The sequence below is a fragment of the Chlorocebus sabaeus genome, chromosome 15, assembly GCF_047675955.1.
Source record: "Chlorocebus sabaeus isolate Y175 chromosome 15, mChlSab1.0.hap1, whole genome shotgun sequence".
Lineage (NCBI taxonomy): Eukaryota > Metazoa > Chordata > Mammalia > Primates > Cercopithecidae > Chlorocebus > Chlorocebus sabaeus.
The window spans coordinates 57,238,295-57,382,473 of record NC_132918.1 but is presented as its reverse complement, the minus strand read 5'-3'; the positions used below and the strand labels follow the sequence as shown (position 1 = coordinate 57,382,473).

The window sequence follows — 144,179 nt, the reverse complement described above, 5'->3', positions numbered from 1 at the left end:
AGTTAATCCCAACCCTCACTCCTGGTTTTAGGTTACCGCCAATGTGCTGCCTCACTATAGATTAGATTTGCCTTTTCTAGAACATTATGTAAATGAAATCATATAGTATATACCCTTTTGTGGTTGGTTTCTTTTGTTCAACATGATGATTTTGAGATTTATTCAAGTTGTTTTGTGTATCAAAATCTCATTCTTGGCCAGATGCAGTGGCTCAAGCCTGTAATCCCAGCACTTTGGGAGACTGAGGCAGGTGGGTCACTTGAGGTCAGGAGTTCAAGACCAGCCTGGCCAACATGGTGAAACCCTGTCTCTACTAAAAATACAAAACTTAGCTGGGCATGGTGGTGCATGCCTGTAATCCCAGCTACTCGGGAGGCTAAGACATGAGAATCACTTGAACCCAGGGGGCAGAGGCTGCAGTGAGCTGAGATGGTGCCACTGTACTCCAGCCTGGGTATTCTGTCTCAAAAAAAAAAAAAATTCCTTTTTATTGCTTAATAGTATTCCATTGTATGAATATACCACAAATCTCTCTATTCACCTTTTGGTAGACATTTGGGTGGTTTCTAGTTTTTGGCTATCATAGAGCTTTTTTTTTTGAGTTTCGACTGTACTTATGCAGGCCTCAACAGCTGTTATGGGGCTCACTTACTACTGAATGAATAATTTTTCCTGAAGTTTCTTTTTGCACTAAGCAAAAAAAAAGCTCTATGTTTAAACAAATTGATTATTCATTCATTCAACCAATCAGTCATTCAGTTAGCCATTTATCAATTAAATATTTGCCTATCATCTGCTATTAATACCAGTAATAATTCAGTAATATTATTTATGGAATGCTTAATAAACGATGCCAGGCATGGTGGCTCACATCTATGGCCCCTGCTGCATGGGAGGCTGAAGTGGGAGAATTGCTTGAGCCCAGGAGTTCAAGTTTAACCTGGGCAACACAGCAAGACCCATTTCAAATAAATAAATAAATGTTAAAGTCACCACGCTTAGACTATTACTGGTAATCGTATTCATTTCTCACAAGAGTCCCATAAGGTAACTATTAACTGGTCCCTGTTTTAGGTGCTTCTTAAACCATAAAGGGCTATGCAAGTAAGACTATATTTTTATCAAACAAAGATTTTTCTATACAACTCAAGTTTTTCATTTATTTATTGGCCTTCCCTCTCCCCTCTCACTCACTCCAGTTGCTGTGAATTGATGAGGTTTTATTGCATCTCTTCTCTATTGAGGACCAAATGGTCTATGACTTTGCTCAAGCTTTTGTGTTTATTGGGGTTGAAGTGGTGCCTGGCTGGCACGGGGAGGAAGATATTACACTCCCAACATCCCTGGTGTCACAGCAAGATTGGTATTCACTCCAGGTGCACACTGAACATTTCATCTTCCAGATGCCCAATTGAGCCAAGGTGCTATATAAGTCAAATAAATAAGTAAAACGCTGGAAAGCCAAGGGCAATTCTGTCCTTATTTGGCAGATGGAAATGTAGTTAACTTTTTCTGCGTTCCTATTGAATGCTAACACTCCCTAAGAACTTTGGAAAAGACAGGAAACAGAGGATTAGCCAGAGAAGGAAAGAGAGAGACAGACTGTTTTGATTCTTGAAAAGTGTAATTAGTTTAAGAGTCAAAACGAGCTGGAAGAATAGATGCCAAAATATATATATAAATACCTGCCTGGGCGCAGTGGCTCACGCCTGTAATCCCAGATCCCAGCACTTTGGAAGGATGAGGTGGGTGGATCACTTGAGGTCAGGAGTTTGAGACCAGCCTGGCCAACATGGTGAAACCCCATCTCTACTAGAAATACAAAAATTAGCTGGGCATGGTGGCACACACCTGTAATTCCAGCTACTCAGGAGGCTGAGGCACGAAAATTGCTTGAACCAGGGAGACGGAGGTTGCAGTGAGCCAAGATCATGTCACTGCACTCCAGCCTTGGCGACACAGCAAGACTCCCTCTCAAAAACAAAAAACAAACATATTAACCCACTGGTTCTCAAACTTAACCAACCATCAGAATCACCTAGCAGCCTTGTTAAAACATAGATTGTTGGCCTGGTGCAGTGGCTGTAATCTCAGCACTCTGTGAGGCCGAGGTGAGAAGATTGCTTGAGCCCAGGAGTTTAAGACCAGCCCGGGCAACACAGTGAGACCTCATCTGAAATTTAAAAAATTTTTTAAATTAGCCAGGCATGGTGGTGCGCACCTGTGGTTCCAGCTACTGTGAAGGCTGAGGTGGAAGGATCACTCGAACCCAGGAGTTTGAGGTTGCAGTGAGCTATGATTGTGCCACTGCACTCCAGCCTGAGCAACAAAGTAAAACTCTGTCCCCCAAAAATAAAATAACAAAAACAAAATAAACAAAACATAGATTGTTAGCCTCTTACCCTCACCATTTATGATTCAGTAGGTCTAGAGCAGACCTTAAGAATTTGCATTTTAACTAGGTGTGGTGGCTCACACCTGTAATCCCAGCACTTTGGGAGGCCAAAGCAGGATGATTGCTTGAGACCAGGAGTTTAAGACCAGCCTGGGCAATGTAATGAGACTTCATCTCTACAAAAAATAAATAAATAAATAAGCTGGGTATGGTGGTATGCATACGTAGTCCCAGCTACTTAAGAGGCTGAAGTGGAAGGATTGTTTGAACCTAGGAAGTCCAGGTTGCAGTAAGTCGTGATCTCATTACACTCTAGCCCTGGCAACAGAACGAGAACCTATCTCAAAAAAAAGAATTTGCATTTCTAATAAGTTTCCAGCTGATGGTAACACTGCTGGTCCAAGGATCACACTTTGAGATCCACTCAAATTTGACATGTGTTATTATCTCATTTAAACACCTCAAGAGCACTGTGAAGTAGTCTCATTCTCCTTATTTTTTGCATGAGGAAAGTAGAGTTCACAGAATTTTCGGAACTTGCCCTAGCTTCACAGCTAGTGAATGGCAAAATTAAACTCTCAATTTAAGTCTGTCTCACTCCAAAAGCTATGGATTTCCCACTATTTCAAACTGCCCCCAGATACTTCCTGGAAAAGCGGACCTAGAATATGATCTGAGCTGGTCAATGTTGTCAGAATCTCTAGAGTTTGGGAGTAAACAGGCCTGGTGACATTACTTAGGGCCACATGCTACTAAAATAATAGGATGGTTAACAGAATGATTTGGAAAGGACCCAGAATGTAGGTGTCAATGACCCTGATCAAAACTCCCTGATCCTCTGAAGCTAACTAGAATGCAAAAAATCCCAATGCAACCAAGCACCTCTACTTCCTCCTTTAATAATGACAGAGACCGTTCAAATCAGATTCTTGCTTGACTTTCCCCCTTCACCTTTCCATGAACCTTCTGCCCCATTAATTCAATACAAGAAACAATTTTATGACAATGTATAAAAGCAAAGACTTCAAACTCAAGTCGATGGTCTCATGTGAGCAAAGGAGTACTATTTTTCTGTTGAATTTTTATCATCTAAAAGACTTCAATTCAGACATAAATTACCAATTTAAGAAATGAGAGAGGACTGGGCATGGTGGCTTATGTCTGTAATCCCAACACTTTGGGAGGCTTAGGCGGGCAGATCACCTGAAGTCAGGAGTTCAAGACCAGCCTGGCCAACATGGAGAAACCTCGTCTCTACTAAAAATACAAAATTTAGCCAAGCATAGTGGTGCATGCCTGTAATCCCAGCTACTCGGGAGGCTGAGACAGGAGAATTGCTTGAACCCAGGAGGCGGAGGTTGCAGTGAGCCGAGATCATGCCACTGCACTCCAGCCTGTGCAACAGAGTAATAGTTTGTCTCAAGAAAGAAAGAAAGAAAGAAAGAAAGAAAGAAAGAAAGAAAGAAAGAAAGAAAGAAAGAAAGAAAGAAAGAAAGAAAGGAAGAAGGAAGGAAGGAAGGAAGGAAGGAAGGAAGGAAGGAAGGAAGGAAGGAAGGAAGGAAGGAAGGAGAAAGGAGGCTGGGCACAGTGGTTCACTCCTGTAATCCCAGCACCTTGGGAGGCCAAGGCAGTGGATTACTTGAAGTCAGGGGTTCAAGACCAGCCTGGCCAAGATGGTGAAACCTTATCTCTACAAAAATCCAAAACTTAGCTGGGCATGGTGGTGCACACCCATAATCCCAGCTACTTGGGAGACTGAGGCAGGAGAATCGCTTGAACCCAGGAGGCAGAGGCTGCAGTGAGCCTATATCGCACCACCGCACTCCAGCCTGGGCAACAGAGCAACATTCCATTTCACACACACACACAAAAAAAATGGAAATGAGAGAGGAGATATCACAAAGATTAAAACGATGGTAAGGAAAAGTCATGAACAACTTTATGCCAATACATTTGACAACTTAAATGAAAGGGACAAATTCCTTGAAAGACAAAAACTACCAAAGATACTCGAGAAGAAACAAACAACCTGAATAGACCTATATCTGTTAATAAACTGAATGTATAGTTTAAAACCTTTCCACAAATAAAAATCCAGATCCAGATGGTTTCACATATGAATTCTACCAAACATGTAAGGAAGAAATTATACCAATTATATACAAATTCTTCTGGAAAATATAGGTGGGGGGATTACTTTCCAACTAATGCTATAGACTAAAATTATACTGAAATTTAAAAACTTTAGCTCAAGGCTGGGCAGGGTGGCTCATACCTGTAATTCCAGCACTTTGGGAGGCCGAGGTGGGTGGATTGCTTGGGCTCCGGAGTTTGAGACCATCCCGGGCAACACGTGAAACCTCATCTCTATAAAAAAATACAAAAAATTAACTGCGCGTGATGGCACATCCCTGTAGTCCCAGCTACTCGGGAGGCTGAGGTGCGAAGATCACCTAAACCTAGTTGTTGAGGCTGCAGCATGTCATGATCGTGCCACTGTACTCCAGCCTGGGTGACAGAGTGGTATGCTGTTTAAAAAAAAAAAAAAAAAAAAGACTTTAGTTCAAGTTGAGACCAAAGAATGTGCTATTATGGGGTGCAGAAAAATATCACAATTTTGGTAATACTACACAAGATGTAACCTCAAGTCTCCGGGCAGCCCATGAGGTAAGCAAGTTTCCTTTGTGCCCCTGTTTTGCCGATGAGGAAGTAGGAAGAGTAAATAGACTAGGGAACCTCAGCCTGATCACCTGTCTCTTCTGGTGGTCGGGAAGAAAGAGATAGGTGGACACCCAAAATAAACTTTGCCTACTTCACAGCTTCCCTGTGAATGAGAACAGAAAAAGTTCAGAAGCCACCAGATGATGTTAAGGGGGCTTCTTAGAGAAGACATGGCAATGCCCCTCCTGGAGACGTTTAATTTCTTCGTTACAAGGAATTTCAAACTTATCTAAAAGGAAATAGAATACAACAAAGCTCCCTTACCCAGTACCAATAAATAACCATCAATGTCCTATTCATTCATACCTCCATCTACTTCCTCTGTCACATATGATTTTGAAGCAAATCTTACCCATTGTATCATTTTACCCATAAATGTTTCATTCTGTATCTCTAAAACATTGTCTCTAGACCTCAGCACTATTGATGTGTGGGCTAAATAATTCTTTGTTGTGGAGGACAGTCCTGTGTGTTGTAGGACGTTCAGTAATATTCCTGGTCTCTACCCACCAGATGCCAGTAACACCCCTCCCTGGTAGTTTCGACAAACAAAAATGATTCCAGAAATCTCCCCTGGGGGGGGTGGGGGTAAAATGTCAAAACTGAAAACTACTGCTCTAATAGATGAGGACTCTTTCTTAAAAAACATACACATGATACTATTATCACACCTAAAAATACATAATTTTTTTTTTTTTAAAACAGAATCTAACTTTGTCACCCAGGCTGGAGTGCAATGGTGTGGTCTCAGCTCACTGCAGCCTCCACCTCCCGGGTTCAAGTGATTCTTCTCCCTTAGTCTCCTGAGTAGCTGGGATTACAGGCACGCATCACCATGTCCGGCTAATTTTTGTATTTTTAGTAGAGAGGGGGTTTCACCATGTTGACCAGGCTGGTCTCGAACTCCTGACCTCAGGTGATCTGCCCACCTTGGCCTCTCAAAGTGCTGGAATTACAGGAGTGAGCCACCATGCCCGGACTAAATTCTTGTATTAAATTTCCTCTAATAAGCAATTTCTTTAGTAATGGCTGCCTGCAAGGTTGGGATGAACAAGATTCTGAAGTTTTGTCCAAGTCCAGTAGAAAGAGTGCCAAGACTGATTTTTTTTTTTTAAGATAGCGGGGGGGTCTCACTATGTTGGCTAGGTTGGTTTTGAACTCCTGACCTCAAGCAATCCTTTTGAAAAGGCCTCTTAAAGTGGTAGGATTACAGGTGTGAGCCACCACGCCTAGCCAAGACTGATTATTGATGCCTGGCATAGGCATGTGATGGGACACTGCTAGTAATTTCTGTCCCTAATCTAGTCCATTTCCCTCTTTTCGAATAGAAGACTCAGTAGAAAGAAATGAGATCACTAAGCATAGCTTACAGGGTATTGAGTACGGTTATGGAATCAGGGCAGCTTCAAAATCAAAGTGGGATTTTTCTCTTTTTTGTTTTTAATAACTCCAAGTGTTGACAGTGTGCAAGGGAATAAGCATGTTCAGATATCATTTGTGAGAATATAATTTGGCACAACTTTTCCAGAGAACAATTTGACAACGTATAACAAAATCCTTAAAAGTTTGCTTACCCTTTAACCTAGAAATTCTACTGCCAGAAATTTATTCCAGGGATGTGCAGAGAGACCTAGTGAAGATTGTTTATTGCAAAGTCTGTAATAATAAGCCATTGGAAACAATCTAAGGGTTTGACAATAGGGGATTAGTTAAACACAGTATGCTCTCCAACTGATGACCCTGCAGTCACTTGAATATTACAAAAACACATGAGGACATGGAAAGATGTTTGTGACATATAGGGAAGTGAAAAAAAGCAAGTCTGTATATTCAGTAAGTCTCAATTACTGAATATATTTCAGTATATCACTATAAATATTTGCTTAATATCAAGCAACTATATTCAGTAAATCTCACTTTCTATTTTTAAAAAATGTTTACACAAAAATATATGCATGAGAAAAAAGGTCATAGTAAATATTCAAAATATTAACAGAAGTTATTGCCAGCTAGTTAAATTAAGAGTAATTTTTATCTTCTTTTTGTTTATCTGGCTTTTCATAATTTTTTTTTTTTTTTTTTTTTTTTTTTTTTTTTTTTTGAGACAGAGTCTCGCTCTGTTGCCCAGGCTGGAGTGCAATTGTGCGATCTCAGCTCACCGCAAGCTCCACCTCCCAGGTTCAAACAATTCTCCTGCCTCAGCCTCCTGAGTAGCTAGGATTACAGGCATGCACCACCACGCCCATCTAATTGTGTATTTTTAGTAGAGACAGGTTTTCTCCATGTTGGGCAGGCTGGTCTTGAACTCCCAACCTCAGTGATCCGCCCACCTCGGCCTCCCAAAGTGCTGAGATTATAGGCGTGAGCCACCATGCCCAGGCAACAATGCTTTTAACTGGTTTGCCAGATAAAATGCACCATGGGACACACTTACACTAAAATATTATTTATTATTTATATAAAATTTAAATTTAACTGAGTACCCTGAATTTTTCTTTACTAAATCTGGCAAGCCCACTTTTAATGTGAAGTAATAAAAGAGAGATCTGGGTGCTGGAACCCAATGGGCTGGCCTCTGTGAAGATAGGGGAGGAATTATTATTCCAAGTCTTTTAAACAAAAACATCAGGGTTTTGGTGAAATAAGAAGGGAAAAACAATTTGAGAGTCACACAGTCCTTGTCTCAAATCTGGAATCTACTACCACTGTCACCACCACCACCATCATCCCACCTCACTCCCCTTTCTGTGTCCTGATCTGGATGTCCTGGAGCAAGTTACTTGTTTCCCCCCATTCTCAGTAAGAATGTGTATCTTCCAAGGATTAAATGAGAACATGTGTGTAAAGGCACCTTGTAAATTTCAAACTGCCAAACAGCATGTTATTATCATGTTAGTGAATTACACACACAAGGACACGTCAAACAGGAACAAAACATCTGCCGCAGACAACCACAGAATTGTTCTTTGCAGCACATTTTTGATGGCTCTCTGAGGTCAAAACAACTCAAGGTTTAGTCACTCCAGGGCTGAACCCATATATTAACATCTATCCAAATTGTTCTATGATCCTATTTACAGCTGCACTGATCATTAAATGTTGTTGGAGCATTTTGCCTCAAGTCAGTTGTTAAATTGCTTGGCGAGTAGTGTGCAACGCGTGGCTCAGGGGAAGCCTGTGTGGTTTACGAGTTTGGCAGCTCATAACTCCAGGGCCTCACCTTATCCTCACACACTAGTCCCGGTCACCTTGGAAACTGCCCTATTCTAGATGCAGAGCACAGGACGCCCTGGCTGACATGGAATTAATCAGCAGCCGCCTTCTCGACTGTTCTCTGTTACTGGAAAAACATCAGTGCCTCTCAAGCCACTTTAAGGAGGATCCATGGCAGAGTTTTAAGGATCTTCCAGGGGAAATTGATATAAGAGTCTGGGGTTTATGAGAAAATGGAAAAATAAAGCAAACGAGAAAGAAATTAAGAAACAGGAAAAGACAGAAATAAGAAGAAAAAAATCAGATTATTATCCCATTTTACAGATGAGGAAACTGAAACCCCGATGCCCAAGGTTACACAACAAGTAAGTATCAGAGCTGTGTTTCAAATCCAAGATAAACAAAATTCCTTCAGGGGAAAAAACTCCCCCCAAGAAGAATGAATTTTACAGATGTCCAAAGATATAAAGATAATAACCTGTGTTTATGTCCTTCAGCTAGAGAGTAAATTCCAAAATTCCATGAAAATATATGAGGATATCCCATTGGATGGACATTTTTTAAAGTGAAAAAGCTCAAAGCCAGCAAATGTGTTATTAAAACTCGTGCATGCAGACATGGTTGGTGACAACCAAAAGCAATTTGTAAAATTTAACAGGAGTCATAAAAATGTTACTAGTTTGTTCCAGTTACTGTGGCTTATAACAAATTACCCTAAAATTTAGCAGCTTAAAATAACCATTTAATGATATTCATGGATTCTGTGTCAAGAATCTACACAAGGCACAGTGAGGTGGCTTATCTCTGCTCCTCAATGAGTAGGGTTTCAACTGGGAAGACTCTATGGCTGGGACGACTTAGTGGCTGGGGTTGGAATCATCCAAAGGCTCGACTGGGCTGAAAAATCCAAGATGGCTGCCAATTGGTGCTAGCTGTTGGCCAGGAACTCAACTGAGCTATTCTGGAAAGCATCTATCTGTGGCCTCTCTAGCATGGTGGTCTCAGGGTAGTTCGACTTGATGGCTGACTCTCCCAGAAGAAAGAATCAGGCAGCAGCTCCATGGCCTTTTCTGACCAGTCACACAGTATCACTTTCACAGCATTCCCTCAATTGAATCAGTCACAGCTGGACACAGTGGCTTCGGCCTGTAATCCCAGCACTTTGGGAGGCCAGGGTGGGAGGATCACTTGAGCCAAGAAGTTTGAGACCTGCCTGAGCAACACAGGGAGAACCTGTCTCTACAAAAAAATTTAAAAAATTAAAATTAGCCAGGCATGGTGGTGTCCACCTGTAATCCCAGCTACTCAGGAGGCTGAAGAAGCTGAGGAGGTCGAGGCTGCAGTGGGCCATGATGGTGCTGTTGCACTCCAGCCTGGGTGACAGAGTGACACCTGTTTCAAAATCAAAATAAAAATTGTTTTAAAAAGTGTTGAATATTGGCCAGGCATAGTGTCTCACACCTGTAATCCCAGCACTTTGGGAGGCCAGGGCAAGCTGATCACTTGAGGTCAGGAATTCGAGACTAGCCTGGCCAACATGGCGAAACCCCGTCTCCACTAAAAATACAAAAATTAGCCAGGTATAGTGGTGCACACCTATAATCCCAGCTACTTGAAAGGCTAAGGCAGGGGAATCACTTGAACCCGAGAAGTGGAGGTTGCAGTGAGCCAAGATCATACCACTGCACTCCAGCCTGGGTGACAGAGTAAGACTCTGTCTCAAAAAAAAAAAAAAAAAAAAAAAAAAAGGCTGGGCACTGTGGCTCATGCCGGTAATCCCAGCACTTTGGGAGGCCGAGCTGGGCAGATTACCTGAGGTTGGAAGTTCAAGACCAGCCTGGCCAACAAGGTAAAACCCTGTCTCTACTAAAAATACAAAAATTTAGCTAGGTGAGGTGGCACATGCCTGTAATCCCAGCTACTCAGGAGGCTGAGGCAGGAGAATCACTTGAATCCAGGAGGCAGAGGTTGTGGTGAGCCAAGATCGTGCCACTGCACTCCAGCCTGGGTGACAGAGCAAGACTCCATCTCAAAAAAAAAAAAAAGTATTGAATATCTTATGTAATTTATTGACTACGTACTGAATGTGTATTGCTTTTACACCATAGTAAAGTTGAAAAATTGTAAGCCAAGCCATTGTAAATCAGAGTCCATCTATATATATATAGAGTCAAGGACTGAGAGGAAACACAAAAATGAAGAGTTGCTGTTTACAGGACTGGAATTATAGGTGATTTTTTCTCCCTTCTTTGTTTCAGAATTACTGTTGTTTATCTTCTTTATAATAATTTCTGAAATTGTCAATATCTAGGATAAAAAACAGGCACAGAAAAGGAGAGCAACAGGGAAAGAGAAGAGGATGTGTGGGGAGTGTATCAGTCAGCTATTGCTACATAACAAACCACCCCAAAACTCTGTATCTTAAACAGTTATTACTGATTGTTAAGCTCACTGAGTTAGCTGAGGTGTGGCCAATCTATGCTGAGCTTACTCATGCATCTATGAGTTGGTTGGAAGATCTTCGCTAGGCTGGGTTTGTCTGGGGAAGCTCTGTTCCCCATGTTTCCTAGTGGGCTATGGGGAGCCATATTCTTCTCATGGTGATGGCAGAAACACATGAGGTCTCTTGAGACCTAAGTACAGAACTCAACTGTGTTCACTTCCGCATTATTGACATAACCAAATCCAAAGTTTAGAGCCAGGTGGAATTTACAGAGAGAAGACACTGCTAAATTACATTGCAAAAGATGTGGATACAGGGAGGGATGATAAATAGGGACCAATAACATCATCTAACTACAGGAAAGTAAAGGAAAATGAGAGACTGGACAGGATGAGAAACAGTTCAAGGGAGGAGGTTCAAGGACACAGTGGATATTCTCTCATACCCCCCAAACTGGACCACAACACACACACACACACACGCACACGCACACACACACACACACACACGAAGCCTCTAGTCGTCTACCTAATACCCATTGCTTTTCTCCTTTACAAGAAGAAATCTGACCCGCCTCCAGCCAGAGGTGATAGTTCCTACCTGGTCCAAGCTAATCTTTGTAGTCCATTTGCCTGGTCAGTGATTGGTTTAGGATTGGTCACATGATACAATTCAGGCCAATAAGAAGTGAGAGAAACATCTGCTAGCCAATAGAAGGGTTTCTCTGAAATGTTTCCTGACTGAACACAAAACAAAAACAAGCAAAAAGCAACAGCCCCCCTCTTCTAAACTTTGTGAGATCTGGACCTGCCACCACTATCCTGCATGGCAGAGTGGACAGAAGGAAAGAACGTTAGACTTGCTGATACTGATAACAGCTGAATTCGCTGCCAGAGCTGCCCTCCCTCTGGGTGACCTGACATCTGAGATGAATTTTATTTTCTCCAGTCTTGTCCTCTCCCCTAGACTCCAAATGCTTTCAGTTGCCTGTGGTGGCCTCTACATTCGAATGTCTCACTTAAGTCCAAAGAAATTCTTCATAGGATTTGCTGGGATTCCCCAAGAGCAGAACAGAAATCGGGCACTCTGAAAACCGCGCCATGAAAATGCAATTTGTTAGTGAGGCGGCAAGACAAAGAGGAGAGAATACCAGTGTGGAGCCCCCACAGTCCTCAGCCTGAATCCTCTGGCAGCCACATATTTATGAAGTCCTCATATCACCTCTCTGGGTCTCAATTTCCTCATCTGTAAAATGACGATAATAGAGTCCAGGGGAGGATTACAGAGATAACATACGAAAAGCTCCTAGTGCACAATGCTCAGTAAATGTCAGTGGTTCCCTTTGTTGGAGTGGAGAACAATAATAAAATCTCGGCCGGGCGTGATGGCTCACACCTGTAATCCCAGCACCTTGGGAGGCCGAGGCAGGTGAGTCATCTGAGGTCAGGAGTTCAACACCAGCCTGGCCAACAGGATGAAACCTTGTCTCTACTAAAAATACAAAAAATTAGCCGGGCATGGTGCTGGGCACCTGTAATCCCAGCTACTCGGGAGACTGAGGCAGGAGAATTGTTTGAACCTGGGAGGCGGAGGTTGCAGTGAGCTGTGATTATGCCATTGCACTCCAGCCTGGGCAACAGAGCGAGACTCTGCCTCAAATAATAATAACAAAATCTCAGTTTGGAAACGAGCCTGACAAGTACAATAAATGATTGTATTTCCTGGATGATCATAGCAGGATCATTGCATGTCCTGCCCAAATAACCATCACTGCATACTGCAAGGCCTACAGGGCCAGAACCAACTGCACTGGGCATTAGGGCAGCATTTCCTAAGTGTATTCTTAGAAACTTAGCTCTCACGTAGTATGAAAGTTATGAAGGAGCAAAAGAAATGTTGGGATCAAATAACTTTGGGAAACATTGCATTAAATAACACCAAAACAGGTTTATTTAATGCAGGACCTCTCAGAGCATTGAACATAGTCATACACTTTGAAACATCCCATGAAGGATGGAATCTGCAGAGTTTCCTAAACTTCTTGCTCCTGGGAGACCATCCAGCTGGGAAAGGCTGCATCAGGAAATGAGGCATCTGTCCACATAGTGGCGAAACCACAGACAACCATCAAGGTCAGCCTCAACTTTGCATTCACCCCGCCATTCACTGCATTGTAGAAATTCTCTCCTTTCCTACTTTAGTCTAAATAGTAACTTAAGAAACTCCAGTCACTGCTGCTCTGCAGCCTTCTACAGTGTCCGCATTCACCCCCTGAGTGAAGCAAACCTCCAAGTTCATGGTTTTAGGTAGTCTCTGAGGCTAAGAGAAGAGGGTCATCTTGTCAGGACGGAAAGAATTCTCCCTTCCCGTTCCCGTCCTGAAGCAGACCCTGAACACAGGTGGGCAGAGCTGGCTTTCCCATCTCAGCCAGGTCTCTCAGCTGCTGAGTTCAGTAAATTTCAAGATAGCTGGCTTTCTTGGGTCCTGCTATTGCCCTCTTGCATGTTAATGAACTTCCTTTAAAAACCCATCATATGTTTTGAGACTATAACTAAGAGATTTAAGGAAAGGTCAGCATCGGGGCAGACCAAACAGCCTCAGCAAAACCTTAAGACTCTGGGAAAGGGACCGTGCATAGTTCCAGACGACCTGGGCTCCAAAGTTCACCTGTAATACACATGTGAATGAGCTATTCCTTTCTGTTGTCACCTCCCAGAAAGGTCAATAATTCTATCTCAGAAATTGACCAGATAAAATGACCCTCAGTTCTCATATAGGCTTATCCTGAGTCTTTTCATCTCAGGAGCACTGAGAAAGCAGGCCTTTTCCTGAACTCTTTTAACTAGAATGAAGATGACATTCCCAGGATGACTCTAAGACAGAAACCACAGGCACTGATGAATCTTTATTAAGCATCTACTATGTGACAGATGTATATGGTCCTAGTGAGAGAAAAGCCAACTGCCCACAACTGTGTATGGCAAGGATTAATCCTAGCCATTCCTGGGACCATCGCCAGCTCCTCTGGGCTATCTGCTCAGTTGCAGTTTGGGAAACTGAGCAATGTCTGCAATGTAAAGAATCCGATCCACCCAACCCTTATCAACCCACTCAGACAGCTGCAGTTGTGGGTGAGGCCCTTGGGAAGATTTACTTAAATAGGAAGCTAGACATGGGTTTGTCTTTCATTCAACATACTTGCAGGGAAGAGGCATTGGAGACAGCAGAAGCAAGGCTGGCCAACTGCTTTGTGGGTGGGCAAGGTGGACCTTTGCCTGGGAGGGAGGGGGCCTTTACAGAAACTATGGAGGGGAATGCAGCTCAGGCCTTTGCATGCCCCTGAAACTTAGTTTTTTTGGTAGGGGGTTCTGGCGAGGAGGTGGTTGAGGAAGGGAGGCAGACTGCTGTAGTGGGCTAGGGGGTCAGCAGTCCTAGCCTCACCTCTAACAGGTGGTTGTCTGTGGTTTCACCACTACGTGGACAGGTGCCTCTAAATGATCTCGCCAGGTCATTTTCTTTCTTTTCTATTCTTTCTTTCTGTTTTTTTGTTTTTGTTTGTTTGTTTGTTTGTTTGTTTTTGTTGTTGTTGTTCTTGTTGTTCTTGTTGGTATAAACAGGGTTTCACCATGTTGTCTTGGCTGCTCTCAAACTCCTGGACTCAAGCAATCCATCCAACTAGGCCTCTTAAAGTGTTGAGATTACAGGCATGAGCCACCACAGACAGCCATCATTTCCCCTCTCTGACTTCAGTTTCCTTGTCAGTAAAAAATGAGATGGTTGTTCTAGATCTGTCTATTAGGATTTTTTTTTTATTGTGGTAAAATACAATTAAAATTTACTGTTACCGACATTAAGTACATTCACAATGTTGTATGACTATTATCACTACTTAGTTCCAGAACATTTAATCATCCCAAAAAGATACCCTATATCCATTAAGCAGTCACTCCCCATCGCCCCCTCCCCCTGATCCTGGCAACCACTGGTTGACTTTTTGTCTCTGTGGATTTGCCTATTCTGGATGTTTTGTATAAATGGCATCATACAATATGTGGCCCATTGTGTCTGACTCCTCTCGCTAATACACTGTTTTTGAAGGTCGTCCATACTGTAGCATGCATCAGTACTTCATTCCTTTTTAATGGCTGAATAATTATTTGTGGTAGGGATAGATACATTTTGCTCATCCATTTATCAGTTGATGAACATTTGGGTTGTTTCCATCTTTTGGCTATTGTGAATAGTGCTATTATGAACATTACAACTTTTCAACTGAATATCTGTTTTCAATTCTTTTGAATATAAACCCAGGAGTAGAATTGCTGGGTCATAAGGTATTTCTATGTTTAACTTATGAGAACTGCCCAACTGTTTGCCATAATGTCTGCATCATTTTACACCCCCACCAGCAAGGTAAGGGGGTTCCAATTTCCCCACATCATTGCCAAAAGGAGAAATTTTTTTTTTTTTTTTTTTTTTTTTGAGACAGATTTTCTCTCTCGTTGCCTAGGCTAGAGTTCAATGGTGCGATCTCAGCTCATGGCAACCTCCGCCTCCCAGATTCAAATAGTTCTCCTGCCTCAGTCTCCCAAGTAACTAGTATTACAGGCATGCACCACCACACTCGGCTAATTTTGTATTTTTGGTAGAGATGGGATTTCTCCATGTTGGTCAGGCTGCTCTCAAACTCCCAACCTCAGGTGATCCGCCCACCTCAGCCTCCCAAAGTGTTGGGATTACAGGCGTGAGCCACCACGCCTAGCCAAAAGAATTTTTTAAAGCAGTGAGGTCACTTAGTAATCAAACCTTTTCTTCTAATGAAATATTTCTTGGAAACCCACTAAAATAAAACAGATTAAAAGAAACTTCTGGGGTAAAAGTGACAGCACTTCTGAGGACTCTTCTAGGCTTCCAAAAGCACAATTTTAAAACCACTTGCTCCAGATGCGTTTGTTAGATTCTTCCCTGCATGGAATCTGAAGACCCTGTTTTCTCCCTTTCCTTCTCCAAGGTCCATCCATCTGGTCCCTGGAAGTAAGAATAGCTTGAAGAAGGTTCTTCCCATCTCTATTCCACGCTTTTGGGGACAGTCTGAGGTCACAGTGCTCCTCAAACTGGCATGGGGCCTACTTTCAGAAGAAATCAGCTGGTCATTGTTAAAATGAAAATTCTGGGCTGGGTGTGGTGGCTTATGCCTGTAATCCTAACATTTTGGAAAGCCAGGGCTGCTGGATCACTTGAGTCCAGGAGTTCAAGACCAGACTGGGCAATAGGACAACACCCTATCTCTACAAAATTTTTTTTTAAATTAGCCAGGCTTGGCGGCACAGACTTGTGGTCCCAGCTACTCAGGAGGCTGAGGTGGGAGGACCACTTGAGCCTGGGAGGTTGAAGCTGCAGTGAGCCGTGATCGCACCATCACACACTCCAGCCTGGCCAACAGTGAGACCATGTCTCAAATAAATAAATAAATAAATAAATAAAACAAATATATAAAATTTAAAAAAAAAACTGGGACCCCACTCCAGACTTATAGAATGGGAATCTTCTTAGGGAGAACCTGAGATTTGCATTTTTTACATACTTTCCAAATGATTTTGATGCCCTAAAATCTGAGCACCACTAGCTGGAAAGGACTGAGAGGTGAGAGGTGGGAGAGTAAATGAGGGAGGCTGTCGAAGATCAAAAAGCCACCACCTTCCTGTGCCTTTGTGAATACCCTTCTCTGCTCTCCGAATGGGAGGGAGAAGCTGGATTTACTTTGGGATCCAGGTGCCAACTGGGACTACTTCAAGGTTATCTGGGCACCACTCCCTGTGCACAGGACTGTAAAGACTGGTCCTGAAGGACAAGGACCCTTTTATGCCCCTCAGGAGCTGTGTACAGTGTTTAGCATTTCTAAGTGCTGTTATTTTTCTCTAATAATGCTTATTATGGCTCCTTTTTTAAAATTGGAAAATTTCAAAAATAGCAAATCAGCCATGAAGCAATGACTGTTTATGTGAGTTTAAGCAGCATTAGGCAACACTTCCTTTGTGCTGAGAATCAACATTATTTACTTTGGGAATCTTGCCCAGATTTCTATTAACTCATTCACGTACAGTTTATCCTCCCAAGCCTTGTGACTCAATGTAGTTGTTCCCAGCTGAGGCAGGGAACAAGAAAAAGCATCAGACACAGACCCAGCTTTGTGCACTGAACTCATCAAGGCCATTGAAGGTCCCCTACTCCAGCCACTCCCCCAGGGAAGGAATGTCCTCTTCAGACTCTGCTGGGACTCATTCAAGAATGAGTAGCTTCCCCATTTTGGTCATCCGTTGCTGTGTAACAAATCTTGCCAAAACATAGTAACTTAAAACAACCACTATCATATTCACTCTCATCACTCTTTTGATTGGCCGAGTTGACTGAGCAGTTCTGCTCCCTGTGATGTCAGCTGGGGCTGCAGCCACTGGGGAGCTGAACTGGGCTGAGAAGTCCTACATGACTTGTTCAGACAGTTGGCTGTTCACTGAGAGCTCAACTAGGGCTGTTGACTGAAATGTCTCCACCTGGTTTCTTTGTGTGGCTTGAGCTTCCCACAATATAGCAATATAGCAACTGGGCTTTCAGCAGGAGTATCCTAAGAGCAAGTGTTCTAAGAGGGAGGAAGTGGTTCAAAGCATGGATTTGGAATTCAGTTCCAGCTCTAGGGTCTTGAACCAGTTACTTAATCTCTTGTAACCTCAGCTTCTCCATCCACTGGATGAAAATAGTACCTTCCTCATCAGATTTGTGTAAAGATTAGAGATAGCATATGTAAAGCCCTTCTCACAGCGCTTCATAAACAGGAGTGGGTTATGATCATGGACATTCCAACACCTAAGCCTGGGATCACCCTTGAAAGTACATGCTGGCTGGGCACAGTGGCTCATGCCAGTAATCCCAGCACTTTGGGAGGCTGAGGTGGGCGGATCACTCGAGGTCAGGAGTTTGAGACCAGCTTGGCCAACATCGTGAAACCCTGTCTCTATTAAAAATATACAAAAATTAGCTGGGAATGGTGGCCAGCGTCTGCAATCCCAGCTAGTCAGGAGGCTGATGCAGGAGAATCGCTTGAACCCGGGAAGCGGAGGTTTCAGTGAGCTGACATCGCGCCACTGCACTCCAGCCTGGTCAACAGAGAGAGACTGTCTCAAAACGACGACAACAAAAAAGAAAGAGCATGCTGGATCTCTCCACTGTCTCTCTGAGGCTCATACAAATTACTGAGTTGCCATCCTGACTTGAAAAAAAGTGTGTGCGTGTGTGTGTGATGTCTTTAATGGGATCCTGCAGGACTAGATGCAGAATTCAGAAACTATGACCTGACTCCTCAGAATTTGTCTTAAAGGAAAAAAACCTTGTAAGTGTTCAAAGATATTTATAGAGAATGTTCCTTGCAACAGTACAAATATCATGTTATCAATAGCACGTTACAACCTAAGTATGTAACAATAGGGGATGCAATGTTGGGACATTATACATCCATATTCTGCTGGATATTAGCTGCTTATTAAGATATCAAGTATCTGAGCATCATTCCTCTTAGGGGGAAATTCTAAGGTGGGGAAGCTCTCCTGCTTTTCACTACAGAATCAGGAAGAAAGCAGATACACTCACTCCCTGCTCCCTGGCAGGCAAGGTACAGGCATGTGAGCTGAGTGTGGTTTAGTGAGACGCTCCTGCCTAAGACTTTGCCCACAAAGACAGAGGGACCATGAGTGACTTTCAAGATTGCCATGTTGGTAGTAGAGCCTAGCTTCCAAGGGCATAGATGTCTTGTGGTGCAGAATCCCCTTACCAAGCTAGACTATGAGAACTGTGATGTGTGAGAGACACACATTGGAACTATGATCTGTGAGAGAAAGAAACTGTATTCATGAAACCACTCGAGGTTGGGGTCTCTTTGTTACAGCAGCTAACCTTACCCTAACTGTGGTGGTTTTAGAGCATGGCCACAAATTATTTGGCACTCCTCCCATTGAGAAGTAGAGTATGTCCCCTCCCTTCATATCTGAGCAGACTTATGACCACTTGGATGAATGGAATATGGTGAAAGTGACACTATTGACTTCCAAGTCTAAGTCATAAAAGGTCACATATCTTCCTTTCTGTTTGCTGAAATGTTAGCCTCTAGAACACCAAGCAGCCTTTTGGAAGAAGTTAGACAACCCAGGCGAGGTGTGGTAGCTCACGCCTATAATCCCAGCACTTTGGGAGGCCTAGGAGGGCAGATCACCTGAGGTCAGGAGTTCGAGACCAGCCTGGCCAACATGGTGAAACCCTGTCTCTACTAAAAAATACAAAAATTAGCCAGACATGGTGGTGAGCACCTGTAGTCCCAGCTACCAGGGAGGCTGAGGCAGGAGAATCACTTGAACCTGGGAGGCGGAGGTTGCACTGAGCTGAGATTCCACCACTGCGCTCCAGCCTGGGCAATGAGAGCAAAACTCCGTCTCAAAAAAAAAAAAAAAAAAAGGAAGTTAGACAACCCAGAGGCTGCCACACCATGAGGAAGCCCAAGCTGCATGCAGAAGCCACATGTAGGTACATTGGTCAAGAGTCCCAGCTCAGCTCAGGGTTCAGGTTATCCCAGCCCAGGGCCCTAAACATATGGATGAAGTTCCCAGATGATTCCACTCCCCCTCCCCACACCCCAGCCTTTCATGTCATTCCAAGTTTGAGTTTTTCCAGCTAAGGTCCCAGACATTGTGGCATCATCCCTGCTATGCCCTGTCAGAATTTCTCACACACAGCATTTATGAGCATAATGAAATGCTGGTTGTTTTACTCCACCTAAGGTTGGTGAATTATTATACTACAATAGGTAATGGAACACTTAACTAACATATGATAGATTCTGTGGGCTATCCAAAACACTTCCAAAAAATTTCTTTTGGCTGACTGACTTAACCAGTATTGGCTTCCCTTGCCAAAATCAAGAATCCTGGTTGGTATAGGCCAGGCATGGTGGCTCATGCTGTAATCCCAGCACTTTGGGAGGCCAAGGTGGGCGGATCACCTGAGGTCAGGAGATCAAGAGCAGCCTGGCCAACATAGTGAAACCCCATCTCTACTAAAATACAAAAATTGGCCAGTCGTGGCAGGCACCTGTAATCCCAGCTACTTGGGAGGCTGAGGCAGGAGAATCGCCTGAACCTAGGAGGTGGAGGCTGCAGTGAGCCAAGATTGTGCCACTGCACTCCAGCCTGGGTGACAGAGTGAGACTCTGTCTTTAAAAAAAAAAAAAATCTTGGTTGGTATATATACAATAAAGCACTATGCAACCTTTAAACTAATGATGTAGTTCTATATGAATTGTCATGAAAAAATGTTCCAACTGTAATTTTAAGTGAAAACAGCAGGTTCCAAAACAGTATGTATAGTTTTATCTTTTATAAATAAAAGTATTACTTTTGCATAGAATAAATTCCAGGGTGATCTCTATCAAAAATACACAGTGATTATCTCAGGATATTGGCATAATAGCTTCTTTCTTGTGCTTAACAGTGTTTTCTAATTTTTCTATAGTGAACATCAGTTTCTTTTTTTTTTTTTTTTTTTTTTTTTGAGACGGAGTCTCGCTCTGTCACCCAGGCTGGAGTGCAGCGGCCGGATCTCAGCTCACTGTAAGCTCCTCCTCCCGGGTTTACACCATTCTCCTGCCTCAGCCTCCCAAGTAGCTGGGACTACAGGCGCCCGCCACCGCGCCCGGCTAGTTTTTTGTATTTTTTAGTAGAGACGGGGTTTCACCGTGTTAGCCAGGATGGTCTCGATCTCCTGACCTCATGATCCACCCATCTCGGCCTCCCAAAGTGCTGGGATTACAGGCTTGAGCCACTGCGCCCAGCCGTGAACATCAGTTTCTTATGTAATTTTTATCTTACATAATTTTTTTGTTTTGTTTGAGACGGAGTCTCGCTCTGTCCCTCAGGCTGGAATGCAGTGGCGCCATCTTGGCTCATTGCAACCTTCGCTCCCGGGTTCACGCTGTTCTCCTGCCTCAGCCTCCCGAGTAGCTGGGACTACAGGCACCCGCAACCACGCCGGGCTAATATTTTTTGTATTTTTAGTAGAGACGGGGTTTCACCATGTTAGCCAGGATGATCTCGATCTCCTGACCTCGTGATCTGCCCGCCTTGGTCTCCCAAAGTGTTGGGATTACAGGTGTGAGCCACCGCGCCTGGCCATCTTACATAATATTTAATTTAAAAATATTTTTAAAAAAAACAAAGCAAGGGTTACAGATCCAGGAATTTGAGTGCCTGAACTACCCCTCTGCCTCTGGAGATTTTGTAAATTTCCCAATGAGAGACCCCAAAGTGCAATCTCTAAAGCATATGGTAGCCCTGAGTAATTCCCTCCCTCCACATATATATATGTCTGTATGTATGTAATGTATATGTACATGTATATATATAAAATACATGTAACTGTAATGTGTATATATATGCATGTACACACACAAATATATACATGTATATATATGCATGTACACACACAAATATATACATGTATGTATACACATATATACATACACACATATATATGCTGCTCTTCACTTTAAGAAGTGTTTATTTCCCCTCTCCTTATATCTGGACTGGCCTGTGACTGCACTGCCATAGAATGCATCATAAGATGTTCAAGGACATCTGAATCTCAGGCCTCAGGAAGACTGGTAGCTTCTGTTTCCTTCCTCTTACAGTGCCTGTCCTTGGGTGTTCTTTTTTTTCTTTCTCCCCTTCAACTTTTTTTTTTTTTTTTGAGACGGAATCTTGCTCTGTCGCCCAGGCTGGAGTGCAATGGCATGATCTTGGCTCACTGCAACCTCCGCCTCCTGGGTTCAAGGGATTCTCCTGCCCCAGCCTCCGAAGTAGCTGGGACTACAGGCAAGCGCCACCACGCTCAGCTAATTTTTGTATTTTTAGTAGAAACAGAGTTTCACCATATTGGCCAGGCTGGTCTCGAACCCCTGACCTCAAGTGATCTGCCCACCTCAGCCTCCCAAAGTACTGAGATTACAGGCATGAGCCACTGCGCCCGACCTTCCTTCAACTTTTATTTTAAGTTCAGAGGTACATGGGATGTTCTCTCTCATTACCAGCCTATTCCATGTGGAAAGATCACATGGAGGAGAACCAAGACTCTCTTGCTGACAGCCTCAGCTGAGCTCCAGGCTAATAGCCAGCACCAACTGCCAGCCTGGCGAGTGAGTCATTTTGAATTCCAGCCATGTTGAACCCCAGATGACTACAGCTTCAACCAACATCATGGGGAGCAGAAGAACTGCCAGGCTGAGTCCTGTTAACCCACAGATATGAGGGCTACTAAAATGGTTGTTGTTTTAAGCCTAGGTTTTGGGGTAACGTCGTAGCCAGCCTCCAAGAGGGCCCCAGTGGTCCCCACCTCCTGGTATTCACACCACTTTATAAGCCCTTTGCTCTTTGTACCAGAGCTGGTTTGTGTGACTAATAGAATACAGCATGGTGTGTTACTTCCTGGATTAGGCTATAAAAGATCTTCTGGCTTCTGTCTTGGTCACTCTTTCAGATCCCTCTTCCTGTTGGAAACAGCACCATGGAGAGGCCCACACAGCATGACCAACTCCTCCCAGGACTTCCCAGGACTTTCCTGGTTTCAGCACTGAAAGTCTCACATCCTGACAACTCCCTCAATCCTGGACAAACCAGGATGGTTGGTCACCATATGCCCATATGGTAAGGAAATGAGACATTTGGACAACAGCAAACAAGAAACTGAGGCCTCCTATACACAGTCATGTGAGGACGCCATCTTGGAAGCAAACCCTCCAGCCCCAGCCAAGCCCTGAGCTGCCTGCAGTCCCAGCTGAAGCTCGACTGCAACCTTAGGAGAGCTTCTGAGCTAGAACCATTTGCCTAAGCTGATTATGGAATCCTGTCGTTGTGATGTATTATTTTAAGCTGCTAAATTTGGGATAATTTGTTAAACAACAACAATAGATATATTTCTAAATTATTTTTCTCAAGACGGGGTCCTGCTCTCTCGCCCACGCTGGAGTGCAGCGGCACAATCTCAGCTCACTGCAACTTCCGCCTCCCAGGTTCAAGCAATTCTCCCGCCTCAGTCTCCTGAGTAGCTGGGATACAGGTACATGCCACCACAGCTAATTTTGTGCGTGCGTGTGTGTGTGTGTATGTTTAGTAGAGATAGGGTTTCACCATGTTGGCCAGGCTGATCTTGAACTCCTGATCTCAGGTGATCCACCCGCCTCTGCCTCCCAAAGTGCTGGGATTACAGGCATGAGCCACCACGCCTGGCCAACAAGAGATATCTTATACAGGTTGTTTGTTACACCCCAACAGAAGCAGGGGACATTAGTGGATCATGCTCCCCACCCTGTAGTGTGTATGGGGTATACAATATATAATATTGTATGGGGTAAACAATAATTAAAATTTTAAAAATGAAAAAAAAATTTTATGGGGTACAAATGTAATTTTATCACATGGATACATCATGTAGTGGATCTACCATTTTTTATATGTATGACAAGGTCTCACTCTGTCATCCAAACTGGAGTACAGTGGTGTGATCATAGCTCACTGAAGCCTCGAGCTCCTGTGTTCAAGCGATCCTCTCACCTCAGCCTTCCAAGCAGCTGAGACTACAGGCGTGCACCACCATGCCCAGCTAATTTTTTTATTTTTTCAGAGACGGGGGTCTCCCTATGTTCCTCAAGCTGGTCTCAAACTCCTGGACTCAAGCAATCCTGCAGCCTCAGCCTCCCAAAGTACTGGGATTACAGCTGGGAGCCACCACGCCCAGTCTACCCTGTTTTAAACAGCTGTGATTATCTTTCTGTTTGGGGATTTATTTTCCTTTCCTGAAAATCAATCTGAGGGAATTTTGCTCCTAGAGTTTCTGGAGCAGTGCTGGGTAGGTCCCCTGGCTGCTGCTGGGGACTCTAATTGTTTTCCAAGCTTTAACCATAAGTCCCTTGGACTCTCTTGGGTCCTCTAACCTTTCTATTTCCAAATGCTCTCTGAGGTGGCCCTTACTTCCCTGAAGCTCTGAGGTGTTTACCTGGGCTGCTTACATAGCCTTCCCTGCTAGAAAAGAGCCCATATGGTAAGGAAATGAGACATTTGGACAACAGCAAGCAAGAAACTGAGGCCTCCTATACACAGTCATGTGAGGACGCCATCTTGGAAGCAAACCCTCCAGATGTGTGGCAGCATGAGATCTGTGCAGAGAACAGTACACAGGGTGCATGGCCTACAGGGCACGCAGGTGTGGGAGTCTGAGTGGACCCCTCCTTGACCTCAAAATCTTTTCCAACCAGGCACCAAGGAATCAGATTTCAGCATTTTGGTGTGATTCATTCACTCGGGAGGGACAATTTCTTCACCGGTACCTCCTTTTGAGAGAGTTTATTGAAGACATTATTTTCTGCTGGGGTAGCATGAGATGAGTTTGAACATAATCCAAGGCCAGCCCAGAAGGCAGGTGGGGCCCAAAGCTGACCCTGGCTCCACTTCATAATGTCATATTAGAACGATCCTGATCTGTCTACAGAGAGTCAGGCTGCAGGGCTACACCCACGCTGAGCACCCCAGCATGCTCAAGGGCAGGCCCTGGTGTACACCAGAGACCCAGAGTTACGTTGCAAGTACAAAGTAGGTAAGATACAATTAACATGTACTAAGTGCATTTGTTTCCCAAGGCTGCCATAAACAAAGTCCATAAACTGGGTGGCTTAAAATAACAGAAATGTATATTCTCACAGCTCTGGAGAGTAGAAGTCCAAAAATAAGGTATCACGGGCTTGGATCCTTCCTAGGGCTGTGAGGGAGAATCTGTTCCCGGCCTCCCTCCTCGCCTCTGGTGTTTCGGTGGCAATCTTTGTTGTTCCTTGGCTTGTTGGTGCATCACTCCAGTCTCTTCATCGTCACATGGCCTTTTCCTTGTGTGCATATCTGTCTCTGTGTCCAAACTTTCCATCCTAATGTCTTCATCTTCACTTAATCATCTGCAAGGACCCCATTTCCAAATAAGGTCACATTCACAGGCACTAGGGGTTAGAACTTCAACATCTTTTGAGGGAATGCAATTCAATCCGTAACACTGAGTAGTTAGTAGAAATAGTTCATATCTTTGAAATATCAGGAACTGCCATGACAGTCATTTAATATACATTATTCTTAAATTTTATTTTCCTTTTTTTTTTGTTTTGTTTTGTTTTTTGAGATGGAGTCTCACTCTGTCGCCCAGGCTGGAGTACAATGCCACGATCTCGACTCACTGCAACCTCCGCGTCCCAGATTCAAGCAATTCTCCTGCCTCAGCCTCCCAAGTAGCTGGGATCACAGGCATGCACCACTAGGCCTGGCTAATTTTTGTATTTTTAGTAGAGACAGGGTTTCACCATGTTGGCCAGGCTGATTTCAAACCCCTGACCTCAAGTGATTCGCCCGCTTCAGCCTCACAGAGTGCTAGGATTACAGGCGTGAGCCACCGCGCCCGGCCTACATCCATTATTGTTAATCCTTACAAAGATGTCCTCATTTTATAGCTATAGAAACTGAGGATAAGAAAACTTACGGGGCTTATACTAAATTACACACCTTGAAAGTACAAGTTCTGGAATCAGATAGCCTGGCTTCACCACTTACCTGTGTGAAGCCTTGGGCAAGTTATTTTAACCTCTCTGTGCCTCAGTTTCCTCATTTGTAAAATGAGGATAATCATGATACCTTCATTCATGCTGAGTTGTTGCAAGGATTTTAAAGATAATGCACAAAAGGCCAGGTGCAGTGGCTCACGCCTGTAATCCCAACACTTTAGGAGGCCAACACGGGCAGATCACGAGGTCAGGAGTTCAAGACCAGCCTAGCCAACATGGTGAAACCCCGTCTCTACTAAAAGTACAAAAATTAGCTGGGTGTGGTGGCGGGTGCCTATAGTCCCAGCTACTTGGTAGGCTGAGGTGGAAGAATTGATTGAAACAAGAAGGCGGAGGTTGCAGTGAGCCGAGACCATGCCACTGCACTCCAGCCTGGGCGCAAGAGCAAAACTCCGTCTCAAAATAATAATGATAACGCACAGAGCCTGGTACATAGAAATTACTGAATTCATGGTAGTTGTCGTTATAAGTCGTGGAGTCAAGATATAAATCCACATCCCCTTAGCTCCAATGTCTTCATTCTCTTCTCTCTGATCCAGCATAACCAGGTGTCGGGCATTTCTGGGCCCATGATCTGATGGAATCTTCATAATACCTGTGTGAGGTGAATATTTCGGGCTAGCTTTTATGCTTGTAGGAAATAAGGCACAGAGAGGTGAGGTGACTTTACCAGGGTAATCCAGGAAATAAAGCATTCTATTCTAGCTCCACAGATTCTAATATTTCTTCCCCTGTGTTACCTCTCATCCCAGTGCATGGAGGTTCACAGGCATAATGTAAAGGAACATTTTCCTCTACAATGGTTTGCTAATAGCCTCTAAATCTAAGGTAGTCAGTCAAGATTATGAGCTAAGTCAGTGGTTCAGCCTGAGACTATGACAGGCAAAGAGTTCTGTTTCCTTAAGAGTCAGCTCCTGCCAGGTTCAGAAAGCTCAGGCCACATAATCTGCTGTTAATCTTGAGAAAGTCCTCCAGGAGAAGGAAGCTGTCTCTCCCTCTTTTTCTCCCTCTTTCTCCCCTGCTCCTACACCACACACACACACACACACACACACACACACACACACACACAGCTTATAAGAGTCTTCACCCTTGGGACAAGCAACTAACCATTGAAAAGAGATGGGTTATATAAGACTTTCCCATTCGGAAGCCTGTAAAGTGAGAACCAGCTGTGATATGGTTTGGATCTGTGTACCTGCCAAATCTTATGTTGAAACGTAATCCCCAGTGTTGGAGGAGGGGTCTGGTGGGAGGTGTTGGGTCATAGGGGCAGATCCCTCAGGGATTGGTGCTGTCCTTTCGCAGTGGGTAGTGAGTGAATTCTCTGGAGTTCTGGTTGTTTAAAGTGCATGGCACCTCCCCTACTCTCTCTTGCTCCTGCGTTTGCTGTGTGATGTGCAAGCTCCCGGCTTTGCCTTCTGCTGGGAGTAAAATCTCCCTGAGGCCTCCCCAGAAGCTGAGTCCTGATGCCAGCTCCATGCTTCCTGTACAGGCTGCAGAAATGTGAGCCAGTTAAACTTCTTTTACTATAAATCACCCAGTTTCAAGTATTTCTTTATAGCAATGCAAGAACAGCCTAACACAAGCTGTGAGGCCCAGTTCAAAGTTCCCTGGCAAATCAGTGCTAGGGAGGATTCCAAAAGACAAAAATAGAAAGAAACTCCAAAAATGCAAACACTTCAGAGAGGAATGCTTTTGGGTTTCTTTGTCAGGACAGAAAGAAAGTTGGAGCAGTAGAGGCATTTTGCTGGAGATTTCTCTGATCCTCCCTTCACCACCTCTGCCCAGCGGCCCTCCACACCACAGCTTAGTCCTGCAGACACCTGGGGAGTGTCTACCCTGTAGCTACCCAGGGACCTCATCTGGCCCTTAGACAAGTTTTGTTTAACCTGCACACATTTTTAAGTAGTTGTTAAATTTTTAAATTATGAGATTTTAAGTAAGCATCTGGATTTTTGTTGTTCTGCTTCTTTTGAAAAATCAAAGGTTCTGGCCAGGTGACTGTATTCTTGAGTGGTGTGAGCTGGATTTGGGTCATGGCTGCCTCCTGATTATTTTTATGCTCGGACCACTAATCTTGCCTGGTCCCTGCAAGAATTTGGGTTTTTCACTTCAGGCCAATTGTGACCTCACCTCTGCCTGTCAAATAAAATAGATGTGGTTTCCCCTTAGCATTCAAAATTCTTTCTAAGCATGGCTTACTCAGACTTACCACTCATGACTACACTTCATTCAAAATTTCTCTACTCCTTCATCTTCTCACAGATCTCTTATTTTCCCACATTAATGGCGTTTCTAGCGATTTTTATTTCCTCTAACACGTCTTCTTTCCGAACTTAGCCTTGGAACTCTTCCACATTCTTTAAAATTCATATGAAGGCCTTGCAGAATCTCCCAAATAAAGTTTTACAAACTTTCTTTCGATGTTCCAAAGCGACTTTTCTTTTTTTTTCCCCCTCACTCAGGCTGGTCTTGAACTCCTGGCCTCAAGTGATCCTCCCACCTTGGCCTCCCAAGGTGCTGGGATTACAGGTATAAGCCACCCCATTCCCAGCCCAACTTGTTATTCTTTGAAGTACTCTCTCTAGATTTTCATAACTTCACGTATTTGCACATTATGTTCTTTCTTCCTGGAATTTACTTCCCTCTTTCTCTGCCTGTTGAAGTCCTAATTCTCTTATACTTAATCATAAGCCACTCCCTCTGGGCTTCCTTCCCCATTTACCTGAGCAGAATGGATTGATTTTTCTTCCGTCAGATGCATTTGTAGAAACATATTTAGTATGTAAATATATATACCATCTATTTGCATTACACACACACACCATAGTAACATATATAGCTTTTGGAGACAGAAAGCCCTGGATTCAATCCCAGCTCCACCATTTGCAAGCTGCTTGATTTCAAGCAAATTAATTATCTAAATCTCATCTGCTTCATCTATAAAAAAAAAAAGCAGTGATAATAAAACCTACACCAAAGAGTCACAGTGAATATCAGTTGCAACACATAACCTCTCAATGAAGTTTCACTAGTGTTTTTATCCCTGTATTAGCACTAGTTTCTCTGTATAATTATTCAGGGGAATGTGTCTTCCCTATCAGCCTGTGGGCTTCAGAGTGGAGTGTGTGTCTTATTCATCTTTCTAGCACTTAATAAATATGTATTGAATGAACCAATTCACCATTATGTGTTCATTGGTTTCATGACCGATTAGCTCCTTGAGGTTGTCAACTTGGCCTTTCTTTTTATGATGTAAGCTCCATGTTCCTCCAGGGCTTACCACAGTGACCTTAGTAGGTCCTTAACGTGTAAATATTTAACAAACGATTGAATGGACTTCCCAGAGCCCAGCTTTCAAAGACCATTGATGAACAAGAATCTGTGTTAGCAACTGCTATGTGCCAGGAACTATACACATATTGTGTCCGCAATTGGTGGGTTCTTGGTTTCTGGTCTTGCTGACTTCAAGAATGAAGCCGTGGCCCGTCACGCTGAGTGTTACGGCTCTTAAACGCCGCCCGTCTAGAGTTGTTCATTTCTCTTTGTGGTTTGGTGGTCTTGCTGGCTTCAAGAATGAAGCTGCAGACCTTCACCGTGAATGTTACAGCTCATGAAGCCGGCCTGGACCTAAACAGTGAGCAGCAATAAGATTTATCCTAAACAGCAAAACAACTAACATTGCATGGAAAGGAATCCCACGGTGTTGTCGGCACATGCACTGGCAGCCTGCTTTTATACCCTTATCTGACCCCACCCACATCCTGCTGATTGGTCCATTTTACAGAGAGCTGATTGGTTTGTTGTACAGAGAGCTGATTGGTCCATTTTGAGAGAGTGCTGATTGGTGCATTTACCATCCCTGAGCTAGACACAGAGTGCTGATTGGTGCATTTACAATCCTCTAGCTAGACAGAAAAGTTCTCCAAGTCCCCACCAGATTAGCTACAGAGCGCTGATTGGTGCATCCACGAACCCCAAGCTAGACACAGAGTGCTGATTGGTGCATTTACAATCCTCCAGCTAGACACAAATGTTATCCAAGTCCCCATCAGATTAGCTAGATACAGAGTGCTGATTGGTGCATCCACAAACCCTGAGCTAGACACACTGCTCATTGGTGCATTTACAATCCTCCAACTAGACATAAAAGTTCTCCAAATTCCCACCGGATTCAGGAGCCCAGCTGGCTTCACCTAGTGGATGCGGTATAGGGGCCACCGGCAGAGCTGCCCTACAGTTCCGCGTCAGGTGCCTGCACTTTTCAGCCCTTGAGTGGTCAATGGGACCGGTCGCTGCGGAGCAGGGGGCGGCGCCCGTCTGGGAGGCTTCCGCTGTGCAGGAGCCCACCGGTGTGGGGGCTTGGCCATGGCGGGCTGCAGGTCCCGAGCCCTGCCCCACTGGGAAGCCGCTGAGGCATGGCGAGGACGGGCCGAGGACGGGCCGGCAGTTCTAGGGGACCCGGCATACCCTCCGCAGCTGCTGGCCCAGGTGCTAAGCCCCTCATTGCCTGGGGCCAGCGGCCAGCCCGCAGCTCAGAGCCCGGGGCCCGCCAAGCCGGCGCTGGCCCTGGTTCCCACCCGCCCAGGTTCCAGCCCGTCCTTCTCCCTCCACACATCCGCACAAGCAGAGGGAGCCGGCTCTGGCCTCCGCCAGCCTAGGTAGGGGCTCCCACAGTGCAGCCGCGGGCTGAAGGGCTCCTCAAGTCCTGCCAGAGTGGGTGCTGAGGCACCAAGAGGGAGGGCAGCTAGCACGTTGTCACCTCTCAATATCATTTCCTTTAAAGAAGACATAGCATTTCCTTTAAAGAAGACATATTTCCTTTAAAGTCAGACCAGGAGCAGTGGTTCATGCCTGTAATCCCAGCACTTTGGGAGGCCAAGGTGGGAGGATTGCTTGAGTCCTAGAGGTCAAGGATGCAGTGAGCTGTGATTGTGCCACTGCACTCCAGCATGGGTGACAAAACAAGATCCTGTCTCAAAAAAAAAAAAAAAAATAGATTTCTGTATTAATCCTTACCAATACTTAATCCTCACCAACATGCTGTAGGGTTATTATACTGTTTTAGAGGAGGAAACAGAGACTTAGAAAGGCTAAGTAAACTTGTAAGACTTCAGAATTCCATTTCAGTAACACCACTCTTCTTAGCCAGAAGTTTTTTGTCAATATCCAGTAAATAGAACAAAATTTCTCAGCTGCCTGTGTTCTAACCTGGAGCAATGGTTGCTAAAAATAGGGGCCTCCCCTCACTCCCAGCCCACCGCTCTTCTGTTAAGGACTTTTAAATACTTTCTTTATCTGCTTGTCTTTCCTTTCCTCCACTTTTCTAAAGGAATGGAAAAATCTTCCTTGTGAAGAGACTTGGAAGAAGAGAGCTATGATCACGTTCTCAGGGCCCAGTGCAAAACGTAAGTGCAGGGCCCCTTGTTCAAAAACATTTTTTGTGTGTTTTTTTGGAATGGAGTCTCACTCTGTTGCCCAGGCTGGAGTGCAGTGGCGCGATATGGGCCCACTGCAAGCTCCGCCTCCCGGGTTCACGCTATTCTGCTTCAGCCATCCAAACAGTTGGGACTATAGACGCCCACCACCATGCCCGGCTATTTTTTTTCCTTTTTTTTTTTGTATTTTTAGTAGACACGGGGTTTCACCGTGTGTTAGCCAGGATCTCCCGATCTCGTGATCCGCCTGCTGTCGGCCTCCCAAAGTGCTGGGATGACAGGCTTGAGCCACCGCACCTGGCCCCGTTGTTCAAAAATTATCAAGAATTTAAAGATGGCTGACAACAGAGCATTTAATTGAGTGTCCAAGAGCAATCCTGCCGTATCTGAGAGCAGGGTCCTCGGCAACTGCACAAGGCTGCAGGCCTCTAGAGGCATGCCATGCCCCTAGGCCTCAACCGTTTTTCCCATCAAACATCAGTATCACCAGCTTTTGTGCTGCCCAACTTTCCAAACTTGGCTGCCATTAACTTCTCACCTCCCTGCATGCACTAGCCACTCCCCTTAAGTAGAGGTGAAGAAAATTCCCCTTCTTCTTCTCCCATAACATGTTTTAAATTTTTTAAAAAGAAATTTAACCAGGAGTAGTGGCTCACACCTATAATCCCAGCATTTTAGGAGGCTTAGGCCAGAGGATCACTTGAGCCTACGAGTCCAAGACCAGCCTGGGCAACATAGCAAGACCTCATCTCTATAAACACTAAAATTAGTAGGGCATGGTGGCACACACCTGTAATCCCAGCTACTCAGGAGACTGAGGCGGGAATATCACTTGAGCCCAGGAGTTCGAGGCTGCAATGAACTGTGATCCCACCACTGCACTCCAGCCTGGCTGACTCTAGAGTGAGACCCTGTCTTAAAAAAAAAAAAAAAAATTTAAGCCAGTGATAGTAAAGCCATGTTATGAACTTTAAGGACATTGAAGTCATTAAGATTCCCGGAAATAGCTACAACAAATTTTTTTAAAAAACAAAAAACTAGACATGAAGTTTATTTTATTTCTCTTCTCTTTGAACATTATATGGCAGACACACCTGACACCAATAACTTAACTCAAGCATACGCTGAGAATGACCCTATGGTCTAAGAAGAATGTGCATTCAGCGTTCCGAGCTAAGGAATTCAGGAGTGGCCAACCCAGAGACTCACTCATTATCAATGAAGGACATTTCAATCCTTGGCCCATTTGTTGGAACGTGAGCTGTACAGGGAATGAAGCCCTTTGTTCTGGGTTAAAGGAAGGTTGCTAGGTGGAGGCTGCTAAATAAAAATGCTATGTGTAGGCTGGGTGCCGTGGCTCATGCCTGTAATCCCAGAATTTTGGGAGGCCGAGACGGGCAGATCACCTGAGATCAGGAGTTTGTGACCAGCCTGGCCAACATGGTGAAATGTTGTCTCTACTAAAAATACAAAAATAGCTGAGCGTGGTGGCACACACCTGTAATGCCATCTACTTGAGAGGCTGAGGCAGGAGAATCACTTGAACCTGGGAGGCAGAGGTTGCAGTGAGCCAAGATCAGGTCACTGCACTCCAGTCTGGGCAACAGAGTGAGACTCCATCTCAAAAAAAAAAAAAAAGCTATGTGTGTGTGTATATACATTTTTTTTTTAATTAAAAAAATAGAGCAAGCGATCTACCTGCCTTGGCCTCTAAAGGTTCTGGGATTACAGCCACCATGCCCAGCCACAAATGCTATATAAACTGCATGCTTTTTACAAACGGTAGTTGTTTTCCTATCCAGTCTGCCACCATTGGACCATCCCTGTATATAAGTTCCCCCAGTAAATCCTGTGTCTTGTTTGCTTTCTTTCAGCCTCTTGGACATGATGCCATCCCTATTGGAGTTAATATGGGTCTGGCAAGACAAACTGGGGCTGGTCTCATGGCATGTTATGCCAATGGAATGCAGTCTGAGTAACACTGTGCCAGTTCCAGGCCTGGGCCATAAGAGGTCTCATAGCTTTCACTCTTGCCCTCTTGGGATTCAGTTGTCTTGTAAGAAAGCTCAAGTCTGACTACTAAATGATGAGAGACCACATAGAGAAGAAGGGAACTAGCCATCCCTCAGCTGTTTCAGACACTCCAGTTAAGTTACTCACTAGACAAGTTAGGAAACCTGTCTTGGCCATTCTCACTCTAGACAGGCTCCCACTTGAATGTGATCACAGAAATGACCCCAGACAACACCATAGGGAGTGGAAGAACCACCCAGTTGAGTCTTATACCATCTCTGCCTCCCATGAAACACTTGGCATGTGACTGGGCAAACTCAACTCATCCTTCAGGATCTGACTGCAGTATGCCTGCTGTGCCAGACCCCACGAACTGAGCAGGCCCAACAGTGCACCTCAACCTTGACCACGTGTTAGAATCACCAGAGGAGCTTCCCAAAACACCCATGGTGGTCCAACCCCCAGAGATTTAGCTTCCTTGTCTGAGACAAGGCAGGGATACTGAGACGAGTGAAGGGTGGTAGGGTTGGGCAATAGCACATGATGAAAAGAAGAAACTGACTCTGCAGTCATAGCAGGCCTAGGTTCAAATCTTGACCCTTCCTCTATCTAGATGTACGTCCTCTCTGGTCCTCAGTTTTCTCATCTGTGAAAAGGGTAACTATCATCTCCCTTTCCAGCGAGCTTAGAGGAGTCAGCTGCCATAGAACAAAGTGATTAAAAGTAAAGACCTTGGAGGCAGAGAGAATGGGGTCAAAATCAAGGCTTAAGTACTACCAAACTATGAGACATAAGGGTATGCTATGAACAACTGTAACCCAAAAATTTGGCAGCTTAAATGAAATGGATCAATTATTTGAAAGACACAAACTACCAAAACTCACTCAAGAAGAAATAGATAACCTGAATAGTCCTATAAAATTCCAGGCCCTGGTGGTGTCTCTAATGAATTCAACCCAAACTGTGGGAGACTCTAAACTACTTATTTATTTAAAATCTCAAAAGATGGAGATAATAAAACTTATCCCTGGCTGGGTGTGGTGGCTCACGCCTGTAATCCCAGCACTTTGGGAGGTCGAGGTGGGCAGATCACCTGAGGTTAGGAGTTTGAGATCAACCTGGCCAACATAGTGAAATCCCGACTCTTCTGAAAATACAAAAATCAGCTGGGAATGGTGGTGCATGCCTGTAATCCCAGCTACTCGGGAGGCAGAGGCAAGAGAATCACTAGAACCCGGGAGGCAAAGTTGGCAGTCAGCCGAGAGCGCCATTGCACTCCAGCCTGGGCAACAAGAGTGAAACTCTGTCTCAATAAATAAATAAATAAATAAATAAATAAATAAATAAATAAATAAAAATAAAACTTATCCCTGCATGAGCCAGGCACAGGGCTGGACTTTTGTCCTACTCTGCCTCTAACTGGTGAGCAACTGTGGGTAAATCCCTTCACTTCTCAGTGCTGCAAGATTTTTAGCAGGAAAACGTTAAGATTCTAAAAATGCTCTGCTGTACATCATTCACTGAGGAAGAAATGTGTCTGCTTGATGCTTGAAGGGGAAGTGGGCTGACAGCTGGACAGCAGGCTTCTGCCTGGGGCCACAGCCAATCACTAGGTGCCCTTCCACCAGAGGACACCAGCACAGCGGTCCCATCTAGGCAAGAGAAAGACTCGACCAATGGTTTGCCCCTATAGTCAATGATAATTTTTCAGAAAGGGAAGACATGCTTTTAAAAACACTTTACAAGGCCGGATGCGGTGACTCATGCCTGTAATCCCAGCACTTTGGGAGGCCGAGGCGGGCAGATCACTTGAGCTCAGGAGTTTGAGACCATCCTGGCCAACATGGTGAAACCCCGTCTCTACTAAAAATACAAAAATTAGCTGGGTGTGGTGGTGGGTGCCTGTAGTCCCAGCTACTTGAGAGGGTGAGGTGGGGAGAATCGCTTGAACCAGGAGGCAGAGGTTGCAGTGAGCCGAGATTGCGTCACTGCACTCCAGCCTGGGTGACAGAGCGAGACTCTGTCTTGGAAAAAAAAAAAAGATAATATATGTAAAGTGTTTTTCTTTTATTTTTGAGATGGAGTCTTGCTCTGTCACCCAAGCTGGAGTGCAGTGGTGTGATCTAGGCTCACTGCAACCTTCACCCGCTGGGATTGTATAATAGGTATGAGCCACCACACCCGGCTGTATTATCTTTTCATTTTGTTTTATTTTATTTTTTTGAGAAGGAGTCTCACTCTGTTGCCTAGGCTGGAGTGCAGTGACACAATCTCGGCTCACTGCAACCTCTGCCTCTCAGGTTCAAGTGATTCCTGCCTCAGCCTCCCAAGTAACTGGGATTACAGGTGCACGCCACCACACCTGGCTAATTTTGTATTTTTAGTAGAGGTGGGGTTTCACCATGTTGGCCAGGCTGGTCTCGAACCCCGGACCTCAAGTGAACCACCCATCTTGGCCTCCCAAAGTGCTAGGATTACAAGCATGTGCCACTGCGCTCGGTCTATGATCTTTTAAATGATCAAACCAATCATGAAATGCAGGCAAAATTATTATCCCCATTTTAGAGATAAGGAAATTGCAGCTCAGAAAATTTCAGTGCCTGCCTGGCATAACAGCACCAGCTCTGTCTGACTGCAAGAAACTGCCACACCCCATAAGTCAATGACCAGGTATCTTCCCAGAGAAACACTGATATTTAACTTTAAAACAAATATTAATATTATATCTTTCAGACAGTTGCTGAGGTAGGTTAAAAATGGTTCTGAATTGTGCAACGTTCCTCCCATGGAGATGTGGGGTCTCTGTACACTTTCCTTGAATCTGGGCAGGCTCTGTAACTACTTGAACAATAGAACACAGTAGAAGTGAGCCCAGCTGCAGTGGCTCATGCTTGTAATCCTAGCACTTTGGGAGGCTGTGGTGGGTGGATAACTTGAGGTTAGGGGTTCAAGACCAGCCTGGCCAACATAGTGAAACCACGTCTCTACTAAAAATATAAAAATTATTCGAGTGTGGTGGTGCACACCTGCAGTCCCAGCTTCTCGGGAGGCTGAGGCAGGAGAATCCCTTGAACCCATGAGACAGAGGTTGCAGTGAGCCAAGATCGCAGGGCTGCACTCCACACTCTAGCCTGGGCAACAGAGGGAGACTGTCAAAAAAAAAAGAGAGAACACAGCAGAAGTGATTCTGTGTCAGTCTCCAGGCCCAGGTCTTAAGAGTCTGGCAGCTTCCTCTTCCTGTCCTTCAGCCACTCACTCTAGAAGTCCTGAGCCACCATGTAAAAATGCATTTATACTGAGACCTCCATACTGCAGAGGCCACAGGTAGGACTGAAGAGCAAAAAATAAAAATACAAAATAAAAGAGTTTCAAATGAGCCCAGTACCAGCCCTATGAATAAGGAAGGCATCTTGACCCTCCACATCAGTCCAGTCATCAGATAGACTATTGAGTGGCTTTAGCAAATGCCACAAGAAGCAGAAGAATTCCATGGCTGAGACTTGCCCAAATTCCTGACTTTCAAACTGAAATATAATGAAGTAGTTGTTTGAAGCCACTAACTTACAGGCCAGTTTGTTACATAGCAATAGATAACTGAAACAGCTGGGAAAATAAGAGAGACCTGCCTGCCTCCATCTCCCAAAGTGCTGGGATTACAGGCGTGAGCTACTGTGCCCAGCCTCATGAATTACCTTATCCAATACTGAAAACAATCAAGCTTGTATTTTACCCACATTTTACTTTTTCTTCTCTCTTTTTTCAGAGGCAGGTCTTACTCTGTGACCCAGGCTGGAGTGCAGTGTCACAATCTTAGCTCACTGCAACCTCGTACTTCGGGGCTCAAGTGACCCTCCCACTCCAACCCGCTGCCTCAGCCTCCAGAGGAGCTGGGATTACAGGCATGAGCCACCGTGCCTGGCTAATTCCTGGCCTCAAGCGATCCTTCTTCCTTGGCTGCCCAAAGCCTTGGTATTACAGCAATGTGCCACCACTCCTGGCCCACATTTTAAAAGCGAAGATTCAGTGATGATAGTAGTAAGGAGCTTAAAACAAAAGGGAAAACAAAAATAAAAAAGAAGAAAACTAAGGCCCAGAGAAGTTAATGAGCTTGAAGATGATCACACAGCTTGTAAATGGGGGAAATGGAAACTGAACCCCCAGTCCGGTCTATCCAGCTAGAAAATTCATGTTCTTGTCACCATCTCACATAGCTGCACCACCTCTCTGGGTTCTGATGGTGTTCTACATTCCCCTTAGTATGACATCATGTGTGGTTTTTCATGTTTCTACAAAGCCTCCAAAACTCTTCTTTTATTTATTTATTTATTTATTTATTTATTTTTTGGAGACGGAGTCTCGCTCTGTCGCCCAGGCTGGAGTGCAGTGGTGTGATCTCGGCTCACTGCAAGCTCCGCTTCCCGGGTTCACGCCGTTCTCCTGCCTCAGCCTCCCAAGTAGCTGGGACTACAGACGCCTGCCACCTCACCCAGCTAATTTTTTGTATATTTAGTAGAGACGGGGTTTCACCGTGTTAGCCAGGATGGTCTTGATCTCCTGACCTCGTGATCCTCCCGCCTTGGCCTCCCAAAGTGCTGGGATTACAGGCGTGAGCCACGTCACCTGGCTATTTATTTATTTTTTTAATTTAATTTAATTTTTTTTTTTTGAGATAGAGTCTCATTCTGTGGCCCAGGCTGGAGTGCAGTGGTGCAATCTCAGCTCACTGCAACCTCCACCTCCTGGACAACCCTCCTTTTAAATGGCCACATATTATTCCAACTATAATTTACATGCCATACCCTTTTTGAGTATTTACATTCCTTCCAAATGTCTTTGTCATTAAAAGGAATTCAGAAATGAACAAGCTGCATCATGTGGACATAAAGCAGAAATTCAAGAGGGAGGAATATATTATGTATTGAACCTGCTTCCAAATGTAACTCAATGAAGAATAACTCAATTAGTAAGTTCTCAGTAAAATGACAAAGTCAGTTAAAGATGCTCAGCGATGGTGAGCCTCTCCCTGCCCTTTAACCCCACTTCCATGGCAAAGCAGCCCAGATCCTAACCTACCCCTGTCCCACCCTGCCATGTTGCAGCAAAGCTGCAATTGTTGGGAGACTGAGCCTCTCTTGGGGTTCTTTTGGTATTATCGGCAATTTCATTTACATAACTCCTCCCCATTTTCTGCTGCTTCTCTGCGCTGACTGCCTTAGTGAACCTGGTTACCCAATCACCTAAGAAGGGTGTCCTGGCCTTGCTGTTTCCCACTATGCAGCAGGGAAGGTAGAGAAAAATGATCCCCTTGGAATTCACATGCCATTCAGGCCAGATAAATTAATCACCATTTAACAACTTAGTGCAGACCTCATCAATCTTAAATAGCTTGGACAGCTGCAAAAATTAAGATTGTCTCAGGATGCTTGTTGGCTTTGAAAAGATTATAAATCCTCTTATCTCAAAAGGGCCAGGTGAAGAATTTGTAAATCCTGTTAAGAATTTTAGTCTTTATCCTGAGGGCAGAGGGTAGCCGTTGAATGGTTTTAAACAGAGGAGTGATGACCTGATCAGATTTTTTGATCTAGAAAGACTACCTTGGTTGGAAGGCAGTTGTAGGATTCGGTGATCAAAGGGATGGAGAGTAGAGAAAAGGGAGGATTCCATCATGCCCCCAGGATCCTGCCCAGAACAGCTGGGTGGGTAGGATGAGGAGCAGAAGGGGAGGGAATGACAGGAGAGTGGTTCCCTCTTGGACCAGGTGAGTAGGACACCTGAGGGTAGAGCCCGGGGCTGTGATTAGGGCAGACAAGCAGGCTGACTTCCAGATGTTCATCCCCCAAGGCTCTCTCGCTGGCTGGCCACTTGGTCACATGGACCCAGGCCCAGGAGGGAGGGTCCCATAGGCCAGCCTAGCCCAGGGAACTGAGCATTCTCAGAGGCCACAGCTGGCCCAGCAGGAGGACTAGGGACATTGGGAAAGATCCTGAGGCTACGAAGGCTGCTAAATCCTTGAGACTGTGAACCTCTTCCTTCCTATATAGGGAGCAGTGGACTGCCCCATCTTTAGGGGCTGGTGGAAGCTATCACATCACTGCAGCTTTTCAATTCAAGGATTCTTGCTAATTTTATACTTAGGGGTAAGCATCATCCCATAGCCCCAGGATGAAAATTCCCCAGTTCCTCCCCTCCCAAAGATCTACAGCCAGTAGGAGACAGCTGCCAAGGTGACACACAATGGCATGGGCTGGGACCAGTGCTTTAAGAGAGGGAAAAGACCAGGGCAAACCTGGAGCAGGTAGAGTTTAACCCAAATGGTGGGCATCTGGGAAGGTGTCGAAGGTGATAGGTTTTCCTCTGGGCCCTAAAGAAACTTGACTTCCACAGATGGATAGAACGGGGCAGGACATTCTCACAAAAGATAATAGCTTGTGCAAACATCCAAAGTTGAAAAAATACAGGATGTGCTGGAGCAGAGGGAGCTTTGCAGAGGCATGATACTTTCTAGATGCAAGGACACACAATTGTTCATACTGCCCAGATTCCCCAGAATGTGAGAATCTAGGGCAATGACCTAGCTTTGGCCCTGAATTCAACATTATCATCAGTGGCTGGGATAGAAATTTAGAAATTTCCTGGTGATGTCACCTGGGGAAATGCTAGGAAGCTCAGTCCCTGACTTGCCCTGTCCCCAACCCCAAAACACAACTTCCCAGATGTACATGTTTCATACCAGCTTCATATCTCCATACATCTTGCTTTCCTAAATATATGTTTCTGTTTGTTTGTGATGGAGTCTTGCTCTGTTGCCCAGGCTGGAGTGCAACCATGATGATCTCGGCTCGCTGCAACTTCTGTCTCCTAGGTTCAAGCAATTCTTCTGCCTCAGCCTTCTGAGTAGCTGGGATTACAGGCGCCTGCCGCCACGCCCGGCTAATTTTTTTTGTATTTTTAGTAGAGACAGAGTTTTGGCCATATTGGCCAGGCTGGTCTCGAACTCCCGACCTTGCGATCCACCGCCCCCCCCAACCCACCCCCCGGCCTCGGCCTCCCAAAGTCCTGGGATTACAGGCGTGAGCCACCGCATCCGCATCCGGCCCTAAATATATGTTTCTATTACTTAAGCCTTTAGAGGAGGTGGTAAGGTATGTAAAAATAACCCCACAAAATACAAAATGTATCATATTATCTTTCTTTTTTTTTTGAGACAGTCTCACTCTGTTGCCCAGGCTGAAGTGCAGTGACACGATCTCAGCTCACTGCAACCTCCGTCTCCCAGATTCAAGTGATTCTCCTGCCTCTGCCTCCCCAGTAGCTGAGATTACAGGCATGTGCTAGCACACCTGGCTAATTTTGTATTTTTAGTAAAGTTAGGGTTTCACCCTGTTGGCCAGGCTGGTCTCAAACTCCTGACCTCAGGTGATCTACCCACCTCGGCCTCCCAAAGTGCTGGCATTACAGGTGTAAGCCACCATGTCCAGCACTGAATTATCTTTCAAAAGAAATCCAGGCCGGACGAGGTGGCTCACGCCTGTAATTCCAGCATTTTGGGCTGGAATGTAGTGGCTATTCACAGATGTGATCGTAGTGTATTACAGTCTCGAACTCTTGGCCTCAGCAATCCTCCCTCCTCAGACTCCCAAGTAGCTGGGACTACAGGCTCAAGCCTCCTCACCAGGCCAAAATTCACAATTGTTTACAAATACATGACATGCACTTTGTTCCTCCAGGGCCTCTTGGCCCATAGATGCCCATGAGGACAAGATTTGCCAGCAACAAGGGAAAAAGCCCCAGAGAGCTTCACAAAAATTTTCAATTTCTATCCTCCGGCCGTCCTCAGGTTGGGCTTCCCATTGCATGGAGAGGCCTGCCTAAGGCCAGGAAGGGGTTGGGGGAGCAGATCCCAGAATCACATGGTCTAGGATTAAATCCATGAAGTGGGTTGGGTCACAATCATCAAATTATTCCATAGGAGAATAATCGGTGATTGCCTGAGGCTACCTTTGCCCCTGCCCTCAGTCCAGTTCTATTTGGTCTGAGAGGGAGAGTGACTCCTCAGCTCCCGAAAAGACTGAGTGAGAAAGCAGGTAGCAGTAATGTACTCAGGAATGAGCCAGTATCACCAGGCAGACAGAGCACTCAGGAGTGGTCATTTTGCTTCAGTCATTTTTTTTTTGAGACGGAGTCTCGCTCTGTCGCACAGGCTGGAGTGCAATGGCATCATCTTGGCTTACTGCAACCTTCACCTCCAGGGTTCAAGCGATTCTTCTGCCTCAGCCTCCAGAGTAGCTAGGATTACAGGTGCCCGCCACCAGGCCTGGCCAAATTTTTTTTTTTTTTTTTGGTATTTTTAGTAGAGACGGGGTTTCAACATGTTGGTCAGGCTGGTCTCGAACTCCTGACCTCATGATCCTCCTGCCTTGACCTCCCAAAGGGCTGGGATTACAGGCGTGAGCCACCACACCCAGCCTGCTTCAGTCATTTTGAGGTCACGGATGGTTTAGCATGAGGAACAGAAACTATATATAATCAAATATTTGAGAGAAAAGCCCCAAATACCAAGCTATTTCATATCTAGAAGCTGCAAATGTGTGGCGGGGCGCGGTGGCTCATGCCTGCAATCCCAGGGCTTTGGGAAGCTGAGACGGGTGTATCACTTAAGGCCAGGAGTTCAAAACCTGGCCAACATGGTGAAACCCCATCTCTACCAAAAATAAAAAAATTAGTCGGGCGTGGTGGTGCGAGCCTGTAATCCCAGCTACTCAGAAGGCTGAGGCAGAAGGATCACTTGAACCTGGGAGGCGAAGATTGTAGTGAGCCAAGATTGCACCAGTGCACTCCAGCCTGGGTGACAAAGTGAGACACTGTCTCAAACAAACAAACAAACAAACAAACAAAGAATGCATTGAGGATCCGGTAATGAATGAGTGGCAGAGTTAGGAAGGACAGATAATAATCCAGCCAGGTGAGGTGGCTCACGCCTGTAATCCCAGCACTTTGGGGAGGCTGAGGTGGGTAGATCACAAGGTCAGGAGATCGAGACCGGCCTGACAAACATGGTGAAATCCTGTTTCTACTAAAAATACAAAAAATTAGCTGGGCGTGGTGGTGTGCACCTGTAGTCCCAGCTACTTGGGAGGCTGAGGCAGGAGGATCGCTCAAACCCAGGAAGTGGAGGTTGCAGTGAGCCAAGATTGCATCACTGCACTGCAGCCTGGTGATAGAGTAAGACTCCGTAAAAAAGAAAAAAGAAAAAAAATTCACCACAGACCCCCACCGTGTAATTATAAATCAAGATACATGCCATCATCATCGTCACCATCATCATCCCTCACATTAATTGTAACATTAATTGGGTTGCCTATTTGCCAAGCACTAGAGCTGAGTGGTCTTAAATTCACGTCCACATTTCATCCTCACAACTCCAGGAGGCAGTTGTGTTTATCATCCATACTTTACAGGTGAAAAAACCAGTGATGTAGAGAAGTTAAGTGACTTGCTAGGAGGAGGCAGAGCTGGTTCTCGAACCTAGGTTTGACTCCAGAAAGCATGCACTTGACTACAGAGTAAAAAGCAGGGTCCCCGAGAGAAAGTATAGGATTTGCCTTCCACCCAGCATGCGGAAGGTTTCCCCGCACTCCCTGCACTCTGACCCTCTCTCTGCTTTTGGCAGCCTAAGGAGGATGACAATACCATTGACCTAGTGACCTAGTAACCAGGAATATGGAGACTCTGAGTCAGAAGCAGAAAATGCCAGACAATCTCACATGTAGTTGTTGGATCATGAAGTAAGATCAGGAATGGAGCTGGGGTCAGGAACAGGATAATCGTGCCTTGCCAACATAATTATATCCCTTGCACTGTGTGATCAAAACGATTGAGTCAGAATGTCTTGCTTTGTGCCAGAGTCATTTGACTGGCTCCCGAAGCGGCCACCCAGGGTAGCTTTTCCTTGGCGTATTTGCCACAGAGCTGAACCTGGTTCATAGCCATATCAGTGTCCTGTCAGGGTTCATCTGCCTGAAAAGGCCTGACTCCCAGCAATCCAACTCATAAGAGGTCAAACTATATAACCACATACATACCAATGTATTCATTAATAGTGTTAGTCTTTCAGTAACTGGAATGTTCTCCCAACTAATGCACCCTTTTCCCAATATCAGCAGTCTCAGAGAGTCAAGTTAGTCAGCAGCAGGCTGGTTGGTGAGTGTATCCCAAGAGTTAAGGCAAGCTGATCTTTTGAGGGCTATTTCAGTCAAATCAGGGTACGGTCTACTGAATCATCTCCACCTTACAGCAGGGCATGTCTATGTGAACACAAATTTCACACTGCTCTTTCCTGGACAGTGGTGGGTAATAAGTGCCAACTTCTGGCCTCATGGCTTTATCCTACTTCTTTTTCCTTCCTCTTTCTATTCTCCAGCCTCTTCCCTGATCCTTCAGTTCACACATTCTCCACACAATAAAGTCGATTCGGTTGCTGATCATTCCATTGTCATCACATTGCAGCCCTTCCCTCACTGAGATGCTCAAGGAGGTCACCTTGATGGATAGGTTCGTTGTTCCCAAGCTCTTCATTCATTTACAGAACTTTTTGGTTTATTTTCTAATATGTTAGGTTTTAACCTTTTGAAATGATTGTTTTTGGCAGGTCAAAAACAGTCAAATAGCAGCAATTTTACGTGGTTCAACAGTCAGCAAACCAGACCCATTGGGGGTGGGGTTAATGAGTCTGACTGCCTTCTCAAGCCATTGTGGTGGGTGTATGTGTGTGTGTGTGTGTGTGTGTGTGTCTGTGTCTAGGAGAGGGGGGTATATGGCAGCCCTTTCGTCTTTCTGGAAATAAGCTCTCCTGGATAGTCACTGGTGTCTGGGGCCTCCTCTTGCTGTCCATGTATCCTCCAACTAGGGCCCTAATGTCAAAAATGAGCTAAGGAGGAACTTGAGGTTGAGGGAGAAGGTTGAATTATTTGTTATATGTGGCAGAGTTAGCCTATGCTCATAAGCCAACAAGGAAACACTTTTAGAGTCCATGGTTTGTGCAGTCCTCTGTTAATGTGGAAAACTGGAGATTAATGGAGACATTTTTCATTTTACAAACATCAGTTAAATGCTTGGGGGATATAGGCTATATGCTCAATGCCATTCCTACCTTCAAGAGTTTTCAATGTGCTATTGTAGGTGTACCTGTGTATCTCCTTCTAGTTACCAGCTTGGCGTACAATAAGCTTTGTGAAGGTAGGGCTTATCTCTCATTTAACTCCTAACATAGGGCCTGGCATACAGTAGATGCTCATTAAATATATGTTTTATATAAGTAAGTGAATGAGAGTGGTTAAATAAAAAACCAATCATGCAAATACCAGGAAGGCATCAACTATCATACCAAATGAAGACCCTGGGCCTCTAAAGTTTAGGAAATCAAGCTGCCTGTAGAGAATAAGAAGAGAGTCCCAGAAGAGATGACTTGTAAGTAGTTGCTCCCCAGTTGAAGAGGAACAGTTCAGGCAGTGACATAGTTAGCCTTACAGATGTTAGAGAGGAAGCCAGGAATGAAAAGAAGAATTCTAGCCACCCATTTCCTGGTGAGCACTTTGGCCAGCATGAGCTGCATTCCTTTGAGCTGAGCATGAGTGGAATTTCCAGCCTAGGTAGCAGAATGGAACTTGGAACAAATAGCTCAGCAGAAAAGAACCCAGAAACAATGGGGCTGGGCTCAACTGCCCTTTGCCAGCTCTTGAGCTCATGGAATATTGGAGCTCAGCGGTCCTTGTTGAGGGAGATACATGATGTCCTTCAGATTGTACCGCTTCAGAGGACCCAGAGGGAAACTGCCATGTTCAGACAGCATTAGGAATCTTGGAAGATGTGCAGAAATACCTGGGAATAGTCCACATTACTATTCAACTTTTCCATCTGGCAAGTATAAGTGAAGGTCTGTTTGCTTTAAGGATGCAGACGGTCCAAACACAATGGACGGCAGACGGGAAGCCACCTCTGTCAAGAGAGAACTGGAGGAACCGGGCACGGTGGCTCCTGCTTGTGATCCCAGCTACTCAGGAGGCCAAGGAAGCAGGATCAATTGAGCCCAGGAGTTCCAGACCAGCCTGGGCAACATAGCAAGATCCCTTTCTCTAAAAATATTTTAAAAAAAAAAAAAATTAGCTGTGCATGATGGCGCCTGCCTGTAGTCCCAGCTACTCTGGAGAGGCTGAAGCCAGATGATTGCTTGAGCCTCGCCTCTTAAAAAGAAAGAAAAAGAGAGAGAAAGAGGGAGGGCAGAAGGATGTTTCAAAGATGAGGGGGTGCCTGGTGATGATGATAATGATAGCAGGATTCAGGGCACTGGGCAACCAATCTGGAGGAGGCTGGCAGGGGAGATTTAAAAGGAGCAACTGGTGGGAACAGATGCTGTCAATTTTAGGGCAGGTGATTCAAAGAGTAAGGGACTAGCTTCACAGAGGAGAGAATTACTACAAACAATGACACAACCACAAAGACGCTGTTCTCTCTACTGGCCTGACCTGAATTTCTTACACATGATCAAGTTCTGGGAGCATGCCATCAATCACACTGAAAAATGTAGTGGGAAATTCTGCAGTGTCAGCCCTCAACGACTGTTCCTTCTGTGTATTTTCTCAAGTCATTAATTCTTTCAAGACGATGAATTGATAAGGACTTAAGAAATATATAAATAACTGAAACTCATTTATATCTAGATCTTCTCTTCTAGATTATAAGGGAATTGAAGGCAGGAATCACAAATTACTCACTTTCGAATAAAGCTCTTTGCCCTAAATATAGCTAAATAAGTGCTTCATAGAAGAGGAAAGAAAGAGAGGGAGGGGGCTGGGTGTGGTGACTCACGCCTGTAATCCCAACACTTTGGGAGGCCGAGGCAGGTGGATCACGAGGGTCAGGAGTTTGAGACCAGCCTGGCCAACGTGGTGAAACCCCGTCTGTACTAAAAATACAAAAATTAGCTGGGTGTGGTGGTGGGCACCTGTAATCCCAGCTACTTGGGAGGCTAAGGCAGGAGAATCGCTTGATCCTGGGAGGCAGAGGTTGCAGTGAGCCGAGATCGTGCCATTGCACTCCAGCCTGGTGACAAGAGCAAGATTTTGTCTCAAAAAATAAGTAAACAAACAAATAAATAAATAAATGAAAGAGAGGGAGGGAGGAAGGAGGAAAGAGGGGGAAGGAAGAAAATAGGAAGGGAGAAAGAAAGAAGGAAAGAAAAAAAAAAGGAAATGAATTTGATTAGCCATGGTAAGGGAGGGTAATGGTGATGGGCAGTACTAAACCTGGCCTGCATCACAGGAAGATACATGTTGTCATAGAAGGAAGTCACCTTGGCAGCTGTTTATGTTTGGGGAATAGTATATGTGTAAGCTCAAGCTACTTGCTGGCCAAGGCTAGGTCCTTGATTAATTTGACATTCAGAAGTTAGATTATTTTTCTTTTTTTTTTTTTTGTTTAGACGGAGTCTCGCTGTTGTTGCCCAGGCTGGAGTGCAATGGCGCGATCTCGGCTCACTGCAACTTCCGTGCCCCCCAGGTTCAAGCAATTCTCCTGCCTCAGCCTCCCGAGTAGCTGGGATTATAGGCGTTAGCCACCACACCCAGCTAATTTTTGTATTTTTAGTAGAGATAGGGTTTTATTATTTTGGTCAGGTTGGTCTCGAACTCCTGACCTCAGGTAATCCGCCTGCCTCGGCCTCCCAAAGTGCTGGGATTAGAGGTGTGAGCCACCGCGCTCAGCCATTAGTTAGTTCTTTAATAGCAGTGTAAGCAGGGGGTAGGAAAAGAGAAACTTTAATGGGGTAACTGTAAAGGAAAAGGTGAAGAAGTCACTCCATTTACTGGCTGAGTTCTATCTACCCCATAGGGCTACCAACATTTGTCTGAGTCATTTCCTCAGTGGTTGTGACAGCTCCCTCTCCTGCTTTTAGAAAGAGGAAGTAGAAAGTTTAAGAGCTTACTTTAGACCACCTTTTGCATATAGAATTCATTTCATTTTCAAGGCCCCAAGGGTATTTAAATGGGCTTTAAACCCATTTAAACCGGGCTTTCGCCTGGGCATTTTGGTCTCCACCCCTATGATAAGACAGTCTCCTCCTTTTATCAGGGATAGAAGCTAAGGATAAACTGCATCATCATCTAGACTCAAGTCAGGACATTAAGCAATGTGGTGGGGAGCTAATGCTGATTCTCTTCCCTTCCTCCCCCGTATCTTGTAAGAGCTAGTATACCCACTTTACAGATTAGGGACTTGAAGATGGAATTTATTGAACTTGAGCTTGGTAAACATAATCCAGAGGGTAGAGTTCAGACAAAATCCCTACCTACCAACCGGCCTATGAAAGATCTTTTAATAAACGGGACCTAAACTTCAGGATCACTGCTCCTCTCACTTTCACAATCAACCTGTAAAGAAAAAAAGTAATGGTTGCCACACCAGAGAGGGTGGAAGTACAGAAACGATCAGAGGAGAGGAACAATCTTTAACACAGTTGGCTTAACGCAGTGCCTCTCCGTTTCGCGAAAGTTCAAACGACTACTATGGGGCCACGGTTTGTTCCGGGCCAGGAAACACACGTGCATCCTGCGCATGCGCCCAAAAGGAACGCACTGCCCCTCCTGCTGGACCTCTTTAGCCAAGTCATCAACCAGCCCTCAAAATGCCCGCCCTCAAGACTAAACCCTCCGCCAATCGGAAAACCGGAATCGTCATGTACGTCACTTATTTTGCATATGCCCTCCTCTCCCCGCCCCCATTCCTGGACTCCGCCCCGTCTGGGTCACGGATTGTCACCTAAGCGCTTCGTCCTGGCACCTGATTGGCTCTCTTTCCAGCTCCGCCTCCATCTCCACCCACCGCCCGCGCCTTGGCGATCCCACAGCAGGAGGCAGAGCAAAGTACGCAGGCGCAGGCGCTACCTCTCTCTTCTAGCGGCCCGCCCTCCCTCCTCCCCCTCCCTCCCCTCCCCACCCCCTTCCCCTCCTCTCCGCGTCTGCGCCCGCGCGTCTTCCTCCGGCACGCGCCGCCGCTAGCCGAGCACTCTCGCCGAACCCTTTGGCTCGCGCGTGCCTTTTCCGCTCAGGTTGTGGGGAGAGCGGGATCCTGCTCCGCCGCCGCAGGAGCAGCGGCAGCCCCGGCAGCCTTGGGCGACAGCGGCGGAGCGCGAGCCCCCAGGCGGACCGTACCACCGCTCGCCAGCACGCAGGGGGAGCCGCCCGCCTCCCCGCGCACGCCTCGGCGACCCCGCGGGGCTGAGGCGTCGCCGCGCCCGGCAGCGTGAGCGCAGAGCCGGCCCGGACCCAGAGCTCGGAGCCCCGCGGGCCGCGCCCTCCGCCGGCCCCACCCATCCGGGTTGAGGAGGCCGAGGCCATGGCCGAGACGGAGGAGCGGAGCCTGGACAACTTCTTTGCCAAGAGGGACAAGAAGAAGAAGAAGGAGCGGAGCAACCGGGCGGCGAGTGCTGCGGGTGCAGCGGGCAGCGCCGGCGGAAGCAGTGGAGCCGCGGGTGCGGCTGGCGGTGGGGCGGGCACGGGGACCCGGCCGGGCGACGGCGGGACCGCCAGCGCGGGGACTGCGGGCCCAGGGGCCGCCACCAAGGCTGTGACGAAGGTGAGGGGCCGGGAGGCCGGCACTCGGGGCCCGGGCCGCGCGCCGGCGCCCCATGTGCCCGCCCCCGCCTGCCGGGGAAGCGTCCGGGAGGGGCCGCGGGGGCCGGGCGGACAGGCGAGGGCCGCCACGTGACGCAGGCTCCCCACTTCGGGCAGGGCTCGCCTGGGCCGGGACCCCTTCCGATACCCGCCCTGGAGCCGCCCTTCTCACCCCGCGTCGCTCGGCGTTAGCCAGGGCCCGGGCGGCGCCACCCTCCAGGGGCACTAGGTCTGGGGCCGCAGCGCCCAGCACAGAGCAGCGTTTATTGGGTGACGTCTAGGCTGAGTAATTCCGTGTGCTGACCTCAGCCCAGTAGTTTGAGCTGAATTTTCGCTTTCAGCAGCTGCATTTGTAGCAGCTCTTTTGTGATGGCTTAGTCTCTAAGCCCGTGAAAGAAAAAGAAAAGTCTCGGTGGCAAGGTTGGGGTAGAAATGTAGTTGTGAAATTCCTACTGACTTCTTCCTTCGACTTTTCTTAGTTGCTTAAAGTAACAGCTCTCGTGCAGGAACCCAGCGGAAGTACAGTGTTAGCCTATGAGCATGTTTGTCCTCCATGTAGCCTAGTTTGCCCCAGAACGAAGCAAGGGCTTTGACCGGTATATAAGTGCATACTCAGTTTAGGTTCCAGCCACTTGATCCACTTTTCGTAGTGTGTTATTTGCTTAGTTATATGTCTACAAATAGCTTTAATTGATCAAATGGCGTTTGTTTTACAGGACGAAGATGAGTGGAAAGAATTGGAGCAAAAAGAGGTTGATTACAGCGGCCTCAGGGTTCAGGCAATGCAAATAAGGTATGGTCTGGTTACAAATGTGTTTAGATAACTTTTAGGACAGATACTGGATACAAGTTAGGTTTTCCTTTGGCCCCAAAGCAGCATCATAGTAGCCTTGTGCTCTGGATACGCTTATTAGGACTCAAATGGGTTCTGTCTACTTCTCACTCCGTGAAGGCAGCCCTTCCGTGTGCTCATCAAATTAGCTACTGACTCTAAAATCCTGTGAGAGCTTGCCTACTTCCAGTTCTGTTGAGGCCTTTTCATTTGACACAGCTAAAATGGATTTTGTCACTTCAGAATTTTCACTGTTAACATCGGTGATTGTACTTAGTTTTGGTTTCAAAAATAAGGTGGATTTTTTCACATCCTCTCCAATAAGCAAGTGAATGTATTTTTGTAATTGAAATATATCATACTTAACGAGAGAGAGAGAGGTTTCATGTGTTCACATAGTGCAACCAACCTGTGCAATAAGCACGCAGGTCAAGAAACTTGAGTATTACTAATACAGAACAAGGTTCGCCTCCTAACACCTAGTCACTGCATTCACCTTCAACACAACCACTATCCATAATTTTTTCTAAAACTTAATAGGAATGGAATTATATGTGTAAACATATTATTTTTTAAAGTTCAAGAAAACAGTAATTTTTAAAAATTGGGTAGTTTAGAAGATTTGAAATTAACATTTTGTTAAGTCCAGTCTATGGCAGTCAACTTTGATGCTAAGTGCCATTATTTTGGAGGGTTCATAAAGTAGGAAAAAAACAAGTGAAGATATGGATCTGCTTTAAGATTAAGAAATCCTTTGCTCCCAGTTTAAAGAAAAAAGGATTTTGATAAACTGTCTCCAGTTTGAAGCTTGCATTTTATAGGCAATGCCAGGGAGTGCGAGGCACAGTGGAGGAAATACTTTCCTTAACTGAAAACTGTCTTTTGACCTCTCTGGATGTTAGTATCTATAGCTTTAGATAACTTTTTCAAAAAGCAGTGTTAATAATTTGTTGAATACTACCACAGCTAGGCATTAATGTCCTGTGAAAACATCGTTTTGTGATCTTAGCCAAAGTGAAACCCCCGACTGATAATGGGAAGCTTTCAGGAACGGTAGCTTCTCCACTCTTGAGATTTCTTTGTAGTGGTGTTGAGTAGAAGTGATTAGACTTAAGTTTGATTCCCAACCACTTGTTGGCTTCCTTCATGTATCTTCATCTTTTCTGCCTCCTGGGGCTTGACCTGTAAAGAATGGGGGAAGAGGGGATGTGAGGTTCTTACCATTTGGGGTTGTGGAACCGCCTGTGTGTGTGGCTCCTGTTCTGTTGTAAAATTTGGCTCTTCTTAAATCTTTTCTTTCCTAAGTGACTGCAGGTTCTTGAAAACGTGAGTGACTGTAAGAATAGTGTTTGGCCATGTCGAACTTGGCAAAAGTAGCACTTTACTGAAGATAAAATTTTGGTTTCAAGTTCACTGACGATTAGAAATTGATTTTATTAAACTATGGATATTATTTAAACAGAACCTGTGTTTTTTCTGTTATTGACTATAAGTTACATGTTCATCTTCAGGGTTATTTTGGTCTTGATCTATTTTGGTTACTCTTGAGATCGTGAAAAGTGTCTTAAATAACTTACATACTTCACCCTTGCCAGGGATATAAGTAAGCATCAGCTAGTACAAGCATTTAAGTTCTGCTCAACCTAAAGTAGAGTAGCTTTTATATTGTCTTTTGTTTTCTTAACATCTAGTTATTGGCCTGAAGTGGCCATCCTAGTAGAGGTATTCCACTAACCTGCAACACTGAGAAACTCTCCTTCCCATATGCTCATCCACCAATCTCTGCTACATGTGCTTTATCTTATTCTCTTTCTCAATATACTGAGAGTTAGCTGCAGATGTCACCGTCAGTCTTTTTTTTTTTTTTTTTTTTTTTTTTTGAAACAGAGTTTCGCTCTTGTTGCCCAGGCTGGAGTACAGTGGCATGATCTAAGCTCACCACAACCTCCAACCCCTGGGTTCAAGCGATTCTAATGCCTCAGCCTCCCGAGTAGCTGGAATTACAGGCATTTGTCACCGCACCCGGCTAATTTTGTATTTTTAGTAGAGACGGAGTTTCTTCCTGTTGGTCAGGCTGGTCTCGAACTCCTGACCTCAGGTGATCCGCCTGCCTCGGCCTTCCAAAGTGCTGGGATCACAGGCGTGAGCCTCTGAGCCCAGCCGGATGTCACATACAATCTTAAAGTTCTTGACGCTGGTCCTTATAGTAGTTAGCATGTTAGGCCTTTACCTGTACTGAAAGGGGAAAGTTTTCATTAGCAGCAAACATACTATATATTAAGATCCTATTTCACATTTACCAACCAGCTCAAGACTTAATACCAGGGTACTTAAATTAATTTTGTGTCTAAGTTAATCTTATTCAAGATCATGCCGTTATAGACAAATTCTTGAGCAGGAAGTCATTGAGGTGGTTATAAAGGAACCTGTCACTTGAGTTAGATTCTTGGTTGTTTGTAGGCCCTCTAGGCCTCTTTCATCTCTTATTTTTTTATATTTTTGAGACAGTCTCACTTTGTCACCCCGGTTGGAATGCAGTGGCATGATCATAGCTCACTGTAGTCTTGAACTCCTGGGCTCAAGTGATCCTCCCACCTCAGCCTCCCAAGTAGCTGGGGCTACCGGTGTGAGTTGCCACCCCTGACTAATCTTACTTTTTTTCTGTAGATGGGGACTGTGTTCCTGGGCTGATCTCAAAACTCCTGGCCTCAAGTGATCTTCTCAAAGTACAGGAATCACAGGCATGAGCTGCTGGGCCCAGCTACTTCCATCTTTAAAATGGATTTTTTGGAGAGTGTTAGAAAGATTTAGTTCTTGAAGGCATACAGTGTTGAGTGTTTGTCATGTTTCAGTAAATAATTGAGTTCTTGGAGCCCAGTGGTTTTCTAGAAACTTTGGTGAGAAATCTAGACTTAAACCTGTTAGGTAGAGCTGGTTATGTTATCCAAGGTGGATTATTCTAGCAAATACGTGACTACTTTGCTAGACATTGTGAGGTTTTCTGGTTGTAGAAATAAGTCATGCTCTAATAGACGACAGTAGATAATTTCAAAGAGATGTGCAAGGTGCTCTGGGGCAGAGGAGAGACATTTCATCATCCATGAATGGGTCAGGAAAGATTTCTTTGGATGAGGTGCAGTGACATTTTAAGCCTGCAGGCCAGGCATAGCTGATCAGGCCATGTTTATCTCGCCAGTTTACTGTTGCAGCAGTGGTATGTATAATAGGGACAAACCTGTGAGATACCCGGTATTCCAGCAGCTCAGTCCAGTCTGATTCTTGTTTTAGCTGCTTCCCCCTAGTGTTGGGGAAGGGGAGTTAGGATGTATAAATTCCCAAGTCTCGAGGTAGAGAGAGAAGGCTGTTCTATTCTTTATAAATATACTGCTGCAGGATGTGTGATCCTATCAGCCTTACTAAAGAAAATGCATTTCTCAAATCTCAAAGTAGAGAATATTTCTGCGTCATGCCTTAGAGCTATAAAGAGGATAAAATAAATGTAAAAGGTAATGTGAAATAATATAGCCTCTGGAATCCCACACTATTTTGCCCCTGCTACTCTGTAGGCCTGGGGAAGGTACTTAAGTTTCCTCATACATACATACAGTGGGTCTCTTGCCTGCCTTAGTGTTACTGTGAGGTTTAACTTTGTACAGTGGGGTGGAATGCTGGCTGCCGCAGTAGATATTCAGTAAATCTTCCTTTTGTATCGTCATTACTCTCCTCACCCTACCAGTAGTGCCTTACAGGCTTACATGTATTTAAGACTGTGTATGTGGAATTGTGATGAATTTACAGCAGTATCGTAGTGTTTATTTATAACATTTAGCTAATGAGAAGCTATATATTAGGATCAAACACTGAATTTCAGCCTGTCTCCTGTGGAAATAACCATTTGGAACTTGTTTCTTGTTCTGCTGTGACATTTGGAGAGTTGATGCTTTCTGAAATATGTAAATATGAAAAAGCAATAAAATATATAAATCATTTCTACCCTGCTAACTGGCATTTAGGCAAGCCCTCTAAGCTTCTCTGGGCTTCAGTTCCTCATTGTTGGATGAAGAGTTTTTTTGGCTTGGTCATTCTTTTTTTTTTTTTTTTGATAGAGTTTTTGCTTTTGTTACCCAGGCTGGGGTGCAGTGGCATGATCTCTGCTCACTGCAACCTCCGCCTCCCAAGTTCAAGCGATTTTCCTGCCTCAGCCTCCCAAATAGCTGGGATTACAGGCATATGCCACCACGCCTAGCTAATTTTTGTATTTTTAGTAGAAACAGGGTTTCACCATGTTAGTTAGGCTGGTCTTGAACTCCTGACCTCCGGTGATCTGCCCGCCTCTGCCTCCCAAAGTGCTGGGATTACAGGCGTGAGCCACCGTTCCCGGTTGATGAAGGGTCTTGACTAAACAATGTCCACATGCTTAGTTTAGTATTTCAGAATCTTAACGCAAAATACTTATTTATTTTTATTATTATTACACTTTAAGTTCTAGGGTACATGTGCACAACGTACAGGTTTGTTACACAGGTATACCTGTGCCATGGTGGTTTGCTGCACCCATCAACTCGTCATTTACATTAGGTATTTCTCCTAACTATCCCTCCCCCAGCTCCCTACCCCCCAGCAGACCCTGGTGTGTGATATTCCCCTCCTTGTGTCTGTGTGTCCTCATTGTTCAACTCCCACTTAGGATGAGAACATGCAGTGTTTGGTTTTCTGTCTTTGTGATAGTTTGCTGAGAACGATGGTTTCCAGCTTCATCCATGTCCCTGCGAAGGACATTAGCTCATCCCTTTTTATGGCTGCATAGTATTCCATGGTGTATATGTGCTACATTTTCTTTATCCAGTCTATTATTGATGGACATTTGGAAAAACCCAAAATATTTATTAAAAAAAATTTTTTTTGGCCAGGCACAGTGGCTTACGCCTGTAGTCCCAGCACTCTGGGAGGCTGAGGCAGATGAATTACGTGAGGTCAGGAGTTTGAGACCAGTCTGGCCAACATGGTGAAACCCTGTCTCTACTAAATACACAAAATTTTGCTGGGCATGATGGCGCAAGCAGCTACTTGGCAGGCTGAGATAGGGGAATCGCTTGAACCCAGGAGGTGGAGGTTGCAATGAGCCAAGATCACGCCATTGCTCTTCAGTCTGGGCAACAGGAGTGAAACTCCATCTCAAAAAAAAAAATAGAGACAGGGTCTCACCAGGTTGCTCAGGCTGGTTTTGAACTCCTGGCCTCAAATGATCCTCCCACCTCGGCCTTCCAAAGTGCTGGGATTATGGGCATGAGCCACCGCACCTGGCCAAGAGTCCAAAATACTAAGTTGTTCTCCTTGTGCCTTTTATTATTGATGTACAGTCCCTCTAATTAAACAGATTATGCTTATTTTTTGGTAATAGTTTGTAACGTGCGTATATTTTAAATTTGTGGTTTTTAAATTTTTTAATTTTTTCCCTAAGGGCAAGGAGATGTTAGACACTAGACAGTAAAAAAGAAAACTTCAAGTTGAGATACTGTCACTATTCCGTCAGACCAAATAGGAGTTTTTATTTAAAAGCTTTCTGTGAGGCTGAGCGTGGTGGCTCACTCCTGTAATCCCAACACTTTGGGAGGCAGAGTTAGGAGGATCACTTGAGGCCAGGAGTACACGACCAGCCTGGGCAAGACCCTGCCTCTACAAAAAATGTAAAAAAGTAAAATTAGCCAGTCATGGTGGTCTGCACCTGTAGTTCTACCTTACTTGGGAGGCTGAGGTGGGAGTATCTCTTGAGCCCACAGTGAGCTAAGATTGGGCCTCTGTACTCCAGCCTAGGTAACAGAGCAAGACCCTGTCTCTAAAAAAATTTTAAAAATAAAAAACGATTTTTTGTGTGTAGGTTATAAAAGTAATATGTTTGTTTTTAGAAATTTTTTGAAAAAATTTAGCAGCATAAAATGTAAGAATTATCTGTAGTCTCTTCTGCTTAGGAATAATCAGTGAATAGTGCTGATTATTAAGGGCTTGTCAGCTCCATTTTACATAAGAGGAAATTGAGGAATAAAGAAATTAGTGCCATATTCAAAGTTTCCTGGCTGGTAAGTGGCAGAGCCTGGATTTGAACCAGGAAGCCTGACTTTAGAATCTGCTCCTAATTGCTTGCTGCATGAAGAAGATAAAGTCATACATTCTCGCACCCAGAGCTACTCTATAATATAAACTTTTTAAAAATTGTTGTAGATATTTTTGTATTTATTAGGTATGTAGCTGTTGTTTTAGTGAATTTTTGGTTTATATGACATGAATACTACCTCCAAGTCAGCATAGGCTTTACATTTTAAATGGCTGTATAGAATTCTCTTACATGTTAATGAAAAGGAAAACTGAGGGATGGCTTGGCTGTATTTTTTCTTTCTTTTAAATTGCTTTTTTTTTCTTAGATCTCTTAGGGATGAATTGACATATTCTCTATCCTTTTTCCTCTCAGATAAAGTTGTAAGTAAAATCTTGCTGTAAATGTAGATGAGATAGATCTGTTCTTCTTTTCCCTCTCTTCCTTATTGCCACTCCAGCCTCTAAATTCTGCAGTTACCTCTGATTAGTAGGTAATTCATACAATGCTGCCATTATTTTTTATTTTTTATTTTTGACACGGGGTCTCACTCTGTCACCCAGGCTGGAGTGCAGTGGTGCAATCTCGGCCCACTACAGCCTCTGCCTCCTGGGTTCAACCAATTCTCCTGCCTCAGCCTCCCAAGTAGCTGAGATTACAGGCATGTGCCACCACACCCAGCTAATTTTTGTGTTTTTAGTAGAGACAGGGTTTTGCCATATTGGCCAGGCTGGTCTCGAACTCCTGACCTCAGGTGATCCGCCTACCTCGGCCTCCCAAAGTGCTGGGATTACAGGTGTGAACCATCGTGCCCAGCCAGTGCCATTATGTTTGAATGGCATTTTGCCACTTTTTTTTTTTTTTTGAGTTGGAGTCTCGCTCTGTCACCCAGGCGGGAGTGCAGTGGTGCGATCTCAGCTTACTGCAAGCTCCGCCTCCCGGGTTCACGCTATTCTGCCTCAGCCTCCCAAGTAGCTGGGACTACAGGCGTCTGCCACCACGCCCGGCTAATACATATATATATGTGTGTGTGTGTGTGTGTGTGTGTGTGTGTATATATATATATATTTTTTTTTTTTTGGTAGAGACAGAGTTTCACCATGGTCTTGATCTCCTGACCTCATGGTCCGCCTGCCTCAGCCTCCCAAAGTGCCACTTTATTTTTTTCTAAGTATCTTTAAAGGAGACTGTCAAGCTGGTCGTATAGCCAGCTCGCGTCTTGTTTTAATAGAAATGGAAGGAAAGCATCCTTAGATATCCTTTTGCAGAAGCCAGGAGAGGCTGTGATGTTCCCAAGGTTAAACAGTTAAGAGAGGCAGGGTGGTAAGTGAAAGGCCAGGGACAGAGTTTTGGGAACCACCCTTTTTTTTATAGGAAGGTGGGGAAAACGTAAAATGGTGAAGGAGTTGAGAAGCTTGAAGACCTAGGAAAAGCCACCATTGTCATGAAAAATAATTTTATGAAAAGGTTGGTAGTTGAGTATCTTCTGCCAGGTGTGTCTTCAAGGTGAAGAGCTGCAGAAAGGACGTTTGATTTAGCCATTATTATGCTTTAATATCCCTGTGGTCAGTATCCCGTTTGTCAAGAGACAAAAATATATACACTTGGCAATTTAGGACATGTAAAGTTACATAAAATAATAAAAAGTAATCCAACAAAAAGAGAAATAATCAAAGATGCCTAGGAGAAATAGATTATGACTCAAGTCAATTCAAGAATAAATTAATTAGCATTGAGAAAATACTGCAAGCAGTCTTAAGATGGTATGTTACCACTGAGGGTATCTTTTCCATTTATAACATCTGGAAAGCCGAAGACTGAGCTCTTATATATTTTTTTAAACAGGTGATAAATACATGTCTGATGTTAGGGGCTAGTTCTATCCTTTGTAAACATGGCACATACTTGTTTTCATCTGCTGGAATGTGAATTCTGATTCTGAGAGCATTTTACATGTGCTAAAGGATTGGCAAATAAAATTATACAACTTTCAAAACCCTTCATTTGTCACTAAAAATATGCTTACCATAAATGCCTGTTTGTACACTTTGGTGCAAGGAAAATTTTGTAATCGTGCTCTTAATCCTTCAGCTCACTCTCTTTGCATTTCAGGTTGTATCATCCTCTCTTCCCTCCCTTAGTCACTTGAGGCGGTAACTGGGGTCCTGCTCTTACGTGGGGTCCTGTAAACCATCAGGCATATTGTCACAGAGGCACATCAGTATTTTTTTTTTTTTTTTTTTTTTTTCCTTCAGACAGAGTCATGCTCTGTCACCAGGAGGGAGTGCAGTGGCACAATTTCAGCTCACTGCAGCCTCCGCCTTCTGGGTTCAAGGGATTCTCCTGCCTCAGCTTCCCCTGTAGCTGGGATTACAGGGGTGTGCCCCCATGCCTGGCTAATTTTTGTATTTTTAGTACAGATGGGTTTCGCCATGTTGCCCAGCCTGGTCTTGAACTCCTGACCTCAGGTGATCCATCCACCTTGGCCTCCCAAAGTCCTGGGATTACAGGTGTGAGCCACTGTACCCGGTCTCACTTTTTAAATAAGTAAGACGTTCAGTCTCAAAAGAGATTAAGTGACTTCTTCAGGGTTGTACCGATAATCACGGATAAAACTAAGGATTTGGACTGAAAATTTTCTTGGTGGTTCCTTAATGAATTTACATGTTTGCTTTTCCAACAGTGAAAAGGAAGAAGATGATAATGAAAAGAAACAAGATCCAGGTGATAACTGGGAAGAAGGTGGAGGTGGTGGTGGAGGTATGGAAAAATCTTCAGGTCCCTGGAATAAAACAGCTCTGGTCCAAGCACCTCCTGCTCCAGTAATCGGTAATTTTACTATTTCAGTTTCAGAAAGATATCTAATTTATATATGATTTTATATGTGGTCCACTTTCAACTCGGTGCATGATTATGGTGGGGTGAGAAGGAGGGGCTCCTTTCCATTCCTGGTTGAGTGGGATGTGTGTGTATCTTGTTAAAGACTTCAAAATCCTAAAGAAAAGGAATCTGGAAGTTAAAAGACATACTTTTGTCCTATATGTTGCTGTAAAATTTGTATGTAGATAGTCTAGTCGATTCCAGTTTCGTTTATTTAAATTGAGCATTCTAATATTCTCTTTAAATATTAACTACTTGCTAGTGGAGGAAAAGGTAAGGAAAAGACTTCAATTTACTAGAATCCAAGGTAAGCTTCATTTGGGGTTTTTAGTAGTAATTACCTAGGGTTGGGTAGAACTCCAAAAGTTTTCATGAGAGAGAAAATTCTTAAAGCTTTTATCATTTAAAATATTTTTGACAGCTGAGTAAGGACAAAGACAAGGAGCCCTTGTCTTCACTTGTGCTTTGTCTTTTTCATTCCCTTTAACTTTACTGTTTTTTGAAGCATGAATTCTCAACAGGACTGATGTTATCATTCTCAAGGGGGTAAAAGTTGCTTCTTACAGAGTGAAGGAATCTTATACCTTATCAGTCATTTGTGGCCTGCGAAAAGGCTAGAGTGCATAAACAGATGTATAGTTTATCTGCAGTATTAAAATTTTATGGAGTGGGGGGCAGTTGGGAAACAGATATCTGAAAGGTCTCCTTAGGGCGATAATGAAAGTTTAAGAGCACTACTTTAAAGAAATGTATACTCATTGTTTTATTTAGAATGGCATAAAGAATAACTTATCACTCCAAATCTTGCTATGCTGAAATCACACAGATAACTACTGTATTTTTTAGAGACGGTTTCACTCTGGCCCAGGCTTCAGTGCAGTGGTGCAAAGTGGCTCATTGCAGCCCCTCAACTGCTTGGACTCAAGTGATTCTCCCACCCCAGCCTTCCAAGTAGACTACCAGGGCATGCCACCTGTTTATTTTATTGTGGAGATGAGATCTCACTATGTTGCCCAGGCTAGTCTCCAACTCCTGGGTTCAAGCAATCCTGCCACCATAGCTTCCCAAAGTGCTGGGATTACAGATGTGAGCCACCACACCCGGTCTTATGTTTTTAAATCTTTAGAATCTTTTTGTTTTGTTTGAGACAGAGTCTGGCTCCTGACTTCAAGTGATCTGCCTGCCTCGACATCCAAAAGTGCTGGGATTACAGGCGTGAGCCATCATGCCTGGTTAGAATTTTTTTTTCTTTCTTTCTTTCTTTTTTTTTTTTTTTTTTCCAATAGACAAAGTCTCATTCTCTTGCCCAGGCTGGAGTGCAGTGGCACAGTCTTGGGTCACTGCAGCCCCCACCTCCCAGGTTCAAGCTAGTCTCCTGCCTCAGCCTCTCGAGTAGCTGGGATTATAGGCATGCACCATCATGCCCTGCTAATTCTTTGTATTTTTAGTAGAGATTGGGTTTCACCATGTTGGCCAGGCTAGTTTCGAACTTCTGACCTCAGGTGATCTGCCTGTCTCGGGCTCCCAAAGTGCTAGGATTACAGACTTGAGCCACCACGCCCCAGCCCCAGCTAGAATCTTAAAAAATAACCACACTGGCATTTCATTCAATAAATTCTTTACATATGGCATCTTAATCAGTCCCCCCCCAATCAGGTAAAGAAGTAATTCATATTTATTGGTAGGGAAACTGAGGACTATTTAAGTCCTATTCTGAAAGGCAGTCCCTGATGAGACCAGTCATCCAGTCCCAGCAGATTCCTTTTCTACTTCCAGTAATTTGGCTTGTGGAACTCACCATTTACGTGGATTACTAAAGTTGTACATGGAGGAGGAGTTAGAATACTACCCTAGAAAAATAGAATGTTTTCACTTTTCTTTTTTCTGTTTTGAGAGACAGAGTCTTGTTCTGTTGCCCACGCTGGAGTGCAGTGGCTCAATATCGGCTCACTGCAACCTCTGCCTCCCAGGTTCAGGCCATTCTCCTGCCTCAGCCCCCTGAGTAGCTGGGATTACAGGCGTCTGCCATCACGCCCGGCTAAGTTTTGTATTTTTTGTAGAGACAGTGTTTCACCATGTTGGCCCAACTGGTCTTGAACTCCTGACCCCAGGTGATCCACTCACCTCAGCCTCCCAGAGTGCTGGGATTACAGGTGTGAACCACCACACCTGGCCTGTTTTCACTTTAGACATTTTCTGAAATAACTTTCCTTCTGTTGTCTGACCCAGAGACCCTGGTATTGTTTTTTCTGTAATTGTTAAATGATTGGGAATGCAAGAATAGCTTATTAAAATGCTGAACATTTGAATAGTTTATCTAAAAATTGTTTTAAAATATTAGTTACAGAAACCCCAGAACCGGCAATGACTAGTGGTGTGTATAGGCCTCCTGGGGCCAGGTTAACCACAACAAGGAAAACACCACAAGGACCACCAGAAATCTACAGCGATACACAGTTCCCATCCCTGCAGTCAACTGCCAAGCACGTAGAAAGCCGGAAGTAAGTACTATAAGTAATTGCATTTTGTTTAGGACTTCTGTTCCTCGGCCAGGGAGTGGGATATAGGGCATACCCACCCAAGGGAGACTATTCCTTAACTAATGAAGCCTGAGCTTCAGCTGACAGGCAGCTAAGAGTCAGGATGGAACTTTATATACCTAGAAGGGAGGAAAGGGGGAGGGCAAAGAGCATTGGAGACTGACTTTGTCTTCTGTCTGCAAAAGTTTCTCTTAGCCCTGGTTTATGTTGTTTTATAGCAATGACAAGTTTTAATGTAGTTAAAATTCTTTTATAATTGAGTGGCTTTTGCTCCTTATAATATGGAAACTAGAAATATAAAAACGCTGTGTAATTATATTCCCAGTTAATGTGACTATAGACAGAAGATGTTGGCATTTATAAATCTAATATTAAAATAATCTTATTTCAGCAGGTACTTAAAATGAATGCTACCTGGAATTAAATGACTACATATGGCACAACTACATCTTACTTAGGGACATGAATTTTTTAAAATAAAATGGGAAGAAATGTAAATGACATCAGATGGAAATGTTTTTTGGGGTGGCTTTTAGAATAAATCCCAGCCTTTTTGCCACTTTGAGAGCACAGCTGGCTTGAATTTAAACCTCCACGTGGACTTGCTCCTCTGCTCTGTCTTAAAAAATGTATAAGGGACCTTTGGAAGGGCAGTGATTCACCACACTCAAGTTTCTTTACCTGATCTAATCAGATCCACTCCCACAAAATTGATGTGAGGAGGAATCATTGACTAATGAGTAGAATTTACTTGAATGAGAAAAATTGTTACCCTTGTGCATAAAGAGAGAGATGTATTATCTATTACTTGCTAAAAGTGAAAGTCTTAGGAGGAATGTCATCACACAGCTTTTAACAGTTTTCTTCAAGTTTGTCCTGAAATAGGGTCACGTTTAATACTATTCAGTAGAAGATAGGACCCTAGAGCTTCAGTACAGCGTTCTGTGTTTTCTGTTCGAATTGAAGCCTTAAAATGGTTTGATAAGGATTTTATATACGCCCACTCCTACCCCTCCCCAGGATTCTTCTAAGGGGTGGCTTTTTTTTTTAAATTCAAGGACAAGTATTTTCAAAAACCCTAGTGAAGAAAAAATATTTACTGATTACATTTCTTTTCCCTTAGGGATAAAGAAATGGAGAAGAGCTTTGAAGTAGTAAGACACAAAAATAGAGGTAGGGATGAGGTTTCAAAAAACCAGGCCCTTAAACTTCAGCTAGACAACCAGTATGCTGTGCTTGAAAATCAGAAAAGCAGCCACTCACAATACAATTAAGGAATGGGCTTTGCTAACCCTTCTGAGGTAACTAGACTGCAACTAACCACCACCAACAGTCAGTCATCATCTGATCTCTGCTGGACCTACAGACACCGATGCAGACCACTCAATTTCCTGACCGGCCCTATTGCACTATGGAAGTTAAAGTGTCGCGACTGCTCTATACATATTGGATTTAGGGGAATTTTCATTGTTATATAAATGTGTGAACTAGTTTCAACAGTGTTCTTTCATATTTACTCTGCAAATACAAAAAACCAAAACCTGCAGCCAGTGGTCATTTCAAAATCTTTTTATGTTCAGATACTGAGCCTTCATAAGGGTTGACTACCTCAGATTTGCTGCACTCATTGTGGACTTCATGTGGATCACAACTTCTGGATAAGAAGATTACAACTATTAAGTGTTGATGTGAACCTTGCAACCAGCTCTACTGGATTCTTACCAGAAATCCTGCATAAAAAGTCAGCCATCTGGGTTCTGATCTGCTGTAAAAGATGAAGATTTAAGTGACCTTAATTAACCTGTCCTGTGCCCTACCCTTAAGGAATACTCTATGTAATAGGCTGTGGCTATATTATACTTCCTGGAACACGCCGCTGAAAAGAACTGATGTGTTCAGATCATCTGTGTAGGGCTGTGATTTGTAATTTAAACTTTAATTGTATTCTGAGGTAACCACAAAATAAATTCAACCAAACTGGGGTCCACCAAGTAGGGGAAGGGGTAAGGGAGAGAATAATCTTTTTTTTTTTTTTTTGGTAATTTTTTTTTATTCGGATAGTGCTTTTTTGTTTTGTTTTTCTGCATTAAGGCCTTTTTTGCTTTGACTTGAAATAAGTTCTTTGACAGAGCATATTGCTTCGTTAAGTAAGTAACCTAAAGTATGCATTAGGATTGTGAAATGTCTTCGTGAGTATGCCAATCCTGAGGGTGGAACCAAATAGCCTTTGATGTAAAGGGCAGTGGATTCTGGAGGCTCTACTTCAGGTGCTGCTAATGCCTCTTCTAATCAGGTCTAAATTGTGTAGTAAACTGCAGTGGGAAGAAAATGCTTTCTGCTCAGGCTAAGGGGTTCACTGATCTGTCCTTACAAATTCAGAGCAACATGAGCAAAACCTCAGCTAAAATCCATTTAAGCGTCATGGATTGTGCATGATCTTTGATAAGAATTCCTCATGTACTTGTGCCCAGTTTTTCAAGGTATTGGCTGTTCTATCGATGCAGTGATTGTCCCAGCTAGCTCTGTTTTCAACCTTTTGGTGTGTCTTTATGTTCATTTGGAGAGTCAGGGCGAAAGACAGGTGATGTAGCACTTCTGTTTTTAATAATTACAGCTTCAAATACCTATTAATAGTTGGGGTCCTTTAGAGGGACTTGAGGAAGCCACCCAGGATTGCAGAAGAGTGTCCACCTAACAAGATGGTCTGGCAGTTTCCTAGTTTTGTATCTTTGGTTCAATAGAAATATCTGAAAGTGGTAATGTGACCACTTGATGCAGAGTCCGGGTTTCTCTATAATAAATCCCTTTGCCAAATGCATGAGTTGCAGACTTGCTATTGGCAAGAGTGAAGCAAGTGGGTGAGTAAAACTATTTTGATGTGGGAGCATTTTCAGATAGGAGTTTAGTCTTGATGAAAGTGTCCGTGCAGGAATTGGACTCCAGGGAGGGTTACAGTATCTCCTGACGGGACCTGCCACTCACATCTGGGCAATAATGTTGACATTTGAGGTGGCAGGCAAGATGCCTGCCTTCTAATCTATTTGGGTGAGTAGTTGAGCCAGCCAAGGGGAGGTTGAATGATTAAATCAGAAATGGGATTCTTGGTAAACTGAAGACTATTTGGGAACGAAAAACCTTAAAAAATAGGCTCTTCATCGTTGAACTGTGTATTTTCCCTGCATTTTTTTCCCCACAAAATTTTGTTGGGGGTTGTGTTACTGAAGAATGAACAGAGATGAGTAAGTGGAGGTGTTATGTAAAGGCATACTGTACTCGAAATCTGAAGACCTGCAGCAGATTTAAATTACAACTCTTGTTATAACTTTTTAAAAGATTGTGAAAATATCAAAATGTACATGAATCAAGTTTTAATATACTGTGTGATGGGTGGATGAGGCTGTCCGTTGTACCATTTGTTTGAATTCTCAGGCATGGTTTGGCAGTGCAAGAACTCTGTAACATTAACAAATTCAATAAAAAGTAAATATATGGATTTTGGACTGTAATGGTTATTTTAAAGCCTTATTTTGTCTTTGAAAATGGTGAGTTGAGGTCATACCTCGCTGTGGGAAGGTGAAGATGCTCTAAACTCAGGAGTGTACTTTTTTTCCTTTTTTTTTTTTTTTTGTTTGAGACAGTCTCACTCTGTCACCCAGGCTGGAGTGCAGTGGTGTGATCTCAGCTCACTTCATCCTCCGCCTCCCCAGTTCAAGTGATTCTGCCTCAGCCTCCTGAGTAGCTGGGATTACAGGCACGTACCACCACACCAGCTAATTTTTGTATTTTTAGTAGAGATGGAGTTTCACCATGTTGGCCAGGCTGGTCTTGAACTCCTGACTTCGTGTCCACCTGCCTCGGCCTCCCAAAGTGCTGGGATTACAGGTGTGAGCCACCAGGCCTGGCCGGTAGTGTACTTTGCATTTCAGAAGTGTTTACGGAGTGCTCAAGCATAAAAAAGACCGATGACGATTTAGGCAAACCAAAGACAGTAAAAAAAGAAATACAAAATTTTAAAAATACAAAACATGAGGCATGAAAGTGGCTACAAAGCTATGACAAATATTTTTGGAAAACTTGAAATACACATTTGTCCTTGTTGCTGTATTAAATTTTGTTACCTTTATGGCAGAGCAATCTAAAATCTTTATATAGACTAGGGATTTGAGACTTTGTTCCTTGAGAATCTTAAAATTCTCAAAAAGAGCAGTAATTTTAAATTTCAGGATTTAGTTTGGATTATAGTCCCTAGATTTCTAAATTAGCAAAAGTATATTTGTCATTTTGGTAATGGAGTTTAAATATGTAGTGTTAACAATTTGTTGTTTGATTATTTGTGCTTGATTGAGATTTTTTTCTTTTGACAGCCCTATTTAAGGTAGAACAGGCACAAAAACTCAGTCTTCCCTGCTTTAGTTTCCTCTATAGTTTTAACTTTTTAGATAAAAGTCACGCTTTTCCGAAAACAAGAGACAGGGTCTTGTGCTGGAGTACAGTGTCACAATGATGGTCCCCTGCAGCCTTCAACTCCTGGCATCAAGGAATCCTCCCTCTTCAGCCTGCTGAGTAGCTGGGATTACTGTGTGCGCCACCAAACACTATTTTGTTTTTTAAGAGATGGGGTCTTACTATGTTGCCCAGGCTGGTCTCAAGCAATCCTCCTCAGCCTCCCAAAGTGCTGGAATGTTTTACAGCCACTTTGGGAGCCACCACACCTGGCCAAAAGTCACCTTTTGAAGTATACAATTTAAGACTTTCTTATATTCTCAAAGTTATGCATCCATCACCACTCTTAAAATTCTTGAACATTTTCATCACCCCAAAAAGAAATTCTATTGTTATTAGTCATTTTCTTCCTTTCTCTCAAATTCCTTAGTCCTAGGCAGCCACTATTGTATTGTCTCTAGTTTCTTTTTTCTGGATTTTTTTTTTTTTTTTTTTTTTTTTTTTTTTTGAGACAGAGTCTTGCTGTGTCACCCAGGCTGGAGTGCAGTGGCGCAATCTTGGCTCGATGCAACCTCCGCCTCCCAGGTTCCAGTGATGCTCCTGCCTCAGCCTCCGTGAGTAGCTGGGATTACAGGCGCCCACCACCACGCCTGGCTAATCTTTGTATTTTTAGTAGAGATGGGGTTTCACCATGTTGGCCAGGCTGGTCTCAAACTCCTGACCTCAGGTGATCCACCTGCTTTGGCCTCCCAAAGTGCTGGGATTACAGCTGCGTGAGCCACCGTGCCTGGCCCAGACTTTCTCATTCTGGTCATTTCATATAAACAGGGTTATACAATTTGTTTTTCAGCAACTGGCTTCTACAACTTGTTTTTGAGCATGTTTTTGAGGCTTAGCATGTATCAGTGCTTCATTTTTATTGCTAAACAGCCTAGGTAATTGTATGGATATACCATGTTTAGATTGTATGTTCATCTGTTGGACATTTGGGTTGTTTCATTATTATGAATGATGTTGCTATGAACTTTCATGTACAAGTTTTTGTATCAACATTTCCAGTTCTCTTGGGTATATACTTAGGGATGAAACGCTGGGTCATATATCACTGAGGAACTGCCAAACTCTTCTAAAGTAGCCTTACCATATTATATATTATTTTTCCCACCAGCAGTGTCAGAGGATTCCAATTTCTCCAATATCCTTGTGATCACTTGTTTCAGATTGGTTCTAACCTTCCAAGTGGCTGTGAAGTATCTCATTATTGGTTTATTTTGCATTCCTGTAATGACTAGTGGTGTTGAGCATCTTTAAATGTGCTTATTGGTCATCTGCATGTCTTTGGAAAAATGTGTATTCAAATCCTCTGCCAATTTCTAAATTGGTTTACTTAAAACTTTATTATTGAATTGCAAGTGTTTTAAATTTCAGGTACTACTACTTTGTCAGATACATGAATTGTAAATGTTTTCTCCTACCATTTTTCCCTTTCTTCAAAGTGTCTTTCGGAGCACAAAATTTTCAATTTTGATTAAGTTCACCGTACCTATTCTTTAGTTGCTTGTGCTTTGGGTGTTATATCTAAGAAAACATTGCCTAACCCAAGTCATAAAGATTTATGCCTATTTTCTTCTAAGAGTTTTATGTTTTTAGCTCTTTCATTTAGGTCTTTGGTCTATTTTAATTTTTTTTATTGTGACTTAGAGTTCCAGCTCCATTCTTCTGCATTTGAATATCCAGTTGTTCAGCACCATTTGTTTAGACTCTTATAGTTTTGGGGGGATTTTGTGTTGTTGTTTTTGAGACAGCATCACCCAGGCTGGAGTGCAGTAGCGTGATCGTAGTTCACCGCAGCCTTGGTCTGGGCTCAAAGGATCCTCCCCTCTGAGGCTGGGGAGGTCCCCTCTCAAGTAGCTTGGACTAAAGTGCATGCCACCACACCCAGCTAACTTTTTTTTATTTTTAGTAGAGATGAGGTCTTGCTATGTTGCCCAAGCTAATCTTGAACTCCTGAACTCAGGTGATCCTCCTACCTCAGCCTTGCAAAGTGCTGGGATTACAGGTATGAACCACCATGCCTGGCCTGTAGTTCTTACTCTTTATTTAGCACACTACACATTTTGGTTGTTTATCTCTCTCTGTTATAATGTGAAATTGTTTGGGGGTAGGTACACATAGGTGGAGATGTCAGGAGGTTGAGAGTGTGGGGTAGGAATTTAGGACAGGTCATGCTATGGGTGTATAGACTGACAAAGGAACAAATTAGGTCACGATCTCAAGTTAGGGAGTGGAAACAAATTAATGGAGGTAGTCAGATTGGAAGGAGAGCCAAGAAGTTAGAAAATCATATGGACAGTTGTTCTAATAACTAGCATCCTGAAACTGCAGGTTTGTAATAGTTTTAATCCACCAGTTACTACAACTAGGTACTAATGGGGCCTGCAGAATGCAGGCAAGTTATGAATTGCTTCTCTTGGGCTTCAAACAAAGATAATGAATATTATGAATGATATATTGAGTAAGAAATAATTGCTTATTTTATCTTTTTGACACAGTTTCACTCTTTCGCCCAGGCTGGAGTGCAGTGGTGCGATCCCAGCTCACCACAACCTGTGTCTCCCAGGTTCAAGGAATTCTCATGCCTTAGCCTCCCCTGTAGCTGGGATTACAGGCATAGGCCACCACGCCCAGCTATTTTATGTATGTATGTGGATGTACGTATGTATTAGTGGAGACAGGGTTTCCCCATGTTGTCCAGGCTGGTCTTGAACTCCTAACCTCAAGTAATCTGCCTGCCTTGGCCTCTCAAAGTGCTGGGATTACAGGCATGAGCCATCACGCCTGGGCTTAGAAATAATTGCTTTAAATAATCATATTTATATTATCTAAAATAGGAATTATGTTCACATCAGGAATTTAGGATATATGTAAAAGTAATCATTAAAGCAGTTCAATCCTTTTGAATTTGCAGCCCAAGTGGGAACTGGAATTCTAAATAATTGGATATAGTAATACAGATGGTGGGTAGGATTTAAGTCATTGACTTTAAAAGCCTTTTTAATCCCTCAACCAAACCATTCAGGGATCCAGTCAAAGCATGCAAGAAACTTCTGTAAAATGGTTCATCTCCAAATATGGTGGAGAGTAGCACCCAGCTTTCGCAATTTTCATCATAAGAAGTGGGGCAACTCTATAAGATTATGTCCATGGTTCTCAAACTGCTGCATTTTGGAATAACCTGGGAATCCTTAAAAAAAAACAAAAAAAAAATCCCACCAGGCATGGTGGCTCATGCCTGTACTCCCAGCACTTTGGGAGGCCGAGGTGGGCGAATCACCTGAGGTCAGGAGTTCAAAACCAGCCTAGCCAACATGGTGAAACCCCATCTCTACTAAAAATACAAAAATTAGGCCAGGCGTGATGGCTCAAGCCTTTAATCCCAGCACTTTGGGAGGCCAAGGTGGGCAGATCACCTGAGGTCAGGGGTTCGAGACCATCCTAACCAACATGGAGAAACCCCATCTCTACTAAAAATACAAAAACTTAGCCAGATGTGATGATACATGACTGTAATCCCAGCTACTCAGGAGGCTGAGGCAGGAGAGCTGGTTGAACCTGGGAGGTGGAGGTTGTGGTAAGCTGAGATGATGCCATTGCACTCCAGCCTGGGCAACAAGAGCAAAACTCTGCCTCAAAAAAAAAAAAAAAAAAACAAAAATTAGCTGGGCGTGGTGGTGGGCACCTGTAGTCCCAGCTACTCGTGAGGCTGAGGCAGGATAATCACTTGAACCTGGGAGGTGGAGCTTGCAGTGAGCCGAGATGGTGCCATTGCACTCCAGCCTGGGCTACAGATCAAGACTCCATCTCAAAAAAAAAAAAAAAAAAAAAAAACTGATGCCCAACTCCTACATCCAGACATTCTGAATTAATTGGTATGGAGTGTGACCTGAGCAGAGCAATGTTTTTCAAGTCCCACAGTTCTAATGTGCAGCAAAATCTGGGAACCACTGGGTTATGTCAAAAAATGATAAATCATTTCCCTAATAGGCAGTTGGAAGACAACCATAGGGCTAGCTCAAGTAGGAAATCCCATTCTTAGACCAGAAAGGATTATCATATTCCTAAATGCATTTTTGGATACTGTTAAATGAGGGAAAGTGGATACTGAAGTTGGAGGGAAAGACTTGTCAACTGAAATACTAAATGTTTTGATTTTTTACAAAACTACACATTTTTGTAGTTCAGTCGTTAATACATAAAGACCATTTTTAATATGTGTCATTTCTTAGATAACTGCCTCATCATCTATAACTTCTGTAGCTACTCGTTATCCTTCTCCAACAGTACTTCCATGCTGTTTGACTTGTCTCTTGACAGCAGATCTGACCACTCCTGAGTTTACTCACTGCAAATGTTAATCTGCCTTACACTACCCCAGCCACTTTAAATTTGCCCTTTCATTATGTTGCTCAGTTATAGCACCTCTGAGTTTTAAGAGTTTCTTTAGAATTCTGCTATTCTCCCTGGTGACTATGAATTCAACCATCATTAATTAACCTTACCAGAGATAAGCTTTTTCAGCCGCGGAATCTTATAGCTCATCTATTTAGGAATCAGAACCTTGGGCCAAGTGTAGCTTGTGCCATCTACACACTCTGGGTCTGTGGCTCACCTTACCAGTTCCTGCGTTTTAAAGGTCATATGGGTTACACTTAAGCATCTTTTCATAATGAGGTGTGGGCACAGATTCGAATCTCTTAGGTTTGTCTTTGGTTTTATTATAACTTGTTGGGACTACTATGGCTTCCTTTCTGGAGTTCTCTGATTTTACAGTTCAAATGTATGTCTTTAATTAGAACCTGAATTAAACAAGGAAGTCAGGGACTCCCAACCTCAGTGGCACCATGGTGATGGGGGTGAAGAGGAGGTTGCAAGCTCCCATTATATTCTTTTGTTCTGCCCTGACATCCTCTTCTTTTTTTATTTTTATTTTTTTTTATTTTTATTTATTTATTTATTTATTTTTTGAGATGGAGTCTCGCTCTGTCGCCCAGGCTGGAGTGCAGTGGCCGGATCTCAGCTCACTGCAAGCTCCGCCTCCCGGGTTTACGCCATTCTCCTGCCTCAGCCTCCCGAGTAGCTGGGACTACAGGCGCCCGCCACCTCGCCCGGCTAGTTTTTTGTATTTTTTAGTAGAGACGGGGTTTCACCGGGTTAGCCAGGGTGGTCTCGATCTCCTGACCTCGTGATCCGCCCGTCTCGGCCTCCCAAAGTGCTGGGATTACAGGCTTGAGCCACCGTGCCCGGCCCCTCTTCTTTTTTTAAAACCTTAGCTCCAGCTGGCAAGAGTGTTAAATCACTTACTGGAATTTTTAAAAATTGTATAGTTTTTAACCTTGAGCCAGGCAGTGTTCTAAACAGGTAACAAATGTTGACTCGTTTAACCCTGAAAGCCCCTTAAATAGGGGAAAATAGGTTCTGAAAGGTTAAATAGCTTGCCTGGAGTCACAGCTAGTAATGAAGGAGCCAGGACTCCAACCCAGGTGTTTCGGCTCCAGCATGTTTTTAACCATGAGGCTTTGCTTCCACTCTTCTCCTTTTTAAGTAAGGGTAGAGAAGGAACACGGGAACCAAATGCTCCTTCAAAATGACTTGAAAACGCTCTTTGCCCTGTTCCCATCCCAAGGTCAGCAGGGATGCATCAGAGCCTGACTTCTTCAGTCTCCCCTCAAAGCAGCAGAAAGTTCTTTTTTTTTTTTTTTTTCCCTCTCCCTGAGACGGAGTCTCCCTCTGTTGCCCAGGCTGGAGTGCAGTGGCAAAATCTCGGCTCACTGCAACCTCCACCTCCCGGGTTCAAGCACTTCTCCTGTCTCAGCCTCCCGAGTAGCTGGGGCTACAGGCGCCTGCCACCACTCCCAGCTAATTTTTGTATTTTTAGTAGAGACGGGGTTTCACCATGTTGGCCAGGCTGGTCTTGAACTCCTGACCTCAGGTGATCCGCCTGCCTCGGCCTCCTGAAGTGCTGGGATTACAGGCGTGAGCCACCATGCCTGGCCAAGAAAGTTCTTCATGTTGAGGTGAGTCATACTATCTTTTTTTTCAGTTGCTGAGGTTGGAATTTTATTTTATTTTATTTTGATTTTTTAAGAATGTTTTACAAGGAGAATTTTCATTTACAATAAAAAATAGTACAGTAAATGTCCGTCAACCCCTGGCCCAGCTTCAACAATTATCGCTTTGTGGTCTCTTACCTGTGAATATGCTCTACATTTTCTGGGTTATTTTAAATCTAATCTGAGACCTACTCCTTCCATAAACATGTCACCAACAGAGGAAGGCTCTTTACCAACCAAAATACCATTATCACACCCAAAAAGCATTTCTATAATACCAGATACCCTGTGTGCTAAAACTTCTGATTTCGCATGGCCACTTTACAGTTGATTTATTTAAAAAAAAAAAAAATCTGAGGCCAGGCGTGGTGGCTCATGCCTGTAATCCCAGCACGTTAAGAGGCCGAGGCGGGCAGATCGCCTGAGGCTGGGAGTTCAAGACCAGCCGGACCCACATGGAGAAACCCCGTCTCTACTAAAAATACAAAAAAATTAGCCGGGTGTGATGGCACATGCCTGTAATCCCAGCTATTTGGGAGGCTGAGGCAGGAGAATCTCTTGAACCTGGGAGACGGAGGTTGCAGTGAGCTGAGATTGCGCCATTGCACTCCAGCCTGGGCAACAAGAGTGAAACTCCATCTCAAAAAAAAAAAAAAAAAAAAAGTCTGGACAAGGCTGCCCCATTGCATTTAGTTTTCTAAGCCTTAATTTCTTCACCTTATTTTTAATTTTTTGCCAATTATTGGTGAAGCCTGGTCACTTGGCTTGTTTTCCATTCTGTATTTAACTGATTGCTTTTCTATGTTTCCTATAAACAGGTAGTATCCCAGCTATAATGCTAGATTGAGCTGAATTCATTGACAGGGATGCACGTTAAAGATTCTGGATTTAAATATTAGCCCATTAAGGCTCTAAGGGCTTACTTGCTTGGTTGACTGAAACGTGGACTTGGAGGTGGCCTCTGTTTAATGAACTGGGGGTGCCGGAGCTTCCACAGCATGATATGGAGGAAGGATTCGGCATAGGGAGATAGGAATGCTGGGGTGCACTCTCCCAAACCACCTTGAGATGGTCCAGAAGACACTCTCTTAATTAAGACATTGAGAAATACGTTAGTGAAGGGAGCACCTGCCTCCTTGAAATCTCTGTGGTTGCTCTCCTTTGTAGGCCATGCACAACTGTGCCGTTGAAATGGGCACCCTGACTTCAGTGAGGGTGGTGGGATCGCAGAGTAGCAGAGGTCTAGGGCAGCATTAACTGGCTCCATTATCGACAGACTATGTTGTCAATAGAGGGCACTGTGGAGACACCGGAAGGCTAGGGCAGGAAGAAGGGACTCTCCTTCCTGGTGTGCTGTTTTCCAGTGGCCAGTGGATGAGCATGTGGTAGAGGCTGTCTCAGGAGAGGGTGGGGTCCTCTTCTAAGTGTCCGAGTTCCTTCCCCTTCACTCTGTTAGGGTAGTAGTTGCTTTCTGCACTTGCTACTTTTGTATTTTAGAAAAATCCTGTTTAGTAGTTATCTTCTACTCATTAACAATTCTTTAACGTTTCCCTTTTCAAGTGTGGTTTTTACTCAGTGTTCCCTGACTCTAGGTAATAAGATCTAGAGGCTTAATCAAATTTGAGTCTAATTAGCAGTAGGGACAAGAATACTTCACAGATTGAGTTCTGTGCTTCTAGTGCATCACGTGAGAGCCACATATCCGGTTGTCTTTTTTAAAAGTTTGTATTCATTTTTTTGTAGAGATGGGGTATCTCTGTTGCCCAGGTTGGTCTCAAACTACCGGGCTTAAGCAATCCACCTGCCTCAGCCTCCCAAGTGCTGGGATTACAGGCGTGAACCACTGCACCCGGCCCAGTTGTCTTCTTTTTGTTAAGATGGAGTCTCACTCTGTCGCCCAGGCTGGAGTGCAGTGGCACAATCTTGGCTCACTGCAAACTCGGCCTCTCGGGTTCAAGCAATTCTGCCCAGTCTCCTGAGTAGCTAGGATTACAGGCCCCCGCCACCAGTCAGCTAATTTTCTTGTATTATTAGTAGAAACAGGGTTTCACCATGTTGGCCAGGCTGGTCTCGAACTGCTGATCTCAAGTTGTCTGCCCGCCTCGGCCTCCCAAAGTGCTAGGATTACAGGTGTGAGCCACCGCACCCAGCCAAAACTTGATAATTTTCATTGCAGATTTCCAAATGTTAAACAAGCATGAGATGGCTCTGCTTAATAATGGCTACTACTTGTCATGCCAGACTGTTGACTCCAGTGGGGATGGTGCCATGTGAGGGAGGCTGAAGAAGAGATGTGGAGACAGTGAATGAGACATAGGGTTTATTGTGGACTTACATTACACAGCAGTCCAGGAGCAGTGGGCTGGACAGGAAAATTGGTACTGTTTTTTGTTTTTGTTTTTCTTTTGAGACGGAATCTTGCTCTGTCACCCAGGCTGGAGTGCAGTGGTGCAATCTCGGCTCAGTGCAAGCTCTGCCTCCTGGGTACATGCCATTCTCCTGCCTCAGCCTCCCTGGCAGCTGGGACTACAGGTGCACACTGCCACGCCTGGCTAATTTTTTTTTTTTTTTTTTTTTTTTTGTATCTTTAGTAGAGAGGGGGTTTCACCGTGTTAGCCAGGATGATCTCGATCTCCTGACCTCGTGATGCACCCACATTGGCCTCCCAAAGTGCTGGGATTACAGGCGTGAGCCACCGTGCCCATCCATAAATTGCTACTGTTTTTAAAAAGCATGCAGTTTAACATATTTTCACTTAGCAACCTCTACGTAGCAACTTCCACTTAACCCAGTACAAAGGGCCACCATTCCCTATACAGCCTGCATTCCAAGGAATGGGGCAGGGGTATGGACGTCCTTCACTGATAAGGAGAGCCTCTGGATTGGCCACTCCTGGATTCCTTAACTTGGAACTCCAAAAATACATTCTTCTTAGATCACAGGGTCACTTCCCAGGGTATGCCTGAGTTATTGTTGTCAAGTATGTCTGCCATAGACTGCTACTCAGGATGGTAGAAAAGGAGCTGTGGTGGCTCACACCTGTAATCCCAGCACTTTGAGAGGCTGAGGCGGGCAGATCACTTGAGGTCAGAAGTTTGAGACCAGCCTGGCCAACATGGTGAAACCCCATCTCTACAAAAATAGAAAAATTAGCTGGGGGTGGTGGCATGTGTCTGTAGTCCCAGCTACTCAGCAGGCTGAGGCAGGAGAATGGCTTGGACCCAGGAGGCAGAGGTTGCAGTGAGCCGATATCATGCCACTGTACTCCAGCCTGGGCAACAGAGCAAGACTCCGTCTCAAAAACAAAAAAGAGCTGGGTGCTTGTTGACAGATCTAGATTTTAAAATCTTTTTAGGGATAGAGAATAAGGATCAGTCAACGATGGCCCACTGCTTATTTTTGTATGGCTTCAAGCTAATAATGATTTTTATGTCTCCAAGGGTCAGAAGGAAACCAAGCCCTGATACGAAGCAGCCTGTATGAAAGCACTTCTAGGTGAGAGGTGTAACTGTGAAATAATAGGTTTGCATTACAGCAGTGGTTTGTGACCTTTGGGTGGAAAGTCACAGATCCAAACTCTAGAATGATGAACTCTACCCTAAAAATGCTCATACACAAAACAGCCTGTTCCACTCCCAGGCATCCAAGGCCCCAAAGGAAGAACTGTTTATCACTGTTACTATTGTTACTGGTCTGCTCAGGCTGCCACAAAACACCACAGGCTGAGTGGCTTAAACAGAAATTTATTTTCTCACAGTTCTGGAGGCTGGAAATCCAAAATCAAGGAGACGGCCAGCGTGGCTATCTGGTGAGACCTTTCTTCCTGGTGTGTAGACAGATAGCCACCCTCCCCATGTCCTCACAGGGCTTTTCCTCTGTGCAGGCAAACTCCTGATGTACCTCCCTCTTCTTACCAGGACACTAGTCCTGTTAGGTTAGGGACTCATTCTTGTGACCTCATTTAACCCCCTTATAAACGCTCTGTCTACAATCACATAGTGGGTTAGGCTTTAACCTGTGAATTTTAGGGGGACGCAGCTCAGTCCATAACACTGTATATACTACATCTGAGTATAATTGAGTACTGTATTTACAGTAAGGATTCCTATCTAAGTTCTAAGAGACCATGCATTCCAGGTGGTTTGTTGCTGAATCCTAGGCACACGTTGAGGATTCCTACTGGCTGAATTAACGAATGTTAGTGAGATCAGACTAACACACATGAAAATTCGTGAAGGGATATAAGGTGATAAATATCACAGATTAAAATACTGTAGCAATCCAGAAAAGAAACTCAGAATAATCTAATGAAGACAAGTTCTGCCCCCTCCCCTTTTTAAACAAGAAGACTACCTATGCTTGGTATTATTTGCATATAAGAGGATATTGTTGCTGGCATTAGGTATTATTTGCATAGAAGAGGATATTGTTGCTGGCATTAGGACATTTACAGATTAAGAGCCAAACCCAGAGTTCAAGTGGCTTATACAGGGTATAGGCAGATGCTGGAAAGTCAGGAGGAGAAACTGAGACCTGGAGCCTTAAATGGTAAACTGTGTGTCTAAGTTTGAACTGGAAAACCATAATTTTGGCAGAAAAGAAAGTGGTAGATTAGGTAACTTAAAAACTATTTCAAAGAATTTATTTTATTTATTTTTTTGAGATGGAGTCTCTCACTCTGTCACCCAGGCTAGAGTGCAGTGGTGCGATCTCAGCTCACTGCAACCTCCACCTCCTGGTTCAAGTGATTCTCCTGCCTCCGCCTCCCGCATAGCTGGGATTACAGGCATGTGCTAGCACACCTGGCTAATTTTTGTATTTTTAGTAGAGATGGGGTTTCGCCATGTTGGCCAGGCTGGTCTCAGACTCCTGACCTCAAGTGATCTGTCCAACTTGGTCTCCCAAAGTACTGGGATTACAAGCGTGAGCCATTGTGCCTGGCCTATTTCAAAGAATTCTGAGTAATAAAATTCAGGGAAACATACTATATATCCACAAAATGATTCAACTAAAATAAAATAGTTCTGATAAAGACGCCCGTGTGGTTTTGTTTGGTGGGAGACAGTTTACACCATAATGCTACCTATTTCTCTGTGCAGAATTTGTATTGTCCTAAGCTGTGAACTAGCTCAAAGCTGAAAACTCTGAAGGACCAATCCTCTAGCAACAGGGATACCCTCTACTCCATTTTGAAGAAAATCTGATGAAAATTTAAGGGATTTTGTGTCCAAGTTGAGCGCTCTCTCCTTCACTATTTGAATCTGCCTTTCAAAAAGTCATTTGGAATTGAACAGTTTACATCAAAATTACATTCCTAACGGATTCTAGTTTGTCCTTCAAATGAAATTAGGTGTATTTATAGAGAATTCTGTTAACGCATATAGTATTAGGTGTTTAGGTTTAGCATAATAAAGGCTAATGCAATACAGAGTTCCAATAACATTATGTTTTAATCTAATGGGGCAATATTCTAAATAACAAACATCAGAAATGTTAACAAGCAATTCATTTATTTTTTTGAGACAGGTCTCATTCTGTCGCCCAGGCTGGAGTTGCAGTGGCATGATTTTGGCTCACTGCAACCTCTGCCTCCTGAATTCAAGTAATTCTCATGCCCCAAGTAGCTGGGACTACAGGCATCAGACACCATGCCCGACTGATTTTTTGCTATTTTTTGTACAGATGAGGTTTCGCCATGTTGTCCAGGCTGGTCTTAAACTCCCGGGTTCAAGCGATCCACCCACCTTGGCCTCCCAAAGTGGTGGGATTACAGGCATGAGCCACCGTACCTGGCCTGCAATTTTTTTTTTTTTTTTTTTTTTCTTTGAGACGGAGTTTCATTCTTGTTGCCTAGGCTGGAGTGCAATGGATCTCAGCTCACCGCAACCTCCACCTCCCAGGTTCAAGCGATTCTCCTGCCGCAGCCTCCCAAGTAGCTGGGATTACAGGCATGTGCCACCACACCCGGCTAATTTTTTGTATTTTTAGTAGAGACAGGGTTTCTCCATGTTGGTCAGGCTGGTTTCAAACTCCTGACTTCAGGTGATCCGCCTGCCTCAGCCTTCCAAAGTGCTGGGATCACAGGCGTGAGCCACCGCACCCAGCCCCCAGCCCCCAGCCCCCTGCAATTCATTTTTTAAGTTAAGTTACATAAATGTTTTGTTGCTTCAACAGAAGAATAGATGCCAGGGTGCTCTTTTTAAAAATTCACCTATGTAAACACATCTTAATACTAATTTGAGTCACTACTTTTATTCTTTATTATCACATTTTCCAAGTTTTGGCACCCAAACTTGGCAAACATCATGGAGATTTATACAAACATACATATACATATATACACACACATTTATAGCCCCAGCTTCTTCATTAAACCTTGTGCTCAGGCTCCTGTTAAAAGAGGTAAAATGGTGAGAAGATAAAAATCAGGGAAAACATGAATAAATGCTGATTGACAAATCTTGTTATGAATTTGTAAGGCAGACTTTCTAAAGCAAAATCCATCACCTTGCTAAAATTTCCACTAAGCTATAGCTTCAGATATTTACAAGAAAAATAAATATTTTCTAACATACTTCAATGTGGTTTAACAGCAAGCCAGCTGAGGAGCTGTACTTTGTTGTTATTTCAGGTAACTTTTTATTAAGAAACAGTTAATATTTCAGTGATTAAAATTTCAGGTGTTCAAAACTCAAGAAGTTTTGAACATATAATGATGAGTTCAAAACTCATCATTACACTCTGAAGCAGAAGTCTTCAGGTACTCATCTTTAAACTACGACCCAAATCCATCACAGTCACATTCAGGCTTTCAATTTTTAAAAACATTTAATGTTTGGTAACTAAAGAGTAGATGCGATTAGTGTACTCTAGGTCGTTTCATTTTATTTTTTTCTGTAGGAGCTTTCCTCTTTTGTGATAATCCAGTCCCAAGTTCCTTATTATTCTGAAGAAATGAAATAGCTTCTGGTAGACAGTAATTTTCTACATGAGGAGGTGATTCCTATAAAAGGAAAAATAAATGATTTTTAAAAATGATTTCAAACATTTGCATGATCCAGTAATAGATTTTTTTCTTTAAATCTCCGATCTCTCAGGGATGAATCTGACAAACGTAAAGGAAAATGCATATTCATTCCTAGGTTCCAGTAAATTAAACAAAATGGACCCCGTGGGACAAAGCCTCACCTGTTGTCAGAAAATACGTGTATCGCTCAGGTAGAGTGAGGCTAGCTCAGATCTTACAAACATTCCATATTGATGTTTTTAATCCCCATTTTAGAGATAAAATAAAAAAGGTTAAATAAAACAACCAGTGTCACATAACTAGCAGGTAGTAAAGCCAAAATTCATAACGATCTGACTCCAAAACCCTTGCATTTTTCAACCACAACCATTTCCCAATATAGAAGAAATGGATCTTTTCCCCCTTATTGTAAGTGTAATAAAACTTAATTTTCTAGCAATATGGCAGACTGGGCAACCTGAAAATGAATCACCACAAAATACTAAGTAAGTGCCTTTTGATTCAATTATTCCATGGATAATAACTACAAACACTGACCAAAATATACTAAAAGCAACCACAGACCCTGGAGAATAAACAAACCTAGCAAATGTGGGGCTGGGGACGCAAACACAGTGTATGAAGTAAACTCCCTGTTAAACAACACAGTACTCTTTGGAGGAGCAGAAGAACAGAATCTAGAGTTTCTTTTTTGCGGGGAGATAGGGGTCTTGCTGTGTTGCACAGGCTGGTCTCAAACTCCTGAGCTGAAGCAATCCTCCTGTCTCAGCCTCCCAAGTAGCTAGGACTACAGGCGTACCACCATGCCGGACTTGAATCTAAAGTTTCTACAACTTATTCATGACGTCCAGAATATATCCAAAATTAAGCAATTGCTTTGTAAAGAAGCAAAACATGACCCATTCTTAAGAAAACATGAATCATTCAAATAAACAGAAATACTTAGGCATAAGCTTAAAAAACCATATATAGGATCTATATACTGAAAATTACAAAATGTTTATGAAAAATTAAAGACCATCTAAATTAATAGAAAGAAATGTCATGTTCATGGAAGACTCAATGTGGTAAAGATGCTGATTCAAAATGATCTGTAAGTTTAATGAAATTCCTATCAAAATCGCAACAACGTTTTTATAGACATACATAAGCTTATTTTAAAATTTACATAAAAAGATACAGGCAAAAAAAAGCTGCTACAATAGCTAAAACAATCTTGAAAGAGGAATAAAGTGGAAGGAATCACCAGCTGATACTGGAGTTTATGTAGTTATCAAGACAGGGCAGTATTAGAGAGGGACAGACAGACACATGGATCAATGGAATTGAAAAGAGAACCCAGAAACAGACTCACATAAATATGACCAAATGAATTTTTTTTTTTTTTGAGATGGAGTCTCGCTCTTGTTGCCCAGGCTAGAATGCAATGGTGCGATCTTAGCTCACTGCAACCTCAGCCTCCTGGGTTCAAGCGATTCTCCTGCCTCAACCTCCTGAGTAGCTGGGCCTACAGGCATGCGCCACCATGCCTGGATAATTTTTGTCTTTTTAGTAGAGATGGGGTTTTGCCCTGTTGGCCAGGCTGGTCTGGAACTCCTGACCTCAAGTTATCCACTGAACTGCACCGAGCCAAATCAACTGAATTTTGACAAAGGTGCAAAAGCAACTCAGTGAAGAAAAGACAGTTTTCTGAACAAATGCTGCTGGACATTCTAAGGAGGAAACAATCCCAAGAGACAACAAGAAAATTAGCCAGGTGTAGTAGGTATCACTATACCTACTGAAAAGGCAAAAATAAAAAGCACTGATATCGCTAAATGCTCATGAGGACACAGAAACTCGATCACTCATACACTGCTCGGTGGGAGGAACGCTTGAGCCCAGAAGTTTGAGACCAGCCGGGGCAACATGATGGGAACCCATCTCTATTAAAAAAAAAAAAAAAAAATCAAAAGTCTCACTAGATGGGCTTCAGAGCAGGATGATGATAACAGGAACAAAATCAGTGAAGTTGGAGGCAGATAAATAGGAATCAGCAATCAAAAGAACACAAAAAAAGATTGCAAAAAAGTGAACATGGCCTTAGGAACACATGGGACAAATAAAAAGTTCTAACATAAGTAACTGAATTTGCAGACAGTGAGGAAAGAATGGAGCAGAAAAAAATATTTGAAGAAACAATGGCCAAAATTTCCCAAACCTGGTGAAAGGTGTTAAGTTTGCAGATTCAAGAAGCTCTGCAGACACCAGGCAGGATTAATACAAAGAAAACCACACCTGGATATATCAAATGGTTGAAAACCAAAGACGAAGAAACTATTGAGCAGCCAGGAAAAAATGACACATTGAATACAAGGGAACAATTCAAATGACCATCACTGATTTCTCAACAGAAACAATGGAGGCCAGCAGACAGTGAAGTCCTTAATAGAAGAGAAAAACCCGTCAATCTAAAATTCTGTATCCTGCAAAAATGTCCTTCAAGAATAAAGGTAGAACAGACATTGAATATAACAGAAAGCTAGAATTGATCCCCAATCGACCTGCACTCCAAACTAAAGTTAGTTCTTCAGGCTGAAGGAAAATGTTATCAGATGGAAACGCGGATCTTCAGGAAAAAATGACTCTCAAACTGGCATACATGACAGTAATTATAAAATACTATTTTTTATTTTAGTTTCCTCAAAATGCACAGAAGTGTTAAAAGCAAAACCTATTTGAAGTAAAATCTTATTTGGGGCTATAAGATGTAGATGTAAAAACTATGACAACTACTGCATAAAGCAGAGGTCAGCATACCTTCTGTAAAAACTCAGAAATATTTTAGATTTTGTGGGATAGATGATTTGTGCTGAAACTACTTAACTCTGCCATTATAGTGCAAAAGCAGCCACAGATAATACATAAATGAGTAAGTATGGCTGTATTCCAACAAACCTTTATTTATAAAATAGGCAGTGGGCCAGATATGGCCACGGGGCTACAGTTTACTGACCCCTGGTATAAAGGACAGGGGAAGCAAATGAACCAACTTGGATGCAAGAGATCTTTTTTTTTTTTTTTTTTTTGAAGCAGAGTTTCACTCTTGTCACCTAGGCTGGAGTGCAGAGGTGCAATCTTGGCTCACTGCAGCCTCCGCCTCCCACGTTCAAGTGATTCTCCTGCCTTAGTCTCCCAAACAGCTGGGATTACAGGTGTGCACCACCACGCCCAACTAATTTTTGTATTTTTAGTAGAGACAGGGTTTCACCATATTGGCCAGGCTGGTCTCGAACTCCTGACCTCAGGTGATCTGCCCACCTCGGCCTCACAAAATGCTGGGATTACAGTGTGAGCCACCGTGCCCGGCCTCAGTAAGTAATGTATAATCTACATATAAATACTCCTCCCTCTAAAAGGTCAATATATTTTTGCTTTAGAAGGCCAATGGATAAAATACAATTCTAAAAATATTAAACTAATACAAAAAAAGCCAAGAAAGAAAAAGAAGAACAAGGACAAAGAACAAATAGAAAACAAACAGCAAAAAACCCCATCCCTAAATCCAATCATATCAATAATTACATGATGGACTGAACACTCCAAAGAATAAAAAAGCAAGGCCCAACTATATCCTGTCTACAAGAAAGCCATTTTAAATAATAAGACACAGACAAGTTTAAAATTAAAAACCATGAAAAGAGATATCATGACACAGACTAAATAGGAAAAGGCTATATTAACCACCACTTCTATTCAGCAGCATACTGAGGTCCTAGCCATGTAAGACAACAAGAAATAAGAGGCATAAGGAAGGGACAATCCACAAATCTCTTTGTAGATAAAATGACTGCTTATGTAGGAAAGCCTAAGGTACTAATTGTATTAAGTAAATTTTATTAAGATCATAGGTTATAAAAGACTGACAGGCCAGGCACGGTGGCTCACACCTGTAATTCCAGCACTTTGGGAGGCCGAGGCAGGTGGATTGCTTGAGACCAGCCTGGTCAACCTGGCAAAACCCTGTCTCTACCCCTTCCCCCTGCCAAAAAAAAAATTAAGTGGGCATGGTGGCACATGCCTGTAGTCCTAGTTACTTTGGAGGCTGAGGTGGGAGGATCTCTTGGGCCTGGGAGGCAGAGGTTGCAGTGAGCCCAGATCACGCCAATGCACTCCAGCCTGGACAACAGAGTAAGACCCTGCCTCAAAATAAATAAATAATAATATACAAAATTTATACTCTTATGGATTGGCAGCAAATGGTAGAAAAAAATCAATGTAAATCTAAAAATTTTCATTTACAATAGCATCACAAAATAGGAATACGTTTAACAAAAGATACGCAAGTTCCCTTACTGAAAAACCAAATGTTGCTGAAAGAAATTAAAGAAGACCTAACTAGAGACATTCTAGGTTTATGGAATAGAATGCTCAATACTGTAAAGATGTTAACTGTCCCCAAGTTGGTCTATAGAGTCAGTGCAATCCTAATCTTAACCACTCTAGGCCTTTTTTTTTTTTTTTTTTGGTAGAAACTAACAAGCTGATTCTAAAGTCCATATGGAAACGCAAAGGACATGGAATACCGAAATAACCTTGAAAAAGACAACTGAAATTGTAGTCTTAATACTAGCTTCAAAAGTTGCTGTACAGCTACAGTAATCAAGACACAGTAGGAAAGGTATCAACAAGTAGATAATGAAACAGAACAAAAATACGATCATTTGATTTTTTATCAAGATGCCAAAGCTTTTGTGGGAAAGGAAAATCTGTTCAACAAATGGTGCTGGAACACCTAGATATCTATATGGGAAAAAACCAACCCTGGTCCATACCTCACAGCATAAAGAAAAATTAATTTGTAATAGGTCATAGAGATAAACATAAAAGCTAAAACAATAACTTTTTAGAAAACATATTAGAGAATACACACACACACCAAAAAACAAACAAACACACAAACCATGAAAGAAAAAGCGCTCGATGTCCTTAGTCATCAGGGAGATACAATGTGCTCCCACTGTAAACCTACCATATGGCTAAAAATCAAATGATTGTCAACACTAAACGTTGGCAAAAATATAGAATAACTGGAAGGCTTACACAGATTGAGTATCCCTTATCTGAAGTGCTTGGAATGAGAAGTATTTCAGATTTTGGAATATTTATATTTACTGGTTGAGCGTCGGAAATCCAGAAATCAGAAATGTTCCAATAAGCACTTCCGTTGAGCATCACGTCAGTGTTCAAAAGTTTAGGATTTTGTACCATTTCTAACTTTTGGATTTGGGATGCTCAATCTCTATATTATTGGTGGGAAGTATAAAATGGTAAAAATCCCTTTTGCAAAAGGCCTGGCAGCTTCTTAAAAAATGAAATATTAGGCCGGGCACAGTGACTCACGCCTGTAATCCCAGCACTTTGGGAGGCCAAGGCAGGTGGATCACGAGGTCAGGAGATCGAGACCATCCTGGCTAATACAGTGAAACCCCACCTCCACTAAAAATACAAAAAATTAGCCGGACATGGTGGCGGGCGCCTGTAGTCCCAGCTACCCAGGAGGCTGAGGCAGGAGAATGGTGTGAACCCAGAAGGCGGAGCTTGCAGTGAGCGGAGATCTCGCCACCGCACTCCAGCTTGGGCCACAGAGTGAGACTCCGTCTCAAAAAAAAAAACCAACCAACCAAACAAAAAAACACGAAATATTTACTTATTCTATTACACAGCAATTCTGTCCTATTTACCCAGGAGAAATGAAAAAATATGTCCATAAAAAAGCCTGTGTATTTTTAGTTGCTTTACTAATGATAACCAAGATGACAAACAGCCCAGGGGTCCATCAACAGGAAAATGAATAAACTATGGTATATTCAAACAAAGAAATACTACTCGGCAATAAAAAGGAATGAACTACTGGTATACACCAAAACTTAAATGAATGTCAAAAACATCACGTTGAGTGAAAACCTTAGACAAAATAGTGGATACTAATCAGTATGCCCTCTGCTGTATAATGGCTTCACATTTCTGTTTTAGGCATTCTATTAAATCCTGAGCAATCTGCAAACACAAGCAGCAAAATCACAAAGCTGACTTTGAGTTCTGGCCTCCCCTTATTTCTACACCATCCCATTTGAAATCCTTCATAGATGATGATTATGAAACCTAATCCTTATGATTATGTGTCAGGCCTGCTGATTCCTGATGGCCTTTTTTTTTTGTTTTTTGGAGACGGAGTCTCGCTCTGTCGCCCAGGCTGGAGTGCAGTGGCGCGATCTCGGCTCACTGCAAGCTCCGCCCCCCGGGTTCACGCCATTCTCCTGCCTCAGCCTCCCGAGTAGCTGGGACTACAGGCACCACCACCTCGCCCGGCTAGTTTTTTGTATTTTTTAGTAGAGACGGGGTTTCACCGTGTTAGTTAGCCAGGATGGTCTCGATCTCCTGACCTCGTGATCCGCCCGTCTCGGCCTCCCAAAGTGCTGGGATTACAGGTTTGCGCCACCGCGCCCGGCCTCCTGATGGCCTTTTAGGCACTCTGGTGTCAGGAAGATTTTTCTTACCCCATTCAAATTACACAACACAGGCCAATTCTGAATATGACAGTAGTAAGCCCACCATATAGTAAATGCTTACATTTACCACAGTGTCTAACTAACATAGGTATTTAAAGTACATGAAAGCAAACAGACAAGAAAACTAAAGGACCTTTGGGTAAATGTTTCTTCTTGGATTCCTGGAATCAATTTCTGCTTTCTTTATATTCCAACATTTTAAAGGGTATTTTTAAAGCCTTTCTAGAGGTAGCTAGATTTTTATACTCTTCTCATATTTAACTTCCAAGCTAAATGTTTACATAATGTGTTCATTATTATAAAAAATACAAATAGAATAAAACTGAAAGGGCTTGAATAGAGGAGAATAACAGGAGACTAATGTTCTACTAATCACGAGCTGAAGGTTTTGTTGTGTAGTTACTTTTCTATGCATATAAACATATCTTTGGTAATGACGTCAAGGATAGACTCTCACAAACCTGCATGAGATAATCAGCAATGTATTCTGTTCTCAAGCAGTACACGTTCTGGGCAGCAGCTTCTGTTATATTAACTCCTGAGTCATCTGGTTTCAGTTTATTCAAGTCAGAAAAAAGATGTGTGGCCTCTTTAAATAAAGGTACAGAATGACCAGGTAGCACCTAACGAAAAAACAAGTAGTATCACAATCTACCAGTATTCCAAGTAGTTCAGCTGTATAATATGTACTTAAGGATTACCATTTCAAAAAGTAGAGAAAATGCAGAACTGATCATAGCAATCTTGGTTAGATAATTATTTATGTAAAAAGGTCAGGAAATTAATATGATACAAACCTTTGCTCCTCCTGACTGAAGAAGGCGTTTGAAGCCTGCTTCTCGAGACTGATCCACATGTAAAATAACCTTCCACCCACTAAATGCTCCCTACAAATAAAATATAATCAGTGGTGAAATCATTTGGAAAATAACAAAATAATACAGATAAGACATGATTTTGCCTGTAGACTCAGTTTTGTCATTAAATCTTATAAACTTTACTTTTGCCACAGTATAATTATCTCTGGTCAGAACACTGAAACGTGAATCCATGGTCTCTGGCACATAGTAGGCCATCAAGAAATACTTGAGGAATGAAAAACCATTTAATGATTAGGTAACATTAAAACAAAGCAGTCTGATTTATGTTTAGTCTTTTCTGGTATTTTTTTTCTTATGATTAATCAAGGGAAGAGCTTAAAGCACAGCTTCTTAGGTTAGATGAAGCCTGCATTTTACTTCTCTTAAAAATGTTTGCAAATTAGAAACACAAAATATTTAAGGTAGGGAGTAACAACTAACAAAAGCCAGTAGAATTACTCTAAAAGAGAGGGAATCATGGCTAATAAGGATTTGGAAATATCAGAGAACTCAGAATACAACATAAAAGGCTACTTAACTCAGGGGTTCTGATAATGGTTTGGCTGTATCCCCACCCAAAACCTCATCTTGAATTGTAATCCGAATTATAATCTCCAAGTTTTGGGGGAGGGACCTCGTGGGAGGTAATCAGAGGGTGGGAGTGGTTCCCCTACGCTGTTCTCATGACAGTGAGTTCTCAGGAGATCTGATGGTTTTATAAGGGGTTTTTCCCCACTTTGCTCTGCACTTCTCTCTCCTGCCACCATGTGAAGAAGGACGTGTTTGCTTCTTACATGACTGTAAGTTTCCTGAGGCCTCTGTAGCCATGTGGAACTGTGAGTCAATTAAACCTCTTTCCTTTATAAATGACCCAGTCTCGGGCGTTTCTTCATAGCAGCGTGAGAACGAACTAATACAATTAACCTTTTTGTGAACCATGGATCCCTTTGGCAGTCTGGTCATTAGACTCCTAAATAATAGCTGTACTGAGATATAATTCCCAAACCTTATGGGTGATTTTTAGAAAATGTTGAAATATAAAGGATTACAAAAGGAAGCGATTTTATTGAAAGTTATCAAAATACTAAAAACAAATTTGTGATGTAATTATAGATGTGCTTTATATTAATGCATTAAATCATATGACCTAGTAGTGGGTCTAATAACTACTATAGTTTTAAAGTAGCAGACAATAACTAATATGGCTTCCAGTACTTTGAGGAAACCTCAGATATGTGGCCTTCTGGCCGAGTGTCTGTGATTTCATATTGTGGGAGCATTCGTTGCATCCCTAGGGTTGCAGCTCTCTTTTTGCTGTGGCTGAACTAAAACAGAAAGGATATGAAGATTTCTGCAGGGAAGTTATGATTCCATGAAAGATTTTGAGATGAAGAGTCCTATTATGTTTCAGAATGCAAAGTGATTTTGGAATATAAAGAATTTCTTTGGACTGAATCATTAATACATAGAATTTTGTCTTTGACTTGTGTTCCTGAACTATGAAACATGAACATGTGGCCTAAGTAATAGTTTCTCTTGATAAACCAACAGCTAACATATAAAGTATTGGTGAACACAAACAGTATTTCAAGATGCTTGCAATTATAATGCAAAACAGAAACATGATTTCTGTTAGTGCAAAATTACAGGTACAGTTGAGAGTGTTGTGATTTGTTGCCTAGACCTTTAATTAAAGGAAGTGCTAGTTTTCTCAAAGCATGATGTAGGCTAATTAAAAAAAAAAAAAAAAAGACAGGAAGTGCTAATTTTCTATTAGAGGTTAGTAAAAATAAGGATGTATTTTTATCTCCATGCAAAGTACATGGCCTTCCCAGATTTGATCTACAAATTTCTTTGAGAGGGTCTGTGGACTCAGGTCAAGAACCCCTAACATTAGATGCTGAAAAGATTCTTTGGAAGAAATGCAATATGGGCCAAATTTTACATATATAAATTATTTTTAGAAGAGCCATCAAAAAAAAATATATATATATATATCTTACATCAAGGGAAAAAGATAAGTAGAATCATCATTTCCTCAAGCACGTTCTCTTTAAAAAAAGTCATAATATTGAATGCTATTCGTATTACCTATATAATTATGTATTTTAATACCTCAACAATGCCAGATTCTTGTCTTTGCTGGATTTTTTTTCTCCATCTCATAGCTGCAAGTGCTAGTCTTCGTTGCTGTACATTGATTCCAGTCAAAACATCAAGTATGGAACTACTCCCCCATTCATAGTCTTCTTCCTAGAGAATTTGTCCAATAAACCTGAGTTGCTACAATCTGGGGAGCCACTGTGCAACACACAGGGCTCCAGAAGGAGCCCAAAGTCTAATAACTGTTAAAGCTATCCATTTAATTGTTATTAATACAGAGAGTACTAAGTAAATATTGTCTTATTTGCATGGAGGAAATGTAGATTAGTTTCAAACAACAGTCAAGTATATTTGGTTTTTAATTAGAAATCAGAAAAATATCACATATATTTTTAAGAAACAAAAGGATAGCTATATCTTGGCAACTGGTAATATTCACATGGACAAATTTCACCTGCTGTAAGACTAATTTCATAAAAGGACACAGTCTCAGAGGAGGTATGTACTGACAACTTGATTATCTGTCTATAGAAGAGATCCCTAATGGACCCTGATAAGAAGCTTCAAAAACTACATGGTTTTTGAACCTACATGTGATGACCAGTTAGAAAGCAAAATTCTTCAAGTAATTTGTTTAACAGGCTAGTAGTAAAGATGAAACTTAAAATGAGATACTTTTGAAACTTTCTGAGTAAGAAAATGTTATTTCAATTAAAAACAACACTGACATTCAAATTAAATCATTAAAAAAAATGATTAAAGGTGAATCTGACTCTGTGAAGTTTCATTGTTTGGCTTTGTTACTGAAAAAGTTGGTATACTCTAACTGGCCATATTTGGTTATTTCAATTATATAAGCAGTCAGCAAATGTGATGAAATTTGAGATTTACTTTCTTAAGTAAATAAAATTAATTTATTTGTCTGCTCTTTATTTAGAGACACGGTCTTGATTTGACCTCCTGGGCTCAAGCAATCCTCCCAATTCAGCCTCCTAGGTAGCCTGGGACTCAGTGGGAACCACCACGCCCAGCTAATTGTTTTTATTTTTTGTAGAGATGGAGTCTTGCTATGTTGCCCAGGCTGGTCTTGAACTCCTAAGTTCAAGCCATCCTCCTGCCTTGGCCTCCCAAAGTGCTAAAAGTAGCATGAGTCACTGCCAGTCAACACTTACTTTTTTTGAGATGGAGTCTCACTCTGTCCCCCAGGCTGGAGTGCAATGGCATGATCTCGGCTCACTGCAACCTCCGCCTCCTGGGTTCATGTGATTCTCCTGCCTCAGCCTCCCGAGTAGCTGGGATTACAGGTACTCACCACTACGCCCAGCTAATTTTTGTATTTTCAGTAGAGAGGGTTTCACCATGTTGGCCAGGCAGGTCTCGAACTCCTAACCTCAGGTGATCCACCCGCCTTGGCCTTGCAAAGTGCTAGGATTACAGGCGTGAGCCACTGCACCCAACGGACACCTGCTTTTAAAGAAAAACAAACTCCCACAAATTTGAATACACACCTGCACGAAGTGTCCAGCAGTCCTGCATGCTTCAAGGTAGGAGCGATGAAGCACCCACTTCCCAGCCGCCACTGAGGCTAAATACTTCTCATTTCGAAGGGGATGTCCCACAACAATGTGTGTACAGCTGGGATCAAAGCACTGCTTTTCTATCACCAATCCACCTTAAGCAGAAAAAAAAGATTGTACTTTATCGATTCCCAACTTCTTTCTAGGAAAAACGTAATCTCAACTATGCATAGAAATTATTTATAAATAAAGTGCCCCAAACCATTTAAATCAAAAAAAACTTGACTTACTTAGAATTACTTTACTTTATATACATATATATATTAAAATGTTTATTATGAACATTTTAAATACAAAAGTAAATAAAATAAAAAGTAAATAAACCCCCCACACATACACTAGCTACCTATCTTCTAAAATTATCAAAATTTTGCCATCTTTTTTTGCTTAACTACTTTATTTTATTGTTTTAATTTTTATTTTTTTAAGACAGGGTCTCACTCTGTCACCCAGACTGGCGTGCAGTGGCATGATCTTGGCTGACCACAACCTCCAGCTCAAGCAATTCTCCTGCCTCAGCCTCACGAGTAGCTGGGATTACAGGCACACACCACCATGGCCTGGCTAATTTTTGTATTTTTAGTAAAGACAGGGTTTTACTATGTTTGCCAGGCTGGTCTTGAACTCCTGACCTCAAATGATCCACCTGCCTTAGCCTCCCAAAGTGCTGGGATTACAGGCGTGAGCGACCATGCCCAGCCCTGCTTAACTATTTTAACACAAATTCTAGATACCATGTTACTGACCCCTAAATATTTCAGTATGCATCTCTAGAATATATGGAAATTTTCTTAAACAGCCATAATGCCATTATCAGATCTAATAGGATTAACAAAGATTCTTTGCTGTCTCAGTACTAAATCCTTGTTCAATTTTTCCTGTTTGTCTTCACTTGGATTGTTGTAATTAGGATACAAAAAGAAACACAGAACATAAACATGAACCACACACTGTAGTTGGTTATGTCTCTAAAGTCTCAATTACCAAAGCAGTTCTCAAGCACTGAATATGGGTAACCAGAGAGATGGAAGTAAAATACGGGCATCTGCAGACTTCAAAACAGGAGGAAATTTTTTGTGAATGGAAATAAGGTAGGCTTATCAACAGAGAAGCTTGGGAAGAAAACACACACAGATAAATAAGAGATGAAGCAGCAAGTAGGAAAAAGCAATAACTGAACCTCTTCTCATATATAAATGTATGAAGCCTGACTTTGAGGAAAGAAGAAGGCATAAGTAAACATAAGCTTATGTAAAGCATGGCTGCTGATTTATAGCTTAGAGGTTAACTTGACTACTGGTTGGGCAGTTAGTTATATCAAGGACTTTTTCTCCTTTTTTTTTTGAGACGGAGTCTCACTCTGTCACCCAGGCTGGAGTGCAGTGGCTCGATCTCCCTTCACTGCAACCTCCGCGTCCCAGGTTCAAGCAATTCTCTGCCTCAGCCTCCCAAGTAGCTGGAATTACAGGCGCCTGCCACCACACCCAGCTAATTTTTGTATTTTTAGTAGAGATGGGTTTCACAATGTTGGCCAGGCTGGTCTTGAACTCCTGACCTCGTGATCCGCCCACCTCAGCCTCCCAAAGTGCTGGGAATACAGGTGTGAGCCACCACACCTGGCCATATCAAGGACCTTCTAAGATTTTAACAAAACATTCAAACTCATGATTTAAGATGACTCTAATAATAGCAGCAACACTTTTTGAGCATTTGCTTTATGCCAGGAACTATTAAAAGTGCTCCGCGCTACTAACTCATTTAATTCTCACAACCATATGAAGGAAGGTTACTATTATCTGCATTTATGCACACGAAAACCAGTACAGAGTAACTTATCCAGGATCACAAGAGTGATAAAAAGAAGGTGGAATTCCATATTAATATAATAAACATCAATTTCCAATTCTATATAACAAACTTATTCTGTGACCCAGACAACATAATAGACTGATTTACATATATATCAGTTGGCCACAGTTGCTTCATTTATAAAATGAAGGATTGGGCATGATATCCATTATAATGTCTGTTTGCATTCTAATATCAGAAAACCTCTAGAGTTACAAGACTCCAAATTCCAGCATAATCTGTACTCATCTGCCTCTGCTCCCTGCTCTCTTCTACATCAATTCTCTGCTAATTGCCATCACTCTTGCCCAAAGTTTGCAGAGATGGAAAAATCTATAGGAGACAGACACTTGAAGCCTTTCACTTTCATGAGTTCTGGGTAAAGCTTAGCAATTCTGACTTATAACCTCATCTAAGCTATCAGGGAACTGGGAAACAAAGTGTTTTATGAGTAAAGTTTCTAAGAAGAAAGTTTTTCCAAGTATACAACCATATCTGACATAAATGTTTAAAAAAAAAAGCATATCACAATTCTCCACATTCTTAAAAAGACAGCATTAAATAACATTTAATCTTTTCCCAATGATGAAGGGCCACTATTAAGAACCATTACTTTGGCCAGGCGCAGTGGCTCATGCCTGTAACCCCAGCACCTTGGGAGGCCAAGGTAGGTGGATCACCTGAGGTCAGGAGTTCGAGACCAGCCTGGCCAACATTGTGAAACCCTGTCTCTACTAAAAATACAAAAAATTAGTCAGGTATGGGGGCGCGCACACCTGTAATCCCAGTTACTTGGGAGGCTGAGGCAGGAGAATCACTTGAGCCCGGGAGGAGGAGGTTGCAGTGAGCTGAGATTGTGCCATGGCACTCCAGCCTGGGAGACAGAGCAAGACTCTGTCTCAAAAACAAAAACAAAAACAAAAAAACCCACCAATATTTCTTAATGTTTTCTCTTTCCATGCTGAGCTGCCAGGTTAACTTCTCTTACTATACTTTTCCTAACTCTATAGAGCTGCTTTGTTCAACAGAGTAGCCATTAGACATGGCTATCAAACACCTGAAGCAAAGTTAGTCCAAATTGAGATGTGCTGTAAGTAAAATACATACTAGATTTTTACTTTATATAAAAAAAACTCACTGATATTTCATCTGATGACATATTGAATGATAAATATATGTTTAAAGTTCATTTCACTTGTTTCTTTTTACTTTTTATTTTTGAGATGGGGTCTCACTATGTTGCCCAGGCTGGTCTTGAACTGCTAGGCTCAAGCAATCCTCCTACCTCAGCCTCCCAAAGTCTGGGATTACAGGTGTGAGCCAATGCACCCAGCCTCTTTTCAGTTTTTAAAATGCAGCTACTAGACAATTTTAAATGACACATGTGGCTCACATTCTGTTTCTACTGCACAGTGCTGCTCTAGCATACCAGATTGCTCTTTTACTATGCTGCTTCTAGAATGATGTCAGGTGGAGAGCCTGACAACCAGTGGAATAAGAATAATATTACATAAGGAGGAGCTCTTTTCCACACTGAATTTCTTTCTTTTTTCTTTCTTTTTTTTTTTTAAGACAGAGTCTTGCTTTGTCGCCCAGCCTTGAGTACAGTGGTGCGATCTCGGCTCACTGCAACCTCCGCCTCCCAGGTTCAAGCGATTCTCTTGCCTCAACCTCCTGAGTAGCTAGGATCACAGGCACGTGCCACTACGTCTGGCTAATTTTTTGTATTTTTAGTAGAGATGAGGTTTCACCATGTTGGCCAGCCTAGTCTTGAACGCCTGATCCCAGGTGATCTGCCCACCTCGGCCTCCCAAAGTGCTGAGATTACAGGCATGAGCCACCATGCCCGGCCTCCACACTGTTTCTAACTGGAAAAAAAACAAAACAAAACAAGAGGGAGCTCCTCTCTAGATATCATTAACCTTTCAAGTTCATTAAAATGTGGTTTTATTTATATAGTAAGTCTCTGAAGCTTCATTAGTGAACAAATAGTCAAACAGCACAGAAGATTCTTAAACCTCAACTGCTAGATTCCATTTTAATTTTAAATCCCATGACCTACTGACTTTAGCACTTTTTAAAATCAAAGTTCTAATGCTGACTCAATGTATAGCCTTAGACAAGTCACCCATGTTCTTTTCCTCTACTTCTAGACTTTACAAATGATATTAATATTGACTACATTTGACTTCCAAATATGGTTATTATATGGGACATTTTTGATTTAAGTAAAATACTGGTACCTAGTTTCTCAATCAGATGACAATAGTCAATACGTTCTTGAGGATTCAGAGATGATAACTGAAATATGTACTGCTTTTTTAATTCTTCATGAGTCTCCTCTATTGTTATAATCTGGAATGAAAGTTTTATTTTAGAAAAAATTAACATTAAAAATGATCAGATATACAGTTCTTTTACAGTGGTATTTTACTCAGTCTTCTAAGTTATGAAATATACAAATAATAATACAATGCAAAAAAGTTTTCAACATTTGATGAAGCCTTGATATTGATATCAACAAATTTCTAATACAGCCTAACAGCAATATGCAAAAGCTGTATCACCATATCAAGGATCAACAAACCTTTTCTCTAGGGTGTGGAGCCACAGGGGGGTTGGCAAGCGGAAAGGCAATACTGGGGGCTTGAGGCGTAGGGATCAGGTGGCTGTCTTTTATGGGAGTTTCCAGTTCTTCAGAGATCGGGTGTTTGGGAGCTTCAGTCACACGTATGTCTCCAGGATCACAGACAGCTGAGGACAATAAAATGCTGCAGTGTGACAGGATCCAAATAAGACTAAAAACAAATTCTAGGAAATATTCTCATCTGTCTTAGCCAAGATGAAGTTAAACACAAACTCTGGAATGTAAAAAGTACATGCAAAAAAGCACTCTATCTCCAGAACTTATAAATAATGCATCCCATCTGCGTGTGGCAATATAATAATAATAATAATAAAGAAAAAAATGCCATTAATTAGCATTAAAGGGAGCAAGTGTGTTATCTGTGGGCTTCTCCCAACATTTTCCTTAAATATCAAGTTTTCATGGTTAAGTGTAACCCAAATTTGTAAAATGAGAGCAATTCTACACTTGGAGAAAAGCAGAAGCAGAGATAAATCTATATATCTAATGTAGGGAGGTAATCATGCGATGTGAAAAAGAAGAAAAGGAAGAAAAAAGATGAGAGATAAGAAAATTTTGTTTTCAAGGTAAAGCTCAAGAAAAAAATAGGAGAATTCAGAAAGAAACTCATACAATCCAAAGAACAAATGTAGGTATACACTAGGCAGAATTCAGAAGACTTAAATGAAAATAAGATGACAGGGAGAAAAACCAAGCATTAACTCCACAAATTCAAAAAGGCCTAGAATGAAAGAACAATGGTAAACATCATGTCTACAAAAAAATGCCCAATTCTAAATTTCCAAATTTATGAAAATGTTTTTCAATTTACTGATGAAGTACCTCAATTTACAAATTATTTTTCTGACTCAAGTTTAAACCAAAACTAGAAACATCTACTAAGCTTTTTTTTGTTTGCACATTCAGTTCAGAGAACAACAACATGCTCATCTGTTTATTTTTAAGAGGTCAACATGTACTTAATACAAATAAATGCAAAGATTTCTTTCTTGTTACCCTGTTTAGCAATTTCTGAATCACGCAAAGGCTTTTGAAAAGGAGAGTCCTCTAAGTTTTGAATGTCAACCTGAAGCTCAGAGTATTGTGTGGGACAACTAGGCCACTGCAAATTGCTGGCAAGCTTTGCTCTCTCCTCCCTTGCTGTAGGGTCATCCCAAATGATCTGTTCATTTTGGGAAGGCTCTGTGTTGACATCAGGTACTGTTTGACGAGACTGCCTAAGGAATAAAAGTGACAGTTTTAAATAAACAGCAATAACAAATCCAAACTCATTAAATCCATAAGTTAGCCCATAAAAGTTGTGGCTCACCTTTATATGCCACCATCTAGCACACAGTAAGCATTAAAAATATTACATAAATGAACCTAGGGACATTTTTTTTTAAAAGAAGGTTTAAGGTTTCTTCCAGAAAAGTTATCTGTTTTAGCTAGGAACACATTTTGACTCAATGTCTACAGAACTAAAACTTCAAAGGAGAAATTCAACACTGTCAAGAAATTTTTTAAAAATACAAAAGTAATTGGTACACTTAAAAATGTGATTTTCCTGAATTATACAATGTTTCAAACACTATGGTTACTTTACTTAACAGTAGTTGTATTTTTTAATTACTTGAAATTATAAGCACCATGATTACGAGGGAGGCTGGCTATAAAGGCTGCCTTATCAGAAGAGCCTTTTGGCTACTGGTAACCACTTTCCAGAGTCTATGGCAGAACAGCAATATGCTGAATTACAGGGAAGTGCATTTTATGGTGCGATCGTAATGATTCCACATGACAATAAATAGAAGTCCTGTAATTTTCTTTATATTCACTCAATCATTCTTAGTAAAAATAATTTACCATAAAACTTATACTGTGGAGAAGAAAAAAAAAAAAAAAGAAAAAAAAAAAAAACCACAGGCCGGGTGCTGTGGCTCACGTCTGTAATCCTAGCACTTTGGGAGGCCGAGGCGGGCGGATCACGAGGTCAGGAGTTCAAGACCAGCCTGGCCAACATGGTGAAACCCCGTCTCTACTAAAACTACAAAAATTAGCCGGGCATGGTGGCACATGCCTGTAATCCCAGCTACTTAGGAGGCTGAGGCAGGAGAACTGCTTGAACCAGGACCCGGGAGGCAGAAGTTGCCATGAGCCGAGAAAACCCCACTGCACTCCAGCCTGGGCAACAAGAGTGAAACTCTGTCTCAAAAAAAAAAAAAAAAAAAAAACACCAAATCCCATAAAACAGTTTACCAAAGGACCCCCCCGCAAAAAAATAGACTTCCTTTGCTTCAAAAATAAAGAATATAGTCTTTTGTTCTCAGAGTATATTTATTTACTCTGATTTGGTACAGGATTTAGGTTCTCTATAATGATAAAACTTGATCTGAAGCATATTAAAAAGCTACTTTACTCAGTACTGAGATAATGAACTGCCTCATTTAATACACAGTTAGATAAATGCTAGTTTATCTTATACTTAATTCAATTAGTCAATTGAAAATACAAGTTCCATAATTCTTATCACACAATTACAGATTTTTTCTTCTATCACGAAAAAGATGAAGTTATGCAACTGAGCTTAAGTCACATCACACTAAAAACTGTAATCACCTTTTCTAGAAGATAAATTTTACAAGCAAAATACAAAATGTATGCAAAATTCCAACAAAAATAACTTTAAAATTTTATATACTGCATTAGAAAAAGACTGAAAAAAAATATACGTACTTATTGTTTAATACAAATACTATTCAATATTAGTGCATCAGTAGACAGAGAGAACTGCCTACTGAATCCATTGAGGCAAATTAGATCTTAAAATCATTTCTTTCTCAACAGAGATAATAAAAAGTATCAATCATGCCTCACTGTGAAGCAGGTGCTGCTGTAAGGCAAACCTCCATGTCTGCTGCCACCTCCGAGTAAGAAGTCTAGAACTGCTGGGAGCAAGGGACGGAAGGACAAGCTAGAACGAAAAATCTAGTCAGCAGAGAGCCAAAAGCAACAGATAATACTGGAATATAATATTTATTGTTTGGGCTAAATAAGGCCTAGGCGTATAACCCCTTCACTAGTCTTGATATTTTACATTTCTGCTTTTACTGCATATTGGGGAAAAAAACAAAACTAAACTAAATTAGGCCAAGCTCATGGAATTGAGTCAGCAGCAGGTGCATAAATCCTTTCTCTCAAGTCATCTAGTTTTTCTGCCATCAGTGACAGGTACACACCTCAGTGCCTCTAGGACTCTACTTCGTCCACTGCGAGCAGAGCGAGTGCTGTCAGGGGTTGAAGATGCACTGTTACAACCACTTCTTGAAAGGGAGGTCCTCTGCCCTTGGGGTTTCGCTATTGATGTTGCAGACATTATCTCCTGTAACTGCTTCTGAAAGTTCTCTCTCATCTCTAAGGTCTGTGTCAGAACTTGAAACAAACACAAATACACCATTCAAGGTAAGTTTCTCTTTCTGACCATATCTTACATTAACTATTTTGTTTAGACCTGGTTGAACACAAACTTATTGACTTAACATTTACTGAATACTAACTACAGGCTATAGTAATGTACTAAGACTATGAATACTGTAGAACATAAAAAGCAGCCCTTACCACAAGCACTGTATATGAAATAACTAGGAAGCCCTTCAAAGACTTTTTTTTTTTTTTTTGGTGACAGTCTCGCACTGTCGCCCAGGCTGGACAGTGGCGCGATCTCGGCTCGCTGCAACCTCCACCACCCAGGTTCATGCAATTCTCCCTGCCTCAGCCTCTTAAGTAGCTGAGATTACAGGTGCCTGCCACTATGCCTGGCTAATTTTTGTATTTCTTAGTAGAGATGGGGTTTCGCCACATGGGCTAGGCTGGTCTTGAACTCCAGAACTCAGGTGATCTGCCCACCTCAGCCTCCCAAAGTACAGGATTACAGCGTAAGCCACTGTGCCTGTCCCCCTTCAAAGACATTTCATCAAGAGCTGTAGTGATTATCCCTCTGTAAAGCTCCCTGCCTGCTTCTAACTCTCATGGTATACACTACACTCTGAGATGCATTACAGTCATTTGTGCATGTGTCTGATTTTTCCCAAAGATTCTTTTAATTTTTTAGAGACAGGGTCTTGCTCTGTGGCCCAGGCTGGACTGCAGTGGTATGGTTATAGCTCATTATAACCTCTAACTCCTGGGCTCAAGTGATCCTCCAGCCTCAGCTTCCTGAGTAGCTGGCACTACAGGTGTACACCACCAAGCCTGGCTAATTTTTAAATTTTTTGTAGAGACAAGGTCTCACTATGTTGCCCAGGCTTGTCTGGAACTCCTAGCGTCAAGCAATCCTCTTGCCTTGGCCTCCCAAAGATCTGAGATTACAGGTGTGAGCCACTGTGCCTAGACTCCCTAAAGGCTCTTGAAAACACAGACCACAAAATATAGCCAGCCCTCCACATCCGCCAGTTCTGCATGCATGGATTCAACCAAGTATGGATCAGAAATACTTTAAAGACATAAAAATGAAAAATATCACAATTAAAAGTACCAGTAAAAAAATAAAATATAACAACTATTTACAAAACGTTTATAGCGTATTAGGTATTATAAGTAATCTAGAGATGATTTAAAGTATACAGGAGGATGGGCATTGGTTAAATTCAAATCCTGTCATTTTATACATAAGAGACTTAAACATCTGTGGATTTTGGTACCTGAGGTAAGTCCTCAGAACCAATACCACATGGATACCAAGGGACAAGACAACTGTATTTACCTTTGGTTTCTTTAAAGCCTAAACTCTGAAGTATTAAATAAATACTTTTGGAATGAACAGAGTGAGACTAACCAAATAGGTAAGTCATAGGGAAAGGTTTGGTAGGTTAGAATGAGTAAGGAAAACAGAACATATTAATCTATTAAAAAGACATCCATATATAAGGTTATTCAGTGCAGTACTATTTATAAAAGCAAGAAAGTAGAAATAACCCAAATACCTATTAAGAATGGATGCCTAAACAAAGTGGGACCATTCATAATGAATATAATACAATACAGTTGCCCAATAAGAAAGAAAAGGGAAGAAAGAAGGAAAGGGAAAGGAAGGGAAGAGGGAAAGGGGAGGAAAGGGGACAAGAAAGAAAGGGAGGGAAGGAAGGAAGAGAAGGAAAGGGAGGGAAGGAAGGAAGAAAAGAAAGAAAGAAAAAGAGTAAAGAAGCTCCTAGTTATCTACTGATATAAAACACTATCCAAGGTAACAAAAAGATCAGCGTATGAAATAGCAAGTATAGTAGTCCACCATTTATGTGTGGCAGTTTTTTTTTTTAAATGGGGGAAAAACATATTTATTGCTATATATGCATAAAATAGCTCTAGAAGGATACATAAGGAACTAATAACACTGGGGGGCTGGAGAATAAGGGTGGAAGAAACTCTTCATATGTCTTTTTGTATCTTTAAAACCATGTGGATATGTTAAAATATACCGTGCATATAAGAAAAGTTTTTGAAAATCACTCAAAAGAACTGGACCAAAGACCAGATTTTTAAAAAATCACCAACTTCACCTACCTTTAATGGACAAGGGCTGTATCACACTAACTCCATAAAACTCTAGTTTCATAAATTTCCTAAGCTTTACACTTAAACTACATAAAACTTTGCAAATTATCACTTAATGATCAGCATGGGACTGCAAATCAATCCTCTAATATATGCTTTGCTTGTATTTAGCAACATAGAAAATAATTTTATTTTTCTATCTGATATAAAGGAAGCATTCTGTATGAAAGGAAGACATACATTTGTAAAAGAAATTTAGTAATTTAAACATATTTTACAGCTGGGTACAGTGGCTCACAAGGCAGGAGGATCCTTCGAGCCCAGGAGTTTCAGACCAGTGTGGGCAAGACAACAAGACCCCATTTCCACAAAAAATTGAGACCCTGTGTCAAAAAAAAATTTTTAATTAAAACATAAATATTTTACCTCCTTTAGAGTCATTCTTTCCATTTCCATTTGATGGTGCTGATTCTTTATTATTGGTGGCCATATTGTCTACATCATTTTCTTCTAAAATCAAAGGATCTGGCTATTGAAAAAGAAAAATTATAAATTCTCAAACCAAGCCACTGTATAAGGTTTCATAGCAATATATGATTATACCTTTAGCTTAAGAGGGGGTAAATGTATCCTCCATATCTCCTACCTCGTCATCCTTTGTTGCAGACACAGCTGAGAGTAGTCGACTATTACAGAGTCGGCCGTCTTGCACTGCACTGATATCCAAGCTCATTTTGGGATTGTAAGTATGTGGATAAAGAGATTCAGGAAGATGTTTATACTCTTGGGCACACTGCAATACAATGGTGTGCTTTAAGACAGGACTGACAAAATCTTAATGAATAGATGATGTTAAGTAGGATAAGGACAAGCAATAATACATTATACTGTCAGATGGCAAAAAGTTCACAAAATTAGTTTGAAAAGTAGTTTACACTGAAAAATGTGCATCATACAAATGACAAATTGTCCTCACTTTTAAAATGTTGTATCCATTGAAGTGTAAAATCTGAAACCATTCCTGTGCTTTTGCAAAGGTATCAATTACCCTCCAGAGAATACCCAGAAAAAAAAGAAACACAGATCTAAACTCTATTGATATGTTAAATTTTCCCCAAATAATTATAAACTTTCCATTCATATCACATTTTTAATTAGTAAAAGGAACTGGAGAATTAGAAAGAGTATCAATTAAAGATTTGTTGAGTATTTAAGGACTAAAGATCTTAAGTTTTTGATGCCAAAGAACTGAAATGTGTACAGTTTACCAAGATTATTAAACTGGCTTCTAGTTCCACCGAGAGTGAAATCTCTGAGTTAGTGCTCTGAGATAACGTTTGTATACATTTTCAATTAACAAAGAGGGGAAAAAAGCACTGCTTACATCTAAAAGCCAGTGCTCTGAAACAATGTGTACTCCTCTTTCTTTTACAGATTTATACTCCCGATTAGTGTCATTTGGCCGCCCTTGATAGATGAAATGAGTCACTGTTTCATCAAAACTCCACCTGAAATAACCAATACAAAAAAACAAATAACCAAGAGAAACATCCACATTAGTTGAAGATGATCCTTATTTACTATGAACAGAATATCCTGACCTTCCCAAAACTTTCAGACTAAACAAGACCATTAAAATGACAGGCTCAAGCCAAGTGATACATGCCTATAGTCCCAGCTACTCAGGAGGCTGAGGCAGGAGGATCACTTGAGGCCAGGAGTTTGAGGCTGTAGTGTGCTATGATCACACCTGTGAACAGACACTGCACTTCAGCCCGGGCAACACAGCAAGACCCTACCTCAAGAAAAAAACAGTTAAAAAAATGAAGATAGGCTCTATCGTTTTGGACAAATTTTATGAATATATCTGTGGTACATAAATGCAGAGAGAGGTTTAGAAGAATATTCTTTAAAATATTACTTTCTTCTTTATGCTTTTCTGAATTGTTTCAATTTTCTTTTATAAAGAGTATCACTTTTACAGTAACCATAAAGGTATTTCAAATTGATAAACTGCAAAGCATCCAACTTGCCCTCCAGTTGTTGGCAGTCACTATTCATTGTATGCCCCAAAACAGACTATATATATTTTATACATGATTATCTCATCCACTCCTCACAACAATCCTAACACTGGTATTATTACATTTATCTTACAGATAAAATACTAAGGGACATGGTTCAGTCCCCTGTTGAAGGATATTCAATGAGTAAATGACAGAGATAAGTTTGACTTCAGAAGTCATGCTCTTAACTATTATATTATGCTATGATCTCCCAATTCTTCCTATTCAATATTCTCTCTCTTTCTTCTTTGAGACAGTCTTGCTCTGTCACCCAGGCTGGAATGCAGTGGCACGATCTTGGCTCACTGCAATCTCCATCTCATGGGTTCAAGCAATTCTCCTGTCTCAGCCTCCTAGGCAGCTGGGATTACAGGCATGTGCAACCACGCCTGGTAATTTTTATATTTTTAGTAGAGACGGGGTTTCACCACGTTGGGCAGGCTGGTCTTGAACTCCCAACTTCAAGTGATCCACCCGCCTTGGCCTCCCAAAGTGCTGGGATTACAGGCACGAGCCACCGCACTTGGCCCCTATTCAATATTCTCTTGACCTGGGAAAGATCAAGTAAAAACCAAAGGGTAGGTAAAAATTGTATTTCCAAATACAATCACCAAAATAAAGAGAATTTTATCCTTAGGGACACTTAATGTTTTCCATTTTCTAAGTAAGGAGTATCTCTGAACTTTTTAAATAGACAAATGAATTAAGAAGCTGGGCGCGGTGGCTCATGCCTGTAATCTCAGCACTTTGGGAGGCCAAGGCGGGCAGATCACCTGAGTTTGGGAGTTTGAGACCAGTCTGACTAACATGGAGAAACCCCATCTCTTCTAAAAGTACAAAATTAATCAGATGTGGTGGCACATGGTGTAATACCAGCTACTTGGGAGGCTGAGGCAGGAGAATGGCTTGAACCCGGGAGATAGAGGTTGTGGTGAGTCGAGATTATGTCATTGCACACCAGCCTGGGCAACAAGAGCGAAACTCCCTCTCAAAAAAAAAAAAAAAAAAAAAAAAAATTAAGAATAAGAAGTAAGAGGTACTATTGCCTCCTAAATTATATTATAAAAATCTCTATTTCCTACTGACCATGTATCCTCAAACATAACAGTAAAAATACACCTTACCTAATTTGTCAGTCCTCCGAATAACTGTCTCCCTTTCTGCTGTAGTGGTAGATTATCAAGATAATTCAGAAAAACAGAGGAGTATCTCTGCCTGAATCAATTTGGTTCACTATTCAACTCTACTATGACAATATGGAAACCATGAGTTTCAGTCTTCAGAGGCCATTCAAGAACAGACTGTCAGTGGTTGTAGATGGTTTACATCAGGGTTTGGCAAACTTGTTCTTAAAAGGCCAGATGGTAAATATTTTAGACTTTGCAGGCCAAACAATCTCTTCTGCAACAGCTCAACTTTTGTCTTGTATGTGAAAGCAGCCATAGGCAATTTGTAAGTGAAAAGGCATTGCTGTATTCCAATAAAACTTCACTTACAAAAACAGATGAACCAGCCCATCCACCCTTGGTCTACATCAGTGGTTTCAGCAAAAGTGTTACTTCAGAGGTTATTCTGGACATTTGTGAGGGTGATTTTGGTTGTTACAATGTGTGTTTGTATGTTGGAGGGTGCTACTAGCATGCAGTGGGTAAGGTACAGGATGCTGGACATTCTGGGGAACAGTCATGCATATAATTATCTCATCTTGCATGATATTCTAATGTCCCGACAAATTCACGTATGTAAAAAAAGTGGTTTATAATTAGATGAGCCTAGAACCTGTTTGACATATAAACACTTTTTTTTTTCAGTTTTAATATATGCTAACATTCCAAAAAGGTGACTACTGTATAAACTCATGGAAGACCACTGCTACTCATGATATCTGAGCCCCCAGATTGGTCTCAGCCTTGGGACTGTTGGATTTGTGGTGACTTTACATAGGTATACAAACGTATTAATACTCCATCATTTTCTAATATAGTCAGCCTTAGGCATTATATAACTGAACATGTATCTTTTCTATATTATGCAACTTCTATTTCTCCTATGCATCATGGAGTGCTGTACTGCCTGCCGCTTTTTTAAATTATAAAAGTAGGTCGGTTATATTTATAAATTTCATTTTAATAGAGGGTATGTTACACAAATATTTGTAATAAAATGAAGATGCTGTATCTGATGTGTTGCAAAGATCTGGCCTACACGTTTAACTGAAGGCAGAAGACAGTATTGGATGATCTCTTTGGGACAGTCTGGTCCTAGATCAAGAAAGGGAACATTTGGAACAACTTCACTTGAAAACTGCTTACTCTATGAATACATAAATATCATAACTTCTGCATATTAAAAGGCTCTTCCCTTTTATCAATTACCAATTACCAATCCATTTCAGGAAAAGATTTAATATAAACTTTAATGCAATGCACTGGTTCAATTCTGTTTAGGAATTTCAGTAATAAATTGTATTTTTTATACTGAGAGGACTGGCATTTTAAATCGTATAAAAACATACATCCTATATGTTCCCTTGAAAGTCTTATGTCTACATCAAAACAGAATATACAAGGAAACATTCAATTTTGAGGGAAAAAAATATACACACATCCCTTGTGGGGCTACTATGAGAATGAAATGAGATAATGCTCAGCAACTGGCAATAGGTAACATAATAGGTAATTAGATAATAATAGATAACATTACATAATAATTCATAGTAGGTAATACAAATATACTGTAGAAGAGCTGCACTATTTCAAATGGATGTACCAAACACTAAGATGCTTATATCTATTACAGATTAATTTTACTTCTATATTTTCCTGCCCTAATTTCTTTATCAAACAGAAAACAAACTGAAATAAGAGTTACCAAAGAGGAAGATGAAACTAATCATATTCCTGAAATGGTTCATCATTTGTTAAACAAATTCTTATGCTATCTATGAATGGCTGAACACAAGTTATCAACAAAGTAAGCATTACAGAGAGTGGGGGAATACAGTCAACTCAGGACTGGCTGAAATAGGGAAGAGATTCTCAATTCTGGATACTGATGCCATTTGTGCTAGAAATCTGTCTTCTGGTTAGGCTGTCAGGTTGACTGAAGAAAAATCTGATAATCTAAGTTTCCAAAATCTTAAAAAAAAGATAATTAAAACATGCTCAAAAAAGACTATCTTAATAAAGGAGGGCTGCCAGAGTACTTAGTACTACTCCCAGAGAGCTCCAATCTGAAAAATCCTAGTAAAAATAAACTTAATCTCACATCCAGATGTATTACTATTAATAGACTCTAAACTCCTTGAACACAGGGATTCTTTTAAGCTATACTGATCATTCATGTATTCCAAGTTTCTCGAATAGTGGCACAAAATAGGTTCTCCAATGTTTGTTGTGCATACCCTAAAAAATATACATTATATATATATGAGTGAACCGATATGTGACAGGCTATTTTCAACAGATGTGGTAAATTAAAAATCAGCTGGAGAGATTTTGTAGATAAAGATGCATGAAACAACAAAATAAACGTTTCCTTGTATATGCTCACAATAGCTTTAGGTTTCCTTATAAATTTCAGTCATATCACCATGAAACAGAAAGATGTGCCAACTACCTGTAATCTGCTCCTAGAGAGGCTGCAATCCCATTTAGTTCACTTTGCTTCTTACTGAGTTTTTTACTAACACATATCACTACTCTGTGAAGTGGCTTTGGGGCTTCTTCCTGTCCATGGAAAATAAAAGAAACAGATCAGTCATTATTGTCTGAAATGTTATCTAAAACTTCCTTTTAATAAGAGAACTAATCCTACCTTCTCTGACTGGGCCTCTTTCAGTTGAGGGCTGGCAGAAAGAGCGACAGCATTTCGAGAGCTATTTGCCAAAGCGAGTTGCAAGTTTTTGACAATAACTTCTGAGAGCGGTGTACTCAGTTTCCTTTTCTGTTGGCTGGGACATCCTGGAGTTTCCAAGGCTGCAAGTGCATCCTATACATATGAAGGAGAGAGCGAGAAGGAGAAACGAAGAGAGAGAAAGAAGCAAGATGGGTTAATAGGACAGGAAAAAGAAAGAAGGAGAGAGGGGTAAAGAGAGAGAAAGGGGAGAATCCTCAAAATTAATGGGTTACAGTTTAACCTCCTCTAGTTTTCCTCCAAATAACAATGAAAAGAATAAACTAATCGAATCTATATACTGTGAAGAACAAAAATTCCATACTGTCCAGCAAATTGGTTCAAAGAGACTAATAAGCTTACATTTTCAGCAGTGCTTGCCTCTCACCTGAATCTTAGAGTTGAATTTGAAAAAACAAAAACAAAAAAACAAAACAAAACAAAAAAAACAAACTCGGAAGCAAACAAGCAACGATGGATATAATCAAGAAATGAATTATAAAGAAGGTTAGAAAGTCAAAATGAGCTGAGAATTACCAAAAAAAAAAAAAAAAAAAAAAAATCTTCAAAAGTTCAAAATATATTCCTGTTCTAAAGCCACCAACACTTCCCTCCTGAAGGAAGCTACTGTTGTCCGGATGGCTTGCTCATTCTTTTTTGCATGTGTACAGTATTCCATGTATGTATCAGAATGTATTTAACCTGTGTACAACTGATAAGCTTTAGGTTAACAATCTTTTGCTAGTATAATGATGCAATGAATAACCTTGTACACAAACCATTTTGCACATACAAGAGTAAAGGAAACCTTTTAAGCAAAATGTATCTACCAGCCCAGTGCAGTACCTCCTGGCAGTAATCTCAGCTACTCCAGAGAAGTTGAAGCAGGAAGATGGCTCAAGGCCAGGAGTTTGAGACCAGTCTGGGAAACACGGTGAGACCCCATTTCTTAAAAAAACAAAAACAAAAACAAAAACTAAAAAAACAAGACCAACATGTATCTACCAATGTTGACATTTTCATGAGCAAAGTATGAGTGTGTGTATTTTCCAAATGTGCTTGATAACGCAGTAATCAGATTTTTGACAATCTGATGACTAAAAAATTTTATCTGTATGCTTTAATTTTCTACTCTTTTATACTGAATGAGGTTAAATATCTTTGTGTGTGTGTGTGTGTGTGTGTGTGTGTGTATTTTAAGATGGAGTCTTGCTCTGTTGCCCAGGCTGGAGTGCAATGGTGCGATCTTGGCTCACTGCAACCTCTGCCTCCTGGGTTCAAGCGATTCTCCTGCCTCAGCCTCCCGAGTAGCTGGGACTACAGGCATGCACCACCATGCCTGGCTAATTTTTCGTATTTTTAGTAGAGACAGGGTTTCACCATGTTGGTTAGGCTGAATTCGAACTCCTGACCTTGTGATCCTCCTGCCTTTGCCTCCCAAAGTGCTGGGATTACAGGCGTGAGCCACTGCGCCTGGCTATATGTATATTTATATCTAATTTTTTGTGACAACTATCTGCTCCTATCCTTTGCCCATTTGTCCACTGGGTTGTTAGTCTTTTTTTTTTTTAATTGCTTGTATGAATATACTTTTATATTCATTTGTATGAATTTATATATGCATGGATCAACTGTGATAAAATATCCGTGTATTTACTTTCAATTTATCATTTGTCAAATTTTTGCCATGGAGCCTTTTGTTTTTTAGAGATGGAGTCCTGCTTTGTCACCTAAGCTAGAGTGCAGTGGCATGATCATACATCACTATAGCTTGTAACTCCTGGGTTCAAGGGATCCTCTCACCTCAGCCTCCCAGGTAGCTGGGACTTCAGATGCACAACCCTGTGCTCAGGTAATTTTAAAATTTTTCATAGAGACAGGGTCCTGCCGTCTTTCCAAGGCTGGTCTCAAACTCCTAGGCTCAAGCAATCCTCTCTCTTTGGCCTCCCAAAGTGCTGGGATGACAGGTGTGAGTCACCGAGCCTGGCTGGAGAATTTTTTTGTTTTGTTTTTTGAGACAGGGTCTTGCTCTCTTGCCCAGAATGGAGGGCAGTGGCTCGATCCTCGATCTTAGCTCACTGCAACCTCTGCCTCCGGGGCTCAAGCAATCCTCCCATGTCAGCTGGGACTATAGGCGTGTGCCATCACACCCAGTTAGAGAATTTTTAATGCTGTCAAATTCATACAAATCTTCTATTTCTTTTGGAGTGTATGTTACAGTTAGGCCTTCCCCACACTAGGATTATTTTAAAAACAAATTCATGACATGTTTGGGAATTTTTATGGCTTCATTTCTTATGTTTAAATATCTGATCATCTAGGCTGGGTATGGTGGTTCACGCTTGTAATTCCAACACTTTGGGAGGCCAAGGCAGAACTGCTTGAGCCCACGAGTTCCAGACCAGCCTGAGCAACATGGTGAGTGAGACTCTACCTCTCCAAAAAATACAATTAGCTGGGCACAGTGTCATGTACCTGTAGTCTGAGTTACTTAGGAGGCTGAGGTGGGAGGACTGCTTGAGCCCAGGAGGTCGAAGCTGCAGTGAGCCATGATGATGCCACTAAACTCCAGCCCAAGCGACAAAGTGAGATCCTGTTTCAAGGAAAACCCCAAAAGTTGATCATCTAAAAAGTATTCTCATGTAAAGTATGAGCTTTAATTACAAACGTATTCTCAGATGGCTACCTAGTTGTCTAATTTGAATGCTACCTTTATTACATAATATATTCCCCTATTTGTGGAGTATAATCTTATACACTAACTTGATTATTCAGGTGACAACACACTGCTTTAATTACTGCAACTTTACAGGAGGTTTTAATAAATGGTAGGGTTACTCCCTACCTGCAATTATTCTTTTCAGATTTTTTAAATACTGTTTCTGCTTGCATTTTTTTCTAGGATCTACATTACCTTTTCAATATGGTTTGGATTTGTGTCCCCACCCAAATCTCATGTTGAACTGTAATCCCCAGTGATGGAGGAGGAGCCTGGTGGCAGGTGACTGGATTATGGGGGCGGATTTCTCCCTTGCTGTTCTTGTGATAATGAGTTCTCATGATACCTGGTTTGTTTTGAGATGGAGTCTCACTGTTGCCCAGGCTGCAGTGCAGTGGCGCGATCTTGGTTCTATGCAACCTCCACCTCCTGGTTCAAGTGATTATCCTGCTTCAGTCTCTCGATTAGCTGGGATTACAGGCATGTGCCAACACACCCAACTCATTTTTATATTTTTAGTAGAGATGCGGTTTTGCCATGTTGGCCAGGCTGGTCTTGAACCCCTGACCTCAGATGATCCACTCACCTTGGCCTCCCAAAGTGCTGGGATTACAGGCCACTGTGCCTGGATGATATCTGGTTGTTTAAAAGTGTGTGGCATCTCCCCCCGCTATCTTTTCCTCCTCCTCCAGCCATGAAAGACGTGTTCACTTCCCCTTCACTTTCAACCATGACTGTAAGTTTCCTGAGGCCTCCCCAGTAGTGCTTCCTGTACAGCCTGTGGAACTGTGAGTCAATTAAACCTGTTTTCTTTATAAAGTTGGACGTGGTGGCTCACACCTGTAATCCCAGCACTTTGGGAGGCTGAGGTGGGTGGATCACTTGAGGTTGGGAGTTTGAGACCAGCCTGCCCAACACGGTGAAACCCCATCTCTACTAAAAATACAAAAATTAGCCGGGTGTGGTGGTGGGTACCTGTAATTCCAGCTACTCGGGAGGCTGAGGCAAGAGAATTGCTTGAACCCAGCAGGCGGAGATTGCAGTGAGCCGAGATCACGCCACCACACTTCAGCCTGGGCAACAGAGCAAGACTCCGTCTCAGTATAAAAAAATAAAAATAAGAACAAATTACTCGGTCTGGGGTAGTTCTTTATAGCAATGTGCAAGCGGATTAATATGCCTTTACAGATCTTGACGATACTTAAATCTATTTTGCCAAGAACATCGTCTTTCTATATGCTAAACTTTAATTTTTTTAATTTCTTCAAAGCATTTTAGAGAATTCCTCATACAAGAATCAGAAGCTCCCATACCACCTCTACCTGCCTTCAGCACACGTGCCACTAGTACTTTCCTCTACTTAAGTAGATCCCAATGCCTCTCAGACTCAAGCCTCCTGCAAGTCTTCCTTCTCTCATCTGCATCATCAATTGGCTCTCTACTGGCAGTTACACTGGCATATGGTTATTTCTTCTTCTTCTTTTTTTGAGACAGGGTCTCAGTTTGTCACCCAGGCAGGAGTGCAGCGGCATGATCACTGCCCACTGCATCCTCTATCTCCTGGGCTCAAGCAATCCTCCTGCCTCTGCCTCCCAACTAGCTGGGACTACAGATGTGCACCACCACGCCCAGCTAATTTTTGTGTATTTTGTAAAGACAGGGTCTTGCCATGTTGCCCAGATTTGTCTTGAACTCTTGGGACTCAAGTGATCCTCCCGTCTTGGGCTCCCAAAGTGCTGGGATTATGGGCAAGCGCCACTGAGTCTGGCTATTTCTTCTACCTTAAAAAGAAAACAACATTCTTTTGACCCTACTTTGCCCCATAACTACAACTCCATTTTCTTGGCTCCCCTTTATGGCAAGACTCCTTCAAAAATCATTGTTTACACTCAATGTCTCCCATTCTTCTCATTTCTTTATGAACCCACACCAGCTTCCATCTCCATCATGCCACCAAAACCCTTATTGTTATGATGACACCATTGACCTCCATAATGCTAAATCCACTGGCCAATTTTCTATTCTCACCTTTCTTGATCTTTGAGCAGTACTGGACATAGTTAACCCCTCCTCCCTCTTTGAAATACTTGGCTTCTAAAATAATCTCTAGGCTTTCCTCCTCTCTTATAGCTCCTTCTCAGTCTCCTTTGCTGGTTCCTCCTCTAAAGGTGAGCACCTCAAGGTGTTCCTTAGAGCTCTTTTCTTCAGCTGGGCATGTTGGTTCACACCTATAATCCCAACACTTTGGGAGGCCAAGGCAGGAGGATTGCTTGAGTCCAGGAATTTAAGGCCAGCCTGGGCAGTGTGGTAAGATCCCCGTATCTACAAAAAAATTAAAAATTAGCCAGGTGTAGTGACATGCACCTGAAGTCCTAGTTGCTTTGGAGGCAGAGGTAGAAGTATTGCCTGAGTCCAGAGGTCAAGGCTGTAATGGGCTATAATCATGCCACTACACTCCAGCCTGGATGACACAGCGAGACCTTGTCTTAAACAAAACAAAACAAAACAAAACAAACCCTCTTTCCTTTCTTCGCCTTCTCCTGTTCTCTTGGCATCTGTCCTCACATGGCTTTACATATTACCTACAAACTCAGAACCCCAAATTTTTATCTCCAGCCCAAACCATTCCTCAAACTTCCAGCTTTATTTGCAACTGCCTATTTAACAACTACTTGGATATCTAACAGGCATCTCCAACTTAATGTGTCTAACGTGTGAACTCTTCATCTTTAGGCTCCAATCCCAACCTGTTCTGTTCAACTCAGTTGATTGGCAACTCCATTCTTCTCATCTCTCAGACCAAAAATTTGAAAAGAATCAAATTTTAAAACCTACCATGTATTGTAGAAAACTGATTTCAAATGATTGAGAATTCTTAACATCTAGACATCTTCATAAAACTATCTGAGTTCAAAGATAAAAGGAAAGGCCAGGCGTTGTGGCTCATGCCTGTGATCCCAGCACTCTGGGAGGCCAAAGTGGACAGATCACTTGACATCAGGAGTTCGAGGTCAGTCTGGCCAATATGGCAAAACCCTGTCTCTACTAAAAATACAAAAACTCACCAGGCATGGTGGCGCATGCCTGTAATCCCAGCTACTCGGGAAGCTGAGGCAGGAGAATCGCTTGAACCCGGGAGGCAGAGGTTGCAGCAAGCCGAGATCGTGCCACTGCACTCCAGCCTGGGTGACAGAGCGAGACTATGTCTTAAAAAAATAAAAAAAAGATAAAAGAAAAATCCACATGACCTCCAGGCAAAAAGATGAAATAACTTACAAAGACAAGATAATTTAATTAGATTGGCATCAGATTTTTTTCAAAAACAACACACACAAAGCAAGGCAGTAGTGGAAGAGCATTTTCAGGAAACTCAAGAAAAAAAACAGCAAACTAAGAATAGTACATCCAAACAATCTGTAGAAGAAACAAGGCCATAGGAAAAGTTATGAACATGCATAACTCAAAGGATACACACATAACTCAAGTGTACACACAGATTCCTGAGGAACCTACTAGAAAATGAACTTCATCATACCAAAGCTGACAGGAAAGCTTCAAAAAGAAGAGTACTATTTCATATATTTGACTATAGAGTTAAGACCAAAACGAGGGTGGGGTCTGTGGGTTGAAAAAATACATTTTCCCTCCTGAAAAAGTGAAAAAATATGCAATGAAAACCAGAAGAGAGAAAAGGGGGAAACAGAATAAAATCTTCTATACAGGCAATTAGTGGGAGCCAAAAACATAATTGAAAACTGACAAATAATAAAGAATACCATTTAAGTAGGAAGAGGTATGCATCATCATGCCAGCTAATTTTTCCAACTTTTTGTAGATGTGGGGTCTCACCATGTTGCCCAGGCTGGTGTCCAACTCCTGCCTCAAGTGATCCAGCCCTGATCAGCCTCATAATGTGCTGGGATAACAGGCATGAGCCACTATGTCCAGCCATCCTTGTACTTATTTCTTTTTGAGACAGGGTCTTGCTCTGTCATTCAGGCTGGAGTACAGTGGTAGGAGAGCTCACTACAGCCTCCAACTCCTGGGCTCAAGCCATCTTGCCCCCTCAGCCTCCTGAGTACCTAGGACTACAGGTGCACTCCACCAAGCCCAGCTAATTAAAAAAAAAATTGTTAGAGATGGGGGTCTCGCTATTTTGCCCAGGCTGGTCCAGAACTCCTGGTCTCAAGTGATGCTCCCACCTCAGCCTCCCAAAGTGCTGGGATTACAGATGTGAGCCACCACACCCAGCCCCTTGTACCATTTTTATTTTGCAACTTTTTATAAGTTAGAAATTATTTTGAAGTAAAAAGTGAAATAAAACAGCTTATAATAGCAAGTATCAGCAAAGATGAGGAACACTGGGTACACTCAACACACTACTGGTGGAAGCATAAACTGGTATAATCACTTTGGCAAAAAATTTGTCGTTCTCTACTGAAGCGGAAATAGAATCCAACAATTTCACTTCTAGGTATATACCACATAGTAATACACACACATAGACTCCAAGAGACATGCACAAGAATGCTCACAGTAAAATTATTTTGTAAGGGCAAAAAACCAGTAACCAACTAAATGCCCATCAACAGTACACTGGAAATGTAAATTCTGTATATCCATACAAAGGAATAAATAAATGAACTATATTTGCATGCAGCAAAACAGATACATCTAAATAAGGATTAAAGCATAATTTAAAAAAAGCAGACTCAAAAGAACGCATACTATGATACCATATATTTAAAAGTCAAAAACAAGCATAACAAAACTATAGTGTTAGAAGTCAGGAGTATACTTTAGGGAGGAAGCAGTGATGGAGCCACAAGGAAGAGTTTATAGTACTGACCATGGTCTCTATCTGAACGTGTATAGTGGCTTCCCAATGATTAACCCTGATATTTCATTAGCAGTATACTTATTGTACTGCTCTGATGTATATTAATTAAAAATTAAGTTTAAATAAGAGGTGAATTTTTTGGTAGGGAGGGAAGGTGAGGCCTAATAGATGGTCAATTTTGTGATTATTCCATAGGCCCTTTCATGTTTTGAGTAAATAATTCAGCATACCATATTATATCAGTTTGAAGAACCACTGATTATAAGATGAAGCATTATGTGCCATCAAAAAAGAAAGAAAAAGGAGAAAAAACACTGCTCAATATTATGACTCTAAACAATAAAATCTTTAAATGTGCTTTTTGTACTGACGCTATTCAGAACTATCAGCTTTCCACCACAGCAAAACTTTTATTGCAAAGTATCTATATAAGAATGGTCTCAATGACTGAAAATATTTCTACTATTTTCTTGCCTACTAATATTATTACATTTGCTCTTCAGAGAGTCTGTGAGTTACAAGACTTCAGAGATCATCTGGATTTTATAGATGAGAATAATGAAGCCGAAAGAGGTTGACTTGCTTTTAAAAGGCAGTAGGAGGCAAAGAAGAGGCTTGATCCTATACCTCACAGTTCCCAAGACTGATTTTCCTTTATTTCTTAAGGGATATGGACCTGAGTATTAATCACAGTACAAAATGTTACCTCAGAAGAGATTTCATGTGAAAACTTAGAATTTTGAGTTTAATAGTAAAGACTTTTTTTTTCATGTGGTTCACTGGAATTCTCACCAAAAATAAAGACATAAATTAGCTTGGGGAAAATTGTCCTGGATATCAGTTAACATTTATTTTCTGAATATGAATAATCCGTAAACTTTCTAGTAAGTCTGCTCCAAAACACACTAATAAAAATTATTAAAACATTGCTTCTAAATACCCTACAAGCAAAAATATCAACAGACGAATGAGTAAAATAATTCTGCAAAGGTTTGTAGATAAAGAAATCATAGACAATGGTTTGAACGGCCACTTAAGACGTCAAAAGCTCCTAAAGAAATAGTGATGAAAATCAGCTTTGGAAAATAAAAGAAAACCATTTGGAAGATTTTATTAGCCCCTGATTTGCAAACAAATTTTTCAGAAAGGGAGCCATACTATACTGCTCAGGAGATCAAACTAAAACACAGACTTAACTCGTGTCTTTACAGGAAACAATTCAAGTCAGGTGATATACACACATTTTCAGAAGGCAAATCGTGGCTGTACTCTGAGAACCAATAATAAAGTAGCAGTGTGTTTACATTTTATAGTTTATAAAGTGATTTCATCATTTGATCTTTATAATCTATGAATTTTCAGAGCAAATATTATCTTCTTTGTATGAAGAAACAAACTGAAGCTCAGGTATGTTAAATGATCGGCCTAGTCATACAGTTCAAGATTGATCTAGTACTTGAACCCAGATGTCCTAATTTCACACCATATTTATCTATAGCTCTTACCTTAACCCTAAATGTATATTGGAACTCAAAACATTCAAACGCAATAACAAAAATCTACTTGCCAACATCTCTGGAAAATTTACTACTACACTTTAGAGGTGATGCCGAATTTGGTGCTTTAACTTTAAACGGTAAAACTATTAACTCTGGGACTATTGCCTATAAACCTTACCTTCACATCAAAGGAAGGCTTGAAGAGTTTGTCCTTGGACAGGAATTTTGATGGTGTATCCAGGTGTAGTGAGGGCTCCTTCTGAAGTGGTTGTCCTACTGCTGGGGAGGCTGAAACCTGTCTGGCATGTTGTGAGACCACAGCACGGAAAGCTTTACTCTGAAAGCGATTCATATCTAAAGGTGTAATGACGGTTTTTCTGTGAGTTTGCAGGCGTGTGCCAGGATGCTCTGCAGTATCTGAATTTAGATTGATTCCATTTGTTATTTCTGTTTCCAAACTTTGTTCTAGAGATTTAAAATGAAAAGAAACAAATATGAGCCACTAATGCCCACTTTTTTCCAGTACACAAGAAGTAATGTTTTACATCTGTTTTATTTCCTTTCTTTCTTGCATAACTCTTGGGCTCAAGTGATCCATCTACCTTGTCATCCCAATCTAACTGTTAGTTTTCATGTCAATTCTCAGTACACTTTAAATGACAAAATTATATACCTACTTTCCAAGAAACAAACCAAATTATGCATTAAATATATGTTGAGTTAGACAAGCACATTAACTGAAAAACTAAAAATAGATTTCCTGTTTCATCTTGCTATGTCTCAATAAGCCTATTTGCCAAAAATTGTATCAGTGAATGTCTTTCTAGTCAATGACAGGCTAAAAAGAAAATCTGAGTTACTCAGAGTTAACTACAGTAAAGTTTTGGAAAGCCCTTAATCAAATTTTAATACGACCTAAACATCACTTAGCCTCAGTCATAAAATTACCAGTCTGTCTGGCAAAATAAGTAATGACTCTGAGAGGTGTTCCCAAGCTGCTGATATGCCCCTGAAGTTTGCCCAGGAATGCTATTATCTTACAAGAGAGGGTACTGTATTCTTCCACCTCTGCCTTCCACCTGTTTTCAACATTTAACAAAAAAAACTTATTAGATAGCTGCTCCATGCCAGGCCTAGTGTTAGACACGGGAAATACAGAATTCACAAGACATGCATGTTCACTGCCTTTCTGGAACTTATAATTTAGCAGGGAGACACAAAATAAACCACCATTATAACACCAAGGTAAGAGATAAAAGGGATGATACAGAGTGTCATGGTGAAACAAAACATTACACCAAGACAAAGGCCATACTTAGTGAGTCAAGAAAGGCTTCCCAAGACAGTGTGGCGATTCCTCAAGGATCTAGAACTAGAAATACCATTTGACTCAGTGATCCCATTACTGGGTATATAACCAAAGGATTATAAATCATGCTACTATAAAGACACATGTACATGTATGTTTATTGTAGCACTATTCACAATAGCAAAGACTTGGAACCAACCCAAATGTCCATCAATGATAGATTGGATTTGGATTAAGAAAATGTGGCACATATACACCATGGAATACTATGCAGCCATATAAAAGGATGAATTCATGTCCTTTGTAGGGACATGGATGAAGCTGGAAACCATCATTCTGAGCAAACTATCACAAGGACAGAAAACCAAACACCGCGTGTTCTCACTCATAGGTGGGAATTGAACAATGAGAACACTTGGATACAGGGCGGGGAACATCACACACCGGGGCTTGTTGTGGGGTAGGGGGATGGGGGAGGGATAGCATTAGGAGAAATACCTAATGTAAATGACGAATTAATGGGTGCAGCAAACCAACATGGCACATGTATATATGCAACAAACCCACATGTTGTGCACAAGCACCCTAGAACTTGTGCACAAGCACCCTAGTATAATAATAATTAAAAAAAAAAAAAAGAAAGAAAAAGAAAAAAAAGAAAGGCTTCCCAGTGAAAGTGGTATCTTAGCTGAGAACTGAAAGATAAGAAGGAAGAGCTGGCAACTGTGAGGTGGTCTACAGGAAACATGCAGAAGCCCAAAGATAAGAGGAGAGAGAGCACATTAATTACGTGGTATGTTACTGTGAGCCATAGAAGGAATCAACAATAAACAGGAGCCAAGCTTACATCTTTAGACTTCAAACACTGAGACCCTCACTGCACCCAATGTGAAAAGCGAAAATCAATGACCTTTCCTAAACACAAGCATTGGCACATTTATATCCCAGAAACCATCTAGTTGTAAATATATATAAAATAACAGAATAAAAGTATTAACCTTCTTCAGATGAATTTTCAATCAGAAAATGGCTTTCGTCTGCTCTCTTTCCCGTTCTAGCAGTCTCCAACAGCCAAGCTATAGTAACTGCAGGTAAATTCCACTTCTTTGCAGCTTCATATTTAGAGCCACCAGGTTCTTTCAATATAAGATGAGTACTGGCAAACATGCCTTTCTTTGCATTGGATTTGCGAACAAAGTATTCTTGAACACTGAAATTTATATTTAAAGAAGTGGAAATGGTCACATATACAATTCACCCGCAACACTAAGAACAAAATTTCCAACACAACAGTGTGGTTAGAGATCATGTAAGTATAAAAAAAAATACTGATTAAAAGTTGGTTTATTCTATCTGAAATCAAGCTAATCCCCTTACAAATGCTTACTCTAGGGTAAAAACGTATTGCTGTAACAAACTTTTTATAAAAACATAATTAGACATATTATGTTTTTAGACAATTAGACCATTATGCATAATTAGACATGCAAAGAACCGACAGCAAAATTACGTCCTTTTGAGACAGGGTCTTGTCTTGGTATGTTGTCCAGACTGGAGTGCAGTGGCACAATCACAGCTCACTGCAACCTCCACTTCCCAGGCTCAAGCTATCCTCCCACCTCAGCCTCCCCGGTAGCTAGGACTACAGGTGTAGTTCCTAACCACCACATCTGGCTAATTTTTTGTATTTTTTGTAGAGATGGGGTTTCACCATGTTGCCTAGCCTGGTCTCAAACTCCTGAGCTCAAGTGATCCTCCTGCTTCAGCCTCCTAAAGTTGGGATTACAGGCGTGAACCACCTCACATAGCCAAAATTACTTCCTAAATTAGTTATCACCCCCACACTTTGTCCTTTCCTCCCAAAAGAAGGCAAGGAAGAAGTGACAGGAGCAAAGAGTATAAATAACACATTATTATTATTTTTTAACCTACCACAACTTTCCAAAGCATTTCTACATATTATCTCATTTGATCCTCTCAATATTTAAGTATCGATATGGGAAAAAATACAGAGAAATTAAGTGCCTCAAGATCATAGGATATTACACACAGAGAACACAGGGCAGACAAAGAAGTCTACGACTTGAGAGTGAACAGAATTCCGTGATTTCTTTGATGACTTCTGGGTTTTACGTTCCAGTTCCCAACTTTTCAGATTTTTAAATTTCCCATGTTTCCTAGCACCTTTTTTCTATGTTATGTGTTTATCCTAGTACTTTTATAACTTCATTTTTTATATTTAACCCACTAATCCATTCAGTACTTATTTAGATATGAGATATTGCTCCAACTTTAATGAATCCTATTTATTGAATAAGCCATGTCTTCCTTAATAATTTGAAATGTCACTTTTATCATAAATTCCTTTGTGTATTTGAGTCTCCTGCTACTCTTGCTGTCCCTGAATTAAACTTTCTGCTACACGCAACTACACTGTTATTTAGTGAAGTTTCACAAAATATATGTTTGTTTGTTTTCTGAGACGGGGTCTTGCTCTGTCCTCCAGGGTAGAGTACAGTGGCACCACTGTGACTCACTGCAGCCTTGACCTCCCAAGCTCAAACAATACTCTCACCTCAGCCTCCCAAATAACTTGAGACTACAGATTTATGCTACACTGCCTGGCTCATTTTTAAAATTTTTTTAAAAGACAGAGTCTTAGTATATTGCACAGGCTAGTCTTGAACTTGGCCTCCTGCCACAGCCTCTCAAAGTGCTAGGATTACAGGCATGAGCCACCACAGCTGGCCACAAAATGTATTTTAATAACTGTTAGGGCTAGTCTCAATTATTCTATTTCAGAATTTGCATGACTTTCCTGCTGAATGCAGCTTTAGTTGCATCCAGTGGAGTCTGTTGTCATGTATGTTATTATCTGCTACAATTTTGGTTTTAAAAGAATTTTTTTGTTTCATATAATTCAAACAGAAAACAGCAAAAAAAGAAATATACAGCTTAATGAATTATTATAAGGTGAAACCCTTAAGTCCACCACCCACGTCAGAAGACAGAATCTCGCTAACCAGTCCAGAACCTCTCCAACATGCCATACAACCCCCGTTCCCTCCCTTCTTAACAGTAGCCACTATTTGGGCTTTTTTTTTGAAGACAGGGTTTCATTTTGTTGCCCTGACTGGAATATAGTTGTGTGATCATAGCTCACTGCAGCCCTGGTCTGCTGGGCTTAAGCAATCCTCCTGCCTTAGCCTCCTGAGTAGTTGGGACCATAAGCACATGCCACCATGCCTGGCTCATTTTTTAAAAATTATTTTTTAAATAGAGATGAGGTCTCACTATGTTGTCCAGGCTGGTCTTAAACTCCTGAGCTCAAGCAATCTTTTGGCCTCCCAAAGTGCTGGGATTACAGGTATGAGCCACTGTGCTCAGTCTATTTGGACACTTACAGTAATCACTTCTTTACTTTTCTATAATCAAATAATGGCATCTTTAAAGACTATATTTAGGCTTTTGCTTTTTCATGTCTTTTAGCTTATAGGTTCCTACCTTCTTTTCCGTGCCCTTAATATACATTCGTTGAAGACACTGGATCATTTATGCCATAGAGTTGTACCAAAGTCTGGGTCTTGCTGATTATATCATTGTGGTGTAGTTTAACGTGTTATTCTGCTGTTTGCATTTCCTATAAATTGGGAATTGGATCTAGAAGCATCATCAGATTGAGGTTTGATTATTTTGGCAAGACTACTTCAAAGTGGTGGTGTATTCTTCATAAGAAGGCACATCATACCTTGTCCCTTTATTGTGTGATTAACTATTGATGTTCAATGCCTAGATGCTTTCATTCATTAGGGGTTACAATCTTATCATTCTTTGTTTATTTGTTTGTTGAAACATCTTTAAAAATGGAAACTTTGCCATATCCACTATCATGTTACCCTGAGGCAAACTGCACAGGAAATGCAAGTTAAATTACTTGATCCTTTCCTTTTGTCAGCTTTCAAAGTAATAGACTGGTTCCCTAGCATCTTTCAAAGATCATCAATTACCTTAGTTTATTTGGTGTCATTATGAAGTCATGACTTAAACACTATTTCATGTATTTGGATCCACTGCAGTTATTATCTCTTATGATACCTAAGTCTTCATCTTTGGACAATGGAGGTACTTTTTTTTTTAAGGCTAGTCAAGTGAAGCAGTGGGAGGGGAGAAGGAACCATATAACATCCATAAATATAATAAAGACACCCAACCAAATTCTAATTTGAATGCTCTCCAAGAAGTCAAAATAAATAAAAAGATACACCAACACAACAGGTGCATTAAAAAGATCACATACCTTGCTCCAAGGAGGTTTGCTAGGAATGTTAAAGACTCTTTTTCTGCTCCAGCACACTGGCTAAATGAAATAACACAATCCTCTAAAGGAGTCATTCCTGTCATTACTGGGACTGGTGTGAAGAGAGGATTCGACTTTGGATCAAACAAAGTCTGATAGTCTATGCAAGTAACCTTTTAAAAACAAGAGAAACAGTAAAGCCAACCTGAAATAAGCAGCCAGTGGTTAACACTCATGCAGGCACACGAGCAATAATTTAGTTTTGATAAGAAGAAGTTTTACTTTAATACAAACCTGTGTATGCTCATTCTCAATACATTTCATATCATAACGTTAAAATATACATATACATACACACATATGCATACATCGACTGATTACATTAGGATATTACAATCAGTAAGATCTATCATTGGAGTTATTGAATGTTGCTTTACATTTCATTCCTTCCAATGTATTATACTATTTTTCTCATAATTCTTGGAACGTTAAAAAAAAAAAAATCAACAGTGAAATTACCCGTGATGCTCTGGTTGTAAGAAAACAGGACAAATAATATGAGATGACCCTATAGTGACCTCCTAAGAAGGAATGTTGCTGCTGTGGCCTCTGGGAAAGATTAACCTCTACCGTATCAGGATTAGGCCCAAGAAACTTGCACATTTAACTTTAGAATTTCCCTTGCTAAAAGCAAAATCAAAAGTGTTCAAATCCAAACACTGATTTACTGTAACTGAACTGCCTAAGAAACAAACAATATCCTTCTTGGCACTCAGATATTCTTCAATACTTTATTTCAACCACTACAGTGTTGTCTTACCAGCCACGTGTTTGTAACAACTTCTCCCACAGTGGCTTCTACTTCACACCCCAGCAGAGGAACCACAGCATAATCGGCAACAGCTCTGCTCAGAAGGGACATGATTTTCCCAGCATTTTCTTTTATGATGTTTGCAATGTTAGATTCATTTTCATTACTAAAACCCAAAACAAGGAAACTCTTTTGGCTAAATAAGCCTTCTTCAGTAATTGTAGAAACATCAGGTATGCAATGACTGACAGAAGACTGGTTTTCTTCTTGCAAAGAAACGTGAGTAGAATCATCCAAGGGCTCAGCACGAGTAGAATCATTAAAGGGCCTAACTTCAGACTTCTCGGCTTCAGACGTCTTAGCCTCCACTGAAAGAGAAAAGTAAATGTTTTCTAACCAACAATTTACCCTATAAAGTTCATTTCTAGCCAAGGATCTTAATGTAACATGGAATCTGAGAATTTTGACCATACTTACAAAACTAAAGCTTACATGTATAATAAAGGGATATGGATTCACCCCGTCTTTGGGGTTACCAAGAGTCCTTATCAGTATTACCATCGTCCACTAGGAAGGACAAGAGCAATCATGTTAGTCCTAGGTATTCCTAGTATAACAGACACTTGAATTTGTTTAAAATTATATAGCTCCTACAGGACTGTCTTAGTTCCAAAACTGGTTTAGATGATTTACCATAAAACTAACAAAATATCATTAAGAAAAACAATTAACAAGTCTAAATGGTGTAACTGTCAAGCCCTTAACATGGAACATGTTAATATGGAAATAACTATAAGGAAGTGGCTGGCAAATCCTAAAATATTTATTGTCTACTCCTTTAGAGAAAAAGTTTGCCCTGCTACATGATTCCAACAAGGCTGGAAGCTATTCAAGAATCATTCTTTCATTTATATAAGCACTGTGACTAAGTGCTTTACATGCATGTAATGATCACATAATGCTAACTGTGAGGCTGATACTATCAGCACGTCCCTTCTGTCCAAAAGGAGTCTCAGGCTTGAAAAGGCTATGTAACTTGCCTGAGGTCACACAGTTAAGTGGCAGAAATGAGATACGAACCACAGTCTGTCTGACTCCAGAGTTCATAACACCAGGTTATAGTGCCATCTTCGTACTTCTATCCTCATCTCCAATAGACACTAGCATTTTCATTTTTAAGTAAATTGTAATATATATTAGGAACTTGTAAATTAAGTACATTGCAATATATATTAGGAACTTATGACTCCTACTAAACATAAGTATTAAAATTGTTCTTATTCACACTAAGGAAGCATAGTTTTGTCTACAGAGTTTACTGATCAGTAAGTCAGGAGAGATGGGTTCTAGTTTTATAGCCTCTTTGACCCTTGGTTTCATAATACAAGGAATAAAAGACAATAGTATACTTAGAATTTATAGATATACTCATGAGAACGAATATGCTTAGATGGAATTAAAGGTGACGCAATACTATAAAACATTCCGGAAAGTTCTTTTAACGGTTTTGTTAAAATGTAAACAGTTTGTTTTATAAGTGAAACCTTTTTATTTTTTGCAAGTACAATTATTTTGCAGTCACATCTAGGAGAAAAAAAAACTTTGTTCGATGTCTACATGTTGTTGGTAAGATGGGAAGGAGGAAGAAATCCAGTAGAATTTTAGACTACTACTATAAAAACAAAGTAGAAATACTAAGTTCTTAATAAACCATCAGTAAAACTCTGAAGTTAAGAGACTCATAACAAACTAACATGTTTTACAGCAGTTCTTTCCATTTATTTTAGCAGTAGGATCTCTTTTCAAACAGATCGCATCCAAAAGCCTAAGAGATACTATTATTCAAAAAGCTCCCCTAGGGCTGGGCGCGGTGGCTCAGGCCTGTAATCCCAGCACTTCGGGAGGCCGAGGCAGAAGGATCACAAGGTCAGGAGTTTGAGACCAGCCTGGCAAATATGGTGAAACCCCATCTCTACTAAAAATACAAAAATTAGCTGAGCATGGTGGCGTGTGCTTGTAATCCCAGCTACTTGGGAGGCTGAGGCAGGAGAATCGCTTGAATCCAGCAGGTGGAAGTTGCAGCGAGCCACGACCATGCCACTGCACTCCAGCCTGGTGACAAAGGAGACTCCATCTCAAAAAAAAAAAAAAAAAAACCTCCCTTAAATCGAAAGCAATTCTAAGAATTAATTATAAAATATTTTACTATAGATATTCTCAGATGCTTGGTGATCCACTGAGATTTACTATCACTTAATCCTTACAAAGTCAGTAAACCACTAGCAGCCTTAGAAAGGAAGGTTTAAGAAACTAATCACCTGCCCTACACCAAGTACCCTTGTCTGAAGGACAGTATATAAAATCGCTGGCTGGGTGTGGTGGCTCATGCCTGTAATCCCAACACTCTGGGAGGCTAAGACAGGAGGATCACATGAGGCCAGGAGTTTGAGACCAGCCTGGCCAACATGGTGAAACCCTATCTCTACTAAAAAAACAAAAATTAGCTGGGCGTGGTGGTGCACACCTGTACTCCCAACTACTAAGGAGGCTGAGGGAAAAGAATTGCTTGAACCCGGGAGGAGGGGGTTGCAGTGAGCCGAGATTGTGACACTATACTCCATCTTCAGTGATGGAGTGAGACCCTGTCTCAAAAAAAAAAAAAAAAAAAAAATCGCTTTCAGTTAATTTGTGGCTTCTTTATACCAGAGCATCCTGGAAAATTTGGATGATCTTCTGATGTGATACAATACTAAAGCATAAGTAAATGGTTTGAGAAAAGTCAATTTTGTAGTACAGAACAGTGTAAATAAAAAAGGAATGCTAGGAATTCCCTCTCAAGAAATATGGTGAGCTAGGATCTTTGAAACCCTCTCACTAAAAACACTTCAAAATATAGGATAAAATATTAAAATCCAGACCACTAAAGTGGTTACTAAATCTAGAACATTAAGTAGTTACTAAAGCTAATGGTTAGTCAAAATCTATTAAATATTTGTGCAGTAACCCAGACCCTTGGAATGTAAAGGTATCACACAAGAGACAGGAGCCAATCCTTTGGATTCATAAAAATTAGAGGTAAAGCAGAGTATCGCCTGAGAGAACAAACCCAGAACCCATGAAGAGACATACCTTTAGTAAACAGACCAAAACCAACCAACCAACCAACCAAGCAACCAACAACAAATCTGCCCTGCAAAGGAAAAGGTCAAGAACACTGGCTTTGGGTCAAGCGGAAAAAATATCTCTTGAGAATTTGTTCATCAGAGGCTGGTCCTCAAAGTAGGTTTGGGTATAAATTCATACTAGCTGGATGGTCTAAGAAACCTCCAGCCAATACACCAACTTATAGGTGTACTGAGTTTGTAAACTCCTAGGCACCTAGACCCAAACATGAACCTTTTCTGGGATAACAATTCCCTACCCCAAGTTTCTTAGAATTCCTAGAGTCCTAGTAAGTACAAGTTCACAATAAAAATCACAAAACACAAGAAAACCAGGCACCATAAATACCAACCAACAGAACAATTCACAGATGTTTTAATAGGTTTAATGTGTTTTAAGAAATAAAGAACAAAAAATACAAATACAAAATGACAGACTTGGCTGGGTGTGGTGGCTCACACCTGTAATCCCAGCACTTTGGGAGGCTGAGGTGGGAGGACTGCTTGAGCCCACGAGTTCAAGACCAGCCTGGGTAACACAGTAGCACCCCATCTCTATTTTTAAAAGTAAAAAAATAAATGACAGACTATTTAAAAAGCTAAAACTTCTAGGAATTGAAAAATTAATTATTAAAACAGAAAATTTAATAGATGGGTAAAACAGATTAGGCAATAACTGAAGAGACGATTCGTGATCTGGAAAATTGAGTGACCCATGTACAAAGCAAATGGGAGTTAAGAAAATATAGAGAATGGGGGAGAGGCAATATTCAAAGAGATAATAAACATTTCTCAACCTAACAAAAAGCAGAAAACCTACTAATTCTCAGATTCATAAAGCACAATCTCAAGCAGGACAAATAAGTGGTAAAGCTCTAGGACACAAAAACCAAAAGGAAGACTACCTTAAAAACAGCCAGAGGATAAAGACAGATTGCCTGTAAAGGAAGACAGACTGACATGTGACTTCCTACCCAGCAGTCAGGGAAACAGATGACAATGAAACAATATCTCTGTGCTTAAACAAAGAAACTGTCTAGAACTGTATACCCAGCTGAAGAGTCTTAGAGAAACTAAACCAGTCTCTAAAGGATATTATTTTAGGAAGAAAGAAAATGATTCCAGAAGAGAGGTCTCGGATATAAGAAGAACTGGGGAGAGCAAAACAACAGTTAAACGTGTTAGTAAATGAAACAAATCTTGACTATATAAAAGGATAATGCCTAATTGTGAGATTTTAAAAGATAATGAAAATACTAGACAAAATCACGTAAGCTGAGTACGTTGATGAGAGGGGCTAGTTGTGATCATTAACATATTCTAGGCCAGGCTTCATGGCTCACGAAGCACTCTGGGAGGCCGAGGCGGGCAGATCACCTGAGGTCGGGAGTTCAAGACCAGCCTGGTCAACATGAAGAAACCCCATCTCTACTAAAAATACAAAATTAGGCAGGGATGGTGGCGCATGACTGTAATCCCAGCTACTTGGGAGGCTGAGGCAGGAGAATCATTTGAACCCGGGAGGTGGAGGTTGCAGTGAGCCAAGATCACGGCCACTGCACTCCAGCCTGGACAACAAGAGCGAAATTCTCCTTCAAAAAAAAAAAAGAGTTTTCTAAGGTTCTTGTTTAATTCAAGTAGACTAAAATTCTGATTAACTTTAGATTTTAAGTTATGATACACATTAAATTTATATATTTTGGCTATATTAGGTATTTTATAAAGTCTTTTTTTAATAAAAAAGAAGTAATGACATTTATAATGCTTCACTGGCAATTTACCTTACTACATAGAGTACACACTGAGGTGGTAAGTCCACAGTACAGTGTTTCATGCATGAAAGACCACAATAATCCAGTAAGAGGCATTTGTTACAAGGTTTTAATAAAAGGCTCATGCTATTAGAAACTCACACACAAATCAAGCAATGCCTGTATATGTAACAAATCAAAATAGAGCTAGTTAGCTGAAGAGAGAGAGGGTTAAAGGGTTCAGGACCCTATCGTCTTGCCTGCTCAGAAAAAAAGTTATAAGCAAAACTTCAAGGAAAGAAAAAGGTTAATTTAACTTAAAATCTAGAAAACTTGGCAGAGATCACATATGTATGTATTAGGCTACTAAAATATTTCTTACTAACTACAAATACTAATCAAGCATTTCTTACCTACTGTGGAGTTATCATTTTCATACTGAGAGAGCAGATCTTCATCCGCTTGCTCATGCTTTTCACTAGGAGCAAAGTCTTTCTTAGAGAAGCTGCTGTTCTTCTTTTTTAAAAGAGCTGCTTTACTTTCAGGCTGATCTGAAACTGGAATTTCCACTGGCTGGTAATTAGTATGGATATATGGTTCTTCAGAAAGCATATAACCTTTACTGAAACACTCCAGCAACCACTTTGCTCCCACTACATGAGGCCTACAAAAACAGCACATAGTTACGTATTAGTGCAAGCTATAAAGACCATCATCCCACTTGTCATGTATTTTCCAGAACTGCATGGATATACAATTTTAAGAAAAATTATGTAGTAGAAATTGATTTGAATTAAAAACTGAAAAAACCTGTGGGCCGATTTATTCCAAAACTGCTTCAATTCATCATCATAATCTCCCACAATAACATGAGTTACATCTTCATTAAGCTGGTTAAAACGAACTCCACCTCCACTGTTAATAAGTCTTCTCAGTTTATCTAGCTTTCTGCCACTAAAACCGCAAAGATATATCTGCAAGAAAGAAAATATTTAATGTATATAACATGCTTTCTCTCAACAGAAAAAAACTAAAAATATATATCTAAATCCACTGCGTATAAATAAGACAACTTGTGTATATTTAAGATATATGAATAAATATATTCTGAAACTTTTGATTTTTTAACCGTTCTGTAACTTTGATTTTTTAATCACTCTTTACAATCTCATACAGCATTATTATCTTTCACAGTAAATATTTGATAAGTATTTTGAGGCTATAAATAAAATAGAAGCCAGATTCCAACATCTTCTAAATATTAGTGCATACCAATTTCTAAAATGCAGGTAACTTCTTTAACTGTGAAGCTTACTTGTAAATTTTAAAGTAATTATAAAAGTAAACTGTAGTTAGCTGTCTGAATTCAGAACACCTGGGCTTATATTGTGCGTGTGCGCGCGCGTGTGTGGGCAGGGGGTGGGGGGGGTGTTGTTTTTTTCCAGCTGCCAATGATTAACGACAATAGGCAAGTTGCTTACACTCTTTAAACCAATTTTCTTACCTATAAATTGACGTTACCTTATTCACAGAGTTGACTGAACAAAAAATACATGTACGTCAAAGAACTGAACAGAATGCTTTGAGGATAACATGTATGCAGTAATTTATTTTTAACTACCAGGATGTATACATTTAAATCAATTTAATCAATATAAAAATCATTTTACCTCTATTTTACATAAGGTGACCTTAAAAAAAATTTAAGTATAACAAATGTATCTCAAACTGTATTTACACCCCAAATTAAATCACCCCCATTACTAGACTATATTTTAACAAATAATTGGAATCATATACTTTCTATATGTAAGAAATAATTAAAAGTTATATCTAGAATTGGTAGTCTAGGATAAAAGATCATACAAAACACCTCTGGGCCAGGTATGGTGGCTCATGCCTGTAATCCCAGCACTCTGGGAGGCCAAGGCGGCAGACCGCTTGAGGTCAGAAGTTCAAGACCAGCCTGGCCAATAAGGTGAAACCCCGTCTCTACTAAAAATACAAAAAACTAGCCGGGCGTAGTGGTGGGCGCCTGTAGTCCCAGCTACTTGGGAGACTGAGGCAGGAGAATGGCATGAACCCGGGAGGTGGAGCTTGCAATGAGCCGAGATCGCGCCACCGCACTCCAGCCTAGGTGACAGAGCGAGACTCCGTCTCGAAAACAAAAAAAAAAACTAGAAAAAGTAGCCAGGCATGGTGGCACACACCTGTAATCCCAACTACTTAGGAGGCTGAGGCAGAATTGCTTGAACCTAAGAGGAAGATGTTGCAGTGAACTGAGATCATGCCACTGCACTCCAGTCTAGGCGACAGAGCAAGTCTCTGTCTCAAAACAAAAACAAAAGCCCACCTTTTGTTTAGCTAGTAAGTTGGTAAGTTTAAAAAAAAAAAAAAAAAAAAGGTAATTTGCTAATTTTTTTTTTTTTTTTTTTTTTTAATTTTGAGATGGAGTTTCACTCTTGTTGACCAGGCTGGAGTGCAATGGCACAATCTCGGCTCACTGCAACCTCCGCCTCCTGGGTTCAAGCGATTCTCCTACCTCAATCTCCCAAGTAGCTGGGATTACAGGCACCTGCCACAACACCCAGCTAATGTTTTTGCATTTTTAGTAGAGATGGGGTTTCACCATGTTGGCCAGGCTGGTCTTGAACTCCTGACCTCAGGTATCTGCCTGCTTGGGCCTCCCAAAGTGCTGGGATTACAGGCATGAGCCACCACGCCCAGCTCCAATTTCCCTTCTTAACAATAAGGTAGGGTTAAATTTTTGCTACTCTGTGAAAATTAATGCACAGCCAAGTCATTCTACAAATAGGAATACATTAAGTTTCCAATCTAAGACAGCCGAAAAAGTATAGCATATGATGTTTCCATCAACAAACTCATAAGACAATTATTCATATACTAAAAAATTAAATAGCCCAAGAAATACCAAAGCAGTGGCTCTAATGGTGAGGAATACAGACTTTGGAGTAGATAACTGGCCACTCAATGTCTCTCTGTGTGACTCTGAACAAGAATTTTAATTCTCTAAGTCTTACCCTCAAGATAATACCCATTTTAGAGTTATCTGTGGGAATTAAATGAGATTTTATATATATATTAACATACATAAAATGATTAGTACAGTGTCTAATACACTGTAAACACTTAGATGATAGTTATAAATAAAAGTCCAAACCTGGGCAACATAGTGAGACCTTGTCTCTACAAAAAAATTTTATAAACTAGCCAGGTGTAGTGGCACACGCCTGTAGTCCTAACTGCTTGCGGACTAAGGGGTGGCTGATGCCCAGGAGTTCGAGGTTACAGGACGCTATGATTGTGCCACTGTATTCCAGTCTGGGCGACAGAGTGAGACCCTATCTCAAAAAAATAAAAATAAAAAATCCAGTAAGTCGTTCAGAAACTAAGTGCTCTCAAAATACAGCAGACGGAAAGATTAATGTAGTTAGGGGGGTTCAGAGAAGAGTTAAAACCTGAAATGAACTTTTAAAAGGTAACAGAGGAAGATACCTCACAGGCAGAGGGACTCTTGCAGCCAAAGGATGGACATGGTCTAGTAAGCACATCTACTTAGCTAGAGTGGAGAGTTTACATAGGTAGTAAGAAGCAAGCCCAACTCTGAAGGGTCTTCAAAGTCAGGCCAGGAAATGCTAATGCATATCATCACTTACTGCATGTATTATATAATAAAGACGTACCCGACAACCATCTAATAAATCTTCAGGTGCTTGAAATGCACTGACATCCAGATTTTCTAGATTTTCAAGTGTAGGCTCCAGTTTGCTGTTAAGTGAATTACATATTGATTCACTTATGCAACTTGCATTTATGTTGGAAATATTGCTGACATCTGAAAGAGTACGACCTACATATTTTGAAAACATGTATAAATTTATGGGAAATAAAATAATCGTGATTATATATTGTCTATGGTTTAACTTTTCTTACAAATATAGGGCAATAAACAACTTCCAAAGTAAGATTCAGGGGTGTTTACTGAAATCTTAGTGGCAAAGTATAAAAAGGGAAAATGAAATTAATTAAGCCTCCTATCTTATTTAAATGAAAATAGATTTAACACATTTTCCTAATAGTGTCTTGTTTCCCATAAAAATCTGAAGTTGCTGACTTTAAGGTCCAAGAGGCTTACATTTGAAAAAATATTTTAAACATTTTGCCAACACAACACCTACAAAATAGAAACAGTTTTAATTTTTATACAAATACAGACGATCTATAACAATTGCAGCAAAACCGTAAATTAAGGAAAGATTAATATATGCATGTCAGTAATGTTTAAAAGATTAATACTTGTATCTTAAGCCTCCATCTACTATTGTTCTTAATTTCTTTGATCATCTTTTGCATTACATCAGGGTATAAAAGAAAGCATTCATTCATTCTAAAAAAATGTTATGAACAGTTCAGTACTAACTTTTTACACAATTTGTCTATTATACAATTATGCCTAGAAGCATAGCAAACAAGAAAAAGAAATTCCCTATCTCAGTGATTCTATTAACATACTGATTATTACACAGAAATATGACTGTCTTCAGAATATTTAATCTCAGTGAGACTCACTATCAATTGTGTTGATCTGGCCAGTAGGAGTTGAAGAATTGGGCATAGTCTTTGCTTCTGGTCTAGGTTCTGTCTTGTACATGGATTCATCCTGACAAAAACCTTTCTCGATACTGTCAAAAAACCACTGCGTGGTCACACAGTGTACATTCCATCTCTTGGCACACTCATACTTCTGACCTGTAGTGTTAAGAACGAAATAGAGAAAACAGGAGAAACCAAGAAATGAAAACCATTAAAATCTATCTTTGCAGAAATATTCAAATTATAACAGGTTAATTTTTTTTTTTTGAGATGGGGTCTCACTGTGTTGCCCAGGCTGGAGTGCAGTGGTGAGATCTTGGCTTACTGCAACCTCCACCTCCCTCCTGGGTTCAAGCGATTCTCCTGCCTTAGCCTCCTGAGTAGCTAAGATTACAGACATGTGTCACCACGTCTGGTTAATTTTTTTGTATTTTTAGTAGAGACAGGGTTTCACCATGTTGGCCAGGTCTCAAACTCCTGACCTCAGGTGATCTGCCCGCTTTGGCCTCCTAAAGTGCTGGGATTACAGGCGTGAGCAACTACACCTGGCTGTAACAGGTTATTTTAAAAACCTATCAACAAAATTAAAGTTACCAGTACTTACTCTTAAACAGTATGCTACATAGTTTATTACAAAGTAGTATTTTAGCTTACTGTCTAATTATATTTTCTATGTGTTGTATAAATACACATGCCATGTGAGAGGGTTTATCTTTTACACAAACTGCAGGAAGACAGGAGCAACTGTGGGGTAACTGAATTAACACTGGACTTGGGTTTGCATATAGGCTCCATCATTTACTTTCTTTAAACCAGCTTGTACAATGTGAAAATTGTAAATGTGTGCAATATAATAAATCCCAACTTTGAACAGACTATTCCAATGTCAACAGGCTTCTACTTAAAGTCCAGGATAGATAAGCCAATAGATAAATTATGTTAAAAATATGTATCTTTTTATTACCTTAAAAATCTTTAACACAATGTATTTTGAAGCAGTATCACAGAGAAATTGAGGTCAATATGTCACATGAAACGTTTTTTGGCATTCTTGAGAGAATCAACAATGAACAGTCTTCAGATTCAGAAAAAGAACAGCAGTATCAACTCTACTCACAGTGATCCTATCACAATTGGCCATACCCAAAATTCTGACTTAAGGACAACTACCATTTAATCTTAATTTCTTCTCAATCTAGGTAGTTTAGTAAAACATGGTACACATATAAAAGGCAATAATAAAAACATTAACAAAACTCATCTTTTATCAATTTGTCTATATTTTAAGAGTGCTGATAAAAAATCATCCAGAATAATGTTATGGAACACCAAACCTAACAGCAATTTTAAAGAATTTTTCTTGTTGGTAATGTCTTTTTCGTTTTTTACTGCCTCATGTTCCGCAAGGTGTGTCTTCCAGTTAAAACTTGTAGTTCATTCAGTCAAACTAAAACTAAGTTAAGCCTTTTTAAATTAGTCATTAGAAAGAAATGCCAATTAGCTATATTTATTAGTTTTCCTGTTATTTACCCAAACTTCTTGTCATTATTTGGTAATTGTGTGAGGAACATTTTTAAAAAATCAAAAGATACAAAAGTAAGCTTAAATAAAACTTTTTGGTTTTTTTATCACTAAAAAAAACCTAAAGTTTTTGGTTTTTTTATACTTACTCAATGACCTGGTTTATAGATTGTGACCCAAACTACCTTTGCAAGATGTTAGAGAAAACAGTATCAAACTAGATTAATGACATGTCAGAAGTAAAAGCTGTTCTGTAAAGATTTTAAAATATTAAATACTAGTGGCTGGGCATGGTGGCTTATGCCTGGAATCCCAGCACTTTAGGAGGTCGAGGTGGGCAGATCGCTTGAGGTCAGTTAGAGGCCAGTCTGGCCAACATGGTGAAGGCCCGTCTCTATTAAAAATAAAAAATTATCCAGGCGTGGTGGCAGGTGACTGTAATCCCAGCTACTCGGGAGGCTGAGATGGGAGAATCACTTGATCCCGGGAGGCAGAGGTTGCGGTGAGCTGAGATTGTGCCATTGCCCTCCAGCCTGGGCAATAGAGCAAGACTCTATCTCAAAGTAAATAAATAAATAAAAATAAAATATTAAATACTAGAGAAAATGTTTCATTTGTCCCTTTGTGAAACACAGTTTTACCTTTTGGTTCTTGCACAATGAGGTGTGTACATTCATTCATTTTCAATTGTCCCATGTATTGACCTCCATGCTTAACTGTGAGTTGCTGAACTTCCTTCCTGTCTAAGCCACATAAGCCAGTCACACAGATTATGCAACCAAGAAAAATAGGACACTTGAAATCTTCCATGTTTATATCAGTATATCTAGTTATTTTTCTGTGGGAATGAAGTGGTTAAAAAAGAAAATATTAAATTTACCAGAAGAATAATGAAAAACAACACAAATACCACTATTGCTTTCCTCATTTTTTAGGATTTAAAATCATTTTTTTTACAAAGGAGAACCACCAAACAGAATTACACTGATTGCTCACCGAGTTCAATAACATGTCTCTAACACAAAGTAATTGTTTCAGATACAGTCTCTCAAAACCATTTTAAGGGAAAAATATACATTTCCTTAACTCTAGCCCTTGCTGGTCACAGTGGTATATTTTCCAAAATTGTTAAGTCTGAATCTCTACTTAAAAACCCAAAGGTAATTTGGTTGTCTATTACAAAAACGAACTTTTTAATCTTCCCATTATTCTATATAAGTAAAAGCAATGATTTCTGGCAAAATACCAACAAAAATATCATTATTCTGTTGCCATGCAAGGCAGATGTGCTGATGAAGTAATCACATTGGGAATAAGAGTTGCTGACATGGAGACATACTTAGGATATGCCGGATGGTGTTGAAAACAAGCCCAGAAAAATGCCAATATAATTCGTATGCCAATAGAATTCTGTGGTATTTGGTCTTGTGGTTGTTTATCTAGTTGCAGGGGAACTAAAGTGCGCCCCTTGAAATAAGCTCTAAGCTCCATGAGGGAAGTGACTATCTGTTTTGCTTACTAAATATAACTAAAGCCTAGCTCGGGTCAGATATGTAAAATGGGCTCAGTTAACATTTATTAAATAATCACATCTCAGCTGATGACTTACATATGTTTATATTCAACCTTACATATGCCATCTTTTGGAAGGAATGCAACTGCCAAATTGACCAATTTATTCTCTATCTTAACACACGGGAATGGAGTTGAAGGATAATGCAACATAAAAGCTACAGAATTGCCAAACCCGTTTTCTCAATATTTCAGAAACATTTACAGCTGAGAACTTTATCGCCAAAGCATTTATCACTCTGTAGCTAATGATAAACCCTTAGCCCATTCTATGCCTGTCAACTTATGTCTTGGTAATAAGAGCTTGTAGATTCTGTTCTTCTGTTTTCGCTGGAGAAAACAGTAATGACACTATTTTTTTCCCTGAATGATAAATCCAAAGAGTATATCATATGCCAAAAATGACTGAATGCATCATTTTTTCAAATCTAGAAAATATAAAAATGTCTTTCTTACTTCTCTTGTGACTTCTCCCAAAGTGTTTTTATCCAAGAGGGAAGCAAAATAGGTTTCTTCAGGTTTGCAGCAACTAAATATTTTTTGCTACCAACTTCTCCCGCAATAAGGTGAGTTACTGATACGTTAAGGTCTCTGTATACTCGTCCGCCCATCATTTGTACATATTTATGAACTTCTTCCTGTAGCCCCAAAAGAGAACACATTAATACTGAAGCAAACAATATTGCTTCCATTTTTATACACGATCTCATAAATACATTTTGCTTTTGATAGTTTGAATACATAAGTGTTACATAACATTAGAAAGTTAAACAATTAACCAAATTATTTTTTGGGAGATAAATATGAATTATATTTTAAAAAGATTATTTTCCTATATTTATCCCTTTCAACTCCATGAATGTATTAAACTATTATACAGAGCATGTATAAATCTTTGCTTCTATATATTTTAATATACATGTGTATTTTTAACAACATAAATTGTATCTATATAATATATAAATATATGTTTTAGCCAGGCTTGGTGGTGCATGCCTGTAGTCCCAGCTACTCAGGAGGCTGAGGCATGAAGATTACTTGAGCCCAGGAAATCAAGGTTGTAGTGAGTTGTTATTGTGCCACTGCACTCCAGCGCAGGTGACAGTAAGACCTTGTCCCAAATACATATATATATATGTATGTATTTCTATAGCTCTCTCTCAGAATGATTTTTGTTTTTTGTTTCCGAGATAAGTCTTGCTCTGTCGCCCAGGCTGGAGTGCAGTGGCGTGATGTTGGCTCACTGCAACCTCCGCCTCCCCGATTCAAACAATTTAGAATCCTTTTTTTAAAAGGCTGTCCACCTATAGTGGAAAAAAATGTAAGTGATTAAAAAATGAGTGTCCTTTTAAATTAAAACAAAAAATTTAAATCAGCCAGTTTTCAACAAAACAAATTCTATATTCAATTTACTTAAAAAAGTATATGTATACATATATACACACTGTGGTTGTATAGTGAACTTTGTTAAAAGTCACGAACAATAAATGGAAGGTCTTTTAAGTTATCTTCTATGCAGTGAAAAATTAAGAATAGATACATAAATTGTTCAATCATGATGAGGTCAATATCTACCCTTTTTTCTTTTTCCAGACTTGTACAAGATACGGTTACATCAGACATAACCATATTATAAACTGGATGTTCGGCTCTTGGGACACATCGCTGGTGGTGCATACAAAATATGACTACTTGTGGACCAACAATTCTGCAGCCAAGCTACAAAAAAGAGAAAAGTTTACATGAGTTAAGAAGGAAAAGACCACCAGTCTTACCAAATTACATTTTGTAACATTCACCAATTCTTTACCAAAGTTGATGATCACTGTGGAAAAATCAGCAAATTGTTATAAGAAAAAAATAAAGACTATATAATTTCTCAGATATACTATACATTAAATACTCACACACAAAAGCAAATCAAACAATGCAAACTATCAAAAGAAATAAACTTCAGGCCAGGCACAGTGGCTCACGCCTGTAATCCCAGCACTTCAGAGAAGGCCAAGGGGGGTGGATCACCTGAGGTCAGGAGATCCAGACCAGCCTGGCCAACACGGTGAAACTTTGTCTCTACTAAAAATACAAAAATTAGCCGGGTGCAGTGGTGGGCACCTGTAATCCCAGCCTCTAGGAAGGCTGAGGCAGGAGAATTGCTTGAACCCAGGAGGCAGAGGTTGCAGTGAGCTGAGATCGCGTCACTGCACTCTAGCCTGGGTGACAGAGTAAGACCCTATATCAGACAAAGAAAAGAAAAGAAACTTCAAGAGCCCCTTTCACTCAAAACTGCCTTACTGCTTACACCTATAAGCCCAATACTTTGGGAGGCTGAGGTGGGAGGATCACTTGAGCCCAGGAGTTCAAGACCAGCCTGGCCAACATTGAGAAACCCTGTCTCTACTAAAAATACAAAAACTAGCCAGGTGTGGTGGTATACATCTGTAATCCCAGCTATTCAGGAGGCTAAGGCACAAGAATCACTTGAACCAAGGAAGCAGAAGTTGCAGTGGGCTGAGATCGTGTCATTGCACTAAAGCCTGGGCAACAGAACAAGACATTGTCTCAAAAAAAAAAAAAAAAAAAAAGGCCTACTGTAACATAATTAGCCTTTCAATCCTGGTCTTGCCAAACCAAAAGAATGCCAATGTACTCATAAGTTGCATAATACTTCATAATCGGCAAAGAATGTATGTCAACTGAAACAAAGATAAACCAAAAAACAGACTACCAAAGCAACACACTAGAAGTCAGCAAACCTTTTTGAGGTGATCAAAGACAATGCCACTAAAAGGGTCACAGATATAAAGTGATCTATCATTCTCCTTTATCTTCAATGCCTCTTCTTCTGTAATAATCTGAAGATATTCTTCTGATTGGAATTCTTTTATGGACTGAAAGAAAAAATAAAATAAGAATGTACCTGAAATGACTCCCCTGTATTTAGGTCCTATTCAAATTCCATCTCAAATCCAAACTTTTCCCTATTGAAAGTCACCATCATGTCTCACTTAGACCTCTGCAGAAGGCTCCCAAATGGTCTTTTTCTCTTCCTTGCCCTAAATCTGTTCTCTACACAGCAGCTAATAATCTTTTTAAAAATACAAGTCAGATCATGTCACTGTCTGCTCAAAACCTAATGTCTTCACACCGCACCCAGAATAAAATCCACATTTCTTACTATAGCCTTCAAGACAACACAGTCTGGTTCCTGCCTATCTTCCCACCTTTACCTCCTACTTCTCGTCTCCCCTGCTTACTCTATTCTAGCCACTCCCACCTTCTTGCCAGCCCTGGAACAAGCCAACCATAACCTCATTTAGACGCTCTGCTCTTGATCTTGCAGCAAGGAATACTCTTTTTCCAAGTTTTCACCTGACTTAATCCCCCACTTCAATCAGGTCTGCTTAAATGTCACCTCCCCAGAGATGCCTATCCTAATCATGCTTTCTCAAAATACCCTTCCTCTACCCTTTTAGTCTATTTTATTTAAAAATACATATATATATAGTTTTTGTCTCTCTCCCCTGGAAGTTTCGTTATGTATCTTGTTTGTTTCTATATCCTGACACCCAGTAAGCACTCAAAAATATTCTGAACCAATTTTGAGGTCCTTATGTTAAATACAGTAATCCCTTTAAAACTGTAAGTCAGATCATGTTTACTCTTCTGATTGAAACCCTCCAATGCCTCTCCACTGAGAGAAAAATGGCCCACAAGGCCCTACATGACCTCTTTACCATTATTCTCTGACACATTCCTTAGCATTCTTCCCCCATCCCTCACTTACTACACAACAGAACACTAAACTTGGATAGAGACTACAGGCACTTTCCCAGGGGCTGTATAAGGTTGCTCTCGCTGCCTGAAACATTCTTCTCCAAATATCTGCAAAGCATCTCACCTCCTTCATGTTTACTCAAATATCTTTTTCTCCATAAAGCCTACCCTGATCGCACCCTATTTAAAATATAACCCCCTTTTCTTCCCACCCCCAAGAAACATCCTCTGGAACCCCTTAACCTGTTTTGCTTTTCTCTCTTCCCAATTTATCATGTCTGATTAGTGTCTATGTCCTCCTGTTAGAATGTAAGCTCTGAGAGAACAGAAATCTTTGCCTGTTCTGATCACTGATAAATCCCAAGTACTAGAGAAGAGCCTATTAAATCATGAACACTTCAATAAATACTTGCTGAATGAATGAAGTTTTAAAAAATCTGCTACAAATGCTTCTCAAACTTTAATGCACACTGACGATCTTGTTAAAAATGCAGATTCTAAGTGGTAAGTCTGGATTGGAGGCCAAGATTCTGCATTTTGAACAAACTTCCAGGCCATGCTGATACTGCTGAGATCTGTGAGAAGCAAGGCTCTACATCACCTCTACTATCATCCAATTATCACACTGTACATAATAAAACATAATTTTTAACAATTAACCAAAAAATTTTCAAGTATGACCAGCATACGACTGACTCAAATTTTTACAGCACACAAAGGACCACTCTGGTTAGGAGGCAAATGAAAGCAACTTAATTTCCAAGAACTGCAGGTCAGTCACATTAAACAGCAATGTGATAATAGACTTCCAGCTCCCCGAAATACATAATAATGTACTTAGATCAATTCGAAAATATGTAATAATGATATATCTGTATTAATGCAGACTATTACATTATTATGAAAGTGAAATATCTACTTCCAAGACATAAAGCCCAACAAATCAAAAACACTTAAAAACAAGAAAATGAATTCACGGTATTAAGACGTTTTCAACTCTTACCTCGAGAGCTTTAAAAAAACATTTGGAATTGTCTGAAGACTTTAAAAACTTCACAAAAAACGGTTCTTTGTCATTTCTGGACATTTCTGAACTGTCAAAATAAAGGAACCATTAACAAGAACAAAACCACATTAGGTATAAAGTTCCATGTTTAACCCCCCTATTTTTCCATGCAGACAAGAATGCCTAAAGACAGACATTCTGGCTCTGCCGGTGAATTCGTCAAAGGCATTTGTAAGAAACCCTGGAATGTGCCCTTGAACCCATCATTTAACTTCCTCCGTTTTCTTTGGCAAAGCCAAAGAAAAAGATGACAACACCAATCCTTGCAAATCAGAGCAAAATTAACCCTAATTGAATACACTGAGGAGGGCCCTGCTATGAAGGCGCTAAGCCCTCTAAGCCAATGGACATTCAATTGCACTTGTTTTATGGATACACAGAGTGCATCTGTCCCTGCGGATACCCACGGCCTGCGAGGTTCGTTCACCCCTCAGTAAACAGATTTTAAATATAAACATGGAAGCCAGTTAGCATGGTCTTTGCCCCTGCATAAGGCCAGATGCTCCAGTTCCCAGCTCCAGAAAAAGGCCTGGCTCTGGGATCACGGAAGTCACGTCCTTTAGGTGTCAAAGGCCCACCCGCCAGTCCCAGGGCCAGTTACTAGGACAGGAAAAGAGGGTCCTGAAGGCCATAGAAGGCATCGCGAACCCCAGTTGGGGCCGGGGAGGAGCTGAGTCCCCACTCCGCGCCTTACTTACCTCGTTGGAGCCTCGGGGTCTCCGGGCGGCGAGTCGGGGGACGCGCTGCCCGCAGAGCGGTGGCTGGGGTCGGGCGCCAGCCCGGCGCACAGCCCCCTCCCCCGACTCGGCGCCGCCCCTACCCCAAAGCAAACGCTGGAGAACCCGGAAATTGCCCAGAACGGGAACCGACTTTCGCGCCAACCGCGCGGCTGCGCTCGCCTTTTCCGGTGGAAGTGACGCCATCCGCAGCTGCGGCAGGAGAGCGGAAATGTCAAAAGTGGAGGTGAGCGGTCCGTGGGCGGTAGGGATTCAGGGAAAGCTTGGGCCGGATCCCTTGGGTTAGGGCTTTGCTGGGCAGGCTTACTCTCCGCGGCGAGTAGGCCCAGCGCCGTCGGTTCAAGAGGTAGGACCACAGGCCAGGAATACTCCTTTACTGTTAAAAAAGCCACGGAAAGAAAGGATGTCCTCAATAGATGTACTTACTTTATACCTGCCTTATACCAGGTATGCACGGAAAAACGTATTATCCAAAACAATTCCTTGAGGCAAATAGTGGTAGTTCCATTTTGCAGATGTAAAAACGGAGGAAGTTAAATGATGGGTTCAAGGGCACACGGCTAGTAAGTGGTAGAATTAATACTGCATCCAGGTCTTCTGACTACGGACTGGGTGGTTTCCCTGCAACACAGCAGGAATAGAATCACTGCCTAACACAGCCACAAGATGGCAAGGGAAGAAAGGATGACTTACTACACAGCTAATGTCTTTGCCAAGATCGTCAATGGCCTCCCCTCCTCCTCCCCTTCATTGGACATCTCCGTTCTCTTTCTCTGCATCTGCCTCGTACTGGGGAGATTCTAGGACTGAACCTAAGGTTCAAATGGCAGAGAGCAAAGGGAGAGTAGGTAAAATGGGCCTGCAAAACCTTAGTTCAGTGATAACTAGTGGTAAACTGATTAGTTGTTGCTTCTTTTCATTTTATTCTTTAAAATTTTTTTTTCTTATTTTATAAAATCTTCTAGCCACTATACTAATGCGGATCATTTTATTCTTGACTGCTGAGATTGAGAAAATGACTTTGGATTTACTAATGTAAAAGTATAATGCCATGTCCCTTGATCGTTTTTGTTTTTCTTTTCTCTTTAGAGCCTAAAGATAGTAGTGAGCAGCTTGAGTCTTAAGTGTTTGAATACAACAATGGAAGGTGACAAGGATTCTTTGCTTGGCCAAACTTTAGTCAGACTCCGCAACTTTCTCGTAGGTTTATCTGTGTATTTCCTTGGAAAATCCAGTTAGAACCCTCCATGCTCAATATCTGATCAGGTTCCTCATCCTCTACCATCCTTAGGTGATGTCTGATCACCTTCACCTATTTTCAGCAAGAAACCCCTTTACTACTGAAGTTCCTTCTTAGTAATATTGTATCCAGTGACCCCAAACTTTTGTTCCTTGGCTATAAATTCCCACTTGCCCATGCTGTATTTAAAGTTGAGCCCACTCTCTCCTAATTCGGCATCCCATTGCCATGGTTGCTATACGTATCCTGATGGTCCTGAATAAAATCTGTCTTACTATGCTTTAATAAATTTCTATCATTCATTTTTTATTTATTTTATTTTATTTTATTTTTTTTTTTATCAAAAATGAGTCAGAATCAATTAACACTGGGGCTCAAAGGTAAAGACCTGTTGCTGGGGGAAGGGTGAAGAAAGCCTTAAAAACAAAAAACAAAAATCACTAGAGGTGGAAAAAAAAAATAAACCACATTAATTGTTAAGGTGCAAATCTGACCTGAATCTGTAATAATAATTAATATTTCTAGGGCACTTTACAGTTAACATGGGACTCCTCACACTATTCCCGTTTACTCTTTTCAGCAACCCTATAATAGATGGGTATCATTGTCTCATGTTATGGAGATGGGGAAAGTGAAGTTCAGGGACTGTGTCACTTGCCCGCGCCTTTCCTGACACACCACACTGCTCCTGGGTACGTGCTGTCTGCCCATCTATGTGTGAAGGTCCACACCAGGGAGGGAGCCCATTCCTGGCATTTCTGGCCCAAGTGGAGACCTCACACAAGAAGGAGATTCATAGATGCTGCTCATGAAGATGAAGAAAATGCACCCTTTAGCTTTTACCCAGCCAAAACTTGATAGCAGAGGAGTGACCTGTCTTTAGAGTAAGAGTTCACCACTAGGGGCAAGTTCTCCCATCGTGTGTCTCGAGACAAGCAGAGAGGATCTGTCTCTAGTACCTACTCCTGGAAAATGGATAGAGCAGTGGTTCTGATGTGTAGTCTCTGGACCAGCAGCATCAGCATCTCCTGGGAATTTTGGGGGAATGAAAATTCTTGGGCTCAACTTCAGACCTATTAAGTCAGGAACACTTGGGGTAGGGCTAACAATCTGTGCCCTTCAGGTGATTTTGATACACATTAAAGTTTGCTTGAACAGCAGTCCTTCAGGAAAGGGTGAAAATGGTTAGTCATTTCTCAGTATGCACGGAGGATTGATTCCAAGGCCCCCTGCCGATAACAAAATCTGAAGATGCTCGAGTACCTTATATATATGCACATACTCCCATGTACTTTTATTTTTTCTGAGACAGAGTCTCACTCTGTTGCCCAGGCTGGAGTGCAGTGGCACGATCTCGGCTCACTGCGACCTTCACCCCGAGGTTCAAGCGATTCTCCTGCCTCACCCTCCCGAGTAACTGGGATTACAGGCGTCTGCCACCGCACCCAGCTAATTTTTGTGTTTTTAGTAGAGACGGGTTTCACCATGTTGGCCAGGCTAGTCTTGAACTCCTGACCTCGTGATCCACCTGACTCAGCCTCCCAAAGTGCTGGGATTACAGGTGTGAGCCACTGTGCCTGGCCACTCCCATGTACTTTAAATAATCACTAGGTTACTTATAATACCTGATGCTATGTAAATACTATGTAAACGGTTGTTATACTGTTTTTTAAAATTTTATTTTTTATTGTTTTTTTTTCCACTATGGCAAATTTTACACAAAAATTGTATTTTTTTTCTGAATATTTTCGATTCCCGATTGGTTGACCTCCTCAGATGTGGAACCCACAGATATAGGGAACTAACTGTATATGGGTTTGTGGTCCCTGAAGACTTTGGTGAAAACGGGGAAAGGTTGTGATATGACCTTGGAAGCTGAGGTTTTGGTGCTTGCTTTGGCAGCATATTTACTGAAAAAAAAAAAAAAAAAAAAAAGAAATGATATGGAGATTAACATTGCCCATGTGCAAGGATGACATGCAAATTTGTGAAGCATTCCATATTTGCCGGTCATGGTGTTTCACGCCTGTAATTCTAGTACTTTAGGAGGCCCAGGCTGGAAGATCACCTGAGGCTGCGAGTTTAAGACCAGCCAAAGCAACCTAGCAAGACCCCCATCTCTAATATTTACAAAACTTTTTTAAAAAGAAGCTGGGGACCGGGTGCTGTGGCTCACATCTGTAATCCTAGTACTTTGGAAGGCCAAGGTGGGCAGATTGCTTGAGCCCAAGACTTTGAGACCAACCTGGGCAACATGGTAAAACCTCATCTCTACAAAAAATACAAAAATGAGCTGAAAGTGGTGGCGGGCATCTGTAGTCTCAGCTACTCGGGAGGCTGAGGTGGGAGGATCACCTGAGCCTAGGAAGTCGAGGCTGTGGTGAGCCATGATCGTGCCACTGCATTCTAGCCTGGGTAACAGAGTGAGACCCTGCCCCCTTCCCCCCTTAAAAAAAAAAGAAAAGAAAAGAATAGAAAAAACTGTAGTTGGGGTTGGGAATTAACTTTCCCCTCACTTTCCTGGCATTTAGGGTCAGTTTCCTCTTTCTCTGGCACTTCTGTCACCTAGAGCCAGTCTCTCTAGACCCTGCTTGGGATGAGATTACAGGCAACTTTATCTGTTTATAGAATGGGAAAGGAGGCCAGGAGCGGTAGCTTATGCCTGTAATCCCAGAACTTTGGGAGGCTGAGGTGGGCAGATCATCTGAGGTTGGGGGTTCGAGACCAGCCTGACCAACATGAAGAAACCTGTCTCTACCAAAAATACAAAAAATTAGCCAGGCATGGTGGTAGGTGCCTGTACTTGGGAGGATGAGATAGGAAAATCACTTACACCCAGGAGGCGAAGATTGCGGTGAGCCGAGATCGCACCATTGCACTCCAGCCCGGGCAAAAAGAGCGAAACTCCATCTCAAAAAAGAAGAATGGGAAAGAAATCACAGGAAACAAATATGACTAAATAGTTACTTTTACAATGTGGGCGGTGGGAATATGAATATTTCTTATTATATTTTACTACATAGATAATATTTCTCAAAATTAAAGTCAAACTAAAACTAGGTTTTTTGAGTGATAGAGTTTTATGTTTGTTTCCAATGCTGTAAATGAATATATATAAATAAATGAATGTACAATTTGTTTTTATTTTTGTTTTGAACTGGAGTCTAACTCTGTCACCCAGGCTGGAGTGCAGTGGCATGATCTCAGCTCACTGTAACCTCTGCCTCCTGGGTTCAAGTGATTCTTCTGCCCCAGCCTCCCAAGTGGCTGGGACTATAGGCACGTGCCACCATGCCCGGCTAATTTTTGTATTTTTAGTAGAGATGGGGTTTCACCATATTGGCCAGGCTGATCTTGAACTCCTGACCTTGTGATTCGCCCGCCTCAACCTCCCAAAGTGCTGGGATTACAGGCACGAGCCACCACGCCTGGCCTTGAATGTACAATTTAAAAGTGAAATTAGTAAATGATATTTATCACTACAGAAATAGTCTGATTAGCAAAACATTTGTTTAAACTATGGTCTTCAGTAACCTGGAAGATAGAACATAGGCCTACTAAGTCTGCTGAGCTCTAGCAAAGAGGAGGTAAAATGGAATATCAGTAGCACGTTCTATTCTATGTTGGTTGCTACTGGCTGCATTTAATTAGATAAGCAAAAGACAAGCTCAGGGAATTGGTCTGTTTGCAAAC

At 41.5% G+C, this 144,179-nt stretch overlaps 3 protein-coding genes and 1 pseudogene across 8 annotated transcripts; 3 read left to right on the top strand and 1 right to left on the bottom strand.

Moving 5' to 3' along the window:
* Nucleotides 1-47,894: 47,894 nt before the first annotated feature.
* On the top strand, nucleotides 47,895-64,426 carry CDV3 (CDV3 homolog). Of its 5 annotated transcripts, none has more exons than XM_038002876.2 (5): nucleotides 47,895-48,539; nucleotides 49,294-49,370; nucleotides 58,184-58,329; nucleotides 60,722-60,881; nucleotides 61,315-64,426. In XM_038002876.2, the coding sequence occupies exons 1-5, from the start codon at nucleotides 48,300-48,302 to the stop codon at nucleotides 61,325-61,327; spliced, it is 636 nt and encodes a 211-aa protein (XP_037858804.1). In that variant the 5' UTR covers nucleotides 47,895-48,299; the 3' UTR covers nucleotides 61,328-64,426. The 5 variants fall into 5 exon arrangements, with proteins under 5 accessions (XP_037858804.1, XP_037858805.1, XP_072879703.1 ...); XM_038002877.2 differs by having other exon boundaries at nucleotides 47,896-48,539; nucleotides 62,501-64,426; XM_073023602.1 differs by having other exon boundaries at nucleotides 47,896-48,539; nucleotides 61,312-64,426.
* Nucleotides 64,427-76,904: 12,478 nt separating this feature from the next.
* TOPBP1 (DNA topoisomerase II binding protein 1) lies at nucleotides 76,905-139,348 on the bottom strand. Of its 2 annotated transcripts, XM_008009092.3 has the most exons (29): nucleotides 139,208-139,348; nucleotides 138,447-138,537; nucleotides 136,423-136,557; nucleotides 135,242-135,385; nucleotides 134,123-134,304; nucleotides 132,736-132,932; nucleotides 130,550-130,729; nucleotides 129,664-129,830; nucleotides 126,770-126,933; nucleotides 126,373-126,623; nucleotides 121,057-121,415; nucleotides 120,237-120,409; nucleotides 116,938-117,149; nucleotides 114,809-115,095; nucleotides 105,495-105,668; nucleotides 105,297-105,406; nucleotides 100,997-101,120; nucleotides 100,259-100,405; nucleotides 100,039-100,141; nucleotides 97,305-97,497; nucleotides 96,938-97,039; nucleotides 95,083-95,303; nucleotides 94,027-94,193; nucleotides 93,683-93,794; nucleotides 89,523-89,686; nucleotides 88,027-88,164; nucleotides 85,849-85,938; nucleotides 85,513-85,674; nucleotides 76,905-78,476 (listed from the first exon to the last, which is right to left on the bottom strand). In XM_008009092.3, the coding sequence occupies exons 2-29, from the start codon at nucleotides 138,528-138,530 to the stop codon at nucleotides 78,333-78,335; spliced, it is 4,686 nt and encodes a 1,561-aa protein (XP_008007283.3). In that variant the 5' UTR covers nucleotides 138,531-138,537; nucleotides 139,208-139,348; the 3' UTR covers nucleotides 76,905-78,332. The 2 variants fall into 2 exon arrangements, with proteins under 2 accessions (XP_008007283.3, XP_008007285.3); XM_008009094.3 differs by lacking the exon at nucleotides 96,938-97,039 and having other exon boundaries at nucleotides 139,208-139,347.
* Nucleotides 138,853-140,775, top strand: LOC119625655 (uncharacterized). Its single transcript, XM_038002582.2, has 3 exons — nucleotides 138,853-138,926; nucleotides 139,004-139,472; nucleotides 140,336-140,775. The coding sequence occupies exons 1-3, from the start codon at nucleotides 138,853-138,855 to the stop codon at nucleotides 140,483-140,485; spliced, it is 693 nt and encodes a 230-aa protein (XP_037858510.2). The 3' UTR covers nucleotides 140,486-140,775.
* A 1,617-nt stretch (nucleotides 140,776-142,392) lies between these two features.
* LOC119626032 (U6 spliceosomal RNA) lies at nucleotides 142,393-142,493 on the top strand (annotated as a pseudogene).
* Nucleotides 142,494-144,179: the final 1,686 nt, after the last annotated feature.

What these genes read in the sequence shown, in the direction of transcription:
- LOC119625655 (XM_038002582.2), top strand. Translation starts at nt 138,853, where the DNA reads ATGGACATTCAATTGCACTTGTTTTATGGATACACAGAGTGCATCTGT. An exon ending in GGATACCCACGGCCTGCGAG is followed by an intron (nt 138,927 to 139,003) that starts GTTCGTTCACCC and finishes CCCCTGCATAAG; the next exon opens with GCCAGATGCTCCAGTTCCCA. An exon ending in CGGAAATGTCAAAAGTGGAG is followed by an intron (nt 139,473 to 140,335) that starts GTGAGCGGTCCG and finishes TTTTCTCTTTAG; the next exon opens with AGCCTAAAGATAGTAGTGAG.
- CDV3 (XM_038002875.2), top strand. Translation starts at nt 48,300, where the DNA reads ATGGCCGAGACGGAGGAGCGGAGCCTGGACAACTTCTTTGCCAAGAGG. An exon ending in CCACCAAGGCTGTGACGAAG is followed by an intron (nt 48,540 to 49,293) that starts GTGAGGGGCCGG and finishes TTTGTTTTACAG; the next exon opens with GACGAAGATGAGTGGAAAGA. An exon ending in AAGCACGTAGAAAGCCGGAA is followed by an intron (nt 60,882 to 62,043) that starts GTAAGTACTATA and finishes CTTTTCCCTTAG; the next exon opens with GGATAAAGAAATGGAGAAGA.
- TOPBP1 (XM_008009092.3), bottom strand. Translation starts at nt 138,530, where the DNA reads ATGTCCAGAAATGACAAAGAACCGTTTTTTGTGAAGTTTTTAAAGTCT. An exon ending in TGAAAATTCATCTGAAGAAG is followed by an intron (nt 115,096 to 116,937) that starts GTTAATACTTTT and finishes TTAAATCTCTAG; the next exon opens with AACAAAGTTTGGAAACAGAA. An exon ending in TTGCTGATTATCTCATGCAG is followed by an intron (nt 78,477 to 85,512) that starts GTTTGTGAGAGT and finishes TTCCTTTTATAG; the next exon opens with GAATCACCTCCTCATGTAGA.